The sequence below is a fragment of the Gouania willdenowi genome, chromosome 22 (genome assembly GCF_900634775.1).
Source record: "Gouania willdenowi chromosome 22, fGouWil2.1, whole genome shotgun sequence".
In the NCBI taxonomy this organism is placed as follows: Eukaryota; Metazoa; Chordata; class Actinopteri; order Blenniiformes; family Gobiesocidae; genus Gouania; species Gouania willdenowi.
This window is the reverse complement of record NC_041065.1, coordinates 22,087,928-22,232,106: the sequence shown is the minus strand read 5'-3', so window position 1 is coordinate 22,232,106 and position 144,179 is coordinate 22,087,928. Positions and strand designations below refer to the sequence as shown.

The 144,179-nt window shown below is 38.4% G+C and overlaps 4 protein-coding genes and 1 pseudogene across 9 annotated transcripts in view; all 5 read right to left on the bottom strand.

The window, feature by feature from the left end:
* Positions 1-54,343: 54,343 nt before the first annotated feature.
* Positions 54,344-120,555, bottom strand: col12a1a (collagen, type XII, alpha 1a). 5 transcript variants are annotated; one of them, XM_028438516.1, is made up of 73 exons: positions 120,277-120,554; positions 117,404-117,502; positions 112,891-113,007; positions 112,642-112,785; positions 112,356-112,409; positions 110,609-110,872; positions 110,362-110,526; positions 109,956-110,129; positions 109,369-109,422; positions 107,452-107,568; positions 107,203-107,346; positions 106,917-106,970; positions 106,551-106,814; positions 106,304-106,468; positions 105,898-106,071; positions 105,510-105,800; positions 104,779-105,381; positions 103,859-104,137; positions 103,490-103,765; positions 103,125-103,397; positions 99,053-99,322; positions 97,222-97,488; positions 96,847-97,039; positions 96,643-96,767; positions 95,261-95,410; positions 95,057-95,176; positions 94,759-94,923; positions 94,538-94,684; positions 92,512-92,651; positions 91,750-91,879; positions 90,944-91,089; positions 90,498-90,627; positions 90,279-90,415; positions 89,215-89,344; positions 88,235-88,374; positions 88,002-88,134; positions 87,822-87,845; positions 86,953-87,092; positions 84,475-84,604; positions 84,198-84,337; positions 83,979-84,108; positions 82,284-82,429; positions 80,204-80,333; positions 79,265-79,407; positions 79,043-79,172; positions 78,443-78,562; positions 78,215-78,361; positions 77,964-78,080; positions 76,810-76,962; positions 76,624-76,698; positions 76,397-76,536; positions 76,184-76,307; positions 75,111-75,254; positions 74,782-74,946; positions 74,497-74,535; positions 73,644-73,782; positions 72,930-73,072; positions 71,598-71,707; positions 64,773-64,931; positions 64,400-64,477; positions 63,262-63,348; positions 62,737-62,790; positions 62,459-62,554; positions 61,542-61,595; positions 60,573-60,626; positions 60,203-60,256; positions 59,615-59,686; positions 59,489-59,524; positions 59,353-59,419; positions 58,902-59,084; positions 58,589-58,666; positions 57,340-57,510; positions 54,344-55,176 (listed from the first exon to the last, which is right to left on the bottom strand). In XM_028438516.1, the coding sequence occupies exons 2-73, from the start codon at positions 117,465-117,467 to the stop codon at positions 55,028-55,030; spliced, it is 10,320 nt and encodes a 3,439-aa protein (XP_028294317.1). In that variant the 5' UTR covers positions 117,468-117,502; positions 120,277-120,554; the 3' UTR covers positions 54,344-55,027. The 5 variants fall into 5 exon arrangements, with proteins under 5 accessions (XP_028294317.1, XP_028294318.1, XP_028294321.1 ...); XM_028438518.1 differs by lacking the exon at positions 54,344-55,176 and adding an exon at positions 55,534-56,052 and having other exon boundaries at positions 120,277-120,555; XM_028438517.1 differs by lacking the exon at positions 87,822-87,845.
* Positions 120,556-122,980: 2,425 nt separating this feature from the next.
* Positions 122,981-127,742, bottom strand: LOC114456628 (cytochrome c oxidase subunit 7A2, mitochondrial-like). Its single transcript, XM_028438522.1, has 4 exons — positions 127,605-127,742; positions 125,775-125,864; positions 123,357-123,441; positions 122,981-123,187 (listed from the first exon to the last, which is right to left on the bottom strand). The coding sequence occupies exons 1-4, from the start codon at positions 127,620-127,622 to the stop codon at positions 123,132-123,134; spliced, it is 249 nt and encodes an 82-aa protein (XP_028294323.1). The 5' UTR covers positions 127,623-127,742; the 3' UTR covers positions 122,981-123,131.
* LOC114457025 (uncharacterized) lies at positions 124,301-124,418 on the bottom strand (annotated as a pseudogene).
* A 598-nt stretch (positions 127,743-128,340) lies between the features above and the next one.
* Positions 128,341-135,645, bottom strand: LOC114456757 (cell cycle control protein 50A-like). 2 transcript variants are annotated; one of them, XM_028438723.1, is made up of 7 exons: positions 135,134-135,645; positions 132,069-132,188; positions 130,623-130,730; positions 130,457-130,544; positions 130,227-130,382; positions 129,239-129,445; positions 128,341-129,062 (listed from the first exon to the last, which is right to left on the bottom strand). In XM_028438723.1, exons 1-7 carry the CDS (start codon positions 135,380-135,382, stop codon positions 128,869-128,871), a joined length of 1,122 nt encoding a protein of 373 aa, XP_028294524.1. In that variant the 5' UTR covers positions 135,383-135,645; the 3' UTR covers positions 128,341-128,868. The 2 variants fall into 2 exon arrangements, with proteins under 2 accessions (XP_028294524.1, XP_028294525.1); XM_028438724.1 differs by having other exon boundaries at positions 130,239-130,382; positions 135,134-135,643.
* Positions 135,646-138,623: 2,978 nt separating this feature from the next.
* LOC114456788 (filamin-A-interacting protein 1-like) overlaps positions 138,624-144,179 on the bottom strand; it is a 22,172-nt gene continuing 16,616 nt past the window's right edge. The window contains exons 5-6 of the mRNA XM_028438770.1: positions 140,591-143,396; positions 138,624-139,221 (exon numbers count right to left, since the gene is read on the bottom strand). Coding sequence (XP_028294571.1) covers positions 139,015-139,221; positions 140,591-143,396 — 3,013 coding nt within the window. The 3' untranslated portion in view covers positions 138,624-139,014. The remainder of the gene's footprint in view (positions 139,222-140,590; positions 143,397-144,179) is intronic.

Sequence of the window (144,179 nt, the reverse complement as noted above, 5' to 3'; positions counted from 1 at the left end):
CAGTATCTGTCATCCAGAAAATAGTGTCTGTGAGTTTAATATGTTTTACATTTTTGCTTCTCTGAGGCACTAGTGAGGATTGTGTATCCCCCAAGAAGAGTGAGGATGTTCTTTTTTCAATACATGGTAACAGTTGCTCTATATTGTTTTTACATTTCACAGATCAAGGAGAACAACAAATAGGAAACAGTCAGCCAAGAGTCCCTTTCACTAATGTCATAATCTGATTTCTTTTATTTACTTACCTTGAGTTTAATGTAACTTTCCTGAAGCTACATTTTAATTGTTTATGTACTGTAGTTAGGTTTTAGTGTCTGCTACTGGAATGTCATTACTCTTTTAGTTTCAAGATCACATATTGTTGTTAATTTTTTCATTACAGTAGTCCCTCGTTTATCGCGGGGGTTACGTTCTAAAAATAACCCGCAATAGGCAAAATCTGGGAAGTAGTCGGCTTTATTTTCTACAATTATTATACATGTTTTAAGGCTGTAAAACCCCTCACCACACACTTTATACACTTTTCTCAGACAGGAATTAACATTTCTCTCTTGTTTAAACACTCTCAAAATTCAAACATTCGTAGATTTTAAAACATAAACCTGTTTTCAAACATACAGCGCTTCAGAGTCACACTGCTAGCGATCAGACATTGATGCTGAACGCATTCAGTCTTTGTTGACGATGATGTTAGGCCGTAAACACGGACACCGGTTTGTTTACCCATTCAACCATGGAGTAGAAGCTGTGTGTGACCACCTGGAGCTGTATGACACGGCCTTCATAACTGGGACCGGAGTAGGAAGGATTAGGCGTGGAGGAGAATCAGCGAGGAGGTGGTAGTAGCAGGTAAAAGTTCTCTCTGCAGTTATCATCTTTGAAAGTCGGCACTGAGCTAGAATAGCATTAGCCGCTAATCACACCGGCTTTTTTCCCTGGTGGTTTATGTTTATGAGAGGAGAAAAAGGAGCGCTTCAGCAGGCAGTGAAACTCACTGAGTTGGATGTCGGTGGTGGGTGAACGCAGCATTAGCCAATCAGGATGCAGAACACAATGCGTGTTCATGTAAAAGAAATGCATGCAAAATTGCACTGGAAAAAAAAAAAAAAAAAATCAGCGAAACACAGAGGCCGCAAAAGGTGAACCGCGTTATTGCGAGGGACAACTGTACACAGAAAAACCCCTCTTGAGTAGAGAACATTAATTATGTGCAATAATGGCGTTCAGCTTGGCCTCTGAAGTTTAAAGGTGATGCTAAAGTCGCGCAACCAATCTTTTGGTCTTGGGAATCGTGGGCTGTGTTGAGCTTTGTGTTCTACCCTCCCAAGTCTCACTCACTACACACCATTGGTCATCAGTGCTGGGTCTGCACCAATGGTGACCGGCCCCCCTCTGGCTTTCTCCACTTTTGATATATCATTGAATCACAAGTGGGGATTTTTTTAGGACATCCATTAAGTGGAACAAATTAAGGCTGCCCATTAAATAAGGGAGGGAGAGGGTTGGCTGAGTCGTCATAGGCCAAATTGATTGGACAGCTAAGATTCCATCCTCTGATTGACAGATCACTGCACGTCAGGTGGTAAAACGTCATAAACAAGAGCTTCTTAGAAACCAAATTAAAGAAGCTAGATGTTGTTTTTTTAATATCATGAATCCTCATATAAAGTCCATATTCAAAAGTCTTAGTTTTACTGTATGACAAACAGTCAGCATAGAGATAAAGATGTCATTAGCATGAATAAAATGTCCTGAAGGCTGTCATTAAATGTTGTTCCTTCAATTATGGCATCTTTGGAGCTATGCTGGCATTTTTTGGGTTAGGTGAAGGCATCTAGTGGGGTTAGGTAGGGTTCTGGTTCGGGGTTAGGGTAATGAAGAGACAACACCTTATTCATGCTAATGACTGGTGTCATGTCATAATAATGACAGCATGATGTCAACCTTTACAGTATGTATAAAACTTCAAGTGTTGACAAATGTTCTTATAGATATAAAAGTAACATCAACCATCCAGCGTTGAGTAAAACCCAACTTGTACAATCAAACAAACAAGTGGAAATACAAATAAGAACTATTATTATGTGGAGACATCACTTGGCTCAAACTCTACTTTTACCAACTAAGTTAATGAGATACTGTATCTACTAGCCTTTTATTCACTTATGGTAAAAATAAATCTATAGACAAAACATGCGCTGGTGTGTGGTCCATGTTGTGGTACACGAGTTAAGTATAGTGTAATCAGCAATCATCGTAGCAATCATTTGGAAGGCTCACTCCCAGCTCATTTACCCATGTGTATCAGCTGCACAAGCAAAGCAGTCTTTGTTGTGGTTCATCCACATCCTCATAAAGACAAGATGTTTAACTTGCTCCATGTTTGACAGCCAGCAATCAGAGAAAGCCGAAGGATTCAGTTTGTGTATCGCTGAAGCCTAAAATAGGTGTACCACGCACAGCTGGGGAGAAAACCATTCTAAAGGTTCACAGAAACTTTCACCACACGACAACTTTTCAAAAATGAGTGAGTATGGAGACTATAATTTTAAACATAGTCTACTCCCAGTCGTAGGCCTATGTACAAACTGGACCTGCCAGAGTAAACATGTCACCAACACAGAGAAGTTCAAATACACACTCTGTTCAATATAACCATCTCAAGCAGGCGCTGGATTGCCAACCAGCTGGTTCACACAAATCTATGATCGTAAACAACGAGCTGTTAAACTGGATTCCTTCATATTTTTCCATCCGACCTATCATCACCTCCGCTCAGGATCTCGACAGACCGCTGTGTGTTCTTCTGACACTAAGAGACGCTGCCAGGTGAGGGGAGAGTGGGAATCCCCTTCATGGAACCACCTTTGTGCCAATCTTCAACTTGAGTTTCCCTCTTGGTGGAAATGCAGTACTTGTTTTTTCCTGCAGATGTTGTAAAAGATCACAGTATCCAACGCAGTGCAAGCGTAAACATGTTTTTTATTCTAATGTATGATGTGCTTTCTTTTTAACTGGCAACATCTGTACAAACAAGAGATGAAAACATCTCTTCTTCTCTTCCGTTTAACTGTGTTATTATGGTACAGTATGTTTACAAGTGGCACATGTGTTAGGTTTGATTGTGGAACATACCAGCAGGTTTATCTTAAGGTTTACTCTGTTTGTTAGATTTAGGCAGAGGTGTAAAGAGTACTGATATATCCTACTCAAGTAGAAGTACTGTTACTTGATTGAAATTGTACTCAAGTACAAGTAAGTCATAGATAGATTCTTTCTTGATCCCACAGTGGGGAAATTTACTGACATAGAATAAAGATACAGTTATAAACATATTAACAAGTGGGGGCAAGGAGATATATATGCATATTTACAGACAGTGCAATGTTTTAGTCATACAGCGGTGGGAATGAATGACCTGCAGTAGTGCTCAGTCCTACACTGTGGGTGTTTAAGTCTACCGCTGAAGGAGCTTGCACAATTAGAACTTAATTTATATAAAATAAAAGGTTTGTCAAAATGCACATTTTTTTCAAAATTAAGATAACACCAATGAATTCAATTCAAAATTAAATATTACATTTATTCTGATTGGTTGGCTATGTTGTGATGAATTCATTGTTGTCTGGTTTTATATATATTTTTTTGTAGTTCAACAATGTTTGTAGATCATTTTAAACCAAAAAAAATGTACTTAAGTGCAACTTAATAAAATTAATGATTTAGAAATACACTGAAAAAAAAAGTATCCATAAAAGCCACTCAATTACAGTAAAGTTAGTACGTATACTCTGTTACTTTCCCCTCTGGATTTAGGTTTATTATAGTTCATATGGAAATTCTTTACCACAGTACTATCTCATTCACAGAGCATTCATTAAAATTGTCCAGGGTGATGGCAGAAGTTGGGTTTCTCACATTGTGAGCGAATGCCACATGAATTTATTTCAAGGTCATGAAAATATATTGTTCTCTGTTTTCTGAAGTCACTTTACAAACATTATACATAAAAACACAAGCTCTCAGCTAATTTTAAGCAACAAAACTCCAGTAAGTGGCAGTTTGTAACAAAATATCACAATTCTCTGATTGTTCTTATAGAAGCATTAACACTTATTAATTAAACATACAGGCTTATAGTGCATTTAAAGGAAACTTTGTAAATGAACAAAATATATATGGCTTTGCCGGAGGATAATTAACAGTTTTCACCATCATTGTGCACATACAAAACACATATGGACAAGCTCAGAAATCTGTCTTTCATTAGTAGAGCTTGTCACATGATATGAGATTTTTTTTTGTCATACAATGAGTAACCCCTTATTTGTATTATGTGACAGCTGGCTTCCTCCACTGAACCGCCCCCCTATAACATGGAAATTAAGTTGTTTATCCATGGATTCCTGAATGTTTAGGCTATTTGTTCTGGTTATTATGTGTATACACAGGGTTTCTTCATATTCTATGGTCTGCCAGTGGACTTAAATATAAAGAAAACCCACACCTTTTTAAAAAAAAAATAGACTTTGAAAATATTGTCTTGTCTTGCATGTTATCAAAAAGGGGGCCAAGCAAAAAATCTGCACCAAGACAAAGTGATGCCAACCAACAAACCACTGAGCCGCCCTGCCCAATATATGCTCACTCGAAACTAAAAATTCAATATTTAATTAAGATACGGTTTACAACACTGGATTTTAAGGTAAAACTGGGTCAGTCTAGAATTGGAAACATACAAATGCAGTTTGGTAACTGGACACAAAACAAAGTAGCTTACGGAATCGTTAGTGTGTGGGACACCAGTAGGAGATCCCCATGTTTGCCTACAGGCACTCACATGGGTTAATCCAGTCCGGATGTTGGTAACTCATCTGGGAACAATGCTAGTCCTTTTTAAAGTTTCAAGGAAAGCCTTGCTGATGCCTTTTTATCAATTCTTTTGTTAAAATTCCAAAGAATGAAACATTACTCCCAAGTTTGGCGTTGAATTGTGAATTTATTTCAAATTCAATGCGTGTCTGGAAATATTATTAGCATTTATAAAACCCGACTGTCTTTGGAATGAAACAAATGTCGTCCATCCCTGTAGTCTGTCAGAATTTATGACACAGAGACGCGATGCTGCAGACAATGAGCAACAGACATCAAGCTTCGTGTTGAGTGGTTGTCCAGCTTTGGCCTGAGGCTGTGAGCAGAGTAACACGTCTAACCGTCTTAATCACAGGGGGTATGATATACAAATGGAAAAATAAAAAGCCCAGCTGGATTGTTAACAATGGGAACAATGGTTAAAATGTGCTGGCAAATTATCCATTAATGTCCCATCATGCACTTTCTTCTACCTCCGAACAAACACACAACCATCTGCACGGAAAGAGGTGGAATTAAATCCCCCAAAACATCCATAACATGTCCACAAAAAGCTGTTGAAAACCAACCCTTGAATATATCTTTTTTTTAAACCTGCATGGAAGGAAAATTTACTGAGTCGTTGACAATAAGTAAAGCTCTCTTGATCTGACTTAATGATCACTGCAGAAAATTTCAGTTTCATTGCAAATGGACATTTTCTTAACATTCCCATGTTAAAAAGCACAGACCCAATGATCTCAGCCCAGACAACAGCCAAGGGAGTTTCTAAGTGAGAATCAGCTTTAACTGTTGGCTGAACAGTGTTGACGCTAGGCCCAAAGCAAGTGGTGGATTTCAAATTCAACACATCTGTAGAAGCAGTTCCAGCATTTTGGAAATCCCAAGAGTGGCCCTGAGCAGCCAAGCAAAGCCATCTCTACGACACCTTCACTGGAATTGTTACATTCAATACCTTCTGAGCTTGTTTTCCGAGGTCTTGGAATGTCAGAAAGCTGTCGGTTCAAATGATCCATTTTTTGATTAAAACTATCAATAGCTAGATTATGTTTGTTCTGTCCAAAAAAGCTTCCAGCACATTTATATTTACACGTCTCAAAAGATGTAAATGGTTAATCAAGAAAAACAATGAAGATTGTCAAACCCAAAAAACATTTTGTATTGTATTGATATTGGTTGCGTTGTTATGGATCTGATGCATTGCCATAATCTGGAGCTAATTTGACACATACAGAAAGTTTGTTTAGAAAGTGGAACGACAGTCGATTTTTTCAGGGTCACAGGGGTCTGCTGGTGCCTATCTCCAGCACTCATTGGGCGCTAGGCAGCGTACACCCGGGATAGGGCGCCAGTCCATCACAGGGAAACACACGTACAGACAACCCTTCACACTCACTCCTACGGGCAATTTAGAGAATCCAATCATCCTAACAGTCACATTTTTGTATTGTGGAAAGAAAACACACGTAAGCATGAGGAGAACATACAAACTCCACACAAAAAGGACCCAAGTGTTCACCTTAGGGCTTGAACCAAAGACCTTCTTGCTGTGATGTTATTGTTAAATGTTATCAAATCATTCTTTATAATAAAAAGTAGTAGTATCATTTAATTGAAGATACACGTAGTTTCTCTTAAATTTTCTTAATGTACCATCCTAGATGCTTCTCAAGTACTTTTTTTAAAAATTAAAAGCAAGATGCAGGAGCTTTTTACAACTTGTACAACAAACTATAGCTGCTTGTCGTGAAGGCCCAGTCGGTGCCATCTTTCCTTCGTCAGTTGCTAGCCGTGACGCAATAGTGTAGTAATGGATCTGTCGTGCTGATTTTCCTCTTTTGAATAACTAGAACATCCTCTGTCTCCTTCACTGAGATGTCTGGTCTTTGTCCTGTGTCCTGAGACACTTCAAAAGTACCTTCCACACACACCCTTGTGTTGGTCTAAGGGAGGAAAAAATGTAACGTGGAGAAAAGCACTACAAAAATATAGACAAAGACGAATTTGAAAGAATGAAGACAGGAGCTAATGCAAAACACTGCCCCGATATATCAACTGTATGCCTAAGATGTCACCTCTGGCGGAAAAAGGCTGCTTCTAATCAGCTGTATTTTAGGGAACATAATTAAAAACTGAGTACAGAATAGTAAAAGTTGTTGTTTTCAAGTGAATTTAGTTTGTTTTTGGTTTCAACTCACCTTATTTAAATTCAGAAAGAAGGTGTGTCCAAACTTTTGACTGGTAGTGTACATAAAACACGAATAATGTTGCATGCGGTACTCATTAAATACTATTAACTCTGAAAGACCAGAGGAAATTTTTCCGCCATTCTGGCATGATTTATGTGGGGAGACCAAGCAGCTAGGCTTTCACATAGTATTCTACTCCAAAAGTGTGAGGGTTAATAAATAGAAACATCTCAACCTTTCTGTTACTTCCAACAGAATGTCTGGACCCAAACTAGAGCATAAATACACATCTTCAATAAATAGTGAAAAAGCACGATTTGGAAAAGGCAAAGAATCTGCAGTTTTCTTTGTAGTGCGGATGAAATCTACAAACCAGAAGCGTTTGAGTGCATCTGTAAAAGCTGTGATGTAGTTCTTCATGGCGCCTAAATATCTCCTTCTTTTCTTCTTCTCAAACCTATGCCTCTGGTTGATGGGACTTTCTGCTGATCAAGCACATTCACCAACCATCTCTGATTAGGCTTTTAAGTCCAGTTGAGGTGTTTCCAATGTTTGTTTGATGCCTCAGAGAAATCTCCTGGAAATACAAGCTTTGCCATAACCCACAGGATTGAAAAAAATAAGGAAAATGTTCCAGCACATGGCTGGCTTACGATGGGAGGAGGCTCAGACAGTAATATACACTCTGTTTATCACATAGTGCCAGAAGTCACTGAACAACAAAATATGTTATTGTCAGGCTGTTGAATAACTGATACTATGTAATGTAATGTTAATAATAATTAAGTTGAATTTGTTCTTTTGATTTTTAGGTAGCAGGAATTGTGTTTTAATCACTTTTGGGTTCACTCTGTGACATGTGCCCTAACAATTACAGAACAAGCTGAAATGAGAAAATAAGAGATCCTTTGTTTTCATGGTTATTACATTTTGTTACCGCATAATTAAAACCATCATAAAACGGAACAATGCAAAAAAATAAAATAGTCTTTTTCTTCCATTTATTAAAAAGTTATTGAGGACTCAAAGACGCATGCATGCACACCAACAAACCACTTTCTCTGTACTGCATGCTCACTCTTTAATTCTAAAAAGATGCCATTTTTCATTTTGTTGGGTTTTTTTCATTGGGTTTTCTTTAAAATCTTGGTGTTGTCTTTAAAATGTTATTTTTGATTGTACATATATGTTTTCCAGTTTTTTTTTTTTAATGCATGCTTACTTGAATATTTGGAAAAGTTCTTTCGTTATTTTTATGCCCCTATTTCTAGACAGATGTGAATCTAAACGAACAATATTCATACTTGGGACATTGGTCAGCTCGGCTGTCACTGTGGATCAAACATCCCCTCTGACCTTTAATTCTATTGTACAATGACTTATATTTACCTGTACTTATCATACAAAACGGATTAAGCATCTGTGAAAGTCTTTGTGTTTCATCTGCTCTCAAGATGTCTCTGTTGATTCCTTAATCACTTTTATAGCAATTATTCTTAATAAATGCTCAACTGTAGATAATTTCAATAACTTTCTACACCAATAAATATTTCCTTTGTAAAGACAAAAGCTAGAGCAATAATGTCATCGGCACAGCCATTATCTACTGCATTACATTATTGTGAGGCCAAGTCGAACCGTTAGCAGGCAAAACTTTTCATGTGCCTAATACCTCATTATAGCTTTAATTAAGTTACTAAAAACAAAAAGCAAACAAGACGGCTGGCTAAGAATCTCCGGATGCTTGAGTCAAGAGTTCTCCATCTGATCCCTCAGTTTTCAGTGCGTATTCCCAGAGCAATCAGGCTTCTCGATCTTGCAAATATGAGCATCCTTTACATTCAACTCGTGTGAGGCATGTAATGATGTGACCAGATGCAAGTCTGAGTGCGAGTAAGCCGTTTTGGTCTGACGCCCACGGCCTGTCTACGGAGATGCCTCAGTCTGGTCACACTCGTGATTGGACATGCACACAAGCTCTGCAATCTACTGAATCACGCATTTTTTCATCTACAGCTTACAAGGAGGTAAGGGTTTCTCTAACCTGAATCTCCCCAAGGCTTGCTCCATCCAACCTGACATCTTTGGCCACTCCATCTTCTGATATTGCTTCATCTCAAACAGTACTTGGTCAAAGAAGTGTTTTAGAGATTTAAAGCTGCAAAGAGAAACCATGTATATTAGCTTTGACTTATGACAAGTCAAGCTGAGACTCTAACTGCTCCTGAATGTGTTACTCAACTTAAAAATGTCAAAGCAAACCATATATTTTGAAGAGGATTGAGTAATCAGCCCAAAGCAAAGCACACTGAGATATAAAATGTCTTTGTATCTTTCTTCGGCAGGTTAGTAAAATCTGGGATTTGGAGATTGCACAAACATTTGATGTTAAAGACAAAAACAGAAATAGCAACAGAAATAACAAAAGACTGCCCAGAGGCTGATCATCATGAGTTTAAAATATAAGGTTTCTCAAAACTGGGATTTTATAAATTGAATGGGATAAAATACATTTTTCATCTGATGATAAACTGAAGAATAAAGTAGTAGTGAGTATGCATTATACTAGTATGCAAATATTATAAACAAGAAGTAAGTTAGAGTTAGAATTTCTGTTAAGCGATGCTGATTCACACACTGTGAAAAGAAAAATACATGTTTTTCTTTAAAATGTTTTTTTTTAACAGACTTACCACTCCTTTATGGTTTCAGCATAGTCTGTATTGTCTTGGTTAAAATACGTAATACCTCTGCCAATAAGGTTTTTGTTTGGCTGTTAGCAGAATTACTTCTTGACAAAATTTAAACCAAAGGTAGACCTTGCCCAATAGAAAATTCTATAAAATTTCTTGAGGGGATCTGGATCAATATACTAGTTCTGCATCCGTTTTGAAAATCGAATAATGCCCATTTCTTCAGAAAACTTCAGAAATTAATCTCTTGGATTGCAATTGACCGATCTTAATGTCACTTGACTCAGTTATGTCGAGTTGGTTCCTCAATTACCTTAGCTAAGCTTAATCCCGATCGGATCCGGATAACGCATTTCATCGCAAGTTTTTGAAACAAATGGGGTTGCCATACATATCAACCTACTCTATCGGTATTAATGAAGATTAAAATGTCTTACAAGCCTTTAAAGTGTGAATGATTATGGAATCATGATCAGTGTCACAAAGAGGATATTTGGAGCTTGGTGGAGGGTTGCGCTCTCTGGGTGCTCTTGTTTATACTACTTTCTTTGCGTGGACTACATCCTTGATGCCATGTGGGTCCAAATTTACACTGATAAACAACCCAATGAGGCACACTACTTGCAGAAGATCAGTGACTGGTAGAATTTTTTATTTTTTTTGTTGCAATCATGAGTTTTATTCCATTTTTATTTTGTAGAAATGACTTAACATTGCCTGAAATGCCCTGTTCTATCATGCCTCTAAGTGGGATTCCTTCATCACTTGGATCATCCCTATCACTGCCAATCAGCCTTTATTTACAATAGATTACTATCCAGACTGTAATTACTCTTTAATGTAAAGGTCTGAAAACAATTAGGGCATGAATAAACAAAGAGCATGTAATAACAAGGATCCACACAACAGTATTTAGGCAGTGTAATTACGTATTAGGCCGTCATTGTACCTTTCATTATGCAAAGATTTCTTTGATCACTTTTACAAGAACAAAACTGTAAACTGGAAGGAACTATTTTTGTAGTCAAACCACAACTTCCTGTTATCAAAAAACTACATAAGCTTTCGTTAAAGATCTGTAAGATATTTGAAGCCACTGCAATTATTCATTTACTTTGTACCAGTGCAGGTGTTTTGTTGCTAACTTTTTCATAAGCTGCATTGTAAGGATCTATGCCACTTTAAAGGTTTTCTCTTTTTTTCCATTAAGTTTGCAAACAATTCACTATTTCTACAAGGTGTTGTGGATCTTTGAATAGCAAATATGCACCATTTATGGTGGTTCTGGTTAGAAATAAGGTAGTCCATGTTGATACCCTTAATCTCACAGGTGCTAGCTCCACATTAAACTACCTGGTCCTTCACGCATGCAATCCTTTAGATTAGTTCAAGTTTGTTGTTTTGTTAGAGTTTTTCACCGTATAATATACTGTTCACATACAGCATTGGCTTTTATTGCTTCTTTGGTCAAATTTTCATCCGCATTTTTTATTAGCATTTTTTGTTCACCAAAGATAGACCTTATGCGATGGAAGATCATATTAAAATATGGGGGAGCTCTAGATCAATTTACTGATTCTGGATTAGTTTGAAAAATCCCTCTCTCATTATTGGCAAAATTTTAAATATTCATAACTTGGCTCGTAATGGACCGATTTTTAAGAAATTTGACTCAGTTATGTTGGAATGGTTTCTCAATTACCCCACCAAGTTTCATCTGGATTTTCAACAAAAAAAAAATGCAGGTGCCTGCCCATGACTTTCGACCTACAGTATCATTTTTAATGACAAAATACATTTCTTACAAGCATTTAAAGTGTGAATGATCATGGCACCATAATCAGGAACAATGATCCAGATAACTGCCAATAACTGTTAAAGAGGATATTTGTCTTGGGGTGGTTACATTTGTTTTCACAAGGATTTCTTCGGCTGTAATGAACTTCTTTACTCACTGCATAGCATGTTCAACTATCCCGATCTGTTCCTGGGTTCATATTCTTCACATCATAATCCTTCCCTCAACATCCTCACACTACCAACAAAAAAGATTCTCTATAATATATATATATTTTTAATTTGATTTAATTTCTGAAAAAAGAGAAAATAGTTTTTGACTTTACTACTACTTTAGACTGCTAAATAGATTTATTGACTTTTTTTGTTAGTTGTTAGCATCCCATCCAGCTCGGTGACGACATGTTTGAAAATTAGCATGCTCATTGCTAGCAGCAGCCGGGCTGTAAGTCAGCCTGTCAGCTGACCTGTCATAACACATTTCTGCACTATTACTCTAGAATTATCACAGATTTATATACAGTTAAAAGGAAAAAAATGAAATTGGATTTGCTTTTACAGACTCATAATTCATCAGCAGTAGTTTGCGGTTTGATGACTAACAATAATAGTTGTAGCTGTTGACATTATGCTTGATGACGTCGTCAACCTCAAAGCTGTACTAGTTAATCTTGCTATTGACAAGATAAGTATGATTTCAATAAAGATATTCCTAGAAATAAAAAAACAGCATCTTGTGATTACATTATAGGGATACATTGATGGTATTGTTGTTAAAAGGAAAGAAAAAAGATGCACGTTTCAAATCTTTCTAAAAAAACAAAACGTTTCTCTCATTTATTTTAACATTCTCCAGTAGCTAAAATGACTGTTGAAATAATCAGGATTCCAGTAAAATGCTCTAAACTAGTCTCTGCTACTCACCTGTCTAATGACCTGAACTCAGTATCACTGTCGTATTTACCTTATATCTTATTATGGTTACGTATTCTTAAAACCACTTCATCTGGACTCAATAAGGCAGGATTTAAATGCAGTAGCTGTAAATGTATCACTACCTCCAAGTGGTGGGCTTCCTTCTCTCAACTCTAAGGCACATGTGTTGTAAATTAGCGAGCCGGCAGCAGCCATAATATGGAGTCTTCCTCTGATGGACGTGGCCCAGGCAGACTTTTACTCATCTCATGCTGACAAGCCTCAGTGGAAAGTCTGTGTGCAGTTATGCTGTAAAAACAATGAAAGACCAGAAATGATCAGAGACTAATACACAGATCCTACAAATATTGGTTACATAGGCTATATTAGTGTAGGTGACCAGATTCTGAAATTAAATCCAAGGACATTTCCAGCTTGGAGATTAGAAAAAAAAAAATTACATATTATTAAGATGAAATGAAAAAAAAAAAACTGGGACAATTCGGGTTTCATTTATTTTGACATATTAATTCATACTTAAACAATAATGATCATAATAATCAAGTGTAACAACAATAATGTAGCTGTAGCTTGTCAGTAGCATTTCTTAGGAGTAATAAAAAGTATAAATTAGAAATAATAGAGTAATATTGGAATCAAATACGTGACCCTCCGGTTCTTTAACCATTACGCCACCACCGCCCGGTTCTGGGGGTTCTGCGGGGCCTCCTCTGGTCTCCTATTCTAGTTGGGACCACATCTTATCTTTAGGGGAACTTTTTATCTTTTGAGGAACTTCATATTTTGTGGGGACTTGCTCATCTTTTGGGGGATCTGCCTTGTGGTGACCTGTATTTTGGGGAGCTTCTTTTCTTGTGTGGACCTGCTTATCTTTTTATGAGACCTGCCTTGTTGGGAGGTGCTTATTCTCTAGGGATCTTCTTATCTTTTGTGAGGATCTGCTTATCTTGCGGTGACTCTCTTATCACTGACATTCTCACTTGAATGTCTGCCTATTGTGAGGGGACTTGTTTGTCTTTTTGGGGACCTGCTTTGTGGAGACCCCTCTTTCTTGTGAGGCACCCCTAACCTGGTTGGGGATCGGCTTTTCTTTTGTGGACTTGCTCATCTTGCTGGTTTTTATTATGTTTTGGGGACCTACTTATCTTGCGGGGACGTGCTTATCTTTTGGGGCCTTCCTCTCTTGTGCTTATCTTGTGGGACCTTATTTTCTTTTGTGAACTTTGCTCATCTTTTTGGGTTCTTCTTATCTTGTGAGGACCTGCTTTGTGTGGATGTTCTAATCTTGTCCTTGTGCAGACCAGTAGATACTTGTGCGTATCCTTTTTTGCAACTGCTCATGTTGTGGGGGGCTTCTTTTATTGTTGGATTGTTCGTATTTTTGTAGTGAGCTTCTTATCCTTTTGGGGACCTTCTTAGCTTATGTGAACCTGCTTTTGTTGTGGGGATCTTCTTGTCATATGGGAACCTTCTCATCCCACGGGGCAACCTATAATCTTATTGGGACCTGCTTTTTTGGGACCTCATCTTGTGGGGCCTTATCCCATTGGCAGCTTCCTGTTTTGTTGGGACCTGCTTGTCTTGCTACATGAAGGGAAGAGACATCGAAACATGCTCTGACAAATAAACATATTCACAGTCCGATTACAAATGTACAGGTAATCTATTAAAATGTTGCTGTAACCGGTTCAAGATTAGTGTTTGTGGGCAAATAATCATATCACAATATTATGATTACTTATGTTATGATTATGTTATGTATCGTACAGCCACCAATGAACAAAATATAAAAAATGTTTGCTCCGATAACAAACACTTCTACACTTCTAGTTTTCTGTTATTATGAAGCAATGCCTAAGGAAGTCTCAAGTTGAACCTGATTACACACTAGAAATCATTAGGGATTTGTCCTTCTTTTCAAGCTAATTAAATGTATTAAATTGACAATCAAAACCATTTTATATATTAAAAAAATAACAATAAACTTCATGAGCTGAACGTTAACTGAAAAGGATTTTCACAGGTCATAGCTGCAGTTTCCTTCTATCTGTAGCACATGTTTCCACTTTTTAAAAACTACTTGCTGAGGTACATAATGAGGTGTCTTCTTCTTTACAGTCATGCTGTCAGTTATGCATGAGTAGCTTATAATCTCATTTCTATACTGAGCATCTTATCCCACCTCATTCAAAGCAGTCACAATTTTTAGTGTCAAAGGAAGCCTAGACCTCCCTATTCCTGACTGAACTCTAAAACAGGTTTGATTCCGTGTTATGGGCATTTTTACTGTGTATTTTCTCCTGGGACCCAACATTTATTTCCAAAGTTCCACATTATAGTGTTGATGATCCACAGTGGGCCATCGCTGTGGGACCTTGAGCAAGTCAACTGGACCTAAATGGTTCCAGGACTCTATTAAAAAAGATTCCTAATCTCAATGAGAATTTCTGGTTAGCTAAAGGTAAAAAAAACAAAAAAAAACACAAAAACAAACATATTGAACTTGACTTATTGCTGCCTCTGACTCATTGATGTCCACACTTATTCCTTTATATACAGTTTCTCACACACTACTTTTTCATCGTCAGGTCAGAGCAATGAGGGGCTAGGGGAAAGAGGTAAAGATCTGGTTTGGGACCATGGGAATGGTTTCAGTGCCAATAAAACCAAACAGGTCATTTAGTTCTATCTCACTCATATATTTTGACTTATTCAGAGACCGTTTGCTGGCTCACCCTTTATGACCAAGACTTGTAGAAGTATGCCTCAAATAATTTACTTGTCAAGAAAATGATGGAAAAATGATTTCATACAGTAAGTACATCCCTGAAAAATAACCTTTGATGTTGAAAACATCCTGGATGTCAAAACTGTTGCTCTTTTCAAAGGCTTTTAGCAGTTCTATTCCTTCTTGCGATTACTGGAAGCAGTATGGCAATTTCATTTCTGAATCTAATGGCAAACCACAAGGCAGAAAGTATCTGTGCTTGTCTGCGTTTCTCCTATTACATGATGGTTGCTTGATGTCTGCTTAGACATGTGGCAACGCTTAAAGATCTTTTTCCACTGGTGCGAGAATCTGTCATGCAATGTTTCCCTTTCCATTTCATGGAGTTCATGGCTCCAGGCTTGACCAAGCACTATGGAAATGTAAATCTGTATTTAGACTTGACATGTTTACAGAAATACTGCAGCATTCCTGTGGCTTGGCATGATTATCAACATTGACTTTGGTAACAATAGGATTTTCTAATCTAATGCTTTATATAGCGTTGACTCATCAGTATTTAATGGTGCTCTGCGGCATGGTACATTATGTCATTGTCTATTTAGATCTTTTTGGCTTGGCACAAAAATGCTTACCCATGTGCCTTGATGACATAACCTGTGTTGGTGCTGTGATTCTTTAACAACTCCTCAACGTGCTCAGAAAACTTATCATGACTTGGCTTCTGTCCTGTACCAATGGAGGGTTCATCCCTGCTCATGACATTAGGTAAGGGGAATAGTTACCATTTTCTTTCCTCACAGTCTGGAGATCATAGGACCATGTCTAGCCATGTCTGTTGCTCTTCACCAGTTCTTTTTTGTGTGTTTGCTCTTGCGATACAAATACCTAAAATAGGTCTTAACCATGGTCAGTTATTATGGGCTCCAGCACCTGAAAACTAAAGCAGAAAAAGTGGTCAGTATTTTTTACTGCCACTTATTCTGCATCACCAAGCATCACCAAGCATCTTGATGGAAGTATAATCGAGATGTGTACTATCGCCTGTTCTGATCACGGAAAACATCAAACTCCTGTTCTGAAATGGTAAAAGCAATCTGAACCGGTTTCCTACATATACACATATATATATGTACACACACATATACATATATATATATATACACATATATATATATACATATATATATATATACACATATATACATATATATATATACATATATATATATACATATATATATATACATATACATATATATACATATATATATATACATATACATATATATACATATATATATATATATACATATATATATATATACATATACATATATATACATATATATATATATATATATATATATATATGTATACTGTATACTGTAGATATATTTTGAAAGTTTATTTAAAAACCAGGCTCCAATATGACACAAATAGCTCACACGCATGATTCTGGGACAACATTACGCATTTTACACCCAATTTTTTTTGTCGTCTAGCAAAAATAGGAAACAGACAAACAATGTCAACTTTTCCTCATAACCTCGTTCAAAATATAATACAGTGTGTGATTATACAGTCAGCTCTATATCAGAGCTGTGGTACAAGCCTAGCTTATGTTCAACCACTCTTACTAGTCTGAAGTTTTTTGAGGGCTATATAGATAATAAATGCCTTTATTGTGTGATCTATGGTCACACCCTCAACGGCCGTAAAGGAGTTTTTGTAGACGTATACTGTTCCATGAATCAGTGATTGATTGCTCAACCTTGCAGACCGCAAGTGTATCTCCGTGAAGTTAAATTGAATTGCGTGTAGTGAATATTGAATTTTTGGAATGTATTAAGATGAATTTTTTCCAACAGGAAAAATACAAATTCAAGTGACTAATTCAGTTTCAAAACAGTAAATTCAATTTCAAGTTGCTACTTTCAAATTCAATACCAACTTTTCAAATTCAGTTTCCAGTGGCACAAATCTCAGCCCATACTCAGTATATATCAGTAGAGAAGTGTAGTTCAAGGGGTTGTTAGGGGTCACACCAGCTTCAGCAAAGTTATGCCAAAACATGTTAAAAATGAATAAGCCCTCAGTAAAATAACAAACTAAGTAATCAGTTTTTTACACTTCCAAACTTCTGTGTTTGTTCGTGAATGATTCTATGGAAAGTGTGGTTTGTGGTTCTAATATAAATACAGGAAATAGTTGCGTTTTGGAGATAATTTATTTGAAAGTGCAACCCTATTTTTGATGTACTGCAGCCCATATACAAGCTGCAGCACGACTGTAAAGTGTGAGTATAAAGATTTACAGCCCGGGCTCTGAATGTGTGTGGAAGGCATCTCAGCTGTGGACATTGTGAGTCACAAAGCCCCAGACGGCCCTCAGATACTTCCTCTGCAGGTAGTAGGGGCCCCAATGGTGGCAAGAGTGACTGTCTGAGAGATCGGAACCTTGGAAAGTGTGGTTTTGTGGTTCATTTGAAAGGACAACAGTGCAAGACCAACAAAGGCACCTTCAGTTTTACTGCAGCGTTGGTTACACAACACTTGTAGAGGTCATCTTTAATATGGAAGCTGCCTAAACATGAAAATGGGATTACTTGCAACTTAATGGCATTATAAGTATAATTTGTCATGTTTCATTGAATAATTTATCCTCTGAAAACTAACTTACGGGAAACAAAAGGAAAAGTTTGGTGAAATAAGTGAGCATAATATGAGACTATGCAGTTTATCAGAAATCTTGCTGCAGTTGAGCTATGTGCTTTGTTCACTAGCAGCATGTTTAATTTGTTCACATGCTTAAAGTACATGTTGTATAATTTTTGTGGTTAAACTATATTGCTCAGTCATTTCAAGCCTGTGCACTGCTGCAAAACATGAGTAATATTGAGTCACCAGAGGGAAATGTCACACTAACTAAACTGGTGGCATAAGTTTTTTTTTCAATTTTTTATTTATTTTTTTCTAAATGTTAGAGTTTTTGTTTAAAGGAAATTAAAGGTGGAGTTTGAACATTCTGAGACAGCAGCAAAAACATCTCTCTTCAGCCTTTCCCACTCTGGCCAGCATTCAAAACCAAACCACAGTTTCAGTGTGCTTTTAATAAATGTATAAACTCATTAAAGAGGTTTTATTTCTATTGGCATTCCTATGGATTTCTCTATTTTTTCTATATGAGAAGGTTTAGGCAACACTGTTTGGGTGTCTTGATATATTTGTGGTGACAGTTTGTTTGTCGTAGAAGTTAAAGAATCAACAGAGCTTTAGATTATTATATTTTCATGTTTCTGCAAGTGTCAACAGTCGTTTTAAATGTTTGCAGAGAAGTTTGTCCAGTTTAGGGAAATTTATTGATTTTAGTTTGAAAATAAAGAACTGCCTGTATAGAGTATTCAACGGTCAACACAATTCATCTTAGACCAGTTTGATCTCAAACTGCTCTGACGCACGCCTCTAAATTTCTGTCATGCTGCTTAAAATGCTTTCATGTTTAGGATCTAAGGGGAAGAGTTACTCTTCTCCACTTTGATTTGCTGCTTAAGACAGACTCCACGCCTTTCTCTTTAACACTATTATATGTCTATTTAGTTTGAATCTTTGTTCTGACTTTGTTTTAATTTGCTGTCGATTTTTCTTTCTATTTGCTTCCAAACTGCTACCTGTTGTATCAAGTTAATATCTGAAATTATTCTACATATTTTTTTAATAATCAATACTACCACAAATACAAAGTTACAAACTTTAGGAAATATTTGGAATTTGATTAATGAAAATACAGAATTAGGTCTTTTTTGTCATTCCTGTAAGAAGTGAATTGCGTATTTTTCTACAGACGCTGGTTAAATAAAGAGAAATATTAAAAGAGAAAGATGTAGGAAAACATCATACTTGCATTTCATTGATGTGTGTTTTTTTTAATTTATAAGTTGAATGAAGAATTCAGAGATAACCTCCATCGGCTTGGCAGCTTCACACGCCATTGAGAAATCCAGCAGAGACTTCTCCGACCACAACTCCAGGGCAGGAAGCCGACTGTGCTTTCTCTTTGACTTGAGCATGAATTGAGTAGTCTGGGTTATTTCGAGCTTTACAAGCTCCTTCCTAATGTTAAATTAAAGAGTGTGTCAGAAAGCACTTTACAGGAGGGATAATGAGAAGCATTTCCCAACAATGGAGCTCAGCACGAGCTGGCAGACCACTGAAGCCCATACCCTTAACATACACATGATGTCACCATTGGACGAGTTAGTCTTACATAGCCCTTCAGCAAACTCTGGACAAGATTAAATATTTATTTGGTCATTTTAATCATAAAAAAACAAAGACCACAGAGGTTAAAGGGCATTAACAGAAGAAAGTTAGAATAAACTCCTAATGCAATGCTTAGAGTATTGCAGAGATTGCTTTCTAAGGTGATGACATCATGTGCAACTCCCAAAACTGCAACTCATCCATTAGGTGCAATTCTGGTGCAAGTTTTTCCTCTTTCCTTTGTAGGAACAATAGCCATGTAATAATATGTAAGTCAAAAGGTCAAAACTCTAGACACAGACCACCAACACAGCTCGGATGAGTAACCTCTTTGGTCACTGTATCCATTAAAGTCGAAGTTACAACCGCCCTGAGCTCCACATGTTGCTGAGTGGCACTTTTGTGGTTGTGGTTAATGGGCAGAAAGCGATCAGAGGGAGAAAATTGGTCACGCTTCTTATTCGCTGAGTGGGAGCCAAAACAACGGGGATTTGTCTGTCCCAAGTCCAATTTCCCCTATTGTTAGCTGCTCCTGTAATGGACTACAAATGTTTTGAGCACATCTTTTTCCATTGTTTGTGTAGCTAAGTAAACAAAACGAAAAGTATGCTGTGGTAACATTCCTCAGCATAAATTATCTTACATACTGTAAAGCAGCAGTCTAGGACACCAACCTGAATATCCAAACCACACGAATGCAACCATTACGTAGCTTTAATATTTTGAGTTAAGGTTTTGTTTATTCAGACAAGGTTTTTGATGAAATGTTTATCTCTTGACATGTTTCGACACTCAACTGCCAGTTTTCGTCAGAGGAGTTCTGCTGATCACCCTTGATGCTTCCTTTGAAGTTTCTATTACAGTCAATGGATATTCCTATTCATGTCAGGAGTTAAAGATTTCCTCAAAAACCTTGTCTGAATAAACAAAACCTTAACTTAACATACTATTCAAAAAGAAGACTTGCTGGAGCTATTGTACGTAGCTGGCCTACACCAACTCACAACCGAACCTGTGTCTGTGTGCTGCTACAGCTGCAGTAGCTACTCAGTGCTTCTGAAAGGAAACCAACAAAGTTAACAACAGAGCAACAGTAAGCATAAAAATCTGTTCATCATAAAAAGTGTTCATTTCTAAGAAGAATAAAGTTCATTAGTAGCAATTATTATTTATTGCTCATATAAAGTTGCTGTGGTTCAACCCAGGAAACTGTTATTTTACATTCCCCCAGGCTCTTCAGTCTGCTGCAGTTTTAGTTCAGGCTCCAATTTGATGCTTCTATGCAAACTGGACCATTTCAGAAATATTTAAACAGAACCGAAGTGAAAGCATGCTGCTTAGAAGGCACAACACTAAATAACCAACATTGTTGCCAATGCTAAAGAAGAACCACTCTTTCTTTCCTTCTTCTTTCCTAGATTTTCAGTTTTCAGAATTGTGTAGGTGCAAACATTCCAGTGGTGCCCAATGCATCGATCACAATCAACCAGTTGTGGCTTTTCCCCACAAAGTCTGGAAGAATGAGAACAAGGTCACAGCAGGAGTGCATGTTAGTGTCAGAGCTGTCTGTGATAGTATTCTACAGCTCTTTAATGCAGTTTTACCAAACGGTTGTGAAGCTGTTACTGACAGCTGAGTCCAGCTGTGAGCTTTCCCAGTATTCCCATTGCTGTTAAAGGTAAAGAATAGCAGCTCCAGGTTCAATCAGGGAGAAGTAACAGCTGTACCAACCGGCAGGTTTCCAACCATCAGGCGGCAGCCCAGAACAGGGACAATGTGGACTTTGTTCAGGCCCACAAAAACAAACAAAGGAATAATCTCACACAATGCCAAGCTACTGTATTAACTTTTATATAATGTACTAATGATAAAAAAAGTAACTGTGATGTCCACATCACATAAGTAAATGGTTTGTTGATGGCCCGCAATTTGAAAGTCGATAATATCTAACCCTTCCAATGTATTCGGTTTATCTGTATCTAGTATGAATTTTTGCCATTTCCAATGAATGTGGGTGTACTGGTAAATTACTATGGACTTTGCTATGAACGTTCCTGAGTTCCGACCAAGGTAAAAATGGGAGTCTTATTTGCACAACACTATCTAAAGTGAAATAGCACAAGCACGACCGAATGGTTGTGCTTGTGCACAACCGAATGGCCTTCGAGCAAAATATCAAACACCTTGTGTTGATTGAACTATTAATCACTAGGATTTTAGTCGTTCCTAGTGTGCATTCTGTAAATATCAGATATCTAACAGAATATATTCACTAATAAACATTTTTGTGGCTAAATTGGGCTTTTGTGCTGTTGTAATGAAATTTTTCCTATTCATCATGTCAATATGTATTACGTAAGAGAAATAGTTACATCAAGAAGTCAAACTGCACGTAGGACCATTTATACAACTGTTGTTTATACAGTTTTTTTTTTTTTTTTAAGTATTCTTATGACTTCCTCTTCTTTAAGAAAAAGGAGACCTAGTTCTTCTGCAGCAGCTTCAATGACCTTCTGTGTCGTCCCACAGAGTTTTAAAGTTATTAGGACAAATTTCAAATTGTATCGCCGTGCTTCAGTGTGCCATCATGGATTATGGGTTTTTTGAACACTGTGATCTCCCACCCTCCGTTCATCCGTTCGACACATCTTCAGTTCAATTGAGACCTTTGCAAAGATAATAAAATGAAAAACATTAGCTCCTGGCAGAAATCTATGGACTGTGGCTGTTGCACCACTTTTACTTTGCCCTGCAATGCAGAGGATGGTTTCAGTTTATCTTCATTCTCAGAAAAAGTCTATGCATACAGAGCTATGGCATTAAACAGATGCTGGTTTGCATATATGCTGCAACCACAGAAAAACTCAGTCTATTCTATTACATTGATGGCATGTTTCTGGATGGTCGAGTGCAGCATTAATCATAAAGTTTAGTTTTCACTTCTCTCTTTCTCCGTGCCATCTTGGAAGTATTAAAACTCTCTCTTTTGTCAGTCTTGCAGAAAACAGACCCTACTGTTCTTTGACAGCGAGCAGCCAACAGTGATTGTGTTGATGAAGTTAAGCTTAAGATTTGCAGCCACAAATCCATCTAAGAATTATGTGACGACAACAAAATTAAGTCTAAATGAATCCAGCCAACTTTTCATTGGTACCAATTTTTACTGAAACTAAATCAACCACTTTGTCAAAGGTCATGTCACCAGATCAACTCAGACCGTGTTTCAATCAAGTCCTTGCTTCTAGATATTTCTCTTTTCAAAATCATTTAGAAGAATAAATGACAACAAATTATTCTATGATAAACTATGAAACTTCACCTCAGTCTCCTCCTTTCTTTAGGGCCACCTCTCTTTTTAGGGTCAACGGAGTCCATCTAAAGAAAACTCTTGGTTATGTGCGTAATGTGATCCCTTTTAGGTTCTTGTTATTTGGACGTTTTTCTGCCAACATATGCAGATTCCTCTGCTTTAACTGTTTGTCAAGGACTACTAGTTTACTGCTGATGATATTGGTCAACTTCCAGGATTTTACAGCGAAGCGGCTAAGTTGTTGCTCCAAAGAAGATATTTCTGCACTTCTATAATATCTAAAGGGAATACATAGCCTCACTTGCCACTGAAAGCATATCTTCCTTTTTAATGTGTTCAGCCTCTTTGACTTCCTTTGCTGGTTTTCCTGTTAATACTCAACTGTGTTTTTGGTTTTGTGGTCATGGGTTCCTGCTTCAGTTTTCAAAGTATTGATATTGATATAAGTCCTCTGCAGAGTTAGTCGACCCATAGTACTTTCCATCCATCTGATTCCTCCTTTACTAATCCCAGTCCCTTGTTCTGTTTCACACTCGTAGTCGTTTACCTGATCCACTATATAAAGCTTTATAAAGGATTCAAATTTGGCACAATATGTGTTCTCTAATATATGTGCTTCAGCTTTCCTTTCCTTGTTCTACTTATCTCTTTTCTCTATGTTTTTTAGGTCAACCAGCTTGTGATATCTTGACAGATTATATTTCTATAACGTTCGTTCTCTCCTCATTTTTATAAACTTTGAATCAGAAAAATATTGCCAATGGGAACCTCTTGTTTTTTTGTTTCTTATTGTTTGTTTCTTGCAGAGATAAAATACAAAAAAATTATTAGAAAGCATCTGTTAATTATTTATTTTCTGTAAATAGGTGACAATCACAATGAAATCTTAGCTCACATTTCCTAATGCTGTATTGTAATCCACTTTAAATGTTACCTCTGCCTTAAATAAAGAGCAAACGAAAGAATGATCTGCTCCCAAACCTTGAAGCTTAAACCTTCGCAGCAAAGTGGAAAATCTGAGCAAGAGAAGAGCAAACCCTGGAAACATTTCCGGCCATGGTTTGAGCTTTTCTAATTGAAGCAGACAACGCACAGACTGACTGCACAGACAAGGATCTCTTTTGCTTCACAGCAGGCAAGGCAGACTTTCAGGCCATGAATAAACAAATTATTAACAAATGAAAGGTGCAAAACATCTGCAAAGCACCAAGGCCACCGCATCCACTAAAAAGCTGTTAAATGGAGCCAAATGAGAAAGTGGATTTTGACACAGTGACAGACTAAATAGATTCAAGGTGTCTCTGTACATGTTTACCATGTGTGTTTCTGTATTTACACTGAGGTTTTGCTTTGAAGTTTAAGTGAAAGGTAATGGTGATCTTCTGAAACTACATTAACTTAGTGCTGCTTTACTGTATATATAACTAGAAAATATTGAGCCCGACTATGACGTTCAAGTGAAGGCATCATTAATCTGTCTGTGGAAATAATTTTTTATTTTATTGACCAGAACACCAGCGTTAAACAGTTGTAGAATCCATGACGTTGCTTTTACTGGAATTGATTGAGTATGACTTGATACTTTAAGAAAACTAAAGATTTTCCAACAAAAACGCAGATCAACAAAACTTTAAGTTATTTCCATAACACCGGTTCTATGAGTAATAGACCACCCGACCGTGGCTCAGGTGGTAGTGGGTCGTCTTCTGATCGGTAGGTTGGGGGTTCGATCCCAGTACCTGACTATGTGTCGAAGTGTCCTTGGGCAAGACACTGAACCCTAAGTTGCTCCTAGTGGTCGACTAGCGCCTTGCATGGCAGTCCTGTCCCACTGGTGTGTGAATGTGAGAGTGAATGAGCTGATATGTAAAGCGCTTTGAGACTGCTTCAGTGTGGTGATAAAGCGCTATATAAAATCTAGTCCATTTACCATAATACGAGTAAGATGTCTCACTATGGGATGCCCTGCAGACCTCAGAAGCTTTTTTCTCAATCTACCAATCCTGATTGGCTGGTGAAATGTGTCCGTTCGCCAGAGACACTCCCACCTTCTATAAGAGGAGGAGGCTGACGGGCACACCTCATTCAAAATAAGCACCTCTTCTCACTCGCTCAAGCAAGAAGGTTTGTCTGGTGAGGCATCTCACTCATATTACTCATAGAACAGGGGTTCTATGAGTACTATTGGGTTCTATTTCATAATATTCTGTGAGATGTCTAATATTTTGTGAGATGTCGCACTATGGGATGTGGTAGCTCCCGTATTGCAGACATGTTCATTGTGCAAAGACCAGCGCACAGGGCAGCGATCTGTACACATTAGGACAGTAAAACTGCCCGTGCCACGAATGGAGCGGAGACGTCCTGCATGTAAAAGCGGACAAACGTGAGAGGCAAGGTCCAACTCGCCGCCAAACAAATGTCCTGTATAGCCATTGCCCTGAACAAAGCCCACGATGTGGCAAGAGTGTGCCCGCAGACCCTCAGGCAGCCGCAGACCCTGACTCGTATAAGCCAAAGCAATAGCCTCCACAACTCAGTGTGACAGGCGTTGCTTAGTAACAGGCTTCCACTTGTGGGGATTAGCCCAGGAGACAAACAGCTGATTGCTCCTCCTGAGGCTCCTTGTCATGTCCATGTAAGTGCGTAACGCACAAACCCACACAGCACATGAGGCCGCTGCTCACCTTGTGAGGCAGAAAAGGCCAACAGGTCAATGGAAGAATGTGAGCCCACCACCTTCAGCACAAAGGCCGGGCTTCAAAATCATCCTCACATCGCCCGTAAAAAGCTGAGCGCATGACAGGTGCACAGAGAGCGCATGGATGTCACTGACCCGCTTAGCTGATGCCAGAGATGGCAACAAAACAGCCTTCAGAGACAAACTTCAGGCCTGTCCGTCCACGGAGAGGTGGTGCCCTCTCTCAGTGGCAGCCCTCCCACCAGCAGAGAACCCATCTACAGTGCGGTGAAGCCCTCTGTTGGTGGGGCAGTGCCATACCGTAATACCCCTCCGCCCCCGACCCGGACGGTTTGTGGCAAATTTTGCTTTCACATTGTTTCACAGGTACATGAGCGAGGCACACATCACATTTATTTGAACAGGTGTGTGTGTGTGTGCATGCTTTAAGACATGAAGGGGGCAGCAACAACCAAACTTCCCGTGAAAGATGTCATTCTTTCCTGGCCATCACCGGGCCGCGCGGTGGTAGCGAGGGGACTGGGGCATGGGGGGCCCTTGGGTGCACGCGTGAAAGCAGAACAAGTGGAGCTGGGGAACAGGGAACATCCAGCTGCTTCACCAGAGGGGAGAGTGGTCAGGCTGTCTTTTTGTTCTTCCTCGCCTGTGTGCGCTGAGCAGGCTGTGCCGGGGCAGCTGCAGTCAAGGCTGAAGGTTTTCCAGGCCAGCCGGACGGGCCTCGTTGAGGCGGCGGCGGGGCAGACCGAGGAGCGGATGGTCGGCATCTTAAACAGCGGGCCATGAGGAGCAGTGTGAGAACACCTTCCGGCGCACGGGTAGGGATTTCCGGGGCAGACAGAGGCGGAGAACCTAATAACGCCACTGCATGGAGGCCAGCGCAGAGCCAAAGACTCCCTCCAGGACTATGGGCACATCCAGGATGTCGCTCCTTTCTGCTTCAAAAAGCTTAGTGAGGTCGAGCCAACACTCTCGCTCCTGAAGAACCATACTGCCCATCACTCTCCCCGTGGCCTGGACCGCGCAGCACTGGATACGGAGACACACATCGGTAACAACCGATATCTCTTCTCACTTCGCTGGATTCTAAGTCTGTCCAAAATCTCACTCAGCTTGGTAAAATGTAAGCAGAGAGAGGACATTCAGCATTCTGACCGAGAGGGTAGCCGCTGTATAAGCTCTGCCAGAAAGGTCTGACTGGAGACGGTTCGCTCTGGTCGGCAACGTTGGTCTCCGGGGAGACATCGCAGGCTTCCGTGGGAGCAGATGTGCTGCAATGAGTGGCTCTACCTGAGGCATCCGCAGTAGTCCGAGGCTCTACATTGCCTCACAGTCGAGGGATGAGGCACCGGCCACCGGGGTCCTGCTGCTGAAGGTGCGGTCCTGCCAGGAACGCACTACCTCAAACAGCAGCTCAGGGAACACAGGGAGAAGTTGTCTTGGTGCGCCCCTGAAGGTGGGGAGCCTTTTCCCCTCATAGTGGAACCTGGTGATATCCTTCACAACGGCGGGCCACGGAATGGCAGAGCATTTGCCCACATCCACCATATCCAAGCTTGGGATGGGGGAGACAGGTGCAGAACCCTCATCTTCCTCCCGATAGGCCACAGAGGCGGCAGGCAGCAGGCCCTGGGCCGGAGTGATGAAAGTGTCATCTTCCTCATCCTCTCCCAATACGAGGAGGTCAGAGGAGTCTCCATCATCCTCTCTGCAGTCCAGCACGAGGACATCCTCCTCGTAGAGGGAGATAGCAGCCAAGTCAAGCTGGGAGCCCCAGCTGGGACCGTGTGTCGCCCTGGTGACCATGAGGATGCCAACCTTGCTGCGGCAGGGATGCCGTGAGGAGGAATGAAGGGGTCCTGCTTGGACAGACTCGCCTGAAGTGCTATATCTTGCAGAGTCTCTTGGTGTTGAACGCCGCACAGTGCCGACATGAGCCAGGGATGTCGACAGCGAGTCAGGCATATTTCAGCACCAGACAACTCAAGCAGACCTGGTGTGTGTCCTTGCTGGAGATTTTATTTCCGCATTGGCAGAGGCCCGTCGGTGAGAGGGGCCTTAGCCAGTCAAGAGAGACAAGACAAAAATCCGTCTGTGGACAGTTAAGCTCATAGAAGACGCGAGATATGCTTGAGAGTGAGAAGAGGTATTTGAATGCGGTGTACCCGTCCGCTTCCTCCTCTTATAGGAGGTGGGAGTGGCCCTGGTGGATGAACACATTTCACCATACAATCAGGAATGACAGATTGAGAAAAATCCTTCTGAGGGTTGCAGATGGGAGTGCATCCCATAGTGAGACATCTCACGAAATATTTTGAAATAGAACTACCCTTCACACTCTCGTATCACCTTTTATTGTTTAATGAAAATGGCATTTACAATGTCTTACCTGGTTGTCTGCTTCAAATTACTTGTCATTAAAGTTTATTACCATACGCTGGAAAACATACCAAGACTTTAGAGTAATGTACCGAAGTCCATCAATCAAAAATTGTTTTAAAAACAGATATTTCGAGGTATATTTCTGAAAATGTCCTATGTACTTAGAAATGACATCAACTTAATATCAGCAAGTTACAGACACATACACTAACATCGTATTAGCCTTGCCTATATTTCCAACAGCTGCTTACAATACAATAATTGCAATGTTGCCAAATCCCCACTAGGGGAAGTTGCCATTGGCCAGGGGTCGACTGGCCATCTGGCATACCGTGTATCGTTCCGAAAGGCCGTCGACCTGAAGTAGGCCAGTCAAGTATGCTACTTTTTTTGTTTGTTTTTTGACAAGCGAGTGAAGGAAGATATGGTAACAGGTGGCCAAAAATGGTCCAAAAGTGACAAAAGCGTGGCAAGAGTGAAAAAGAGACTAAAATGGACCAAGAGCAGTCAAGAGTGGCCAAAAAATGGGCAAATAAAGAAAAACCAGGTGCTGTGTAATAGCAAAGGATAGCTTAAATGGGAAAAATGTGACAATCAAAAGTGAAAAAGGGCAAAAAGTTTGGAACAAAAAGAGGCAAAATATAGGGAAAAAATTAAGCAAGTGCTATTTATTGCACAAAAGTTTTGCTATTTGGATGAAAAGTGGCCACATTAAAGAAAAGACAAAATTTGGATAAAAATGTCAAATAGAACCTGCAAAGATTGACCAAAAATCTATCTACTGGCAAAGGGTAGCTAAAGTCGGGAAAAACTGTCAGAACTTTTTGAAAAGGGGCAAAAATGGGACAAAGGAAGTGGCAAAAAGTAAATAGGTATAAAGGGGTTAAAAAAGTGTCCCTTAAGGTTTTCTGGGGGAATAATAATTAAAATTAAGACAAACAGCCACATGCTTCTATGTGGTGTTGCTGATAATGTAGTGGGCTGGTCTGGAAAGTAAATACAAGGGCTGAATTTTTGTCCCAGTCCAATCCTGCCATTGGCAGCCCCAGAAATTGCTGGGGCAATCGCCTAATATAAATATTTGATGTATTATATGTTAAGATTTAAGGTCATTTTTGCATATTTTAATCATCTTTTGTTGGCAATCAACAGTGCAGTTTAGCAATACTATGATAATCCCTCGTGTTTTCTTGCACGTCTTGCATCCACATGCCCACTGACTTACCAGCTTTTTACAATCACTAGTCACTTGGAGGCAACAGCATTCCACCATAAGAGGTAACTTTTTTGTGTTTCATTAGGAGCGTTGTCTAAACAGAGTCGCTCATAGCGGGAAGATCCCACGCTCAGATGAAAGTCACTGTGATGACTCACAGTCGGACACAGACACTGTAGGGATCTCTCAGCAGTGAGTAGCAAACAAACCATCTCAACATGTGCACTAGTAAGCAAAGCTAGCAAACGATGGCCAAACCATAACTAAGAAGTAGTGCTTGCATGTTTGGTGTACCGTAACAACAGCTACAACACCAAATGACAAGCATTTTAACTATATACAGTAAGGGGGAAAAACTATTCCAAATAAAAGGTTTTGAGTTATCAGCCATTCCTACAACAGAATCAGATGAAGAAGTGGGAATCCATCTTTTGATGACTGGTTAAAACAAAAAAATAAAAGAATAGAATACGATAAACCAGTCGTTACCCCTTTCTCTTATTTCTGAGTACCCCCCTTTGTGCGACTATAACATTTTGCACAAAATTCTACAGCATAATGATGGAATGAATGAAAAACAATTTAAAGTATCTAATTTCATAAATAGGTGGAAAGAAACAGTATTGTGTATTTTTCTCCTTATTTATTGTGTCTTAGTTGTTGTTTTGTGTGTTGCTGTTGGTAATAGGTATTTTTCTCTCTTAGTGCTTGTGTTTTTTGTTAATTTTGTTGTTGTTTGTCTGTTCTTTATAATATTCAGTATATTTTTCTCTTATTTTGTGTGTTTTTGTTGTCGTTTTGTGAGTTGCTGGTAGTATTTAGTATATTTATCATTTTTAACTAAAAATAAACATTATAAAACTGCTTTAATTTGTTAATTTTCAACTCTCTCTATTTCAAGTACAGCTTGTAGTGCCATTGTGTACCCCCATTTGAGAAACGCTTTGATAAATGACCAAAAATAGCTTATGTAACTCACTGATAAGACCATGAATAATACAACTCTCAAAAGAGAGTTAGTTGTTCACACAAGCAACACTTCCATTCATCTTCAAAACTCTTCTTACCAGACTGAAAGCTAGACAACAGGACAAAGACGTTTTTGGAAAATAAAACATGGAAACATACATACATTATTTTCATAATTTATTTATAGGAATAATCAATTTGACAATTATTCCACCTGAATAGCTCTCTGGCTTAAAGTGAGCACAGTCAGCTAATGCTGGTGTAGTGAAAAATAATCCTACGCATAAAAACCTCCTACAGGCGCATGCGCACTAATAGCATAGTAAATATTTACACATATACGTGCAATATTTTGCTACCTTAATTTTTTCCTACTATGATAAACCCCAATTATAACCCTAACCGTAAAAATTAAAGGAATAATTATAACTTTTTTCAAAATGACAGATGCGTAGTTCGCCAGGTGCAAATAAACCTACCATGAAAGTTTGACGGTAGGTTTATTCTACCCTACACCGGCAGCTTAACATCTGTTGACTTGTTGCTCCTGCCATCATCATCCCATTCATCTGTCTATCATTGTTCTGGTTACTGGTTTCATAATGCTTGCGGACCCTCTTCAATAATAAAACAACTACCACTGTGCAGGGAATGGCCTACCAGCATTTGTGTGTGTTTGTTTGTTAGTTAGCAGCTAACTCACCACCACTGTGACATCAGCACTTCCAGGTTTGCAGGAAACCAGAGGAACTAAACCAAGTCATGTAAATAGGGGTGTTTGGTGGGCTGGTGTTGGGACAAACCATTTGTACAGGGGTGTTTGTGTAATTTTTTGTTTGTTATGGATTTTTAAAACATTAGAGATGAATTAATTAACATTAATGTATTATGGATGCTTGGATAATTCATGATTTGTTGTTTTGTATGTTGTTTATGGGAATTAATTTTGTTATTGAGTAGATTGATTTTATATTGGGTTTGGTTTGTCTGTGGGAGGAGTTACAGGTATAGACTGCTTATAAATGGCAGCCCAGCCTCAGTTGGAGGGAGAATTCATTAGTGAGCAGAACTGATAAAGCGGACAGCAAAACAGAATCAGAATGTCTTAATCCCAGGTGGAAATTGCTTTTGTTCCAGCCACTTTATGAAAAATAAAATAAAACAATAAAAACGTTAACAAAGACGAAAGAAAGAATAAACATTAAATACGTGTATAATTATGTAAAAGACTGGTAAACATAAGGATCAGAGACACACACATTACAGAAGTAAAAAATAAAGTAAGATAGATTATACAAATATACAAATATGATACAGATATTTACACAAATAATACAATTATACAAATATGATACAGATATTTACAAAAATAATACAAAATATACAAATAAGATACAGATATTAAAAAAAAAGTAATACAAATATGATACAGATATTTACAAAAAGAATACAAATATACAAATATGATACACATATTTACAACAATGCAGCTATGAGTTTACAGTGATGAAATATACAGTTTGATTGTCACAGGCCGGGATGATTTCCTGTGGAGCACCGTGGTTGGATCAGCCTGGTGCTGAAGGTGCTTCTGTGACTGACCAGCATGTCATGGAGTGGGTGGGACTCATTGACCAAGATGGCCTTCACCTTGGACAGGCTCCTCCTCTCTGTCACCACTGTCAGAGAGTAGTTTCATCCCCACAACGCCACTGGCCCTGCGGATGAGTCTGTTGAGTCTGTCAGTTAAAATGTAGCCTGGCATCCCAGTGCCCTTTTCTTTTGTGTTTGCTCAGTTTTTGGTTTTACTGTTTTGGGGATTAACTGTAAATATGTTACACTAGCCAAAGAAGAAAAATAAATAAAAAAAAGTTTAAACTGAATTCTGCTCTCAAGTCTGTCTGTCCCCTCCACTGCCGGTCATCCTACCACACTGACCTAAGTTTTCAAGTGCTTTAAGATGATTCACCTCTATAACAAATTGCTTATAATAACATGTAGTTATAAAACTGCTGCTGCCGTTGCTCTAAAAAATATGACCAGGTATCCAAAAAACAAGATTAAGGATTTTGTCTCAATCCCATTAAAATTTCCAGATGACAACTAAGCAATAATCACCCTTTTTTCCCACCCCTATCATTATAAAGGCATGCTGTCTCTCCACGGATTAGAATGAAGTTAAACGGGAAAATTTAAACTACTTATCACCATGAAATTACCATGAGATAATCGTGCAGTAAAATGTCTGAGAGGAAAATGAAATCACCAACTCCAGATGTGACGTGCAGGTGTCTGTGGTGGAGTTATATGGAAGGGGAATTACGTTTTAACTGAATCACAAGGATCACCCTGGAACTACCTTATTATTATCGCCATCAATCTCACAGTGATTATTATCTCAGTGTTCTGTCTGTGTGACCCTCAGACGTGGGCGAGCTGGAGTAAACAATGCTGTCATTTTCTTAAGCCCTGCCTTTGTGAGACTAAAGAAGATAAGCCACGGGGGTTGCTTTGATCACAGACGTGTTCTCAATTTTTGGATAGTCTCCAGAACTCATTGCGATCAATAGGTAGGGCTTTTTAAAACCTGCTTTATTTGATTTTTAAAATGTATTTTAGCTGCAATATGAATAGATTTCCATAATAGCACAAAAACCAGAAACAGCACAAATGCTGCTGCACATTTGTTACAAGCAGCTGTCCTTTGATTTTTTTCTTGGAGTTGTTTTTTTCTTTTTCTCTGGTTCTTGAGAACAATAGATGCTGCAGATGACACGGCTATAATAACAAGAAGCAGCTAACATGGGCTCCAAAACCACAACTACAACCACAATATAAACTTTGCAGGGGAAGTAGGTCAGACCCATGAATCTCGGTCTATTCAAGTTACCTTAACTTATAGCATATCCTCCTGCTGTTACATTAGGGCAGGGATTACTGTAAACTACGTTTGTAGCATAGGTCGTCTCCTATTTGGCTTTTGCAGGCAGTGTACACCAAAGTTTGCAGGATACGCTAAAACACACACACCTCTGCAATGGAAATGTTAAGTTATTGACTCAACTGTGCTAAAGCACACAGAGCGGGAAGTCTTGTCCATGAAACTATAGTCTGGAAAATGTGCGGAAACTTTGAATCCTAAATCTGTCTAAAGAGCTGGAAAAAACAGCAAAGACTTAGCTACAGTATGAACTGGCTTAAAGTTAATTTATGCTAACTTAAATGAAGTGGAAATAAATGAACATGGGCAGAACAATGGCAGGTTCTTGGGCGTACAAAGATGGAAGAACACCAAGGCAACATCTAACACTCAAAATGTTTAAAGGGGACATATTATGCTATTTTTCACCCATCTCCATTTGTTCTAAGAACCCCAAAAACATAGTAATTGAGGTTTATTTTACCAAACTTGCCTGTTTTCCAGAGTTTTAGCCTCTGAAAAGTGACTCTCTGAGCAGTTCTAAAAACAAGCTTTTTAGGGGCCTATTTATGCATATTCATGAGTGGGCGTGTCTGTAGACGCTGACTTTCATGTCTCGCTTTTTTACAAGGGAAATCAGTGATTACCAAAACGATTTTATTGTGCTATCCATACATTGAACGGCACATTACAGTAAAATACATGGCTATTTGAGCGGCTATTGTTATTGTGACTCCGTCTTAGCGCTTCAGGGTCCGTGTTTATCCAATAGCAGCAGCAGCCATTCAAACTCTCACAGGAGTGTTAAGCAGCTAAGTCATTTTCTTCTCCTCCTCTCCTCTTCTAACTACAGGAATAGTGCATTTAAGGTGCCCGCTGGCTACCTGTTCGGCGCGGCTCTGGCCGTCTGCTGGGCGTGGGCCTTGGCTCCGCTGCTGGGGTCTCGGGCGGGGGGCTCTCTGGGCCCTCCCCTCGGGGGTTGGGTGCTTGGGTGTGGGTGGGTAGGGGGGTGGGATGCTGGTGGGGGGCCTTGGGGTTGGGGTCGGTGGCGGGATGCGCTGGGTGCTCGGCTGCTTGGGGCTTCCTCGGATGTGTGTGTGGGGGGTGGTGGCTGCCTCTCAGCCTGGGATCTTGGGGGTATCTGGGGGGTTGCTCGGCCTTGGGGGGGGGGGGGGCCTGGGGCTCCCTGGCCCCCACGCTTTCTGCTGGCCTGGCTGCATCTGGGTTTGCGGTAGCGGTTTTTTGCACATATGCTGGTATACGATGCACTGGCACACCTTGGGATGTGGGATAAAACTTACACTGGGCTTAACTTTAGACACGTTAATCCCAAATACCTGCTTTAGGTGCTACCATTCACTCATTCCCCCTGTCCACAGCCACCACCATTATAGCTAAGCTTCACACTTGTCACTATACTGGCTGGATTACACAACATATTAAGCACAATATATTCTACAACTTCACATCTCACCCTCACTGTAAAACAATCTATTCTTCCCCAGCCTTTTTATTTCCTACCTTGAGTCTCTCCTCCCTGCTCCCTTTCCCCTCCCCCTCCCTCTCCACTTAGGTGTAACACTGCTCTCCCTTTTTATATCCTCCCTATAATAAAAGATTTCTTACCCTTCCTTAGGGAGGGCTGGTGATGGTCACAATCAAGCAATAAAATAAATCAATTTATTTTATTGCAATAACAAAACATGCATTGCTGTCTCATAATGACTGCACTTCTTGTAGTGTTGACAGCATGTGCAGACAAGTAAAAAGAAAAAAAAAAATGCGTCTGCTCCCTGGTGCTACACTGAACCACAAGATGTGCTGGAAACCACAAGAGCGGAGTACACCTTCGCATTAAAAATTGTGCATACACTGCAGTGTACGTTCACTGTGGAGGCGCGGCACCGGCAGCAGGCTAGTTCTGTATTTCGTTTTACCGATAGCCATTGCTCCTTTGTTAGCAAGAAAAACAATGACGGACTTTGGCAAGAGTTTTCATTAGGTTGGGAGTGGAGTCCATGGGTGGAGATACCAGCGATTTTACTTGTGATGTCACAAATGTAGAAAATTTGAAACAGAGCAATTTTTGTAAGACTTAAGGCTCAAACATACTCGGGCGGACACCCGCAAATTAAGCGGAGGCGGCACAGACTCCTCACGGAGTACGCCAGGCCAATTAAATGCAAAGCTCAGATTTTACTACCACGCTTACTTCTCCACGTAGTTGGTGTCACACAAAACACTGCTCGGCATTGTATCGACCCTCAATAAATGTAACGCTGACCTGTATTTCACCCTCCTGGTGAAACAGAGCAGGAGAGATTAACACAAGCTTAGTAAATACTGGCAGACACCTTTAAAACACATCCCAGGACTACAAGGACTACAGATAAGCGCTAAGAATCCTGGGACATAGAGGATTTTTATGGAAACTACTACGCGGCAGTGCGCCCAAGTACAGTATGTAAGCGCTGAGAGTGGATAGTCCGCGCTGAGTCCGTTGTGCGCGGGCTCACGACCAAATACACAAAAATAACAGAAAATCATACAAAACGCCATAAGAGAACATGAACTGAAAATACAAGGGTCAGTTCTGGTCCCACATCAGGTGGGAGATGCCTGGAAATGATAAAAAACAATAGAATTACCTATTCAGGAGGCACTAAACATCGTTTTATTCCTAATTAAAAAATCTTTAAAATGTGTGTTATTACTCATTCAGTCCATCAACATGTTCTACAGTTGTGTTTTTTTCACAGAATTCTGAGCAAAGTCTTGTAGTTGGCCATAAGGGGGGTACTTAGATTCAAAAGTTAGAGAAAAACTGCAGAAATTCTCTCACCAACATATTCTTTCCCACTATTCACAAAGTGGAGCAAAGTCAGTTACAGTTAATGGTAATGTGGCACCATACTGGTGGGTTTCCAAAGTGGCAGCAATCTGAGTAGCTCCCTTGTTGAGTTGCGGTGGTTTTTTTTTAATACATTGAATGGCAAAACCAAAACTTCCAAACCACCAAAAAGTCAAGTCATCACCAGTCAGCTCAAATTTAGTGTTTAGAGTGGAGCGAGGCTGACGAACAACATAAAACCCATCCCTTCACCAATCTTTTTCAGAGGATCATGAGCTCACACTGTTTTATTTAGCAGCAGAGCAAAAAGGTCAAGGATAACATTTAAATAGTTTTGGCAAAAATGGTACAAATTGGCAGTTAAAAAGTGGTGTTCGACTCTCAGCCTTGACTTTCAAACATTGAATACACTACCATCATATTTGTCCGCTGTGTGCCATTCCCAGAATCATGGAAAAATGTCCGAAAAGCGTCTTAAAAAGTTAAGTTTGGGACAAAGTCATTGGAATTTTACCGGCAGTGTGGGAAGTTACTCTATGTTCTCATAAGTCACAAAAAACTGAAAATGTTCCTTTTATGTCAAGCTGTAAGAGTGTTTTATTTACCTTTCCATCCCTTTATTCACATGATCCCTCAACTGCAAATAATTCCCTCAGACTCCTGTTAGTTGTGCTTGTGGAGTCAAACTCTCAGACTGTGAAACCATGATGGTAAATGTCCCCTTACTGTTCATATGAAGATTTATCAGACCATTTAACATGAATACTTAGGTTTGCCACAGAAGGACCTGGCTTCAATAACTGTAGTTGGGTAAGGGTAAATTGATACTGTTGTCATCTTCACTATTAAAGCAGCAGGCTAAGTAGTTCTGACATGTTTTGACCGGAGCTAAAGAATGTTTGATGTCTCAAAAACGTTCATCATGTCTTCTTGTTTTTTGGCAAAAAAGGTAAAGAGCAACATCTAATCTTACACTTAATGTCTGAAACAAGAACCAAAAGACATCTAATGTTTGATGTCCTTGTCTACACATATTCAGATTCTTCTGACTACCATAAAACACAAGTCCAACAAATCTGACACTTTAGAGCAATTTGGCCCCCAGGATAAATTAATAATGACATAAAACATTAATCACTGTATCATTCAGTTGTAGATATATATATATATATATATATATATATATATATATATATATATATATATATATATATATATAATTCCCTCCAAATTAAGAAATTCAATGATACTCCATAATATTTGCAGGTGATTGCAATTTTCCCATGCCTATATCACATGACTCTAGTCATTTTTAATCACAAATTATCAAAAGAACTACTCTCAATTTCTCACTAACAATCCCCTAAATTATGCGAAAATATGTCAGAAAAGATCCTGCAGGAACCAATATCTGTGATGTATAGCTTGGATATTGTCGGTGCCTCACATACTGTACGTCATTTATACTTTGAAGTGCAAACTGTGGTACAATAATGAAGTATACAGTATGTAGCCCACTTAAGATCAAACTGCTCCTAATGTGGCCCCTGAGCACAAATTGCTTTGACACCCCTTTTCCTATTGAAAACAACACCCAAACAATATTTGATATCAAAGCACTGCTGTGTTTCAACCAACAGAGGCTGAATAAATGAAGCTCTAGCTTGTTCCGTCTGACAGACGGTAATGACGTATCAAGCTAGAGAAACGATGGTGGAAGATGAGACGGCCACCCTGAATGGATGAAAGAGGAAAACATGCAGAGCTAGGGCTTTCCTATTCTGGGATTTCTAACAGCAGTGGTGGGCTGTCAGGACCAGCAGGAACCCTCTCTGCTGACTCTGTTACTTTTAGACGGGTTTGCTGAGGTCAAACTGAAGTTGTCACTCAGCTTAGAAGGTGCTTTATGTTTTCTGCTTGGCTTCCAGTTTAAAATCTCACATCAGATTTATCCTGATCATGAGTGAGCCTTAGTCATTTTAATTTTAGGTAAGAGTACAACCTACAGGGGTGAACTGGCCATCTGGCATACCGGGCATCATCCCAGTGGGCCGGTCCAGTCTGCTACATTTTTTTTTTTTTTTTGAGGAGCGAGTGAAGGCAGATTTATCAACAAGTGAGAAAATGGTCCAAGAGTGGCAAAAATGTGGCAAGAAAAGAGTGTGAAGTGACTAAAATGGGCAAAAAGCAGGCAAGAGTGGCCAAAAAATGGGCAAGTAAAGAAGAACCAGGTGGTATATAATGGCAAAGGGTAACTTAAATGGGCAAAATGTGGCAAACAATAGTGAAAAAGGAAAAAATGTGGCAAACAATAGTGAAATGGGGCAAATGTGGCAAACAATAGTGAAAAAGGGAAAAATGTGGAACAAAAAGAGGCAAAATGTAGGGAAGAAGGGAAACAAGTGGTATTTATTGGGCCTACTGCAGACCTGCATGATGATGACACATTCAACTTATCCGTATGTGTGTTGGAGCAGTGAGCACTTTGGCACAGATTTATAACCCGAAACTATGTTGTGTCAAACATGACAGTTTCTGTATTTTTCTAAGCAAAAATTCTCATGTGTGACGCATGTGAGTTGGAAAAGGGTTGTTCCCTTCTTGGGTTTTATGTAAAACACTTAAGGTTGTTTTTCTTTGTGCAATGAAAGCAAATAATTATTCAACTGTACTTGAATATATAGAAATTGAAATTGTAAAAATGATTATATTTGTCTTCATTATTCCAAATTTGGTGGACTGCATACATTAGTAAGAATGTGTCCTGTTTAGGGAGGAAAAGAGGAGGTGGTGCAGCAGTGAACGGCAGACAGTGTTTGTCTGTGAAATCTATCAATGACTGGAACCAAATCTAAATCATCCAATTGGAATGTCCCTCCCACACAAAGTGAAGGGACCCTCCACTGTTTTTACAAGTTCGGCCTAAAAGCTTCTAAATGAACTAATTTGAAGATCTGTGCTGAAAAAAAGTCTTACATGGACAAATAATCCTTTTATTACCTTTTAAAGATAAGCTTTATTTACAATTAAAGAGCCTGAAAGGTTGATGTTGTGGTTAGGGCGAACTGCCTTGACTGGACAGTACATTAAACTGATGTGTTTGTGGCTTTGTTTGTATTAACACTGAAAATTAAAGTTACACCAAAATGTCCAGATTGTTTTTCCCATATTTTATCAACTCAGAAAATATTTCACGTTTGTTTTGTCGGGTTTGTGTCAGTAATCGTCGTACTTTTCCTCATCCAATAAGAGCTTTTTTTTAATTTCATCCACTTTATGAACATTCTCATCACTTAAAATCTGCCTTTTTTCAAAACAATGCCCGTCTTTAGTTCTCTTCTTTTTTTTTTTTTTTTTTTTTTTTTGAGGAAATACTACTTCCCATGCACGAACAATCACCAAACGTTGCACAAAGGTCCAGTTCCATGCCAGATTGCATCAAACAAAAAGAGAGCAATCGTCCTAAAGGTGGCGCTACAGCAACATTTTGAAAATTCAAAACAAATCAACCATAATCACCAAAGATTTGCTTTCACCAAAATGTAGCCCCAACACTGAAGACACTTCTGTAAACTCAGATTGATCACAAATAAATAATTCCATTATTCTGTTTTTTTTTTTCTCCTAAAAACTGTTGCCTCCCACAATTTTTGCTCAATTGCCTCCAAATTTGCGACAGTGCATCTTCAAACTGACCAACCAAAATGATCCACAAAGATTTTTGATTGATGAAAACATTGAGCCTAAAGTGCATAAAAAATGTTTGACTGTAAACTGTATTGTTAACGTAGCCTACTTTAAACTACTGCAAATTCTTGCTCAATACATTTCAAGACAAAAAGTCATGGTAGATGATGTTTAGAAAACATCAGAATTTAATCTTCAGAGCTGAATTTTTACAGCATTTTGAATTTCACTATCATATGAACAAGTAGGGTCACTGCAAAAGTCACATTTTTAAACATGAGCTTTCCACTTACGGAGCCAATAAATCCATCTTAAAAACAAATTACCAACAACATGCTGTCTAGTTGCAATAATATTTTCTTTTTTGTTTCGTTTTTTGCCTTGCAAGTGCTGTTAAACAAACAGAACTAGCAGATTGTGTTTACAATGATTGCAATGTGGTTCTATCATTAGTAAACAAACACAACTAGCTGATTCCCGTTAGAAAAAATGTTTAAGAGTGAACTAAAAGAAAAATAAATCAGTCTGTGGTCATATTTATCTATAAAACAACTGTCAGGAAGGACTGGTTAAAGTTCTGCATTGCTTTAAAAAAGGCTGATTATTTTATAAGCATAAACGCTGAGGTTGAAGCAGAACTAAGTAACTTGTGCTTAGTGCTCCCCCTTAAAGGTCTCTTTTGGTTATGTCACTGTCGTAAAAATGTTTATGTGCTGACAAAGCAGCTCTGAAAATGGATGGATGGATGGATAGATGGATAGATAGATGAATGGATATTTGTGTGTGTGCTGCCTGATGGAGCGCTGGGTTGTGCGTATGTGCGTGCCTGTTGCCGCGACAGCAGTGTGTGTGATTGCTGTATGCTGCTGCTGAGCTGTCACTGCATGGACTTTCTCCGTTCCTCGGACAAAGGTCTTTTCTGCCTTTTTTTTTTTTTTGCTGGCTCCGCCATTGAAATGAGTTTGAGAAAAGTGAATTTGTAGACAACAGTGTGGGGCTGGTCATAATCAAGCATTTGTTTGAATTGGGCTGCCGTAAAGCAGTACGTCTTGCCACCGGGTCGGAGGCAGGGAAAGTTGCAAGTGCGTTTCTCTGGCCAGAGACAGCAGGGAGAGATGAAAGACCCCCAATCACCCCATAAACACTTGTATTACCTTCACAGGGACTACAAGAAGGATTGATTAAGGTGAAAAAGTTACTAAGTTATGCTTTAAATTAAATAAAGTCTGACTCAAACCCACTAAAACAAACCTGAATTATTTCCTCAGATGATAAAACATACACATTTTTTTTTCCACTTCAACTCTCAGTTTTAATGCAAACAAAACCACAAACATATTGGTCAATGTGCTGCAGTGTAAAGTCAAGGCACTTCACCTTAACCACGTCATTAACCCATCATGCTTTGTGTGCCATTCAAGATGGCGAGGCCTTGACTCTTTAATTAAGCAATGCTGATATTTCAACCAACAGCACAACCTTTTCCTTCTTTTTTTCTTGGTTTTTGGTGACTTGCTACCAACTTGAATGGGTGCATATTGCCACCTACTGTACTGGAGTGTGTAAACGAAATTGAGTGTGATATTGTTTTTAACAGTTCTACAACCACATTTTATTAGTTAACAGTAATACATGACAAGAGATTATGATATTTTTGTTAAATTAATCATTTGGCTTCACAACCAAAAATAGTTCCACAAGTAGAGAGCACACTACCTTCACACTGCACGCAAAGACGACCCGAATCTGATCTTTTTGCTCATATGCGACCTGCATTCGATCTGTTAAAGACAGTCTGAACAGCACAAATGTGGTACTAAATCTGATACATATCCGATTTTTTGCAATGTCACTGCAGCTGGACAGCCGAGCCGCTTTCTATCCGATTCCTGCGTCATCGCCTCCAAACAGTCCATTGTAAAGATGTAGCAGCCATCACAGCAAACAGCTAGAGTGATAAACCTGGCCCTCTTGTATTCAGTCTCCTTAAAGTTATGTCGTGCTGACTTCTGTTGGAAAGTACATTTCTCAGCATGACACACAGTCCTACACTGGACGCCTCCATTTTTTGTTCCGTAAACACCGTACGTGCTTCTTCTGAGCATTCGGGTCACTTCAGGGTTGCATTCCGTTCATACTCCAAAATGATTGAAGAGACATTTAATATGAACGATCATTCACAAAAAATCTGATTTTTTCAAAAAATCCGACTTGTGCGTTAAGACCTGCAGTTTGAACGTAGTGACAGTGTACTGCAGTGTGTAGCCCATGATGTAACGGTAATTAATGGTATTTAAATCAGCTGTACAGTAAAATGTTTTGATCTATATCAGCACTCTTGAAATGTCTGTTGTCCAACCAAATTACTTGGTCGGAACTAACTGTTAACAATAACAATATTTTTTTAATCTTTTAATAACTCTATTTAGAAGCTTTTTCGGCTAAACTTTTGCACACAGTGGATGTTTCCTTTAAGTCCATGAGGCGTCACAGCTTTTCTTTTACCGCGTGGGAACAAATTGTTCATGTCACTTATAGAAGTACCATTGGAACACATTAAAGTGTGTGATGGGAGATGTTCTATCCATCATAGTGAGGTAAAGATGAACCTCTTTGTTGTATTTCATCATGGTGACAGCTTTTAAAGTCGTAGTGGAAAAAAAGGAGTCGTCGCACCAAGTCATATTATGCTTGGTGTTCTGAAACCTTACACTGACATGCTCCATCGGCTGTTTGACAATGACTTCAGCAGTGGGTTGTAAAGTTCCTCTGAATGACTTGTGAGGGAGGCATGTGGTCACAACTGCGTTTGTCATTTCTTTCTCCTCCATTGTAGTCATAACTACAGTAGAATGGCTCACATTAGATCATGTTTCCCAGTGTTAACAGCACACTGGGTCATGCTACTCAACTCTTCCAGAGTAGGTTTAGGGAAAGTAAACTAAACTTGTTTTAAAAACCTGTGGGGATGGTAGAACAGGCTGTGTCTTAGCTTCTGTTTAGGCAAAGTTGAACAAACCAAACCACAAACTTTAGCTTGAATTTGTCACTAGCTGGGTTTCTATTACAGATTTTTGCTAAAATAAAAGCAATAATTCTAAATGTCGATAAAGTACAGTAAAATTGCGCTTTGAATGTGTTTCCATTGAAAGCTGTTTTGGACGGGAGCCTCGCAACTCCCGTGAAATCTCATCCCTTGAGACTTCGTTACAGGAAGACAGATGCTCCAAACCTTGTTGTTTCATGCCTAATGTGACAGTAATATTTTTTTAAGTATAAGGCTAAGTAATGTCTGGGTCTCCTCTTCTCTCCACACGTACCGTGTCATGTTTACTCAGAGAGAAGTGGTCACGTGACCAGGTATGTCACGTTCCGTGACGTGTATTTGCGAAAAAAGTGTTTCCATAGCGCTTTTGGAACACATTTCAATATGAAAATGTCTGAAATACCTCCTCATGAAAGCGTAAAAACGTTTTTGCGATATTTGAGTGCTTTTTCGAAATTTAGGCGCTTCCATTACCAGTTTTTGTTACGCTTTTTAGATTTTGCACTTTTCCAAGGGTAATGGAAACGCAGCTACAGACATATGGTCTCCTCATACACTTAATTAGTTGATTCTAAGGCAAAACCATTAAGTGAGGTATGAATATTTTATGACCCTCAGTAGATGAATTGTCCTGAATCAAAACCCCCAACTCACTCCTTCCTCTGTAGACTGTCACCTCATGAACAAACTTAACAACCTTAAGTTTGTTCTAGGTTTTGTGGCGCCCAAATGAGAAATCTTTGCTTTAAGGGGATTCTGACCTTTAGTCTTGAGCTATAACCTTCCATCCATCTTTTTTATGATGCTTATCCAATAACAGTGTTATGGTGGCAGCAGCTTAAAAAGCACAGAACTCTACAAGGTCACACTTGATAATGAATCCCCATGGTGTGTTGTGAGGTGGACCTCTACCCAAAACAACTTAGCTCAATGGGAATATCTAGGCCAGAATCAGCCTTTTCAGAAGAACTTCATCATGTCAGAAGACAACTCATACGGAGCACATGTTTTTACACACTATGGTCACTAAAGTGCTGTCCAAGATATATTACTCTAAATATTTCCAGTGAACTGAGCTTGATAAATCCCTTTGTTTAAGCTTGCTAAGTCTTCTACTCACCAACTGCTGATTTCCCATTTCCTGATGCAGTGATGCAATCCCGCTAAATAAAGTTCCACCACCTTTATTTAGCTGGTCAGAAGTTCCTTTACAAATCCTGGTCAGCATCCAAAGTGCCAATGGTAAAACTAAGAAAACTCATTGACTCATCAGTCCTGAGTACTTGTCTCTAATTTTCAGGGGTAGTTCAGCTTGAGAGTGGCCTGTAAAGGCTGCTTCCTGTTATGCTGCTCTGAGCAGGTCAAACAAGTAAAATCTGTTTCTAATTAGCTGTGATTTAACATCGGAAACAACTGCACTGAAGGCAACTTGTAAATGAACTTTAGGGTGATTTTGGACACATTTTTTGCATTAAATATTCAGCTTCAAGGCTCAATTTAGTCATTTGACACAAGTCTGTGGATAGGCAAGCTTGCTAGCTGAAAAGTGGTTTATTTGCTTGTTTTGCCACCAATGTGGTTGTTGATGGCTATTATCACTGATATAAACTTCTCTACACAACCCATCATGTAACTTATATTAATCATATTTGAATAGCTAATTGATTAGGCTGATTCTTCATATCCAAGCTTTAATTAAAGGCCTTGAATGATACTGTTTCATTCCAGCTATTCTCTATATAGAAGCAAAGAGTATCCCAAAATATATTGTGCTTGCATAATTAAAAAAAAATCTACTGTCACCACAAACACCAAAGCTTTAGAAAAGTTGAAAAGCCTTGTCTTGATAGTCTCACAATGGATCAGGGTGTAACGTTTACAACAATGGGCGTGTCTTAACGTAAACAACAGCACTCAAAACAAGCAAACCTCCACCAAGCATCAAATATTCTCTTGGGCCAGACAATGGATTTTAATTAAAGCATCTGGATCAGTGGTCCTGATCAATCACACTTTAAAGGCTTGGAAGAAATGTCTATTCTCATTAATACAGTATGTCCAAATGTACAGTATATGTGCTGAATCACGTTGAAAAGCACAATCCAGATCTGATCTGGATGGTAATTGATAAGCATGGTAAGTTGAGGTTTTGTTTATTCAGACAAGGATTTTCAGGAAAGGTTTATCTCCTTAAACGTTTCGACTGTCAACTGCCAGTCTTCCTCAGAGGAGTTCTGCTGATCGCCTTTGATGGTTCCTTTGAAATTTTACTTGATTTTACCATGTAACAGTTCCAGCGATATTCATTTTGTCACATTAACATGCTATTGAGAAATCAACATAACATAATTGAACGATCTTTATGAAATTTTACTCAATTATGAACCAAGATATAAATTCAGAAAATTTTGCCAATTCAAACTAAATTGATAATCTGTATGTTGATCTGGATCTCCTCCAAAATTTAATGGAATCTTCCATGTTGTAAGTTGTATTTTTGTTTAAAATTTAAATAAACCCAGTTCAAGCTCCCAATTAGTGGCTGAACTAGAAGCCATGTTTAAAACTACTCATGATCTTTTTGGTGAGAGATTTATCTAAAATCCCTTTAAATCTAGTAAAAGCCACTAAAATTACATGTTTTGTTAATACAAATAGTTAGAGGGTCTTAGTACATATACCTAGTAATTCACAAATAACCAAGCCGTTCTTTGTATAATCCAAAGTAATTGTACGTTGCTTCTGTAACTATACATTTACTCTTAAATATACCTAACTGATGAGCAATTGAGTTGATTTGTAACTTTCCCTTTTTTTTCCTTCATCTGAATACAGTGTATTCATAAACATTTCCTTCTGGTCGCTTGCTTTGCAGAATCAATGAGAGTGTTTACTCATCATTTCCGAGAACAGTGTGAGGTTTCCATCCAGACGCCCCTGAGAACTTAGTCACAGAGATGGTTTCTCCTTTGGGAAGTCTCGGCGCTGACAGCTGCCGTGGCCTGGAAGGAGAACTGGAGAGGACTTTCCTGTTGTACAAAGAAGGAGTGATTCAGCACTACATCAACCCCGATATGTCTTTTTTTTCCTAATCACCCCAAGGACCTGTAAATGTAGAGACTCCTGAATTATGTGATACTGTCATCTTTGTTCTTGGCGTTAGCCTTATTATCCCTTCTGTGTGTTGTTTTCTCTGCTTGTATCCTTTTTATTTATTTTTCCCTCCATCTTTCGAGTTCTTCTTTCATTGTGAACCAGCCAAATCATTGTCTGTGTGTGGTTTCCTTTGTTGGTTCAGCCTACAGTTTTGAATTGAGCATCTCCTGGTTCTGGTTTTCATACCAGGGTTGGGGTCAATTACATTTTGAAATTACAATTACGTCTTCAATATTCCATGTTCAATTCCAGCTCAATTAAGATTACGTTGACTGGCATTTTTGTCCAATTACAATTACAATTAAAATTACAATACTTATTTTACCCTGGACAGTCAATTACCAAAGTTAAATTACAATTAATCACAATTATTGAGCCTTTAATAAATAATTGCATAAAACGTAACCTTCCTCTTGTGTTGGCTTTCTGTTAGCATCTCTTATGAAAACGGGCTGGTTTTGACCCAAATCTTAAATCAGCTGTAAAATACAGTAAACTACTATCTATCATCTAATTTGTTTTTCATCTCTTGGTTACATTGTTAGGCTTCCTTATTCATAAAAATATATGTTTTTATAATTTTGATGTGGGCGTCTGAGCCGTTTTTCTGTCACTATACCCCTCCGACTTAAATTATTTTAAGATGGTAAAATGATCCTCAAGAGAATTGACTTGACAGGAAAACTTGATATGTAACATATTCTAATAATTAATAACTATGTACTGTATGTGTATGACATGGAACTGTAACATGGTTCCCCTGGTTTACATTTAATTAAATTGTAAATGACAGAATTTCCATGCCAATTACAATTACAAAGTAAATGATCTGAACTCAGGTACACTTAAATTACAATTACAACAGCAACATTTTTTTTTTTTTACAATTAATCACCAATAACACAATTATATTTATAATAAACTCTGCTATACACCACCAATCTCTCACACTGCTCTACAGTTGGCTAAAGATTTCTGTGTTTCACCACATGGCACTGAGAATGAGAACACCCCATGTGTCACTTATTTTGCAAACATCGGCACAACGTTTTGGGAAATCGGCAAAAGACTCAACACTTGTTGACCTCAGAGTGGTGATCTTCACAGCTGTGCGCTCCCCCTTTATCAACATAGAGCTGGGAACAGGCTGGACGGACTAAACAGACTTCTAACAGCTTGCTACTTCTTGGCTGAAGCGGACTTTGTTGCAATCATTTTTGTTGTGTTATATCTGACCTGTAGACAAAATAGAACTCTGACACAATCACAAAACTGAGCCAGGAAGAGAAACACAAAGGAAGTTGTTAGATCTTCTTCTTGTCTTTAAAATTAAACAACCTTAAAAACATTCAACACAGCGTTCAACCAATCTGCAAGACACATTGGAAATAAGTCAGAGGCCAATTAAGGACACAAGGTCTTGAGTAGGAATAGTTCCTAAACAAAGCTCCATTTTTAAGAGGTCAGCTGCAAAGCTCCTCACTCTCCTCCTCCCATATTCAAAGAGAAGTTCTGCAGTACTGTTGATTCTGGCATCGCACACAGTGGAAACCCACTGTCTGAATATTTGCCCTTTGAGGAGTCAACCCCCCCTCTTCGAGCTCAAAAGCACTACTTCATTTCGTCTGTCGGTTTTGGTTGGCAAGACAAAATTCAAAGCCTCTCTATTTTATTTCAGAGTCTGTTTAAAGGAAAAGCAAGTCATGTACGTTTGTGTGATGCCTTTGAAAAGTTACTATACCAAGCCTAGCAGATCTTTTAAGATGAGATGCACCATGATACCAGGAAGAGGCCAACTTGTGGTTTCACAGAAAAATTCCACCAGTGGTGAGAACCTAGTTGTGTTTGACTGGAGAGGATTTTTGTATTTAATTTCATCAAAAATAATTAGTATAGGAATATTTACGGTGGAGAAAGATAAATAAGAAAGAATTGCCAGCATACTTTATGATCAGCTTCTCCTTTTTGTTTGGGTTTGTGACTTGGATGGAGGGATGGATGGATGAAGGAATGGATGGATGAAGAAAACATTCCTTTCTAAGTGTAAGTGTAGCCAAATTAGGGGGCTATCCACTATTTGAGCACTTTCAATAGATTTTAGGTCAGTTTTAGTGCCTGGATTTAAATAGGACAGTAAATTATAAGCTATTAGTCCTAATTGAAACCATAATTCACTGATTTCATCATTTGTCAATTCGGTATTTTAGTGTTCAATTACAACCCCAGCCCTAACATTAGCCGAATAGCCCATTATTGCTGCTATAATAACATAAGCTAGCAAGAGCCTACATTTATTTTGCTTCTGTTATTGTTTAGTTTGTAGGCTACCGTATAGATTTGCTGCTTTAATCTACATAGTAAAAATAGGTCAACATTATTACCTAACAAAAACATTTCAATTGTAGTCTTGAGGTGTGTCAGTGCTTGGATTTTCTGATCTACAGCTGTTTTGGTGTGAATGCTACAGTTATCATGCCCATGTGGTCATTGATGGTTTTGATATTGTTAACCTAGGGCTGGGCAATTTTGCCAAAAAACAAATAAATCTTTCAATTTTCCTTCAATTATCACATAATATTTCCCTTAATTAAATAGAAATTGGTCACAAAATCTAGGAAATTTAAAGTGAAGATCCTGTTGGGACTGATATCTATCACTTATTGCTTGGACATGGTCGGTTTCTTACATATTTTGTATTTCATGTACAGTATACGTACGACTGCAAACTAGGGCACAATAATGTTGAAATTATTTGTTTTTCCACATAAAATCTGTGGCCCACTTGAGATCAAACTGTTCCATATTCGGCCCCTGAACTAAAATGAATTTGACACCCCTGGCTGACCCCTCCAGGTTGCCTTCTACACACTTAGTGCCATTCTGTATCTGGAGATGATTTTAAATAATCAGTGCTATCCACTTCTCCTCATGGTTTTCACTGTATGGTTTATGGTTGCAAGTCCTTAAAGACCATATACAAACCAAACCAGCCGCACGGGTGTATTTATAATCCAAACAATGGTGACAACTGTAATATATTAGCCCAAGTTTGTGAGCTCGACTTCCTTAACTGTATTGATGTAGACGATGATAGATTAGAGCGTCCTGAAACCACTTTTTCATCCTCTAACCAGGGCACTGATTTATGAATGTGTGCTCTCTCTGTGTAAAGTTTACATTGTAATGATCCATGTACCGTTCTGCAGGCTACTTTATGAGCACAGCTAGAACATGTTTTCATTTTTAAAATGAAGTTTCCATATGTGTCTTCACTTGAATCCCACAAAATCTCATGCTGGTGTTTTCATAGCAGTCCTTAAATTCTCATAAAGTCCTGACTTTCAATGAGTTAAGATCACTTTTTCGATACCACTCTCGTTTGTTTCATTAGCGGTTGAGTGGCCATGCATGGCTTCATTTTGATGCTAATAAACATCTGTGATTTAAGACATGATGTGAATTGTTAACATGTTTAACAAAGAGGCAAGAGAAATGTCAAAGTGTTTTTTTACAAGTCCCCCCCCCCCCCCCCCCCCCCCCCCCCCCCCCCCCCCGCAGTAAATCAAAAACTGGTGCTGTGGTGAGTTGTTTCCTTTGAACCTTCGTCTGTTTTGACATGCCAGCGCTGATATCACAAGGTTGATAGGAATCTGCAGGTGCCGTACTCAAAGTGTGGGGAGGATCATAGGGGAACTTCAGAACCTTTGGCCCTGTGACACAGCTTCAAAGCATTTTAAAATTACAACAAATCTACATTATGTCATGGTTTTAGTAAGAGTTAGCGTCACCGTATCTGGTCCGTCACTCGCCCTTTACACTAATACGTGACATTATTCACTTTCTGCTCCTCATTAGTTCAAATGCAAAGATTGCTTTTGAAACTGTCCCCTTTGTGGAAAACTGTTGATCTCCTTGTAAGATTCATATATTGACCAGTCTCTTTATTAAGTTACATGTATTATGAGCACACCAACAAACTTAAAATATTTATGCAAGGAGGCATCGGTACTTAAAATGTTGTGCTGTTCAGATAATAATGTTCAGATAGATAGATAGATAGATAGATAGATAGATAGATAGATAGATAGATAGATAGATAGATAGATAGATAGATAGATAGATAGATAGATAGATCTTGTATATGAACTGTAAGTATATTAAATAAACAAATGTGCTTCATATATCCATTTATGTTTTAATTTAGGCTGTATAAAATTTAAGAATTAGGGTTGGGTAATATATCGAGATTCAAGATGTATTGAGTTTTCTATTTTGGCGATATAGAAAACTTCAATATTGCATATATTGATATATATTGTATTTTGTTTAAAAATACTTGTTTTAGGAGTCACAGCTTTTACTTCTCAGAACAGAATGTAAAGCACAGTCAGATGGATCCTAACCCAGACCTGTAGTCGTTTGTTAATAAATGTGCCTGTGTGGCATTTTGCATCAGTAAATTTAACCCAGAATTCTCCTTCTGGTTAGACTTCATTTGAAATAAAATTATCTAGATTTATATTGTATATCACCCTTTTGAGAAAATATATTGAGATATGAGTTTTGGTCCATATCGCCCAGTCCTAGTAGGAATGTTCACAGCATCAACAAAGGTCGGCCTTCCAGATTCTAATCACCTAATTGTATTTAGTAAGCTGTTAAGTGGCTATTTTAGATTTCCTGTAAACTTGTCTTAAAATATAAGGGATACTGGAGCTTGGTTGGGGTGGTGGGTCAGCTCGGAGCAGGAGCCAGAAAATTTCCCTTATTTTCAAACCCAGAACTTGACAGGTATGGTATGATACCAATCTCCATTTGTTCTAAGAACCCCAACAACATAGTATTTGAGGTTTATTTCCCCAAACTCGCCTGTTTTTAAGAGTTTTAGCTTCTGAAAAATCACTTTCTGAGTAGTTCTGAAAACGGGCTGTTTTGGGGCCTACTTACGCATATTCATGAGTAGGCGTGTCTGTAGACACTAGCCACACGCAACTGCTGATCACTAGCGATTTTCTTTGAAAGTCTAATTGTACGGTTGCCGTACGGACAACCCCCGGTGCTATTGTTATGGTTACCGAAGTACAAGTACATAGCGTCTTAGGGTTAAGGTTAGGTTAGGTTATAACCCAATATCGCAACAATTTTTAGGGTTATGGTTAGGTTTACATTTATTATTGATTCATTTATTTGCTTCTGCCTGTTGGACTGTTTATTATCCAAATATATGCAAGCTTTAAACTACAGAATGTGTGGAAACGCCACACATTGATTCCAGAGCTCATTGGTTTGTTTTTAGTGATTTGCTTCCTTTGATTCATCCTGAGGAGATACTTTGATGTTCAGTTGCTCGTCTCTCACTGTGTGAATATCTCACTAGTATATAAACTAATAACTAGTTATGCAGATGATGTTTTCTGATAAATATTAAATACACACAATATCATTAAAGACAGTGTTTTGACCCTTTTTTTTTTGTCCTTAATTTCAACTGTTCTGGAAAAACCTTGTGTAACAGACTAGTCAACAAGGAAAACAGCCAGCTAGCAACGTCCCTAATTTCTACCTACTTATTAATGTGCAGTTAGTTACAGACAGCATATTGTTGACTCGACAGTTTGTGCTACTGTATATTTCCTTACAAACCAAGTTCTTTATGATGTGGTAACATGGTTTGTTGAACAGACTAGTAGACTTCACACATTACATTTAAAACAGATGATTATTATGAGTATGAGTTATTACTATGAAGGATGTCACCATCAGCATCTATACAGGATGTATTTACAATATTCCTCTTTATTCTTCTCAATGATAGCTGCATTCCTACACTTATAATTTAATGTGGAAGTAATCCAAGTAATCAGATTACAGTACTCAGATAAAGTAACATAAGGGATTACATTACAAATTACATTTTTGGGCATGTAATCTGTAACTGATTACATTTTTAAGTAACCTTCCCAACACTGTTCATTGGTTATTTTGTTGGTAGGTAGGTAGGTTGGTAGGTTGGTTGGTTGGTTGGTTGGTAGGTAGGTTGGTTGATTGATTGATTACCTAATTTACCAACTACAATATTTATGACATCAACACACCACTGGCCATAACTGTTGTAGCTAGCTGGCTAATCAACATGTGTTCTTATTTTTTATCACTTTTGTTAATTTAGCCACCCGATGTTACATTATTAACCTGATTTTATTGTAAGATAATTTCCTATAAATTTGATGTATTAATAGCAACCAAAAATAAGATGAACATGGGCTATGAGTGAATATGGGTCTTTTTTGTCTTTGATTAAGAATGAGCAATAATTTGTGTTACTTGTGATACTGAATGTCATGGTTAGGTACCTTTTCTAATGTACAAGTTCAAGTAATACTAATTCTCTAACAGTTTAGCAAAGTGACAAATAGGAATGCCATACATTTTGAAGTAGCATTAGGGGATGTTTCCATTTGAAGAAAGCTGGGTTAGCATTTAGCCAAGTAGAACATCCTAGCATCTATACACATTTTGGGTATTATTAGAGTGTTCAAAGGTACCAAAATGCGAAAAAGATTATTACTGCAACAAATCATGTAAAAGTAATCTCTTTAAAGAAAGACCAGAAGAAGATGATAATTATTTGTCGGTACATTGAGCTATGCTAATCGCATATTCAATAACAAATAACCTTGTAACCCAAAAAAACATGAGCTTCAAGCCCTTATCATGGATAACGCCTGCTAGGTCTTTAAGAGAGATACATAGTCCAACCAACTGCTTTCTTTCTGCATATTTTGTGAGAAACTACTATGAATTCAACAAAAGTAAAAGCCACATACTTGGGATTGTGGTCATTACTGAAAGAATGGGATCTGGTTTTAATATCTTGAGAGGAAATGGTGCTAAAGATTGGTTTCTAAGATTGATTTTACCTCGAAGAACGTATCTGTTTTCAAATGTGATGACTCACACCATAGTTGTGGATCTTCCAGCTTTATCCCATATATACATTCATGTTCCCTTAAAACATGTATAACATACCATTGAGCAGTGCACAATTTTCCATGTAGTCCCCATTTCGTCTGCAAAATACTTTGACACTTGGGTTTTCGCCTCCTCTTGACTAACGTGGAGCAGCTGTTCCCACCCTAAGATGTCTTTTGCTTTTAAAAATGTCTCCATCTTTTTCGGAGAGCACAACAGTTTATAATATTTTCCAGGCACATTTTATGAATTGCACATGAGAATAGGAGTCAAAAATTAAAAGGTTTGTTACTTTTCTTCACATCTGCTGAATGCTGTCATCTCGACATCGATACTTTACCCCCTGAAGTCATTATCGCTGGCATCTGAGCAGAATTCCTCCACCGTAGTTTCACAACAAAACTGCGACGGTAACTTTTTAACAGACCTATGTCTTTTTTTACTTTGACATAACACTGATATGACATCGGCACCAGCCCAATTGCATTTTTAGTTGATGAGCTAAAAACTAAGAGGTCGTACTTGTACTTTGGTGAGCCAGTTCACACAGTGGGATATTGGAATTTTAACTCTGAAATGATATCTTCACTTGTCATAATTAGGGATTTTTCTTAAGGCCAGTCACGAACAACACATTTTGCCAAATGCAAAGCCAATGACTTATAAAATGGGAGGGTGCACCCCAGATAGATTACCAGTCCATCACTAAACAATGCAAAAAACCAAGTCGGTGGTGCTGTTATGGAACTGTTGAGGTAACGTTAATGGTTTTACTTATTTTGCTTTTTACACATTGTATTTTCAATTTCAAAACCACAAAACTGAGAAATGGGATGGGGCGTTTTACCAAATTTAGCATATCAACAAACGTTACAACCAATGCAGGCAAGTTTGCTTCCTCTTTTGTTTGTAACGTAATGAGTCACTATAATTATGCACATTAGGAGGCAAACAGTTTACGCTTATGTTTATTTTAAAGCATGTGTTAAACTCAACGCCCGGGTTGGGTAACCACTTTAACAGAGACAACATTCATCATTGTGTAAATTACCAAATAATTCAGTTATAGATAACCCAGTCCCTCCAAACTCACAAATCCAAGAAGACTTCATGATATTTGCAGGTGCTTGCAATTTTCCTGGATCTAGATCACATGACTGTAACCATTTTTAATCATAAACTGTGGAAAGAACTCAATTGTTGTTCAAAAGTCCTGCAATTTTCAAACCATCCCACAAAAGTTCCGGATTTACAGAACAAAATGTCACAAAATCAAGGAATTTTAAGTTGAAGATCCTGCAGGGAGTGACATCAATCATTTACTGCTTACTGTGTATATCATTTATATCTGAAAGAGGAAACTATGGAACAATATTGTTGAAATTACTCTTTTTCCCCATCTAAAATCTGTGGCCCACTTAATATCAAACTGCTCCATTTTTGGACCCAAATTAAGTTGGACACCTTAGCCCTTAAGTCTCATTAAATTGGTTTCAAATTGGTTTGAGATTGTGAGAGGGAACTAGAGATTCTTCAGTTAACCTAGCATTTCTAAACACCATCTCATCCAATCCTCATAGAGATAAGATCTGGGTAGACAGCAATATAATGTGTTAGTGTGAGAATTAAGGAGGAAAAAAAAACGAGCCACAAAAAAGCAACATTTTCAGTAGTTTTATTGAAAAATGCCTCTTTTGTTTGAAATAAATAAGAAAATAAGGCTGTGTAGAATTCACAAAATGTGCAGTTAAAACAGGACAAAAAAGCAATCCTATGCATATAGTCTTGCAATCAAATTCAAACTGCATTTATAGAAAGTGAAAACTATATTCTGACTTGAAAATTTCCTGTTAAATCTACAACACAGTCATGCAAATCCACCTTTGGCAAGAAAGAAAACCCAATTAATTTAGTTGTTAAAATAAGTCATTTTATCATTAACTTTACAGGTTTAAAAAACAAAACAACATAGAGCTGTGGGATTGACTTTTCCTATTGGGTTTATCTGAAATGGCTTTAAATACTGACGTAACAAAAACAACAGTCTGAAAGTGTTCAAAAACATACATACGGTACTTCTTTGGACATACTTTTAGCTGGTTTTCGCTTGATTAGTGCATTACACATCGGTCTGATAAACAACTGCAGATATTTTACAAGCAGACAGGGGAAAAGAAACACTTAGCAAGCACACAGGTTTGTAACATGTTGATTTGAATTTATCTTGCTAAACTTTCTCATGTCTACAAAAAAAACAAAACATAAATGCTCAATGTAGCCAGGGGTATCAAACCCATATATGTTGCTTAAATATTCCACTTTTCTGAGCACTCCTTAGTGTAGCTATGATGCTAGTGTTTCTGTATTGTCTTGTGGTAGTGATCGCTTTCCTCGCTGGTTTGGTGAGTAATCGGGTGATTGTATTGTCTCAAACGCTCCAGCTGGCTCCACAGGTAAAGATGCTACAGCAGTGTCAGGCTGGTAGCGGTTAGCTAGAAAATCATTTGGAGTAGCCAATCAAACAAAGTTTGCGTCAATGACAAAATTGACAAAAATTTATATTACTCTACAGACTAGAAATACAAAAAAAAAAAAAAAGCCTTATGTCAAAGTTATGCTTCCAACGTAACAAAAATAACCTTAAAAACATTCATCACAAGCTAAGATAAGATGTAGTTAAATACTCTGCTGCTACACATAGCAAATGACAACATGTATCACTGGTTTGGGCAATGTATACAAAGAAGTAAGAGCTGAACATGCTACAGTCCGGACTTGAGCGGCTTTGGTTATGCTGGTGGTCAGTAAGCAGAGGGTTATTATGAGGCAAGAGCTTAATACAGATGTTAACTTGATTTTTTTTTTTTTTGTGTGTGTGTGAAATGTCCTGGTTCATACAATCATTTACAAGGCACAAAATTAGTTTTATTTACACATGTCACCTCTGCATCAACACGGCTTAGCTTTCAGTCATGGAAATCCTCTTTGTTAGTAGTGCCGGTGGTGTTTTTGTACATGCTCCTTTTCTTCGTAGAAATGCTCAGTCTCAGTTTTTTTTTTTTCTAGCTCCCAACTGTTTGTGGTTCAAGATGCAAACAGGCCAGCAGGTTGCCATCACTGCAGTTTGTAGCTGTGAGACGATGTTAGTGCCAGTCCACTTCGTTCAGCTTTGTTTTTTTTTTGGGGGGGGGGGGTTTGGCGATGGGTGGGTGGGGGGGTGGGGCTTTTGTATCATTTGCTTTAGCGCTCAATGACTATGTCCATGGTGATTATCCTTACGTGCCCCATAGCATGTGGGCAAACATCTCAGAAAAAGGACTTCAAAGAGTAAGCGGCACAGATGACTGAGAAAGTTTACTATGCCAAACCTGAAAATAGTTCAAAGATGGTGTGAGTTTTTTGTTTTGTTTTTTTCCTTCTGTGGAACAAGGTTATAAGCATCTGTTTTGATGTTATGTAAGTTTTCATACATGGCTAGAATGCTTTACATGCCAGTTTTAAAATGTCAAGATCAAATGTATGGAGGTATTGAAATGTAGAAGCTCCCACGGTAGAATATCAATGTTAAGAGATTGTTTGCTGGCTACATTTGCTCCAAGCTTTGGATACATGCACATGACAATGTACCAAAAAGTTAAAACTATTGTGATGTATTGCGTTCAAGTCTTCCCAGAAAAGCTAATAAATACATCAGCATCATTAAGCTGTAGCCTTCTCTGTTTACACTGTTGCAGCTGGAAAAACTACTCTTGACGTCATTAATATTTGAAAAAAAAAAAAAAAAAAAAAAAAAAAACAATTGTTTCCCTCAGTGTTAGTTTATAGAATCGAGAACAAAGGTTCTCAAACTTTTTTGGCTGAAGTATCCGCTTTCTTTTGTTTCTAAATCCAAGTCCCCCCTTTGTCCAACTATAGAGCATAATGATGGAATGAATGAGTGATAACACACATTTTAAAGAATCTCATTTTGTAAATAAGTGGAAAGAAATTTCTGGCAATCCAATTTATAAAAAGACTATTCGGGAAGAAAAAAGAGATTTTATTGGGGAAAGATCGATTTAACTGCCAACATGCCAGTTTAATATGCATGCTTGATTTATGGCAAGTTTTATACACTGTATTGTCTTAGTTGAGAAGGTTTTTTTTCGGCTTTGGAAGGACTTTAATCCAGGTGAGATTAGGCAAAATGGCTCCCTAGAGAGTAAAGGTTGCAGACCCCTGAACTAGATTAATATTTCACAAAGGGAACGTATAGAAATACAGTTGTTCATAATGCCGTTATTTTTCAAATAAAAAAAAAAACATAAAATAGAATGTATACAAAAAAACTTAATCTTTCTATTTTCTTGGTGTCAAATGTTCCATGGACTGATCCCGGTCTGCAGCCCAGGGGTTGTGGACCACTCCCTTGACTAACTTGGATTAAAACAGTAGGACTGACTGAGAAATTGTAGATTAGAAGCAAATTATTGGATTTTAAGAGAGAAATATTCGTCAATCAATTTAGATTGCCAATCAACCCTGATTCTGAAACAATAATAGGGGAATCTCCATTTAAACCTCCATACATCATCAATACGGTGGTGCAATGAGTGGTCATTATAATTAGTTAGCATACGTAGTAGCATGCAGGGCCGAGGCAGGGTGGAGCGTACCTGTGTATCCTTGTCCGTTGTAAGGGATCCCAACGCACTGAGAGGAGTCGCAGTATCCAGGGGGGCCTGGGGGTCCCCTCACCCCTGGTGTACCCTGACGACCTGGAGGGCCACGAGGCCCAGCAGAGCCAGTGGAGCCTGGGGGTCCCGTTCTCGACTCTCCCGGTGGCCCTGCAACAAAAGGAGGAGGGGTGATGTGTTTCTGGAATTCCCAAAAACGAAACAATGACATCACCCAAAAATGTCCGCCGTTGGTGGTTGGGCTATTGCAAGGCCGTAATTTCAATTTTTCAGCGGTTCAATTAAAAATGGTGTCCAGGGGGGTGGGGGGGAAAGGGGGAGAGATATGTAGACTGGAGCTGTGTGGCGTTACCCCTGGCCCCGTCTGTCTAGACGCTAGAAACTCAGGATGGAATTTTCCCCTCTTTTTCTTTCGTTAAGTGAGCCCATGTGTTGTCAATGAAGCCACCAAAGAAAACTCATTGTACAGCAACACACACGCACGCACACACACACACACACACACACACACACAAAGTTAACCTCAGGAGGGGAATAAGAGGGAATCTCTTATTCATAATATTTATTTATTTATTTATTAGAAAGGATTTTCAGATACATTGACCTAACAGTGGATAAAGCATTCTGGGCACTAAAGAGAGATATTCTTCTTTGCTGTGTCTGTACTGTGTGTAAATGTTGATGCTCTACAGCTGCCCATATGTAAGTGTTTGTGGCTCCCATAGCCTGAAGCTACAGAAAAGCTACTGGCTGGAATGTATCATTTTAATTGGACTAATAGGAGTGCTGGGGAAAAAAAGGTCAAACATATATAAGACACCTGACAGTACACATGTGCTCCATGGAGCAACTATTATGTGAAATGGAAAACTTGAATATAATTTTTCTTCTTTTGTTTTTCTCAAACTAGGGTTATGCATCGCCCCAAGGCTGTGTGAAGCCATGAGAAATGCTTTAAAAACATATAAATGTCAAATTTGCACAATTCCAAAATACTATAAAGAAAAATCATATAAAATACACGTACATTATTACTTTTTTCTATTATTTGTGAAGTGATTTTTAAAATTAATTTGTCAAATTATGTTTTAAACCAATACCACTGTGTGAAGTTATAGGATGATTGAAGGTACTTAAAAAAAAAAAAGAAGCTTCTACTGTTGATCATTACAGCGTTATAGGATTGAACTCGTTCTGCAAAAGCAAAGTAAATAGTTGGCAGTGTTACCTGGTGGCCCAGTAACGCCTCTTTGTCCTCTGACACCAATTCCTGAACTTCCTCTTTCTCCTTTCTCTCCTGGCAAACCTGCACCAGGAAAAGTGTATCGACATTATTTGTAATATACAGAAAGATCTTGAAATTGCGAAAACATATAAAAACAGAATGCGAAACTGGACTCAGTATCAATGCTTTGTTTTTCATCTATTAATGTTATATTACACAAATGTTTGGCTTCCCTCTACATGCTGACACTAAAGCTTTTCCTCTGTCTGCGGCTCTGAAACGCCTGTAATCTGTAATAAATGTAACGTTAAGGTACCTCTCTCTCCTTGATTCCCAGGTAGACCAGGGTTTCCGGGGAAACCAGTTCGACCAGGCTGACCGGGTTCTCCGCGAGAACCTTGATTTCCAGGGGGGCCAGCAGGACCGGGGGGCCCTGGAGAGTTGCTCGCATATCCAGAAGGAATTCGGTTAAGAACCATGTCAATGCGGCTCATCTGACCTGGAAACAACAATGAAACGGGACAAATGAGATCACATTTAAACTTGAACAAATATTAAACTCCCTTATTTACGTAGTACGTGTTGTTTTTTTGTTTATGTTTTTGTTGTCATTTTTTGCTTTGAAAGTGATCTTTGTGTGTTTTTCCGTGTCATTTTTTCTCTCACTTTTCTCATTCTCAGTTGTGTGTTTTTTGTCATTGCGCGTCGAGAAAAAATGTTGTTTTCTCTTTAAAACTCCTAAAAGTGTTTACGAAAAGTTTGCTTACTGTTCACAAGCTGCTCACAAACTTGTCTAGCAATGGAGCGCATCATGTTCTGGGACGCAAAGTCTCCCTGAAAGACAAACAGATTTAGTAAGAGATTGTCATTCCTAATAACAGCAAAGGTTAGCATGATATGCACCTTCTCTCCTTTCTCTCCTTTAATGCCAGCAGGTCCCTGTTAACAAAAGGAACATCGTGCTTACCAAAACAACAGAACTATGCCATATATTTGTATTTTTTTTGTAATAAACATAAATATATGTACTGGGTTTCCGGACTCTCCTGGTTTCCCTGGTTTTCCAGTAATTCCTGGTACACCTGGATTTCCAGGGCTTCCCTAGAGAAAAAGAAAAATACCAAAAAGTGTTTTTTATTTCAAATTACCGCTCAGTAAACGTAATTAGCGCATTTGACTCCTGCTCCCTGTTAACAAGCTTTAAGATGAGCTCCATGCATTGACATCTGCAGACGGGTAGAAAAGATGGAATCACACACACACACACACACACACGTGCATAATGACATCACAGACAGGATGCATTCACACCAGCCAACAGGCACCGCTAATGGTTGGTATATAGTACATGTGAATTCTGCGCTGGCTCGTTGCCTGTTGGCGTGATGGCTGCATTAAGTAGATTCAGACTTGGACAAACCACAGAAAAACAAAACAAGATGCGACAGCGGAGGAGACTGGAGACGATGGTTTGTGTTTTATGTGCTGTTCCAGTAGGGTGCACGTGTGGAGCCAGAAAAGGAGGAGGAATTGTTGCCGATATATTAGGAAACAAATGCACTACTAAAAGCATTTATTTGGCTGTCGTCTGCACAATACAAACACATACACACTCACCATAGGCCCTGGTGGGCCTCTGGGTCCAGATGGTCCCTCCTTTCCTGGTAGCCCCTAAATTGTAACAACATACAATCACACGTGCGTTACAACACACTGGGGACCCTGTTTGTGCAATACATCAGTGCCATTGCCATATATTGGCTTCAGCGCTGACTGTGTCTTTGTGAATTACGCTGACATGTAGTGGCTCAACTGGTAAAAGCTGACCTAACAGATGACAAGTGGTGCAACAGTAAAAAACCAAAGCCACAATATGTGTTGTTTACTTTAGTGTGAGCTTGTGTATAAAACATATACTTGAGCAATTTCTGGTTATTTTTTGGGGTTTTGAACAGTATTAGTATTCAGGACGGGAAGTTAAACGTACCCGTACTCCGCTTGGTCCGACGGGGCCCAGAGGACCGCGTGGCCCTGGAGAACCCTGGAGGGGGAAAAAACACATACTCAATCAAATCATAATGATGATAGACACCATATTTCTACAGCTCCATATTTCCTGTTGGCTTAAAATGTACAGAAAAACAAATAAAAGATGATACATTTTTTTCAAGAAAAAAGCCTGAAAATTGTCCCTTGACATGTCACTTAGAAATGTGTATAGTCAGCACTATTATAACAAGCTGTGCTATGTCTTGTAATCAATACACTGGAGTAAATAATTCTGATTCCGAGCCTAGAATAACACAGGGTAAAGTGCTCCCAGATTCAGTAGTTGAAGCATCTCAGACTAATGAATGAAAGGATGCGCAGCCAAGATTAGGCTTCACCACAGCAAAATTACCCCTTTGTGCAAAATAATCCCACATTATGTAAAAACACTTCAGTTTGTTATTCATAATTAGTACTTTATCATTCATTTCGCACGGAAACATCAATAGTGTGAGGAACGCTAATCCATTTATGGCAAAGTGGCTAAATGTAAGCAACAACATCCTAGTCCAACGACTTCAATATGTGAACAAAAAAAGGTTTGTATGCTGACTGTGATTCTATTTGACTTTTCATTTCACCGAGGATGACTTGAATCATAGGATGTTCAAACCCGAGTCAATCAGCGAGACTCTGTAAAGTCACATTTAGTTACGAAATTTGAGAAAACATGTTCCATTCCCACTTTCCTCTCTGGCAACATGAGTGCATAACGCTCTAGCTGCATCCCTGGCTGGTCTTCTCCCAGCTCTCGATCAACTGGCTGATTTGAGAGTGTGGAACTCCCTGAGGACAGTGTGGTAAACCTTCTGCTCTGAATGTGGTTTCAATCTGAATCTATGCTCCTGTAGCACCATTGCTCTCGGAGGAAAGTCTGCTGTTGGAGAACTACGAGCGCAGCTCTTACTTGTAAGCCAGGCAGTCCTGGATTTCCAGCATCTCCTTTAGGTCCCTGACGACCCTGGGAAAGAAGGAAGAAGGCAAAGGTTTGAGGTCAGAGTTGGTCTGTTGTTTTCTCTAACTGGCCAGTGATTGATGGCACAATTCAACATGACAATCTTCAGGTACTCAAACGGTAAAGTAGGCTTTAACAAATATTGACACGATGTATAAATCCCACTTAATGGTAGATCCAAAAGGTTGAGAAAGGTATTGTAGTTCAATACGACATAGTCTAGGGCTGGGAAATATATTGTGATTCAAGATATATCGAGTTTTCTATTTTGGTGATATAGAAAATGACAATATTGCAATATTGAAATTGTTTTTAGTCATACATTCACACAGTACAAATCATATCATACAATTATCTTATATTATTCATAGAGTCCAGTGAAACAGTGGCCTTCTTTAGAATTTGAACATGTTTTTGAAATATATATTTTATAGCTTATTTTGTATTAAAATACTCGTTTTAGGAGTCTCTGCTTTTGTTACTTTTAAGAACAGCATGAAAATCACAGTTAGATAGATTACTGAGTGCTTCCTAACCCACACCTTCCCCTAAACAAGCCACACTATAGAACTCACTCACACATACTGTCCCATAAAGGAGAAAAAAGACTAAAGTGGCGCATATTGTGCAACTGTTTGCTAATAAATGTGCTTCTGTGGCATTTTTCATCAGCAAATTTTCTTTTCTGATAAGACTTTATTGATTAATATTGAGATTAAATTGGATATCGGCAATTCGAGAACAAATATTGAGATTTGAGCTTTAGGCTATATCGTCCAGCCCTAACGCAGTCATTGTATTTGCTTCTTGTATCATCATATTTACAGTATGAGGCAGATGCTGTCTCTTTGAGGTTTAGGTGAACTTACAGGTTCTCCAGGTAGAGACAGTCCGTTGGGGCCTTGTGGACCTGGTGGCCCCATGGTACCTGGAAGACCCGGCTCACCACGGGGACCCATTGAACCCTTTAGCAAACATACAACAAGAGGTTTCAAAGCATTGATCAAGTTGCTGATCAGATGTGAGCAATGTGTTGGCCACGCAGTATTAGCTTCAAAAACACCCAAGAGCTTTCTTTCTCTGTAAAAGAATATTAGGTTGCTAATTATTACATTAAGTGCTGTAAGAAATGCCGAGTCAAACTCACAGGGTTGCCGGTTTGTCCTCTATCTCCACGACTCCCTTTAGATCCAGGGCTGCCCTGAAAATGTGAGAAGGCAGCAACACAGAATGAATCCAACAACAGGGGAATATTCCAAAAGTCGTAAACACTCAAGGCATCCCAAATCTTTCCTCGGAGGTTTAGTGAGGTTACCCAGCACACATACTGCAGACCTCCCCTCCAGACTGTTTCATTGTTGCTTTTCCAATATGCATTTATCTTATGACACTTCGACAAAAACCCACAGGTTTTTTGCACACCACAGCTCTCATCTTCAGCTACTTTTTCCAGAGCAAAAGGAAAAAAAACATGGACCGTGCAGGAACGGATACGAAACAATACACCAGGCTGACATAAAGGGGTATAACAGGTATGGGTGTATCATCACTGTCTGTCATAGGATAGACTCAAGGAACAGATCTATACAGGGGAAGACACCATGAGGATGGGTTTGGGGACAGATGGTAAAGACAGACATGGATAGGAAGAGAATGGAAGTAGTTTCAGTACCTGATGTCCTGGAGGACCCTGGGGTCCAATGCTGTCCTGTGTGCATGTGCAGGAGTGGGGGAGGGAGGGACACTTGGCCTCATCTCTCTGAAGACGGAAAAAAGATAATGCAACAAAATACAGTTTAAACTTGTTTTGGAGTGGAACAAAAGGACTTCTGTTGGTTTTGATTGTTTGTCTAAAGCTGCCAATTACACAATCACAATATCAAACTGATATTTAGTCCCTCAATGTATGAAGAACATCTTGATTTAACTATCAGTACTGGTTGGAACACACTCCTACATCAGAAGTAAAACCTTGATTTTATGTCACAATCATGACAAACTCTAATTTTAATTTAGGTGCAAGTCAAAGAGTATATGAATCATATTGCTCAAGTCATGAAGTGCTTGCAGTGTTGTCAGATTGGGTAGTATTCCACCTTTTGTGAGTAATTATTACGCAACATTTTGTAGGAAACATTTACATCAAGGCAGGTAATAAATACCATTGACGTGTTTTCAGTAAAAGCCCGACTTTGGCAGTTTTCCGAGTATTTTCATGGTTACTTTAAAGTTTCAGGCAGGAAATCCTCAGCTTTATCTGGCAAAACTAGCAGCTGGCTAAACATTGACCACAGGAACATTTTATAAACTGAAGCTCAAGCACAGTTTTGTCTGTTTCTGAAAATAGGTGCTCATATGAGTCACCAGACACTGATCTTATTGATGCTTTGGATGAATATCCAGATGAATATCTGATGCAAATTAGGAAAGAATTACCTCTAATTTCACTATAAGTGCTCACATCCGGTAATTCACTGAACTGAATTCTAATGAACGTGATTTACAGCCTGTTTTTCAGGACAGAGCCTTGCTTTTTTTGACTGGTAACCGTCCAATTAGCACAATTACACAGAATACAAAGCCTTGTTCAGTTCAACTCACGCACATTCATTTAAAACTGAGGCTTAGTTATCAGCATTGGATCTTGAATACCGACTACCCACGAGCACACACTCCACTCAGCCCTTAAACTCAGAATACCTCTGGGAAATGATGAGATCTTTAGTACATAAATCATTCCTGCTTGAATATTCCTTCATGCATCTTTTTGTCTTATTTGCTAGAAACTCGGCATAAATGTTTGTTCTTACAGTGGCAGGAAGGTCGCAGCATCTGTCTCGACTGATCCAGCTCAAGCTGCAGACAATATCGAACATTTGGAGCTGGAACTGGACAGAAAAAGACAAGCAAACAAAAGAGAAGCGGTATTACAAATGGATGCTAATGATATGGCACATGGTTAAAAACAAGGCCTCCCTTAGAGGAATTTAAATGAGTAGCCTTTCCTTCTTCCAGTCATCACTGGGAGCAATTCAAAATTTAATTACCCATTCGGAATACACACAAGATGTTTTGGATTTTCATTCCTTGGAAAGATGTGAGATGATCTTGGAGTTGCATTTTTCCTTGCATTTGCTGTTTTTTTCTTTGAATTTTAGCAGGTTAGTGATCGTTTTCACTTACTGTAGCAGACTGTTTTCGTCCACTTCCAGATTTGACCGTTTTGCCAAGAACTTCATAGCCGTCCAGTGTGATGTTGTTGGCTTCCTTGATAGGCTTCTCTGCCACCTCTTGGCAGTCCACGTTGAGCTTGACTCTCTCTGGAGAGACGCTGATGTGGAGCTATGGCACGGAAACAATGCAGAAAAGGCACCATTAACAAAAGAATATTTATTCAGTTTGGCTCAATTGTCTGTAATTAAAACGATCCAGAGTTGAGCTTTTGAAGTGAAAATTTCAGAAAGTTGAAAAATACAGTATAAAACTGCCTCTGGGAATATTTTTTAAACCAAGCTATGTGAAGTTTACAAAAACATCAATACCATTTTACATGACTGCAGAAATGTTTAGTCTTTGCCATCTACAGTTAATTATACTGTAGATTATGATATTACCCCAGAGTGGTTACTGAATTGGCAAGAGGCAACGATTTGTTTCCTAGACTGATGAATTGACTGTAGGAAAGGAGAAGTGGTGAGTGATTGTATAGCAACACAAAAATGAAAAAGTACCAGAAGTTTCCTGTCCAGAGACCCAAATTGAACATATTGAAGCAATATCATCTGTGGTGTGCCATCAGGGGTCCTATGGTGCAATTTTTTCCTGCCGTCCACAGTCAGAAAAGGCAAGTTTGCATTTCTTTCAATGGTATTACGTTGTTGTTTTTTGCCGACTGATCGCAAAATTACCTTGGCAACAAAACAAACTGGGTAGACTTAAAAGAAGAGAGATGTTTATTTTGGCATGGATACAATCCACCATGATGTTCTTGCGGGCTTACAAACAGGATTGGCACACTGGAATGGGCCAGTAATAGGCATGTACACATTACCTCACTGACCATTGAGCAAACACATAAGTTAGGGAAAAACCACAAGCTGCTTCTTCAGTTGCCGGTTCTTGGGTTTAGTAATCCCAACCAAATGCAAATAGGTGCTGACAGATGAACTACTTTCATTCATCAGTTGTTCACACTGAGGTTTTCTTGTGTTTTGTTGTGTCAACAAACACAATCAAGAGGATACGCAGTACGATGTGAGGGTCACACTTCCATGATTTCAATCAGATTCGATTTTATTGTTCTTGGCTCTGATTGCAGCGCTCTGTTATTTTCTTTTCAATATGGACCGTGAAATGCCCACGTTCTTAATGTCAAGTTTGTTTTAATGAGGATTAAAGTAAAATATGCACACACTGCTCCTGAATCTGCAAACTGAGACGATTTTTTTTTTTTTAGGATTTAGGCGTGCAAAAAGGAAAGTTTCTACAGTCAGGTTTGTTATCTGATATAGACAAGTCATTCTAGACTTCTGTCGTGAGACAAGTTCATATGTGAAGAAATCTTTTCCGATAAGTAAATACTCGTAACACCAACAAAGAACTAAGAGTCACTTCCATTTCATGCTGCCTTACATTCCAGCCCAAATGAGTTGAAACCCTTGTGTTTATTTTCCAGTATGAGCACAAATATGACTGACACACAGTGTTGGTCACTGTTACTGATGGAGATAACCGTAAAACTCCACCTACAGCCTCCCACCACTGGGAATGTAGGAAGGAAGTCCCCTGTGGATTAGGACGTGGATAGCATCTGCTATGGTCATTTGCAAGAGCTTTCCCACATGCTCAACCGGTATTAGACCACAATATTTCAGGCTTGAGTTACTATTTCTAAACTGTAGTGCGTCTTTTTCTTGAAAATATTTTAATGTTTGAAGCCCTCGCTGACCGAATATGGAGAAAACCAACTCATGAAGTGAAATGTAGGAGATGGTAGTGAATAGTTACAGGATCCGAGTATCAGAGGTTTGTATTTTAGAATGGATCCTAAGGCTGGGAACAATAAATCGTGATTCAAGATATATTGAGTTTTCTATTTTGGCGATATAAAAAATGACAATATCACATACAGTATATCGAGATATTTATATTTTTTAACGTGTTTTTACTTTTTCTTTTTACAATTACACAGTCCAAATCCCATCTTACAAGTATTTAATATCATTAAGTACAGTCAAACAGTGTCCTTCTTTACAACTTTTCCATATTTCTGAGATATATATTCTATTGCTTATTTTGTATTAAAATACTTCTAGAAACTAAGAATATTTTTTAACAATTTTAGCCTATTTTTGCTTATTTTTACCATTGTTCTGCGACTATACCAAACTTGTCATAGTTTAACCTATTTTCATCACTTTATCTTGCCATATTTTTGCTTCTTTTAATGCATTTCTGCTATATTACTCCCATTTCTGCCAATTCTCCATCAAATTTCAATGCTTTTTCTGCAAGTTTTTTTTTTCACTTTGAAGAGACTTTGAAGGCAGAGTAAAATTTCCACCACTTTTCCCACCTAACGTGGCTTAATTTAGGAGTGGCTGCTTTTGTTACTTCCCAGAACAGTATAAAAAGCAGTTCGATGGATTGCTGAGTGGGTCTTGACCGAGACCTTCACCTAAACAAGCCACACTACAGATCTCACTTACACATGCTGTCCCATAGAGGAGAAAAAAGACTAAAGTGGCACATATTGTGCAGCTGTTACTTAATGAATGTGCCTGTGTGGCATTTTTCATCGGCAAATGTAACCCAGAATTGTCTTTCTGGTAAGACTGTATTGAGTTAAAAAATTTCGAGATCGTTATTGTATATCGCGATTTTGAGAAAAAATATCAAGATATGAGTTTTGGTCCATATTGCTCCGCCCTAATGGATACTACAGTATGTTTAGACCAGGTGTCACCAACCTTTCTGAAAGGGCTAACGGTTTGATATACAATTCTTAAATACATTTTCACAGTTTGACTTCAATGAAATGATAAAATAATTAAAAAAAAAAAACTAGCAGTAACCTAAAAAGGTAAGAAATGTTTCAACATGGAATGCTTTTTTTTCTACTAATTCATGCCATTGTTTCCCTTTCATTACATTTCAGAGGAAAACTTTAAGTTCCCATTAACTAGCCACTAACTAACAACTTTCTAACTAATCATAAAACATGTAAATTAAAAAAAAAAATTAACAATTTTGTAATATTTTAGAAAAATCCACTTCGCATCTTTAAAAAAACACAATCTGCAGATTCTTTGACAAAATCCTATCTGCAACAAGAGGCCTGAGGGCACCATGTTGGTGACCCCTGGTCTAGACTAATGTACAGAAATTGTTATGAATTGTGTCAGTTTTATCTATGTTTTCGTTAAAACAAACCAAACACTGAATACTTAGTTTAACTAAAATCCATGACACACATAGACACACATTGAGGCAAGTTGGTAATAACCACAGACAAAGTAGAGGTAAACCACAAACAGCATGTAAACACACGCTGCCACTGCAGCGGTGCTTGCAATGCAGACCAGCAAATAAGTAGCTAGGTCGACCGCTGAGGACTCGCCAGCTCATGAAACAGCAACTCCATCACCACAAAGTAGCCACCGCTGTGCAAACTCAGACCATCGTCTCCACGTCGGCCTCAGAGGAGCTGGAGTTGCACTGACCAAGATCAGGCTGCTGGCCAACTGGACCAGCAGTGATGGAATTCTGTGTCCAGTTCAACAGTTTGGGCAAAGGGTGACTTGCAGTTTCTTGCAGGGTTGGGGTCAATTACATTTTTCAATTACAGTGATGTCTTTCATTATCCATGTTCAATCGCAAGTCAATTAAGATTATGTTGACTGGCATTTTTTCCCAATTAAAATTAAAATTATTATTTCTTTCCCCCTGAAAGTCAATTACAAATACATTCTCAATTACTAAAGTTCAATTACAATTAATCACAATTACTGAGCCTTTAATAAATAAACCCTTAAAATGTAACCTTCTCTTGTGTTTCTGTTAGTATCTCTTATGATAACAAGTCAGTTTGACCCAGCTATAAAATACACTAAAAACTATTGTCTATCATCCAATTTGTTTCTCATCCCTTGGTTGCCCTGTTAGGCTTCCTAATCAATTAAAAATATTGGTATTAACACAACATAAACACAATATGCACAACTACTGTATAACGTCACATTTCACGCCCACCTTAAAACAGTCGACTCTTCCTCGCCCCTTCCATTTTCCTACCCTGACTCCCTCCTCCCTGTTCCCTTCGCCCTCACCTAAGTGTAACACTGCCCTCTCTTTTTATATTCTCCCTTCAATAAAGTTTTTCCTACCCTTCCTTAGCGAGGCCTGGTGATGGTCACAATTATGCAATCAAATAAATTAAATGGTTTAATTGCAATAACAAAACATGCATTGCTGTTCTCAAAAGACTGCACTTCATGTATTGTTGACCTTCAACAGCATGTGCAGACAAAGTGAAAAAAAAAAAAGAAAAATTGATATTAATATTTTTGGTGTGGGTGTCTGAGCCTTTTTTTTCAGTCAGTGTACCCCTAGATTTCTATGTCATTTTTCAATATTAAAATAATCCTGAAAAGAAGTGACAGGTAGTGGGAAAAGTTGATATGAAACATATTTTAATAATTGTTAACTATGTGTGTGTGAGACACAGAACTGTGTCATGTTTTACACATTACAGTGTACACACCATTGTTTTCTTAACAAAAATACATTAAAGTTGGACAAGTTAGATTTTTCCAAAAAACAAAATCATTATTTTAAATACCCATCTGTGCAGTAAATATGGGGCCCATTGTCTTAAATGCAAGTGGATGTGATATAGAGTACACAAGAACCAGTCGTTTTTTCCTCAGGCAGAAGAAATTTGAATTTCTTTTCACTCTCGAATGTCATGGAAAAAAAGATCCCCATTGTTCTGATTTCTACACTCTCTTCAGATGAAATTGTAACTGTGAATGTTTCAGATTCTGGCTTCGTCTGCATCGCATTCTAACAGACACAGATCAGTTGTGAGCCGAGCATGTGGGGCTAATCTACTCATTACATCACTGAAGATAAACAGAGTCTGCTGAACAACACAATCATTGTGGTTGCTTATCAGATGAGACGCTACAACTGTTTGGTTTAAAAAGGAATGAGTTTGCTCATCAAATCTATCACTAAGTGCTCGCTGAGGGAGAAAGAACTGACATAGACTTTTAGTCCACCATCTGCAAAACTTTATGTTCCTCATCTGTTTTGCTCTTTTTCTTTGATCCAACAAAGCATTTCTTCATCCATCATCTACAGTACATCTTTCTTGTCACTGTAAAGATTGACGTCTGCTCATTAGGGCTGGGATAAATGACTATTTTTTAAACAATTAATCTAGCGATTTTTTTTTTCAACTCATTGATTAATCTAACGATTAATTTTTCCAGTTTGATTCGATTATCGATTATCTCCCCATTAATTGACTAAAAGTAATATATACATGTTAATTTACATATCTAAAATGAAAAGAAAAAAAAACAACACATGAATTCCTTAACATTGCAATATATGTCTGTTTCTCTTCAACTCAAAATTCCAAAGTTCAGTAAGAATATAAAAGTACAAAATAATGCATTCAGAGTCAGAGGAAACATTCATTCAAAAATAAAAAGGCAGTGGGAGCCGGCACCCTGTCATGGTGTCCTTCTTCAACCAACAGAAGAGTGAATCAACAACTTAACATTTTTCTTAAACTCAAAATTCCAAATGCTAATACAGATAATGCTTTACCAACAAAAAATAAGACGCACATTTTGCGTCAACGTCATCGATTACATTAACGCGTTGACCCTCCTGCTCATCAATATCTGGGAAATTAGTTTGACTTTGCTCATAAATCTTATGGCGCGTTCACACCAAATGCATTTCGGGCGTTAAAATCGTGCCTCACACCCCGAGTTGGACACTTGTGCTCATTGAATCAGACGCTTGTCACCACCATTGAAGAGTGCGTGCACTGTGATTTTAGAGGGTTATAGAGAAGTGTGGTGAATGGAGAATAAAGTTTGGAGTTCCTTGCAGAACACGCCGCCTCCGACCCCCGTTCATCGGGTCTACATTATCAAGAGAGTGGCTTGGCTTTATTTGATAAATAAAACCAGACAACGTCATCGAAGAGCGCCTCGGCACCGTTTCTAAATTCACCAGAGCTGCACTCGGAAGAGAGTCGCTTTCAGCGTTACTTCCTGCTGACCCGCATCGGCGCTCGCATCTCCTACTAGGACACCAACTACAGGCGCTCTATTCCAGCTGAAGAGTGCATGTCCATCTATCTCCGGTTAGTGTTTTTGTTTTTAAATGATTCTGAATTTTCACGGTTGGGGAAAGCGCCTGATTTGTCAATGTGCCCAAAAGTTCAACAATCCAAACTCTAGCGTCGGCCACGGTGGAGGGACCGGGGTTGGGGTTCTTAGAACAAATGGAGATGGGTGAAAAATAGCAAAATAGCGGACCTTTAATGCAATTTCCAAGAATTAGCTTCAGAATCCAATTCCCAACTTGAGTGTGGTATTCAGTCTTTTTGTTGTCAAGTTTTTAGTATTAACTGGTAACACATGCGTTGTAAATTCAACCGAACCCTTTCAAAATATATGTATATAGGAGGCCATTCCCAAAGCTTTATGTCTCGTGATAAAAGGCAAAGACCTCGTTGACAGCAGACTAATACAAGATAGATAGCAAGAGCCTCTTTAACAGGTAAAACCACAATGGAGCTTTACATTAGAGACAAATATAGCTGCACTGAATGAGGCTTTGAAAAACACACAAAGCTGGAAAGGAAATAGATAGACCCAGATAAAACAAAGACTAAATAAAAAGACCAAAAGCGAACACAGGACAACAAATCTTGTCGGCTCTTTGTGGTGCTTTTCTCTTTAAGAATGGTAATGCTGTGTTTACCTTGTGGAAGCTCCCATGGAAAATCCGCTTCAGAGCCGCCTCATTAAAGGTGGCTTTCTGGATCTCTCCTCGGGTATCCTTGTTGTAGAAGGTGAGTGTCTTGCTTGAAGCTGGAAAAAAAAAAAGACGAAAGGCTTTAATGAATGCCTGACAGTGTTATGATGCAGAGGCACGCAAAGCACATGCAGAACTATAGAGACCACATGCTTTTAGGACAAAGAGTGGACTAGAAGGGATTAGGACCATTCTACCATGTGTGGAGGAGCGTATTTATAAAAGACACAGGAGACAACTCAGCAAAGGAGCGACTTATTTTTGTTCTTTGCTAAAGATGGCAAAATATTAAGGGTGTAACAATTCATCCATTAGATCGGTGAATTGATTTATATTCCTACAATCCAACTCCATAGATCTGTGCTTTGCAATTTGGCCTTCCTGATGACATTAATCAATCTAAAATCATTTAATAAGGTAATCCATCAATTTCATTGATACAAGGAAACAGAGCATTGGATTTAAGCATGATAGACATTATATGGATGAGATTTAAAAGCACTTTTAATATTAACGACATTACGGCCGAATCCGTTGGCCGTCTGCGACGTCAACAAACAAAACAGAGAAGCCAGCGAGCGAGAAATGGATCAATCTACCATTGGGGTCCAATGTGTGGAAACACTTTCAACACGGACGGAGATATTCTAAAGGAGTCGCTCGCTATGTCGATCACCAGTGTTCACTGCAGCAGCAGCGGTGGTAACGTTAGCTCGTTAGCATTAGCTCTACAGAAAGCCTCAGGATCACCATCAAGGTAAAAGGAAAAGTATCAGGTTCAACCACTGCTCATTTAACCTGAACAGATCTTTGTTGCACTTAATTTTTTTAATATTAATATTGTATTATTTTGATGTGAAAAACAAGCAGATGAGTCAGGTAAACCTTTGTTGAAAACGTATTGAGTATTGAAAATGAGAGCAGAAAAGTTAACATTCTGTAAATTTAAACTAAAGTGTTGGTTGAATACATATGCAAATACTGTTTACTTGTTTGTTTAGGTCCATAATAAATGTATAGACGATTCCCTTACAAGAAACATCAGGAATCTATGAAACCTCACCTGTACTGTACAGTACAGTTTCAAATCACAGAATCGTTTTGGTTCGCATCGTTCTAAATGAACCAATATTGTCCTTCAATCGAATCGGCAACAGCAAATCGGGATTCAAATCGAATCGTTGCTAAAACCTATTGTTACACCCCTAGAAAATATAATTTAAGATTCAATCTACATGTGTGTATAAACGTTGGCTTGATGATGAGTAGACGACTTACGGTTGAGAGTGATCCCGACCTCAGGGTTGCTGTTTTTGTCTGAAATCTGCCAGATATCAAAAGGTTCATTAGGCGTATCGGGAAGAAGGCGGAACAGCAGGATGATGGTGTAAGCTGAGGGAAGCCCCTCTGGATGGATTTCCCTGTCAAGAGGTAAAAAACAGACTTTAAAAGTACAAACTGACTTGCCATCACTGTCAGACCTTCACAAAGCAACAACTTTAATCTAAACCGGAAGGATGTGATTATTTTGTCGTCCGCGCTGTAGAACCTGTTAATAATTTTGGTTGCGTTCCCTGGTTTGGCCTAAATTGCACACACATTGAAAATATTTACAGCTGAAGATTGAAGTGTTTCCATTTGTGTGCCTTAGGTCCACTCACAATAAGTTGGAATCATTACAACAAGATTAACAAGATATCCTAACAAGGCATGATTACCCTGGTTGTTCTGCAGTTGCATACCACAACATACATGACACCAGAAATTCAAATATTTAGTTGGAACCATGAGTGATTTGTTATTTCCTGCATGAACGAGGTCGAAGAAGACCCTGGTCTGATTTTTAAATTCTGTAACTAAAAGGTTCCAGAAAGAGAAGTGGGAATGCGTGTTGGCCTGTTATGACCATCATTAAAAATAAAGACCATGGGTCAGAGGCGATTTTTCAAAAGATGGAGGCTAAAAAAGTTCAACTTTGAGGCAAAGTCTTACTTGGTGGGCTGGCTCAGGAAGGAGTCTTTGTGCAGCCTGTAGGCGATGTAGCTGTTGAAGGAACCTGGCTCCATGGAAACACCGTTCATGGCCGCGAAAGTCTTGTCTGTGATGTTGAACGCCTCCAGCATCCTGAAGCCTGGATGTAACAAAGTAATGAAACTATTTACAGTCTGGTAAAAAGTGCATTGATACCTCTGCAGTAACACTTTATAACAACTATCCGCTATAAGTAGTTAATGAAACATTAATAAACTGTTAGTTAATAAGTTATAAATTGTTTGTTAAATATTTGCTAACAGTTTGTTAATGATTTATAACCATGCCGTATAAATAGCCAATAGCTGTTGGTTAACAATTTATAAATGACATGTTAACTGTATGTTAATAATTTATAACTATACCTTACATTAGTAATAGATCATGAATAAGCCACTACTACTACTTACTAATGACTTGTTTAGTATCAGTTAAAACTTTATACACGTTATTGGGACGTTATTCTAAAGTTGCAACTATTTCTCATTTACTAACTCAACTAAGGCTCAAGAAATATTACAAATAAAAAGAATAAACACGAAAAAAAATGGAAGAAAAAAGAAAGATAAAGAAAAACTTACATAATTAAGTAAAAAACTGTTAATTAAAAACAAATAAGTTATTTATCTAAGTTATCTATTCGCTATCTATATAGCACAGTTATAAATCATAAACAAACTGTTAGCAAATATTCAACAAGCAATGTATAACTCATTAACTAACAGTTTATTAATGATCTATTAACTACTTATAACAGATAGTTATTATAAAGTGTTACCCTTCTGCATGTGGCGTAAAAACTCGGTGTGCTTACCCGGGGTGGTGAATCCATTGATGTAGATCAGAGGACAAGCTGGAAAAAAGTTGCAAAAACAAGTCAACTTTTAAGGAATGTGTTTTGAGCTCCTTTATAACATTCCTCCTGGAGCGTATCATTAGAAGCACAAGTTGTGAGTTTCCTCTCTACCTCCTCAGGTGCCTGAATTATTGCTTTGGCTGGAACGTAACAACAATGATGAAATTTGCTAAGTAATAACAAGTTTTCTTCTGGCCTGGCACTAATACAGGATTGTAATCTCAACAATACTCTCAGTCTTACTGGAAGTGGCCGTCTCGCAGATGAAGGTGATCAGGTTGTCCTGGATTTTGGCGAAAGCGTCGTAGTCATCAACCACGAACACATGCCTCTCGCTGGGCTTACTGCCGATAGTTCTCAGCTCAGTGTGATCCACATCAGCCACTCCAACAACAAACACGCTGTAACCTGTGGAGCCAACGCACAAACAAGCCAAACAAAGGCTATGATTGAGCTTCCAATAACCACAGGGGGCTCCATCAGGGAAGGGAAAACTCTCATTAAATCAGCCTCAAACTCCAGCTTTGAGTAATCTATTGTACACCGTGTCAGCTGATTATTTCCTCACTTACCCGAATGCTGCAGTTTTTCGGCGTTCTTCTTCACTTCATCTTGGGAGCGGCCATCTGTGACAACCACCAGCACCTTTGGAACGTTCCTCCTCATGCCACTATCTGAAGTGAACACCTTTTCGTAGACATGCTTAAGAGCGACGCCTTAACGAAATGAGAAAAAATCACAATGGCCACATTTACATGGGAGGTTTAATTCCTCTTTAATTCAGAATAAAAGTTAAATCCTCTTTAAACTGCCCTTGTAAACACTTAATTCCTAATGCAAATTCAATTCCGAATTAAACTTAAATCTGAATTAGGTGGCTCGTTAATTCCGAATTAAATCATCCTTATTTCTTGCAAACACTTCATTTCGCTTAAAGTTAATTCCGGTCTTTCTGTGTATGCGCGACTTGCCGTGATGACACGCTGGTGACGACATAGTCCAGGATGGCCGCCCGGACTCCAGCCGAGACTATTTATTTAAAAAAAAGCCTTAAAAGACATTGATATAATGAAAAGAGTGGATGGACGGAAGCATAAACATGCGGACATGTTCACACGGACTTCACGGGCATGAAGCACCAGAGCTTCACTAAAGATCATGTCAAGTTCATTTTTCACTTGACATCCTGTATAGTGGAGGTAGAACAGCTGTAACATTAACCGCTGGCTTTGATTGACCAAAGTACGGTCTTCTATCTCCCTTCTCCTGCTCTGCGGATCAAAGTGAAACCATATGTTACTGTCCAGCAGCTGCTTCAAAATCAAAATACAAGTGAAAACGGTTCTCATTTGGTCTGAAAAGAAAAGGTGCGTTGTGTTGTTTTTTCCCAATAAACGCGAATACATTATGTTCTTCCCCTGTCCAATCAGAGCCCTTCCCAAATCCCAGATCAAAAGCGGAATTGAATAAAGCCGAATAAATCGGTTTTCCATGTAAACTTCAATTCAGAATTACTATTTCCATGTAAACACAAAGCAAAACACTTTAATTCCGAATAATCTAATTTAGAATTAAAAAACATGACGTAACCGTGGCCAATGACTTTGAAGATCCAGTCATTTTTGGTCAGTTTTCTGATCTCTACCTGTCTTGGTGTTGCCTCCTCTGTAGCGTACAGTCTGCAAAGCTGACAATACTATTCCTTTGTCATGGTAAGTGTTCAGTTTGAACTCTGTCTTGGCATCGTCGCTGTACTGCACAAATGAAACCTGTTCAAAAGAAATGTAAAAATTCAGTTGGGGTGAGGCATTAAAACAGAGAACACTCAACATGTATTAAAATCACATCATGTTCCCACCTGCATGCCACTTGGACTGATGACATCAAAGGCTGCGGTCATACTCGTCACAAACTGGATAACCTTGTTAAAGCTCTCATCTCCGATACTCCAGGAACCGTCAATGAGGAAGACCAAGTCTGCTTTGGCACCCTTGCAAACTTTATTAAAGATAAAAAAAAAATGAGTGGATCTTTAAACAGGAAAGAAAACCAGGTGTATGGATTTAAATGCTGAGCTTTCCTCACCATCCAGTGCAGGAGGGACTGTTACAGGAGGAGGAGGAGGGGGCGGCTCAGTTGGCACCTCCGTTGGCTTCACCACTGTGGTAATAAATCAAAATAAAAAAATAAAAAAAATCCCATTTGCAGATTTCAATAGAGAAAAGAAAGAAACCAAAAAATCACGTAGCCTCAAGATAATTGTTTCCTTACATGTCCGCTCTTTGACACTGATTCCTGGTCCTTCTAAGTTGTGGGTTTGGGTAAACACAGTAGCATTGTACAAAGTATCGGGAGTCAATCCATCAAAGCAGTAGCTACTGTCTGAACCCCTGACAGTGATTTCCTGGGCTCCGCTCTTGGAGGCTTGAAAAAGTAAGAGAAAATCATCAAAGATTACTCAAACACAAAGGACAGAAAGTTTTTTTTGTTTTTTTTTAAAGGGGTTGATCCAAATCAAGACTTCAGTTTCAGTGCATTTTATTTGTTTGTTTTAGTCTAACAAAGAAATATTCAAACATAAATTACAATTATATATATATACACACAACATTTCACAAAAAAACACAAACATATTTCTATTACTTCATATAACGCTCTCTATATTTTGTGACATTTTCTTTTTGAAATAAAATAGTGTCACTCATTTGGATTTCTTTATCAACAGTATTCCACAAATTAATCCCTAGAACAAAAAGGCATCTTCATTTAACTTCTAATCTTTCTTTTGGTAAAAAAAAAAAAAAAACATACAGTAAATTGATCTCTTTGGCTGTATTTGCTGCTCTGTAGTGAGAAGTATTTCTGAATGCCCTCTGGAATAATATTTATTTTTGCTTTGAACATTATCTGTGTTATTTTATCATAAAGAATATCTTTAAATGTCATAGGTTTTGATTTAACAAATAATGGATGTGTGTGGTCATGATATCCTGCTTTGTTTATCAATTGTACAGCCCTTTTTTTTGTAATAAAACAATATCATTTATTATGGTTTTAAAAGTGGTTCCCCAGAGTTCTACACAATATGCAATATATGGCAGCATCAAAGTACAATAAATTGTAAACAAGGAGTGGTAATTAAGTATATATTTTGTTTTATAGTCAATTATGACTCCCAAGAACTTGGTGTCAAAGACACACTCAATTATATCTCAGTTTATTTCAATTTTAATTTCTTCAAATAACTAATTTTTGGTTCCAAAAATCATAAATTTTGCAATGTTAAGTGATATTTTATTCAAATCAAACCAGCTTTTAAGCACTGTGATTTCTTTTTCTATTTTTTACCAAAGGTTCATTTGATTTTTTTTATCCCAGAACTAATTATGGTTGTATCATCTGCAAACATAAAACATTTGACTCACTATCAAAAGGGTTGACTTTGAGTCTGTAAGATGTGGCTGCTCTGTGAGGGGCCCAGCGGAGGCAGAAAGACTCATACCCAACATTGTAAGTGGTCAAGTCTGTCACGTTGAGGTACACTAAAAAAGAAAGCACACAAAAGCAGCTTCAGTATACATACATATTTTACTCTGCTGTCCTCCTGACAAACTCTTTTCAATCTGATGCACTCATGCCTGACAGGCAACAGATAATTATCCCATCATGTACTCACAAGTAGTCCCCTGGCCAACCAGAGGCCCGCTGACGCCAGTGTTGTACAACGCCAGCACCTTCAGGTCATAGGTGGTTCCTGGTTTTAAATTGTGCAGCTGATAGGAGGTGACGTCTCCCACTGCCACGTCTAAGGATTCATCAGAGCCTGTTCGAGACGAATCATAGTTACACGCATATCTTTGACCGAAGACCTCCGTAGTCTAACAACTTGATGGACAGCTCCTACCCTCTGGCTGGTAGATAAGTCTGTATCCATTAACCCTGGAGGGGGCAGGGTCCCAGGACACCCTAAAGCGGGTGTACCACTCGTCTGAGACCCGGAGGTTCCTGGGGCCAAGCATTCCAACTGTACAAAACAAGACGGAACAACACAGTCCACACAAGCCAAGATTTAGAGAGATGTGATCCAGAAACTTTTGAATTTTCAGTGTTATGATCAAACATCAGCAGTAATAAAACACTCGTTGATCATCTGACTTTTAAATTAAGACTGAAAGAGCAGAGCAGTGGAATGGTAAAATCCACCACATCAAAACATACGAAACATCGTGAAAATTATAAGCTGCCTCGAGGAATGAAGGAGCATAGCAAGCAAGTTTGATTTAGAGGTTAAGTTATATAAGTTTTTGAATAAGACTATTAGCTCCACGTCATATTCTAGAAACACAGGCAGCCACTGATTTCCTGACTTGTTCCAGTAAACAGTTTCCCTTATTCCAAACTTACTTGAAAATTGCATTTCTGAGCTAATTAGACACATTTTCTACCTTTCAATAATTTTTACAAGGAGCTTTGAATCGTGGTGAAATAAGAGAACAGTTCGTACTTGTGCGCCCGTTTCCATCCAGCTCTCCCCCTGGACCATCAGCGTAGAAGGCCGTAACTTTGATGTTATAGGGCGTGTCCGCGTCCAAGTTTGGAAGGATAACGTTGTTCACATTTCCTGGAACTGTCGTCTGTGAAATAAAAGGATAAACAATATTGAGAGAGAAGGGGGACAAGCGTTTTTTTTTTTTTTTTTTTAAAGTCACAAAAACAATATTCTCACATATTCCTCGATGGGATCTCCAACAGTCGGAGAGTAGGTGATGCGATATTGCTGGACAGGACCTTCTGCATGTTCCCAGCTAACAGAAAGCGTACTGGTGGTAGGATCATACACACGCATGTTCCTCGGTCCATTACGTGGCCCTGGACATGAAGGACATGAAAATAAAAGGTGAGACATTTTGGGCTTCATCCTGGGGAGGACTGGGACAATAATTCAGGCCTGGCATTTTCTGTCCAGACCAGCCCACTACATTATCAGTGACATCATGTAGAAGCTGTATTTTAAGTCAGTAATGCTCAACATGTGGCTCGTTATGTCCTAATTTAAATTATTATTCCCCCAGAAAACCTTAAAAGGGGGAAATTTTTTAACCTTTTTTAACCTATTTCCTTTGGCCATGTTGCAACTTATTCTGTCCCATTTTTGCCCCAACGCTTTTTTCAGACTTTAGCTACCTTTTGTCAATAAATAAACCTTTTTTCCTATTTTTGTCGAAGTTCTTTTTGACTCGTTTATCCAAATTTTGTCCTTTCTGTAAACTTCTTTTGGTCACTTTTCATCCAGATAAGGTAACTTTTGCCCAATAAATACCACTTGTTTCCTTTAAACCCTACATTCTACTTTTTGTTCCACATTTTTGCCCTTTTGCACTATTGATTGCCACATTTTGCTCATTAAAGCTACCCTTTGCCATTACATACCACCTGGTTCCTCTTTATTTGCCCATTCTTGACTGACTTTGGCCCATTTTAGTCATTTTACACTGTTTTCTTGCCATGTTTTTGGCACTTTTGGACCATTTGTGGCCACTTGTTACCATAGCGGACCGGCCCACTTTGGATCGACGACCCACTGGGACGATGCACAGTATGCCAGATGGCCAGTCCACCTCTGGCTTCATCTCTATTTCATACAGACCCACAATGAGCCACTTACGTGTCTTTCCAGCATCACTGGCTGGGGGACCTTCGCCATCACTGTACAGGGCAACAACTCCAACATTGTAGTCGGTGTCTGGTATCAGCTGTTGCAGCAGTGCTGTGTTGGTAGTTCCTGGTACCAAAATCTACACAGAGACACCAACGCAGGAGGCCGTTATTTATTTTTGGAGTGAACTTCTGCAATTTAACATGACACTTTAAGTACACTGGCATAGTTCAACTCAAGCAAAGAATGCAAACCAACCTTTAACCTGACACTTAAAAGGACAAAGACCTTTTCGCGTATCTTCTGACAGCTGCTCGTGTCTTGCACTACCTCTCACACCCATGTTTTACAGAATAAACATATTTGCTGTCAGCGCTGAGTGAAAGCGAGAGTCAAGGAACCCCTTTGATGTGTGGAGATGTTTAGAAGGTGGTGGTTTAGAGGCTCCTCAAGGTCACCCTGACTTAGAACACAGCTGATTGCAATCACCCTGGCTGTCTGTCTCAGCAAGGTGAGGCCAAAATTCCTTCAGGGCTCCAGCCTGCTGATAACCTCTCTGAGAGCAGCAGATTACGACAAAGTATGCCTAGGAGGGTTTTGTGAGTAGTATGTTAAATAGAACACTGTCTGTGTTTAATCCTCTAGTGGAAATACACTGCTTCATTACACCAATTATTGTACACGGTTTACCTCAAGGGACAGTGGGTTAGACCTGTAAAATAATGACTCATAAACAAACAGAACTCTGTATTCATATATATGTATATATATAAATAAGTATTGATGATTATCAAAATGTTGAACTATTCATTTACAACGCATCTTATAAAAAACTAAAATTTGAAAAAAAAAACAAAAAAACTGCAATTTCAACAAAATTAAGCCTCATTATATTTACAATCGGCATTACAATTTACAGACCACTTTTACATTTTATATATATATAAAAAACTAAAAATGTAAATAATAGATAAATGGCAGTGCCTGCACAACAAAATTTTACCAGACCAAAACCTTTTTATTGAACATGTTAACTGGTAATACTGCATATTGCACAATGTTATATAATCTTTGACCAAAGATGATTAAAACTCTTGTAACTCATCCGGGTTGATTTTTTAATTTTTCACAGATAATGAAAGTGTAAATTCCAATCAATAAAATGGTGTAACATACATCAAAATATGAGAAAACCTCTCAAAGTTATACTCATCTGAATATTACCTTTTGAAACTTAGAGTTCAGGATCCATACTGGACCAGTCAGTGACCATTGTTCAGAATCAGGTATGGGTACATTGATGTTAAGTATGTTATTAGGGGGTTACTGATGTCTCATTAGGGTGTTATGGGTTGTAGGTACCTGATGAATCTTTGTGTCCTAGTTAGTTCCTTCCTCTGGTTAATGTTAGGATTAACACAACAACAGCTAAGACCCAAGCGTCTAAAGTAATCAATGGTAATAATCGGTACAAACATCCACATGCAATCATTCAAGCTTATTTATTGAATTTGGATATAAAAAGAAAACCTGATGTCAACGCTGAATGATTACAGTACATTGCAGCGACCCTTCCCCAGAGAAGGATTTTTTTAGGGCCAAAGTCACTGGTGACTTTGGCCCTAAAAAAACACCCTACGTATCAACACTTTTAAAGCTAACATTTGAACCATGTGTGTGAAGACCCGATAACTGTGCCATCTTTACAGCAGAAGTTTAAAGAAGGTTAATGATTTTACATGTAAAGCAAAGCTTTATAAGATGTTTTTAATAGATTCTTTAAACAAACCATTTGCAAAGATGTGGTCTTTCTGCTGCCAGATGGCACACTATGAGTAAAGAGCACAGGAGATGCCATTAAAGATGAACATTTTTTGGTAAAAAAAAAAAACATTTATAGCCACCAAGAGGAATTTGAAGGGCACTAACTACAAACATGGAGACATTTAAATGTGTTCGCAATATCCATTCCGTAATCACATGAAGAGCCTGGTTGTGCTTTTTCTTGTGCATTTGGATTTAAAATGCTACTTTTTGTTTCCATATGTGCTACATATCAGATTTTCACGCACCGTAGATGGCAACTCACCGATTGAGAAGTGCCTGCTCCAGTGAGAGGAGCGTAGACCACTCGGTACTGCTGAACGGGGCCTGTGGCAGGTTCCCAGCGAACGTTCAAAGTGTTGGTGGTGGGGTTGAAAACCTGGATGTTCCTAGCGGGGCTGCGTTCCACTACTGAGATACGAAAGACGTTGAATGAAAGGTAGAGGCAGAAAAAAGGAAGTCAGGGCGAGAAAAAAAAAGTGGACAAAAGAATGATTTGAGGACGATATTAAAGGCCAGAAATATAAGCAGTATTACAGGAAAAGGATTAAAATAGGTGGAAATGTAACAGACACACATAAGTGACAGAAGTCTGCCAAACATTTATTCATACAAAACATAATCTGTGTCTTATTCATCTTGTCAAGGGGTAATTTGTCAAAGTACAAACGTGTACCTAACTCGATACCTATCCACAACAAGACAATACCACCTGAGAAACTTTCCATAAAACGCCAACAAAACCTCCCACAAAGAAACAAAGATGTTTAAGATGTTATTTCACAATAGTGTGATCAACAGGACACTTCCTGTCAGCACCCTAAAGGTTCATGGAAAGGGTATAAAAGTGAGAAACCTTGCGTAAAGAAAGCTCTCCTTCCAGAAAACCAAAGCAGATGTTTGAAAAAGCTTTTGCTGATTACAACCCCAATGAATGCATGGTGGAAAAAACGTAGTGGGCAAAAGTCTCAGTGAGAGAGCTTCCGTTTGTTAAAGGCTTCACAGAGCGGAGCAGATTGTGATAAAAGCTGCTTTGAATTTTAAGACGCTGTAAAAGTGCAGAATTCCAAGTTTAGCCTAAAAACCAAGTGCAGGTTCTTTCCTTAATCGAGAGCCATTAAGGAAGATTTTGAATATTCCCAAGTGGGTGGACAGAATTTTTACAAAGGCTGTGTGGATACAAAAGTCTTTGCGTTCACGCAGGCTAGCATACTGTACATACTGTAGGAGGTTGGTTGACTGTTGTGGGAAAATGAAACCCGCTAAACAGAAGAGCTTTTGCAACATCGGGGAAAATAGAGCTAGCAGTGGTAGGCATGGAGCATGACCTTGGCCAAGTGAGCTGAGAGCCATAAAAAAATATAATGCTCTCCATTCATTTCTAACCCCCTGTTTCTTTTTTTCCTGAAGAGGCGCCAAATATTCAGTACCCCTTCCCCCATTCCCCAGCCCCACCATTATCCTGACCACTGCCCCCTATTCCAACCTATAAATGGATAATATTCCGGTAAAGAAAAAGGAGACACCATTATAACGCTGCCAGCATGGAGGAATTCCTTCCTACGCAATCACCCCACAAAATGCTGACTCACTCCCGTGGTTTAACTGTGGGAGAAACTGGAAGGTCCAAGTTCTTTGATGATGTTCAAGCTAAGCAGACCGAGCTTTACGCTGTCACTACAGGCAGTGTTTTATGTCCGAGATTACATTTAAGGAGAGGGTTTAATATGTTAATACACATTCAACGTAACGAATGGTTTAGAGAGGATTTTGGGGGCCACTTAGAAACACGTCAATAAGGCTGATGTACCGCAAAGTTAAATCGTTTCATTGAGGACAACCAGGATAAACTCCTTCACGCAGTGTCATTATACAGGAGCCATCGTAATCTGGTGGGTTTATTTTCCACATCATGCCCAACTATTATAATTAATAGTTTCTAAATATGTGCAACGCTTACATGTTTTGCCGTTCTCCGACAGACGCTGTCCCTCCCCGGCAGAATAAACAGGAGCCACGGTGACCTTGTAGACTGTATCGGAATCCAAGTTCTTCAGCGTGGTGCTGGAAGTGCTGCCTGGGACCTGAACCTTGAACAAAGACGAGACAAAGTGCGTCAGAGTGGGGAATGGATGTAGCCAAGGTTTGAAAAATGTGCTGGAGCAGCACATTTTCATACCATCTGTTCTTCTCCTCCAGCAGCGGGGACGTAGAAAACCCGGTACTGACGCACGTTACCGTCCGCAGGCTGCCACTGCACGTTAAGAGTGCTGGTAGACGGGTCAGTTACACGCAGGTTTCTAACACCACCCAATGGCTCTGGCAAAAACACAATACAGTCAATTCCTCATGAAGTGCAATATTTATAAATGGGAAACAAGTTTATTGTGACAATTTGACACAAATGTAGTAAAGCAGAACAACATGAACAAGCTGCTGAAGGACGGTTCACTCACTTGTCGTTCCGAGTCCATTGAGCTCCTTGCTAACCCCACTAGGGTAGACTGCCACCACACTGATGGAGTATTCGGTGTTAGGGGTCAGCTTTGGAAGCAAGACATTTGACTTCTTTCCTCCAACCTGGGTCTGATTGAGGAGATAACAGTTAGACAAATATATATTTATCTTATCAGCGGCTTATTATCGCTGGGGAAGTTTAAGTAAACTCAAATTTTGATGATTCTGAAGTATAAGTAGCCAATTGATTGAAAAAAACTCATTTCATGGCTTTCAAGCAACCACTTTTGGAGCAGTGGAAAAATCTTTAATTTGTTTTTTAAGGAATAAAGAATTCTCATTGGATTTCTCAAACTGATCTCCCAATGGAAAGAATTCTAACTGAAGGTACTGAGGCCGTCAAACTTTCAGAAAAGGAATGTTTTTAGTGTTTTGGGACATGGTTAGCACAGAGGACAAGAGCCAATATAAATCTGCATCCTGATGGTTAAAACAGTCAGACGCCTTATAGGAACACTTGATTAGTTTATTGCACTGCCTTCGGCTCAAAAGAGAAAAAAAAAGAAATCTGAGACAGCGTCCTAGCATTGATTTATGAGTGCAAGCTGAATTTAGTGTGGATTTGTTGTATCAGCAATACAGTTAATTGAATTTAATCATTAGCAAAAGAAACAGGTTTGAAGGATTATCTGGTGCAATATTACATTATTACAACACAAGAGCAAAATGGGCTTCAGGCACTTCAAAAGAATCCCGTTATTGTTTAAGACCCAAAAACCTTTTGGCTTGTGCCATCACGACTGAGATCTTGACAGAAAAAAAAATGTTAAAGTGCTAGCTTTAGCTGCCAGTATCTGATTAGCGTTTCAGCGTCTTATCACGCAGACAATCATTTGGCGAGAACTTAGCACATTATTAAAAAAGAAAAACATTCCTTGTGAAGGAATTCCAAGTGAAGCAAATGTTCAACAGGTGAGCGACATAAAACCACTTGCCACGTGCACACTGACAAGGCAAATTACAAGGAAAGAAAGTCCAACTGTACGTTTAGCCACATTCTCCAGAATGACAAATGTTGTTGAACATAAACTGTTTAAAATATGACTACATTAGTATCGCACTCTTTCATTACATGAACACCGACCTGACTGAGTGAGTTCTTTACATTTTTAACAAACACACTCTCACATCCATATTTTATGGACCTTTAACCACATGAATTTGACCATTTCTATAAATGACAGTAAACCAGCTTCTTTGAGATACTGTGAAATTGAACTGGTTAAACAACCAACACGTGGAGGAAATGGTAATTCAATGCTGTTAAAAAGGGAAGTTTTTAGATTTACACTTTGGACACGTTATCCCCTAAAGGACTTAATGAAGACTTGGAATTCAGGCCTTATTTGTGATTTCTTGATTTTTTTTCTGATTGTTAGATGTTTTTCTATGTGTGGATGTCTGTCTCTCATTGTATAGTATGTATTAAAACAAACACATTTTGTGAGAAAGGTATTTATGTTAAGATACACATACATATTATACACATACATAAATATTTATATATTTCTGAAATTCTCTGGCTTTGTTCAAAGTAGGTTTCCTTCCTTTTGTTTAATTTTCATGGTTGTGTGTGAGACTAAATAAACATCAGTATTGTTGCTTTTGGATTTAAAAATAATATGTTATTTAATTTCTTATACATTTTTTGTGTAATCTTGTGATTCTATATACATGAATTTAACAATATGAGTTATATATTATGTCTTGCAGTGTGTTTATCTTTGTCACATGACCACTCAGGTGTTGTTGGTTACATTACCTGTATAAGGAAGTATATTCATCGTTCGTGCTATGTCTGATGAAGGGCGTGAGCCCGAAACGTTAGCTTTTTTTGATTAAAGCTGTTTTTTGGAGCGATACCTGTTGTACGGACTGACTTTTGCTCTTTATGTAAACTAGTGAAAATCTCTATCTCCTTTTAATTCCTGCCTATCAAATAAATGAGAAACATCAGCTGAAGCAATGGATCTGAAAAGGAGATAACAAATGACTAAGTTTGCAGTGTTAAGCTAGCAGGATTTTGTTTGTCCTAATGCTGCCATATTTAAAACCTCTAGCAGAAAACAGTATTTGAATTAGAGTTAAAAAAAAAACTCATTTCAGTAGCAGATATGCACTTATGGACCTTGGAGGCAGCAATAAATCTCTAACAGAGTTTAAAGAGCCAGAAATATCAGTCTGTCTATCCAAACATTTTAAGATTGTACGTAGCTGCTATTCCCAAGGCTGTCGCTGCTACTTAAAAACAAGGGATTAGCCAAGACGGTGTTTAATAGATCAGAAGTAATACATATAAGACATCCAGCTTGTTATTTTTCCTCTCAAGGGCTCTTTAACATGCCTAACAACCACAGTAGCTCTGCTTTGGAGCTGGATCTATGGTGATTAGACTTCAGGCCTGTTGTGTGACTTACAGTTTGACTCCTGCCTCCAGCTGTTGGAACGTAAGTGATCCTGTAGTTCTGGACTCGATCTGGAGGTGGAGTCCATCTGGCGTTGAGAGTGGTGGTGGTTTCGTTGTACACGACTAAGTTGGTGGGAGCTGCGTAGGGTGCTGTAAAGCGCACACGGTCGCACATATATCACAGTTACAACCAGGTCATGATGCACATTCTCCTTTACGATTTCTTTGGAAAGTTGCTCTTTAAAGACACAGTCCTGAAAGGTTTTGGTAGTGTTAGATCTATAGTTTTCATTATTTAATAATTAATAATATCCATAAGGATATAAATGTATTTCATAATTGGCAAAAGCAGCATTTAAATAACCCCGACTTAGAAACAGGGACTGCAGCTTTAAAGTAGAAAAGACAAATTTCCTAATAAGGACTGTCTTTTCTAAAGCAGGAACAGTTTCTTGAACAGCATTGTGATCATTAGGAAATTAATGGTATTGATGATGATGATGATGATGATGATGATGATGATGATTATCACAATCACGATGATGATGATTATGATGATGATAAATGGATTAACAGTTGATGGTTGATAGAATCTGCTTCAAAAACGAGATTAAAATCCTTGTTTTGCCAAGCATGCATGATGGGATGGAAATCCAAACTCAGTCATTTAATAGACTGCGATGGAACATTCTCATTAACAAGGAGAAGCCGATAGGCTATAGACAGTCATGGACAAACAAACACACAATGAAACCATTGGAGAGGGGGGATGGGTTAAAGGTCTGACTTGATGAATGAAATGAACTGATGACTGATGACATGCAGTCACTGCTTAAGAGAAAAAAGGTATCCCTTTGCTTTTCCCGCGAACATACTTACATGGGGTGTCACCCCGCCCAGACACTATAGAGCAGAGATAAAAGAAACGTGAAGGGAAAACTATTGACTGAACAAGTAGCATATTTCTAAAGGGAACAATAGAAGTGTTGTTCATTGTGTCAAGTGTTGGAGCAAGGTTCAACAAGCAGCTAACTCAAAATGCAGGGGGGTGTTTCTTACATGTTCTCTCAGTTCCAAACAGGTCTTCGCTCTCTGATTCATCAGGATAAATGGCTGTAACAGACACATCATAGGGCGTGTCGGGGTCCAGGTTCTCCAAGACGTGCGATGTCTCGTCATTGTTCAGAATGGCCTGATGACAAAGCAGACACAGGTCAGGAGAACTGGTGCTTGTGGTTTCCACAACACAATAAAAATGAAAATGTAAACAAGTACATATGCTTTTTACGTACATATTGGAAGTTGCCTTCTCCCTTCTTTGTCCAACCGATGCGGTACAAGGCCACATCAGGGGCTCCATGTTCCCAGGTAGCTCTGAAGCTGGTCATGGTGACTTCAGAGAACCGCAGATTCTTTGGTGCAGGAACAACATCTGGAGGTGTAAAGAAAGGAACATAATGAGACCTGCACAATTAGAGCCTTACGTACTGTCAGGGTTGATGTCAATTACTTTTTTCAGTTACAATTACGTTTTGAATTACCCATGTTTAATTCCAATTCAATTACAATTACGGTGACCAGTATTTTTTCCAATTACAATAAAATTACAACTATTTTGTATCCTCAGGAAGTCAATTTCAATTATGTTCTTAATCAATAAAGTTCAATTACAATTAATTACAATTACTGAGCCTGAAATAAATAACCTAATAAAAGTTAACCGTCCTCTTGTGTTAGCTTTCTGTTAGCATCTCTTGTGATAACAGGTCCTAAATCAACTGTAAAATACACAAAAAACAAACATCTATCATCTAATTTCTTTCCTATCTATTGGTTACCTTGTTAGGCTTCCTAATCAATGAAAATATAGATTTTAATGTTTTCTGTTGTGGGTGTCTGAGCCTTTTTTGTGCCATTTTATATGGTAAAATGTGGGAAAGCTTGATATTAATAATATATTAATAATTGTTAACTACGTATGTGTAAAACTGTACATAGAACTGTAACATGTTTCCCCAGTTTTTGCTTTAAATTATAATTGACAACTTTTTATAGAATTTTCATGGCAATTACAATTACGAAGTCAATTATCTAAACTTAATTTAAATTTAATTACCATTACAACAGAAACAGATTTTTAAAATTCCAACTATAAATACGCCATAATTGTAATTATTTATCAGTTACACGATCAATTACATCTTTGGGAAAGGAAGCCAAAAAAATACATTACACCAACATTATTTGCTATCAATTGAGTTTTCATTCTAACCTGTGATGGCCTCTCCCAACATGGGCTGCCCAGTTCCCTCATCATAGATCGGAGTCACAGCTAAACTGTACTCAGTCTGGGAACTCAGGTTATCAAGTTGTTTCGTCGTCACACTTCCTCCCACTTCGAGCTGTAAAACAAAAAAGTGGAATATGTCTTAAGACAGACTGTTAAAGTACTTTGTTCTGCATGCAGTACAAGCCCCCAAGCTAAAACATTTGCTCCAATAATGATAAATTATTTCTTTCAAGTTCTTTAAAGTCAATGAGAGTCAGTCAATTGTAATGAGGGGCACGTTTAACCTGGGACTGTAAAGCACAAATATTCAGATTAGAAGGAAAATGTTATAAAAACACACATTTCAGGGGATTTATGCAGGTATGCAAACCATCAAGTCCGTTCACAATATGAGCGCTTTTGGGATTAGCTGTGGAGTTAATGGCCAACTAATAAATGTGGTTAGAAATGTAACCAGAAGTTATTAAAAAAATGGTAACAAACAAGACAGAATACATTTGACTAAACAGTTTAATAGCTTACAGAAGGCAAAATCAAAATGGAACTGCATTTTGTATAGTTAAATTTTATTAGGTGGGGATTGAGAAATTGAACCTTAGGGCTGGTTTCTGTGCCTATTACCATTTGCAGTGTAACTTTTGACAGAGTTGTGAGTTTCACAGTATTTATCCCATAAATAATAAAGCAACACCAAAAGGGTTCCCATTGGAGTGAGTTGCCTTGGCGTTGTGAGTGGTGAGCTACATGCTGTCACTGGGTTCTATCACACATGTGGTTCCACCCCAGGAGCTTTGAGGATCACCTCCACCTGATTTACAGCTCTGTTAGGGGTTAGCGAGACTGCAGAGTTTCCTGCTTTAGCCCACGAACTCCCAAAAGCCTTTATCCAATCCCGGCCTCCACAAAGATTATTTAAGGCCAGCAAATTGTGTCCTTCTTTACAACAGTGCTGAACAGTCCCAGGAATAAATCCTGCTAACAATTACAGTCAACCAAAAAAAAAAAAAAAAAAACAACTGGTTAGAATCAGAGAAAGCCCAACGCACCTCTTTAGGATCTCCATCCTCAGGCTTGTATGTGATCAGGTACTTGCGGACAAGGCCAGGAGCAGCATCCCAGTTAAGCCACATTGTGCTGTGAGTGACATCGCGCACCCTCAGTTCTCCTGCAGGTGGCATGGGTACTAAAACACAAAGTTTAGATGACTTTCAGCACAGTGTTACAGGAGCAAACTGAGATAAATGTGTAGTCGAGCAACAACGTACAGGTGACTCCCTGCTGAGTTAGCGGCTCACTCGCTGATTCTCCATAAAGGGCAAACAGGGACAGAGTGTACGCTGTGTTGGGGAGTAACTTCACCAGCTGGACATCTGTCGTGTCTCCTCTGACTCTCATCTGGGACAACACAAAGCAAACAAACAACACCGTCATGACATGCATTGGACTGATTTTGGCCAGTTTTAAACACAAAATGATCCTTTGACTAACGTTGCTCCCCTGTGTTTTCAATTTTTGCTTTGCCAGCTAAACAAAACACTGCAGCCTTTGTAAAATGTTTATCCAATGTGAAACACATGTGTTGGGTCAAAAGACTGGTGATGCTGTGGTATTTCATTTCACCTTGGCTGTGTAAAAAAAAGGCTTGTGTAAGCGTGAGTTCTGTTTGTGTATAGATTTCTGTCATACCCACTGCTGGTCGTTTGTGTCTCACCTCCTGCTCAGTGGTGGGCTGGGTGGCGTTGATGGCGCTGTACAGCAGCATGTAGCCTGTAGCTCCCGGTGCCTCCTCCCATCTTACTCGCATGGTGGTCGTATGCTCATCATAGATGTTCATCCTCCTCACAGCAGACAAGGGCACTGAACAACCAAAGCAGAAACTGTTGATTGGCAATTCTTACATTCTTCCCTACTTTCACTCAGCATGTAGTTTCCATTTCTTTTGTATTGACTATACAGCATATTTGTGTCTATGAAGTTTTAAATGAACAATATCAAAGAAAAGTGTAGTAGTAGTAGTGTAGTGTGTAGTTAAATTTCAGCATAGTTATCCAAATTGCCTTTGATATTGTGTACGTCTTTAGGATCTACAATTAATATCTCTCTTGTCACGTGTGGGTTTTTATAAAGAACACCAGCATTTTCTTAATGGAGACCACACAGAAATCAGAGCCAGTGAGTGCTTAAAGTCCATGTTATGCATGGCAGGAACTTGCTGATGCCGGCTAAATAAAAGAGAGGCATCTCATGAAAATAATGGCTGAAGAAAGAGAGTGCGTAGGAGCCTCTTTAAATTTTCCCATAAAACCTCTTTCTTCATCTGCTTTTCCAAATGTAACAAGTCTTAAAGATTCATTGTAAATATAACATTTTTGGTTGATTTTTGTCCTGTTTTTGTAGCATGTTATGTATGGTTGTGTGATGAATTGCCAATATGAGCTCCATATCAATATCCTTTTACAATCTCTACAAATCAAAGTCAAGAATAATAGTTTAAAAAAAAACTCAATCAAAACATACGTGTGGTCTCTTTTCCTTTCAGAGGATCACTGCTCTCCTCCCCCAGCACAGCATAGACGTTGACCAGGTACTCTGTCAGGGGGTTCAGCTTCTGCAGAACCACTGTGTTCTCAGTCCCATCCACTAACACCTAGTGTCAGAAACAAGATGTTTTAACGTACTGCTTCATGAGATCTATCCACAAACAGAATATCTTTAAAAAAAACAACTTTTACAAGACAAAGTAATTTCATATGTTTACATTAATTACTTTATCTGTTTATGTGTGATTTTAGGAATTTGTAAAGCTGGCTAAAGAGCGATCATGGGATTATTTTGTTTTTAAGAACAATCAAACAAAGCATAGACTTCAATTTCAAACATAAACAAAAACGAAAACTCATTTACAATGATCATTATTAAACAAACTCAAGGGTTCTGGACAAAAACAAACATCTCCCAAATGTAATTACATTCAGACGCTGAAGAAGCTTGCTCTCAGCCAAGAAGCCATGGCTTATTTCATCTACCATAAAATGAGAGTTTCAGTGAACTCACACTGTGGTGAACTGTAATTCAATCAGACACTAAAACAGCAACAACCTCAAACAGGAAGATCAAAATAGAGCCTTGAGGGGAGTTTACCATTTGTGTTTGAAACAGTTGGAACAGAAATTGACCGATCCCATTAAAGCCTGGACCGGGAATGCAAATGTTGGATCTCATGTGATTTGACGTTGTGGTCGTATTAAACGTGTGGTTGAGTTTGATAGATAACACTACCTCAAGCGGGCGTCCTGATGCAGTCATGTACACCACCCGGTACTTCTCCACTGGGCCATCAGGAGCCGTCCAGGTCGCTCTGAAGGATTGATGAGTCACCTCTGATGTCACTAGATTAGTCGGTGCACCAGGAGCTCCTCCTGTAATAATAATAATAACAATAATAATGCATCAATTTTATATAGCGCTTTTTTGGACACTCAAAGTTGCTTTACAGAATTAAGGGATTATTCTTTCACTCCACACTTAGTGGTGGTAAGCTACTATTGCCTGACAGAGGCAAGGCTGCCAAAGTGCGCCATCTGCCCCTCCGACCAATATCAACACTCACTCACACACTGCATTCATACTCGGCAACTTGGGTGAAGTGTTTTGCCCAAGGACACAATGACAGATACCACTGGAGTGACTGTCCCCCACTGTGGCACCTGGAATTCTCAGTGATCTCCCATCCAACTACTAACCAAGCCCAGACCTGCTTAGCTTCCGAGATTTAACGGGATCGGGCAATGACAGGCTGGTATGGTCCACATATACTGTATTAATGTATTGAAAGGAAGGTATTATCTACTGTTGTGCTGTGGAATAATGCTCACCTTTTAATGTGTGTTGGTTGATCTAGTGTTTGTTGCTGTTACTGTTTCCCAAAATCCTAACAAAGGTCACCTTGGGGTGACTGTTTTTCATGTTCATAATTCACCCAGTAAATGGTCCGTTGCGGGGGAACTTATTGTGTTGAGAAGGGTGTTTCCAGGGGGAAGTATTTTGTGTGTTGCTCATGCTGTTTTCTTTCGTGCTAGAGAGGTGAAGAAGAGTCTGATTAAATGGCAAACAAAGATTGGAGTTCTGTGCTGAATACTCCACCTCTGACTCTTTTTCTTCGGCTGCACAACCTTGTTAACGTGTTTATATATGAAGATTGTTTTTTTAGAAAAGACATTTGGCCATGGATTACTTCACTGCAAATATTTGAACATAACAAGTTTAGACAGAAGCTACAAATAAGAGCATTAAGGGTGTAGAATTATGAGGTCTTTAGTTTAAACAAGAAGGGGATAATTCGCTTTACTGGGAAGTAGAGTTTAGATCAGGCACAAAAAATCCAGCACCAACCCATTAACTTAAATTGTAGGCCCGAGCCCGAAGCCAACCCGATGTAAATTATTTTATTGAACGTATTGCTGCCGGTAGATTAATACCGCGGGGGGGGGGCGCACACACTCTCGAAAAGGTATTGTAATGAAGTGACTCAAGCGTTATCACAGTTTTACAGGCTTTAATGGAGGTCGTAGTAACATGCCAAAAATAAAAAATCAGACACACAAAGAACCGTCTTACACTGTCATACACTCCACGTCCATGGGAACAGAATTGTTCACTAGTCTTTTCCCCGCTTACGCCTACCCTTTCCTCAGCCTCCCAGCCAATCAACACTCAGAACACATGTAAACAAAGACACACAATGGCAGAGAAATGCACGTAACCATGACGCCTTCTCGACCATGGGAAATCTCAGCATCAGTTAACCACTGAATACACACAAGTGGAGCATAACCAGAACATAGAACCCAGTCCGTTACAGCATTGCAGACCTGACCGGGGGCCAGTGCAGCAAGTGAGGAATGAGCAAAATCAGCAAATAATATTCAGTGAACGTTAACCCTGAGCAACTAAACACAACACAACACCATCAATATCCTGTCCCACTACTAGCAGAAATCATTTTAGAAATGATGCCACAACAATATAGAAGCGTTTGTGTTTACTGAAAGATAAAAAATTAATGTAATTGAGATTAGAAAAAAAGAAAGAAAAAAAGTTTTTAAAAAAAAGTTAAAAATTAAGCCCTGTGCCCGGCCCGGCCCGAGAGCTGAGCAGGAAAATGAATCTAAACTCTACTGGGAAGGCAGGAAGAATATTGAAAAGAGGTTTCATTCTCTATGAATGTGTGTATATATTTTTCCATATTTCATGGATCAAAGAGTGCTTCTTATTTTTGCTGTTCTCCATACAAAATAACTCGTACCATCTCCTTTGACACTGTTGCAGAGATTATCTGTAACTCTGTCCACAATGTCCAACAGGAAGGAGAAGTCAGCCACGTTGTACATGTGGATTTCATCCGGGTCAGAGGCAATAGACCTCAACTCATTCTCGTCTGCGTTTTTCACACCTGCAACGAACAAAGTGACGATATTTAGGCTATTTAATGACTCTGTGTCAGCCAACAGAGTAATGTTTCCTCACCAATGGCGTAAAGCTCGATGCCTTGATCACGCAAGTTTTTCGAGTTGACAATGACGTCATCTTGGGATTTGCCGTCAGTGATCAGAACTCCGATTTTTCGAGCTTTTGGCCGCATCCCCACATTCTCCTTGAAATTGTTCTGGAGCAGGTAGTTTAAAGCCAGACCTGCAATAAAGACATCACAATATTTTGTCATCAAAATCAGAAAATATAAGACAAAAACAAACACTAAGAAAGTAGTTGTGTCTTTACAGTTATACTGTAAATGTGAATGGAAGAAAAATGACATTTGAAATACCTGTCAGAGTGTTTCCACCTTTGTAGGGCAGATTAGCCACAGCCTCCAAAAGTGATTCCCGATTAGAATGGGCATTCAAATGCCATTCAGTTTTTGGGTCCCCACTGTACTGAGCAAGTCCTGAATGCAATAATAACTCTTGGTTATTTAAAAAAAACCTTTAACATCTTGACTTTAGGCGATTACTGATTTTAATTGACCCACCAATCTGAACCCGGTCAGGACCGATATCAAAGACTCCCACCATTCGTGCAATGAACGCACGGATGGTCTTGAAGTTAAGACGTCCGATACTCCAGGAGCCATCGACCAGCAAAACAATGTCAGCCTGCGCTTTGGTCTGACACGAGATATCTGAGAAAGCAGGGATGTATGTGTCATGATGGAACAGTAGTAAAAGCTTTAAATGAGATGTCACTTGACTGAGAAACACAAATGGTGACAAGATTGATGAATTGTATTTGTATGAGAAATGGAAAAAGTATTATGAGCGGAAGGAAAGAAGGAAGGAGAAATGCATGTCATCAACACAGCTTCATCAACAAACATCTCCATGTGCAGGAAGAAAGGCATTTTCTTCATATTCGTGATCTTTTTCTGGAAGTGATTCACACAACTTTTATTTTCCAGGTGCAATAATTATCATCTTTGTGTCTTTTCAGCATGTTGAGGCAGTATCTCCTTGAGATTTTTCGTTATGGTTCCATTAGTTGTTCCCAGGTGCAGACGAGGAAAACATGTGATGCTACGAAACATATCAAAGGCTTCGGAGAGATTACTACGCCCTTTGGAGCAGCGATGTAATATCTACATCCTGTCTTCAAACACCTGTTTGATGACAAGGTGGGTATTCGATGCTGCGGACCTACAAAGAGCATGCGGATGTGCAGTGCCAAATTGTCTGCAAGAGACAACAGTTTAATTAATACTCGAAAATGTCTGAGTTGGTAACAAAACCTCAGCATGACGCATATAAAAGCAGGAACTGTTCCAGAAGGTAAAAAGGTAATCGTCTTTGCTTGTCCTGAATGAGTAATGGCTTCTGTTGGCATCAACACACATTTTTAATTTGTAAAACCTGTGAATTATTAATTACATAGTTAGTGTACCTTTCCCTTCCTTTTCCAAACACATCTTTGATTAATCTTTTAGCACAAAATCAGCAACTGTATCACTGATTTTGGACTGTAATATGCTTTAACAGTGCACTTATGTATTTAGTTATTTTCTATACAGGGAAAAAAAGAGGTAGACAGAATGGGGCGAACCAGATGGAAGGGACATTATGTCTGTCATTTTGTAATAAAATTATCTCTGAGGAAAAGACTTCAGCGAAAAGCTGAAGCTCTTATGAAGCATGAAACTGAAGTGATTTTTTTTTTCAAGGCAAAGATTTACTATGTGACCCAGCCGCCAATGTTTGTCTGTGGCTGCAGAGATTCTGGAGAAACTGTCTACTTATGGAAGGCCACAGACTTTGTTCCAAGGAACTACAATCATTGGTGTCCTACACAGATTGTGCTGTTGTTATAGCAATATTAATAATTCATATTTGTATTTTCTCTGAGAATATTCAGGAACTTTACTTGGGTCAACATAAAGTGGCACATCAGGTGCATCTGAGTAGGTGGTATACTCCTCTCCAGCTAGCGGCATGCTCTCTCCACCATCAAATATACCAAATACATTCACAGTGTACTTGGTAGCAGCTCTGTAGAGGAACAAAACATACAATGTTCATTACAATAAGTAACCTTTTTTTTACATTTTAAATGTAAAATGAATCATACCTCAGCTCCTCCAACACCACAGTGTTATCATAGGGACCAACCAGAAGTTGTCCCAGGTCAATATCTTCTCCAACAGGGTGGAAAGTGACTTTGTAGCCCTTGACTTCACCAGGAGCATGGTCCCAAGTAACACGGAAACTGGTCTTAGTGGGCTCAGATGTCTGGAGGTTTCGTGGACCTTTGTAAGGTGACACTGGAGAAAATGGTAGAGCAAAGAGTAACCACACAGGACAACAAAAGTAGGTAGATGTTCAGTTAAAAATTGGAGCCTCATAATATCACAAAAGAAGAAATCCTGAGGAAATGCAAGTGATCTTACACAAACGTAAAGGAATAATCAACAAAAATGAGGTTGTGACCAAAATATAAACCTACATGTTGTTCCTTCTCCTTGCCTTGCCTTGCCCTCTCCAGAACGATAAACTGGCACAACAGTGATTTCATAGGTGGTGAGTGGAGTTAGGCGTCTTAGCACAGTGGTGGTATTGCCACCGGGTACTTTGGCTGCTAGCTGGCGACCTCCTGCCTGCGGTTTGTACGTAACGCGATAGTTGAGCACTTTTCCAGGTGCTGGCTGCCATGTCACCCTCATGCTTTTCTCTGTTTCCTCTGAGACGACAATTCTTCTGCCAGCGGCCGAGACTGCAAAGAAGGTAAAAGAGGAACTAAGCTTAAAAGAGGAGAAATGAAGAATGAATTACATGAGACAAAATCTAGATTTTAAGTCTTATTCTGTCAAGAATGTGTCTAAAAAGAAATGCTCCTGACTTCCTATGTTTCAAATTTAAACTTGGATATTTCAACAGATTGACATTCCTGCTGGTAAGCAAACAAAACAGTGACACACTCAAGAAGCTATCCAGCTTTTATCTCTACATCTGCTTTGTTTCCATAAAAATGTGAATACAGCCAAGTACACATTAAACACGCACTCACAATGAATAGGTGATTGTGTTTGGTGGGTGATTGGAGACAAAATGCTTCGAAGAATTTATAATCTTTCCATTCTGTGTGTCTGGCTTGTTTTTCTACTATCAGAGCAGGAGTGGCAAGTGTGAATTCTTAAACAGGCTGAGTAAAATATTCCGACTGCTCTACTTCTTTGAGAAGATTCATGGAAAAATCGGTGCACATAAGTGAGCAGTGTGTGTGTGTGTGATTTATGCAAGAACAAAAAGTAGGTCGTGGCAGGTGTGAAGAAAGAAGGAAATAAACAAAGTGAAATTGTGTAACTGGGCAGCTGACCTGTGATCCAATCAGTGTGTGCTACCAATCGAGTTTGCCAGAACCAATAAACATCCTTGACGCTTGGAGATATTTTTCCATTTTAACTTACTAGTGAACCATAACCCTCACAAAGCATACAAGTTTCCATTGAACGTGCTAAACTCATCTAAGCATAAAGCTGCTTTTGCATAGTCTTAACAAAGGGAGAGGCCAGCGTCTATCTGGTCTACATCTCCTATTAAAACTGTCTGCAGGTGCACTGAACATTACATCACCACTGTGCATACGTATGTACCCTTGATTTGCGGTCTCTATAATGTAGGTAAGCTACTTTTCATTGTAACTTTATTAAATAATAGACATGAACTGTTAATGCAGACAGCAATCTTAATTTTCTTTTGTTTTTTGTGCATTCAAAATGTCTTAATTTAGTTTAAAAAGTCTTATTTTAAAAACCAGAACATGCATTGCACAAACTCCCTACGATTGTATTGACACAAATTGACAGTTTCTTGGATTGAACTAATAAAGTGCCAAAGGCCAGAACTGCAGCACATCAGTCCCAGGTGGGATTAAAGTTGGATTTCCAGACTAAACTGTTTTGCAGTGAGTAAAGTGCCCTGTGCCACTGACATCTATGTATAACAATGCCCTCAATTGTATTTGCAGCTTAAGAACAAATAAAGCATTATTGTTCAAACTGTGTTACTAATAAAGCTGTCAGGAGTTGCATTCTCAGGTTTTAAATTGGTTTTGACTGTTTCAATAAATAAGGAAACGGTGCAGCTGTTGTCACAAGGCTTTTAGGCTTTAATGGTCATAAAACATCACTTGTGCTTAGTCTCAGAGTTTTGAGTTAAGCTCATATTGATTCGTTTAACAACATCAAATGTTTAAAAGAGAATAAATAAGGAAAACGATGCCAAGAAAGAAAAACAAAAACACAATGTTTATGAACAGAAAATTCAAAGTTACTTACTATCCGTGGTTTCCTCTCCAACCAGTGGCTGACCTTCACCATGACCATAGCCAGCAAACACAGACACCTGATAGCGTGTTTCTGGGGTGAGACCATCTAAAACTGTGGAAGTGGTATCTCCTGGAATGGTCTTCTCTCCGGATTCGTCACTGTACAAAGACTTCCATGTGACCCTGTACTGGCGAACATTACCCGGTGCAGCGGTCCAAGACACAACAAAACTGGTGTCGGTGACATCGTTGGTCACCAAGTCTCTGGGTGAGCCAAGTTCTGCAGGGAACATAAAAAAGAGGAGCTTAACAGAGTGATGGGGTAACAGTAAAGAACTAAAGAAATGCCAGTTAACTTTCACATCAAGACTTTCTCTGCTTAAACTGATTAGTAACTTTTCTCATTTAATTGGTGAAAAATGTAGGTCTTGTAAAAGCTTGGGAGCCTTCCAGCCCCAGTGATGATTTGGTCCAGATGGTGTTGATTTATAATACATCTACACCGATTTGAGGAAGTGAGCGAGACTCAAAAAAGGTCAAGACAAACCACCCCCAGTGATAAACCACTAACAATCGTTCATCTGTCTCCGCTTTAACCCCTCAGGATCTGTCGGAGTGACTTGATTTTCTCCCTTTCCTAACACAAGGCCGATGGAAAAAATTCTGCAAAACTAATCACACATCACATGTCCTCAGCACCTCTCCTAAAAACACTTTAATTTTCCATTTAACCAAAGGAAACCAGAACCACAAGAGTGTGCGTGCTATTATTGCAGATGTTGGGTTCTCGACTTTCTATGGTTTGCTCACTTTCCATGGGGGACCATTGTGAATGGAGAGAGAGAGACACGGAATGGCAGTGGAGAGAATTTAGTGGCTGTGTTTTGTGATGAGTTGCCAGCAAATGCTTGGCTAACACAGATAACCATATTAAGGTCTCGCCGCTCTGGCTGCCGTGGAGAAGACCTGGTTCCACCACATTAGGATGGGCTGCTGCACACACATGCTCGGGGATTCTGAGCCTCACGCAATCCCCTAACCCTCTACATACCAGCGGCTATGTAGAGGCTATATAATCAGAGGTACAGTAGAACCATTCAACTGGGTGGTCTTTTTCAAAACCCTTATTCATCAAACCTCACTAAATGAGGACATGGGGAACTTCGACACATATTCACTGTAGATAAATTGCCACTAAACAGCTACCATAAATTCCATTTAACAAAGTATCAATCATGATTGAGGTGGAAACAGATCAGAAATGGGAAAAGCTGTGCAAAAAAAGAGTAATCGACACCTTGAGGCTAATTACTGTATATAACAGAAAAGATCTTGACTGCTCATCAATGAAGAGTTCCAGCTTTTTTGAGCAACAAAAACAGACCATCAGTTAATCCCACATCCATTCCATCAAAAAAGCCTCTCTGCCAAGCACAAAGTAGCGGATGAACTTGACTGACTTTTCCGGCTGTGCAAGTGAACCAAGGGCGACTGGATCTCAAGGTAATGACTTCTGCAGACATCGGCTCACTTTTCATCTGCACTCACAGACGAGCAGAAAGAGAAGGGGCCTCACTGTGAACCACAGTGCACACAAAACACAAGGAAAACACTTTTACCTTAAAGTACCTTAAAAACATTTCAGGAAAGCAGTCTTCAAATCATGCTGAACAGCCTGGAATAGGCTAAAAGAACCAGAAAGCATCAGCTTTAAATGAATCTGCCAAACTTTCTCAGGGGTCCTGTTGTTCTGAAGTAAAATCACAATTCCTGTGCGACATGTGTGAGCATTTAAGGTGTCATTAAAGTGTTTAACAATTTGAAAATCGAGCATGAGTGCTGCTTAAGGGGTTTGAACACCTGACCTCGTTGTTCTGGGAATATCCTTTTATCCTCAAAGACACCCAGAGGCCTTTTGAACCTTATTGTGAGGAGTCCTTTGTCTTTCTCTTCTCTTTCTGTCTCTGCCTGTCCACTGCCCCACCCTTAGGGGAAATGAACAAACAGTTCTTCCCAAGTCCAGACAGACAGCTAAACCCGCTTTTAAGGTGTTTTAGGTAACACCTTCCACATGCTGAGCGTGGCTGTGTTTCCATGTAAACAATTTTCTGAAGTCTGCCTGTACTATCCACAGTGTGCTACAGAGTGTTCATCTGTAAAATCTTTGTCAGACCTAAACTGAGTCATAAAAAATTTTCTAATTGTTTTTCTAAGCCTCTTGTATTAACTATCACAGTTGGTGAAATGGAAAACTTCTGTCCAGACACACAACTTAGGTTATCAAAAACTGGGTCACTCAAGAAGAATAGCACTGAAAAACTACCAGCTCACATTTGGGAATCCTCACATCAGTGCATCTTGGTATGTGCAGCTAAAACAAAGTGCCAAAGTGCTTTTTACTGTGGAAGCGTGGGACTGATGACAGCATAGACTTAACTAGTCAAACAAACAGTGTGATCAAAGTAAAGCTCTTTGGTCAACATGGGAACAGTGAAAAAAAAAAGGACCAAACATTGGCTGTTGCACTCAACAAGATGTAAAGAGATATGCGGGGTTTAATTTACTTTGAGTTTAGAATAAAGTTTGAATCAATTCAATGAAAGGTCCCATTAAAATACATTCACCAGAGAACATTTTATAACCAGGCAAATCATAATTCCACTCCAATGGTTCTAATTCATTTGTGGGTTTATGCTCATTTCGGAAGGGAGCCCCAATCAAGTATTGCATAGTTTAGACAATACTATAGACAGCCAGAAGGCCAATTTTATCTCAACACTAAAAATGATTAATTAAGAATAACCTCCCTTTTTATAGTTTGAAGTAATGCATAAAACAGCCAGAATTCATAACTAAAAACAGCCTGAATGTTTATGCTTTGTCCACTTTCAAAATGCCATTCACCAAAGACATAACCCAAAACTTAAAGCTGCTACCCCCAATATGTTTTTATTACCGGCAAAATCATAGCATACTGTAGATCAATGAATTCCAAATTATTTACTCCAAATAGAAAGAAAAAAGGTATCATCTCCACTGTAAACATGTTTGTTGACATTTTTGAGTATTGCATTGTGGGATGTCGAGTCCCGTAAACGGATGCTTAGAAGTGTTCTAACTTTTTTATTACCGTGACTTCTTGATTTTCTTCGCCAGGGAGAGGGACAGTGATTCTTATGAGACACTATATCCCACAATGTAATGCGCGAAAATTTCAACAACAGAGTGTTTATTGTTGAGATGAAAACAAACTTTCAAGTGGTCCTTTCTTTTAAGAGTAAACGATGTTTGATTTATTGTTCTTTGATGCATACACTGTGATTTTATCTAATAAAATATTTTTGGGGTAGCAGCTTCAAATCAAGTAAATATTTGAAATGGATATCAGGATTTAAAAAGTAACATATGAAGCTATTACCGGTACTAACATTACATGCCTGTCCAACCTGCTGCATTCGCTGCCGCTGTCATTTTCTATAACAAATACAGCTGCAGATTACTGAACACAAATTCTAAAGAAGCAAAGCTGACAAATCTTGAAGTGATGCCCTACTTTAGTTTCGCAACAAAATGTGCCCCATGTGACTTATATATCACTGTAACATAGTAAATCATACCGGCTCAGACAGGCCGAGATGTAAGGGTTTTACCAGGAAAGCATATGGCTCTCAAACTCAGCTCCAAGTGATTCCATAAGTTTTCCAGGTTTACAAGCATTCCCCACCCATTTCCATCCTACTGCCTTCATGGGCGGCTGAGCCACCCCAACTTACACCCTGTGCCAAATAAATTACATCAAGTGCCACATTCCCTTTTTTCCTCAGAAACCACAACTCATATATTCAATCATCCCTGCAAAGTTAAAGAAACTTCCTTATTTCTGATACAGCTGCCAGTAGAAAGTGCCAGATGCTAAATTATGGAGCAACTTTGACAGAAAAGACAAAAATTGCAGTGTTTTAGCCCAGTATGTCTCTGAAAAGCTTGAAAATTTCCACACTGAAACCTTAAGAAACAAAGAGGTTTCTTAAAAGTACCACAATTACTTTTTTGTTATGGCAAAAATGTACATTCTGTCTTACCTTCCAAGGTGGTTCCTGTGCCCAGAAGAGGATCACCCATTCCAGAGGAATAGCGAGCACTAACAAACAATTCATATTCAGTGGCTGGTTGGAGGTTCTTTAGCAAAGCTTGGGTGGAATCTCCTTTTACAGATATTTCCTTTCTTTCTCCCCCTTCAGCAGGTTTAAAGGCAATGCGGTACTGAATGACTTTTCCTGGAGCAGCCTGCCATGATAGCTTCATTGTAGAGATAGTCTCATTAAAGACACGGAGGTTACGAGGAGAACCGCGAGCTGAAACCAGAAATGCATGGGGGAAAACTTTTAACTAGGCCCAAAAAACACAAATTGATGTACTTTGATAAATAATTGGTTATTTGATTCACCTTCTCTGGTGGTACCATCCACTTGCATCTTGTCCCCCATACCAGTGGTATATTCAGGGGAAACAGATACACGGTAGGTGGTAATGGGGAATAGCTCCTGCAGCACTATGGTAGTCTCTGGTCCAATGGTCTGAGCCTCCAGTGTCTCTCCAGTGCCACTTACTGGGACATAGGTCAGATGATACCTGACCACTGAACCAGGGGCAGCTTGCCATGACACCCTAAAGCTATTGGTAGTCTCCTCTGAAACTTGCAGATTTCGAACCGTGCCTTGTTCTAAAAAGATTGAAAAAAGAATAGCAAAGGTGATGAATATTATGCTCTATTGACCTAAAGGACTCGTCATTCTTAAAAAAAAACATCTCTTACCTTCGAGTGTGGTCTCCTCGCCGGTCAATGGGAAGCTATCTCCTTTTTCATACTGAGCAAAGACGTTGACTTCATAGGTGGTGACAGGATATAGGTTAGGGAGAACAGCTGTTGTGGTGTCCCCAGGAACCGCTAGTGAAATATAGTCTTCGGTCACATCTTCTGCCTTGCGGAAACGAACGAGGTAAGACATGACATTAGCTGCAGAAGCTGTCCAGGTAGCACGGAAACTTCGAGAGGTAATCTCTGAGAATTGTAAGTCCCTGGGTGGCAGCAAACCTGAAAATCAAAGAAATGGCAAGATTAACTTTGGTAACAGGTACAAACATTATATGGTAAATAACATTGTATAATTGTCAAATTTATGAGGCTGATGCTGCTGCTTGTGTTCTGGAGCTTGGAATGCTACTCTAACTAACTCTAGGTATTTGGGGGCTTCACACTTCACAATGTGAAAGCACAGAATGATGTGTGAGGTATTTTCACTGATGTGTGAACACACATTAAATTCCTTTCTATAATGAACCCAAGGTTGTCTTTTGAATCAAATGAACTTCAAATTTTAGTGTTGTGGTTCTGTTGTTTGACTGTAGGTGATTATAATGCGTGTGAAAGATCTCATTTTAAAAGAATGTGGCTTTGTGGTGTGTTTATTGGCTGGCCACACTATTCAGGGTTGGTTAAATTCATCCTCTGCCATGTCAGAAAGCAATTTACTTAGTATTAAATAGCATGTTTTTTGCCATTTCTAAAAGGTTTTTGCAGTTAACAATTGTATAACACCCAGAAAATGAGCACTATAAGGATATAAAAACATATCTGCAAGCATAAAGGTTTCACCACCTACCAGAGAGTTAATGTGATATACATTGGCTGTACCACAAGGGCAAAAAAATAATACATCATGTATTTCTCCTTACTTCTCTTTTTAATGTTGAGTAGTTCCTGCTCAATCCTCAGACATATAGACTGAGTGAGCTCCTTGGAGATCCTCTGAAAAGCATCAAAGTCCTCCACCTCATAGACATGAGTGTCAGATGGTTCATTGGCAATGGCTTCCAGCTCTGACCTGACTGCGTCCTTCACGCCAACAGCAAAGATCTCCACGTCAGTATTCCTTAATTTGGTGGCAGCGTCTTTGAAAGAGTCTGAAGACTTTCCATCTGTGATCAGGACCATGACACGGGGTACATTTGATCTTGCGCCACGGGCTTGTGTGAAGATTTTCTCTCTGACATATGTCATGGCCCTGCCAGTATTGGTGGAACCACCACGGTAGGGAAAGGAGCGCACAGCTTTGACAACCGCGTCGATGTCATTGTGAGTGTTGAGGGCAAATTCAGTGTGTGGATCACGGCTGTACTGGACCAAGCTGATCTGGACCTTGGTGGGTCCAATATCAAAATAATTGACCAGAACCTCCAGGAAGGCACGGACTTTGGCAAAGTTTTGTAATCCAATACTGTATGATCCATCAACCAACAGGACCACATCGGCCTGCACATCCACTCCCAGGGAGCATTCTAAGATAAAAAAAGGAGATATTTAGTTAAATTGTAAAGAGACAGCACAACACTCAAGTACCAGAGGAATAAACTATGGATCTTTCAACTCTAAGCTCATGAAATCCATAGGAATTAAACCAATTTACCAGTTGAGACCTTAACAGGCTGTGTTTTCTCCATTGCCATTATGGGTTCACTGGGAGTAAGGCCTTTGAGAGCATAAAGGGTGATCTCATACTCGGTTTCGGGGGAAAGATCTCGGACATTAATGGATGTCTGTGTTGCTCCAATGTAGAGTTCTTGGCGTTTCATCCCGGGTAGCATAGGGACCAGTGTAAGTTTGTAGCCAGAGACGTCCCCTAATGATGAATCCCATGTCACCCGCATGGACTTTGAAGCTATTTCTGTGACTTGTAGGTTTGAGGCTGCTTCCACCACTGAGGAATGGATTTAACAGAAGAAAAAGAATTTAGATTGGCTTTGCAGGCAAATCTATAGAGCTTAATGTACTTGTGCAATTAAAGCACAACTCACCTTCTTCTCCACTAACAAGTGAAGTGAGCTGATCATCAACCCCAGAGCAAACTTCTGAGACAATTTTGTTGGTCACTTCTTTGATATAGTCAAAGTTTGGCACATTATAGACATGTTTGTTATGAGGCATGGAGGCCATTTCCTTGAGCTCATCCTCATCTGCTCCTTTAACACCTGAGAAAGCAAAATTTCCAACAAAACAGGTGAGTCATTCATTTGTACTGCTTGCTCCTCAGCTGTGATAGAGCGCTGACAGGTTTAGGGTTTTGTTTTCACTAAAAAGGGGAAAAAACAATTTTTGACTTCTTTTTTGCACACTCGATAAATACTTTGTGGAAAATGAGATAGTTTCCAAGAATAGGCAAGGACCAAAACATCTAGTGATACTTTGAATATTAAATATTACCTAGAACAAAAGTTTCCACTCCAATGTTTCTAAGTCTTTTAGCATGCTCATCCACTGAGTCTTGGGATTTTCCATCAGTGATGATCATGGCTACCTTGGGAAAAGCTTTCCTGGATCCAGCAGCCTCCGTGAAGATGTTCTGTACCAAGTATTGAATGGCCTCGCCTGAAAAGAAGAACGAGAATAAATTAATTCATACATAAATCCATTCAAAAGACTGGCACTCTTTTCTCAAAGAGTGTCTTACCTGTCATTGTATTTCCTCCTTTGTAAGGCAGTGAATTAATGGCTTGGAGCAGGTCTCCTCTTCTATTATAACGAGTAAAGGGAAACTCTGTTCGCGTGTCTGTGCTGTACTGAACCACTGCCACCCTGGTTTTGTCGTTGCCAATGTCAAAAGCCCCAGCCACAGCAGCAATAAAACTACGAATATGTTTAAAATTTTCCCTGCCTACACTCCATGATCCATCCACCAAAAACGCCAAGTCTGCAATTGCGCTGACTGAGCACTCTGGTGATAGAAAGGGGGGGACACAGTCATTAAAAAGAAAATTCTCTACAAATTATGTAACATGTTGTGATTGTCACATGGAGGCCATGAAAACATACTCACTGATTGCATCTGATGGTGGCCTCCTGACTCTTTCACTGGTGTTACTGGACTGAACTAAAACACAGGAAACATGAGGTTAGTTAGCACCACAGCGAACCACCCTCTGGTCCTATGTGTCAGTTTACACAAAGCAAAAAATGTCAACACATTACAGAAATATAATCATCTCACTTGATTTTAATGGTTCTAATAAAAATTGTAATGTTTTAACAGCATTCATTCATAATGTAAGCGTTTGGATGAAAATGAAAACGTCCATCTACTCCAAAAAACTGTATAAACTCACTAGTAAGCTGTCCAAAGATAGGGATGCTCTCCTCTGATCCATAAAACGAGTTTATTGACACCGAATAATCCAAATCAGGGGTTAGATCAGTAATCGAGGTTGAAGTGGTGTATTCATCAAAAGTAAAGTCCCTGCTTGGTTCATCTGGAAAAAGATCAAATCATCTGTTTCAAGCTTTTTGAGACACAGTGCATGGACTAGATATCAAATATTAACCTTAGTGATTTCAGACCACAAGTAAGTACCTACCAGCATCTGAAGTGACTTGAATTCTGAAGCCCTCTATCGGTGATGAGGGTCTTCTCCATGACATTTCCACTGTGTTCTCATTTAGAATTTTAAATTTCAAGTCTGATGGGGGTTCCACTGCAAATTAGAGATAAAACAGCATTAAACCCCAATCCATTTGAAAACTTGTATAGAAAAGTTTGTATTTTTGATCAAATAAATGGCAAATTTCAATTAAGCATTCATCTGAATCCCAACACAAACACTTCAAGACTGAAGTGGCTCTGTTTGTTGTTGGGTGCACACACACACACACACACACACACACACACACACACACACACACACACACACACACACACAGAGCATCAACACTGACTGGTGAGACTGACAGGTAAGGAACACAACGATATCGGGGAAAATGTGAGAAGCCATTTTTGGGAACAAAATTTAATGATCTCACTTGATTTTAAAAGGGGGGGGGGAGTCATTCAAAAGTACAAATTCTCCACAGATTATGTAACATATTTGAATCCATCCAAATTACAACTGGTTTCAGTTTCATTAACAGTTAATGATGTGAGATGAAATCTGCATTGTAGGGGAAAAAACACATTTAATAAGTCAAATTAAAACTGTGTTTAAACTCAATGAAAGTATAGCAATAACAATGCGATACTGGAAAAAAACTTTTTATCGCCTGTCAAAAAAAAAAAATCTACCCCTGACATTTTGCTGGATTGCTGAGAGATCTCTATTCTGACATCAAAGGAAACATCATGTCATGCCAAACAGCGGGGTGGTGGAGTTATTCCAGCAGACAGAGGCAAATATGTGCCGCTTTAGACTAAACATTAGGCAAAGGTTCCACCAACACAGTTGACTTTTAAATCCTCTGGCTTTTACTTTGGAAATGACAGTTTTCAGGAGATATTTAACAAGACTGTTTATTTCAGATGGTCAACTCTGATCTGAGGGCAGAATAATCAGAATTCCTGTCAGCGTTTAGATTAATGTCCCATCTAAACATTAATACTGGAAGGAACAAAATGTTTTGTCTACTTTAGTTATTGTTTTGTGTGTTTTTTTTAAAGTCATTTTGTCTGTTTTTGGTTATTTATATGTATGATGTCATTTTGTATGTTTTCTTTTTGTTCTGTCTGTTTGGGGAGCCTGTTTGGTTATTTTTGTTGTTGTTTTGTGTCTTCACGGAATCAATTCGTAAATCTAAGTTGTCGTTTTCTGTGCTTTGGGAGTCATTTTGTAGGTTTCATAGTCATTCTGGGGGGGGGGGGGGGGTTTAAAGGGGACATTTGGCCAACAAGGCATCACTTGCCCATGTCTGATTTGAATAATTAGATCGAGTTACACAGATAGGCAATAATCTTCAGCTGGGGTTGTTTATTCTTTTGAAAATGTATCCAATTCTGCAGTTCTCTTTTGTTCCCGAATGTCTGGACTAGTCTTTTGAGCAAGACTAGTCAAAAATTTGTTTAACAGAGGAAGTTTCTGAAAATATCCAACTGTAATCTGAGTTTCCGATCATCAGGTTCAAAGGAATAATGGTTTGTTTTATTTTCATTCATCACAAATAAGTTGTGACATATGCACCAATCATTGTGACAATTGTGACTGAGAGCTGCCTCTTGTTGACTTTACAGCCACAAAACTAACCTCATGGTGTCAAAATATAACAAGTTTTTTTTTTCTTCTTTATGATTCAACATGTTTTGATTAAAATTAATGAACCTGTGCCTTCCCAATCACTGTTCAAGTGATTCCAGCCAAAGCAGCATGCCTAACAGATGGTAAAAAGGTAGGACTGAGTGACTACATCATTCCATGAGGAAATAATGTTATGGTGGCAGCCACAAAGTGGAAAAAAATCCATAAAGAAAAATAGGGATTGTCACACGAAGGCCCTGAAAACATACTCACTGATTGTATCTGATGGTGACCTCCTGACTCTTTCACTGGTTTTACTGGACTGAACTAAAACACAGGAAACATGAGGTTAGTTAGCACCACAGCGAACCACCCTCTGGTCCTATGTGTCAGTTTACACAAAGCAAAAATTGTCAACACATTACAGAAATATAATCATCTCACTTGATTTGAATGGTTCTAAAAAAACATAATGTTTTAGCAGCATTCATTCATAATGTAAAAAATTGCCATCTTGTCATTTTATTGCCATATGATGGCACTAAATGCTGTATATGTGGCAATAATTCTGTACTAAGAACAGTTTACTATTAATTCTGTGGATTCAAACTATAACGTTTTGGCCTTTTTCTTGATTCAATAATGGCATCGGGTGCCAAAGCCACACCAGTTGAACACCACTGCTGTATACCATTTGTTATATACTCATATTGTATATAAAAAAACATATATCTAAAACATGTATTTGGTTTAAATTAACTGAGAGATGCACAAGACCTTTTTAAACATATACAGTATGTCACCACTGATAACAAGACACAAACATGACTGCTTTAGTCAATCAAATGTCAACAACTCACCTTCTTCTCCACTAACAAGTGAAGTGAGCTGATCATCAACCCCAGAGCAAACTTCTGAGACAATTTTGTTGGTCACTTCTTTGATATAGTCAAAGTTTGGCACATTATAGACATGTTTGTTATGAGGCATGGAGGCCATTTTCTTGAGCTCATCCTCATCTGCTCCTTTAACACCTGAGAAAGCAAAATTTCCAACAAAACAGGTGAGTCATTCATTTGTACTGCTTGCTCCTCAGCTGTGATAGAGCGCTGACAGGTTTAGGGTTTTGTTTTCACTAAAAAGGGGAAAAAACAATTTTTGACTTCTTTTTTGCACACTCGATAAATACTTTGTGGAAAATGAGATAGTTTCCAAGAATAGGCAAGGACCAAAACATCTAGTGATACTTTGAATATTAAATATTACCTAGAACAAAAGTTTCCACTCCAATGTTTCTAAGTCTTTTAGCATGCTCATCCACTGAGTCTTGGGATTTTCCATCAGTGATGATCATGGCTATCTTTGGAAAAGCTTTCCTGGATCCAGCAGCCTCCGTGAAGATGTTCTGTACCAAGTATTGAATGGCCTCGCCTGAAAAGAAGAACGAGAATAAAATAATTCATACATAAATCCATTTAAAAGACTGGCACTGTTTTCTCAAAGAGTGTCTTACCTGTCATTGTATTTCCTCCTTTGTAAGGCAGTGAATTAATGGCTTGGAGCAGGTCTCCTCTTCTATTATAACGAGTAAAGGGAAACTCTGTTCGCGTGTCTGTGCTGTACTGAACCACTGCCACCCTGGTTTTGTCGTTGCCAATGTCAAAGGCCCCAGCCACAGCAGCAATAAAACTACGGATATGTTCAAAATCGTCCGTGCCTACACTCCATGATCCATCCACCAAAAACGCCAAGTCTGCATTTGCGCTGACTGAGCACTCTGGTGAAAGAAAGAGGGGGGGGGCGGGGGGGAGTCATTCAAAAGTACAAATTCTCCACAAATTATGTAACATATTTGAATCCATCCAAATTATAACTGGTTTCAGTTTCATTAACAGTTAATGATGTGAGATGAAATCTGCATTGTAGGGGAAAAAACACATTTAATAAGTCAAATTAAAACTGTGGTTAAACTCAATGACAGTATAGCAGTAACAATGCGATACTGGAAAAAAACTTTATCACCTGTCAAAAAAAAAAAAAAATCTACCCCTGACAGTTTGCTGGATTGCTGAGAGATCTCTATTCTGACATCAAAGGAAACATCATGTCATGCCAAACAGCGGGGTGGTGGAGTTATTCCAGCAGACAGAGGCAAATATGTGCCGCTTTAGACTAAACATTAGGCAAAGGTTCCACCAACACAGTTGACTTTTAAATCCTCTGGCTTTTACTTTGGAAATGACAGTTTTCAGGAGATATTTAACAAGACTGTTTATTTCAGATGGTCAACTCTGATCTGAGGGCAGAATAATCAGAATTCCTGTCAGCGTTTAGATTAATGTCCCATCTAAACATTAATACTAGAATTAACAAAATGTTTTGTCTACTTTAGTTATTGTTTTGTGTGTTTTTTTTAAAGTCATTTTGTCTGTTTTTGGTTATTTATATGTATGATGTCATTTTGTATGTTTTCTTTTTGTTCTGTCTGTTTGGGGAGCCTGTTTGGTTATTTTTGTTGTTGTTTTGTGTCTTCACGGAATCAATTCGTAAATCTAAGTTGTCGTTTTCTGTGCTTTGGGAGTCATTTTGTAGATTTCATAGTCATTCTGGGGGGGGATGTTTTTTAAAGGGGACATTTGGCCAACAAGGCATCACTTGCCCATGTCTGATTTGAATAATTAGATCGAGTTACACAGATAGGCAATAATCTTCAGCTGGGGTTGTTTATTCTTTTTAAAATGTATCCAATTCTGCAGTTCTCTTTTGTTCCCGAATGTCTGGACTAGTCTTTTGAGCAAGACTAGTCAAAAATTTGTTTAACAGAGGAAGTTTCTGAAAATATCCAACTGTAATCTGAGTTTCCGATCATCAGGTTCAAAGGAATAATGGTTTGTTTTATTTTCATTCATCACAAATAAGTTGTGACATATGCACCAATCATTGTGACAATTGTGACTGAGAGCTGCCTCTTGTTGACTTTACAGCCACAAAACTAACCTCATGGTGTCAAAATATAACAAGTTTTTTTTTCTTCTTTGTGATTCAACATGTTTTGATTAAAATTAATGAACCTGTGCCTTCCCAATCACTGTTCAAGTGATTCCAGCCAAAGCAACATGCCTAACAGATGGCAAAAAGGTAGGACTGAGTGACTACATCATTCCATGAGGAAATAATGTTATGGTGGCAGCCACAAAGTGGAAAAAAATCCATTAAGAAAAAAAGGGATTGTCACATGGAGGCCCTGAAAACATACTCACTGATTGCATCTGATGGTGGCCTCCTGACTCTTTCACTGGTTTTACTGGACTGAACTAAAACACAGGAAACATGAGGTTAGTTAGCACCACAGCAAACCACCCTCTGGTTCTATGTGTCAGTTTACACAAAGCAAAAATTGTCAACACATTACAGAAATATAATCATCTCACTTGATTTTAATGGTTCTAATAAAAATTGTAATGTTTTAACAGCATTCATTCATAATGTAAGCCTTTGGATGAAAATGAAAACGTCCATCTACTCCAACAAACTGTATATACTCACTAGTAAGCTGTCCAAAGATAGGGATGCTCTCCTCTGATCCATGAAAGGAGTGTATTAACACCAAATAATCCAAATCAGGGGTTAGATCAGTAATCGAGGTTGAAGTGGTGTTAGCATCAAGAGTAAAGTCCCTGCTTGGTTCATCTGGAAAAAGATCAAATCATCTGTTTCAAGCTTTTTGAGACACAGTGCATGGACTAGATATCAAATATTAACCTTAGTGATTTCAGACCACAAGTAAGTACCTACCAGCATCTGAAGTGACTTGAATTCTGAAGCCCTCTATCTGTGATGAGGGTCTTCTCCATGACATTTCCACTGTGTTCTCATTTAGAATTTTAAATTTCAAGTCTGATGGGGGTTCCACTGCAAATTAGAGATAAAACGGCGTTAAACCCCAACCCATTTGAAAACTTGTATAGAAAAGTTTGTATTTTTGATCAAATAAATGGCAAATTTCAATCAAGCATTCATCTGAATCCCAACACAAACACTTCAAGACTGAAGTGGCTCTGTTTGTTGTTGGGTGCACACACACGCACACGCACACGCACACACACACACACACACACACACACACACACACACACACACACACACACACACACACACACACACACACACACACACTGACTGGTGAGACTGACAGGTAAGGAACACATAACGATATCAGGGAAAATGTGAGAAGCCATTTTTGGGAACAAAATGGCACTTGTTTGAGTTGTCCAACCGTGATGGCCAGCAACTCAAGCACTGGCATACACATCATGTGCACAATTCCACACAGACTCCATTTAAGTGCAAACACTAAGTGAACCATTCCACACATGCTAGGTGCAGTCATCACAACGCATGCCTCGACCTTACACGTCATCGCTCTGACGACTGAAATATCTAATCAATTTTCTTTGTTAGTATTAATACAACTGGCAATCTGAGATATTTATATCTCTCTTACTGTACTGTTATACTTTAGAGGTTCTCAGCTCGTGGGTCGGGACTCAAAAGTGGGTGACAAAATCACAAAAAAATTGGCATCTTGTCATTTTATTGCCATATGATGGCACTAAATGCTGTATATGTGGTAATAATTCTGTACTAAGAACAGTTTCCTATTAATTCTGTGGATTCAAACTATAACGTTTTGGCCTTTTTCTTGATTCAAGAATGGCATTGGGTGCCAAAGCCACACCAGTTGAGAACCACTACTGTATACCATTTGTTATATACTCATATTGTATATAAAAAAACATATATCTAAAACATGTATTTGGTTTAAAATAACTGAGAGATGCACAAGACCATTTTAGACATATACAGTATGTCACCACTGATAACAAGACATAAACATGACTACTTTAGTCAATCAAATGTACTTAAAAAAGAGAAAGTATGTACATTTCTAAAACAAACAGAGAGAAAAACATAAACCGTGTGACAAGTTTAAACCCCTTCATATCCAGGTGACTCGATCATAGCATCATGCAGCATGTACATGAGAAAGTTGTTTGACTCAACAACTTCGATGGACTGGACAGTAGTTTTCCATGTACAGTTGGGACTACACAGACAAAGATGACAAGATATATTTTAAAATGATATTCGTTTCTTACATCTAGGCTGCAAGAAGGAAACACGTGTTATTTGTGAGTATTAGGTGTCAGGTAGTATGAGTAATTATCATGCGTTTAGGAAACAAAAGTACAAGTTATTGTAAAATACATTAATAAATAAGTGCACTAGTTAAGTATTTTTATATATTTGTTGGTAGTTTGAGTGAAATGTTGGTCCTGCATGCAGTTTCATTGCATAGTAAGTTAGTTGACAAATGTATTTAAGACATCCAAAGACAACAGAAAGATATGAATACATGTAATTAATAAATCCGATAATGGATATCAGTTTGATATTAGCAAAAAAAAAAAAAAAAGAATCTGATTAAATCGGACTGCTTCTAAAAATCGGATATTAAATAAATTGCTTTTATAAATAAAGGGTCTTCTAATTTATTTTCTATTCATTTCATTCAATTGTAGAATAGTCTTATGTTTAAGGTTAAAATGTATGCAACCTTTTCTGTCCAGGGACTACAGATGAAAAATAGCCGTCTGGCTAAATCTGGTACATTTTCTGTATTACTATTAATGTACCCTGTCCCTGCTAAATAAAACAATAAAATAAAAATAAAATAAAATAAACCCACTGGTTAATAATAAATTGATGTGTTTTTCTTGTACCTACTGTTGCTGACTATTGTTCTCTATTTGAGTAATATGAAGCTAACATTCAAAACTGCAAAATAAGTAATAAAAATGCATGATTCCTAATTGATATTGATATCTGCCAAAAATCAAGGTTGCAATATCGGTATTGTAACGGAAGTGAAAAAGTTGTATCAGGACATCCATAGTTATCAAATCTGTGAGAAAGTTAAAAGGTGAGAAAATTAACAAGACAAGACAAGTTCTACATACAGTAAGTGTGAAGTCCTCTTGATAAACTATAAATCTATTGGTTTAGAAGTAATGTCAATGAGCATGCAAGCAAGAACAAGAACAGGCAAACAGAACTAAACAATCCAGATCCATGTTGGGTTTTAACATGGATTACACAGGAGCCAAGAATATCATCCAAAAATATACAATGAGGACGAAGTGCCAGAGCTTTGGGACATACGGAGTGCACAGGCAGATGACGAACAGGAACCCAGTAGATACTTGAGAACTGGGATTGGAGGATCACCAACCTGGCATATCAACGCAAGGAGCCCCGATGGGCCGAGTTTTCCTTCATTGCTCCAAGCGTCTCCAGCACAAAATGGTAAAAGGATGAGAAGGGGTGTGTGTGTGTGTGTGTGTGTGTGTGTGTGTGTGTGTGTGTGTGTGTGTGTGTGTGCTGGTGTTTGGGTGAGAGTGGGTGTATGAAGGGCATGACGCACGAAAACGTTTCAGAAAACAATTCTCCGGCCAATCATATCTGTGTACGGTAAAATAATCTAAGCAAATGCTTTGTTACACAATGTACAAATCAATGTGATTCTGGCTGTAAAATATAAACAATAAATTAAAGAGTTTCGCAGTAATCATTTCTGCTGTTCTATTTAGATGCTATGGTCGTGATAAAGACACATTCCCATTCGTTCCTGATTACAGACACTTCTGATCACAGAGTTTGGCTTCTGGCTCCAACTTCAGTCTTCAGCCAATCAGCCAAGCCAGAAACGAAGCTGTCGCCAAACGGGGAGACCATGAAGAGGAAAAGAGAGCACCAGCTCTCCCCAAAGAGGCCGGACAGATGCCAAAGTAATTCCACAACATGTGCTGACATTAAACATAACTGCATATTAACTTTCCATATGTCTTGCAACTCAGCAATTTTGCCACTGCCCGCAGAAAGCCAAAGAGTGAGTCTTTGTCTTCGAGCCCGGAGGAGTTATTTTGCTGTTCCTTTAATTTAATCTTTTTCAGTTTGTCTTTTGATTGCGCTGACTCTTCCCACTGTTCAAATCCTACACATCTAAATATTATTACGCAAATATGTGCCCTTTTTTTTAGACTTTACTGCGTACATTAAGTCTATTTCTATCAAACATTCTGCTTTAATGACGCTCTTTCGTGTCCTGGGTCTTTATTTGAATTAGCAAAAAATAAATGAACTTCCTCTAAATAGTTTCTTTTTCCTTTAACTCAGCTCACAAACTCACATCACTCCCATTCTATCAATTAAAGCAAAGTAAGTACCTCAAAACCAACACTTTACTGTCTCTACACTTAGGACAAATGCTTTAGTTAATGTGAGTTTAAACCTAATTGCTTGTTAAAAGGCTAAATTCTTCCTCGTAAACTGTAAACTGCATTTTTTTTTTTTTTTTTTTTTACTGGTGCACTTGATGCTAACCCATTGCAGACAAATGTTAATAGTTCTTGCAACATTTAAGTATGGTACATAAAGAAGAAAATCTCCCACAGAGAAACGACCTGCAGGCTGAAACAGCAAGTAAAAAAAAAAAAAACATTATTGGGAAATTTAAAAATCCCACTTTTTATGTACTTCCCTAGATTAAAACTGAATTAAATGTTAGTATATTCAGTTACTGGTATATGCTACACTAAAATGTCAAACGCAGTCCCAAATTATTAGATCAAATCATTTTAATAACAGCTTTATTTCAATTAATCGAGACCTACCATTAAATTTGACATTTAAGCCTGTACTTATTCGGGACTGATGGATCTGACAAATATGCTTCAAACCAGGTTAAAGAAAAACCATATGAGTCATCAAACAGGCAGTTACATAGTCAGATATCATTCACAGAAAAACAGAGTTGACTTTATTCATTATAACAGTACAAACAGTACAATTTCTACACAGTTTCCTTAGAATAAAAGGGACTAGTTAGCATTTTTGGAAGTGAAGTCATATGAGATACTTGTTTGTGATTCAAAACTGCTTGAATTGATGTAATGATAAATTAAAACGTTGCACAAAGTGGTCAATATCCAATTCCTCAGGATGATCAAAGCACACATCAGTGTACATTTGTGATTTTCTTTAGAAAAGCACTCTTCTCTAAAGTCTAGACAAGTTCCTTATACATCTTCACTTCTAGAAATACCAACTATCCTATTAAAGTCAATGGATAATCCCTGTAACATAATAAAACCAGAAGGGGGGAAAAAAAGTAGTAGGGAAAAGAAGAGGAGGTGAAAAGAGGAAGCAGGAGAGTATTAGTGGAGTGGAGCCAGGTGGTTTCATTTACCTTGAGCATCTATGGAGACGAACAAGGCTGCCAGAATGGCAGCTGTGGCCAGCGACAACTTCATGTTGGCTGTAAATATTCAGCAGGACATCAAACAGTCTAAGGACGGAAAAAGGAAAGGTGGTAAATGTGCAGATCTAGATTCTTGCTGACAGGGCGGTGGAATGAATTATAGACAGTTAGTGAATTACAACTAATGAGCTGGAAAGTGCTGCTTTTACTTTGCATTGAATTATGCAACTGGTACTTGTCTGCACAGTATGAGCACGAAATCCCTGTCTGAGATGTGACACCTTCTTATGTGAATCCAGACTGACAGCACCAATCATTGAATCACAAAAGAGCCCATCTGGAGGACTTTACTCAACATGTGCCACACCTTGCTGCCTTCTTCTGACACGCATACCCCGAGGTTCATATTTAGCACTGACTGACTGACAGGCTGTGTGTACTTAGCTATGGGCAAATTAGAAAATAGGAGGAACGAAAAACACACACTCAAGGGGAAAAAAAACCATTAGACACAAAAGCATCTGGGTGGATTTTCATTCGCTGGCACGAACGACTCCAAAACATTCCGGCTGATAAAGATGTTCAATGTGATTGAGATTAAGGAAAGATAAAGATTTTTTAAAAATGATTATATGTTACAGGTGACATTGCAACTTTCAAACTAAATCAAGACATGCTTTTGCAGCTGTTTTACCAAAGCCTTGCAGCCTCTTTTTAAAGGGTTGGATTGAGATTAAGGGTGGGAAGCTGGTTTAAAACCACTCTATCTTCAATTATCACTCAGTTAAACAGTTCAATACTCATTTAAATACACATTTTAATTGGTTTGTTTACAGTCTACCATGTGTAACTAAAAAATTGGGTCATATTTTCACTTTATTTCATATACAGTGTTAAACAGGCTGTGCACCCCGCCTGGTGCACAAACAGGAACACTGCAGCATTTAGGGCCCAAAAAAATCCAGGCCGACCCATAAACTTAAATTGCAGACAAACAACCGTCTACCACCGCTATACACTCACACTACCGTGAGAACAGAATTGTTCGCTCGTCTTTCGCCAGCCTCCCAGCCAATCAACACTCAGAACACATGTAAACGAAGACACACATTGGCAGAGAAAGCTCTGCGTAACCATGATGCCTTCTGGGCCATGGGAAATCTCAGCATCAGTTAACCACTGAATACACACAAGTGGAGCATAACCAGAACATAGAACCCAGTCCGTTACAGCATTGCAGACCTGACTGAAGCACGCAGTCATATTTGTTCCCTGCGCCCCAGCAGCAAGTGAGGAATGAGCAAAATCAGCAAATAATATTCAGTGAATGTGAACGCTGAACATTAAACGCAACACAACACCGTCAATATCCCGTCCCACTACTAGCAGAAATCACTTTAGAAATGATACCACAACAATATAGAAATTTGTTTGTGTTTATTAAAAAATGATATTAATGTAACAGAGATAAAAAAAATTAAAAAAAAGTTAAGAAAAAAAATAGTTTCAAATTAAGCCCGCCGAGCCCGCCAGCTGAGCGGGAAAATGAGGCCCGAGCCCGGCCCGAACTCGGGTCGGACTCGGGTTCGGGCCAAGAATCTAAACTCTAATTCACATGCAGAAAGGCTTTATATAATAACTACAAAAATATATACAATTAATCCATAATAATGCATAACCTACCTTACATTGCTACCAATCGCAATTCAAGTATGGATTTCAATGGGAATTAGCCTAGCATTTGGTTTCAATTGGTTTAAACTTTACTGAGTTTATCACAAAAATTTGTAAAATAATTTTACTATTAAAAAGATTATCTGGTCATTTTATAAATAGGCTACTTATAATGTAGGCTTTAAAAAAAACATTGGAAAAACTACACCTAAAGTTATTTTAAAAAAATCTTAAAAATCTAATGATATAGAGTGATTTGTGCTGAGTTTAAACTGAAGTCTAAAAATTTGGTAAAGTTGAGCTTAGTTTGGTAGCAGAGAAACTATTGGGAAAAACTACACAAAAAGTTTTCATTATTTAAAAAAAAAAAAAAAAAAAACTTGTGATATAGAATGATTTGTGCTGAGATTAAACTAAAGTCTTAAAATTAGGTAAAGTTGAGCTTTGTTTGTTGCCAGAGAAACTACTACATTGGGAAAAACTACACAAAAAGTTTTCATTATTTAAAAAAAAAAAAAAAAAAAACTTGTGATATAGAATGATTTGTGCTGAGATTAAACAAAAGTCTTAAAATTAGGTAAAGTTGAGCTTTGTTTGTTGCCAGAGAAACTACTACATTGGGAAAAACTACACAAAAAGTTTTCGATATTTTAAAAAAAATCTTAAAATTTTAATGATGTAGAATGATTTGTGGTGAGTTTAAAGTCTAAAAATGAGCTAAATTTGAGCTTAGTTTGGTAGCAGAGAAACTACTACATTGGGAAAAACTACACCAAAAGTTTCATTTAATAAATACATAAACTCATAAATCGAATTATGTTGAATAATTTATGATGTGTTTTTAACTGAAGTCTAAAAATTTGCTAAACTTGAGCTTAGTTTGGTAGCAGAGAAACTACTACATTGGAACAACTACACCACAAGTTTTATTTAAAATAAATAAATAAATAGTCTTAAAAATCTAATTATGTTGAAGCATTTATGCCGAGTTTTAGCTGAAGTCTAATAAAAAAAAATTAAAAATTAAAAAAAGCTAAAGTTTAGCTTAGTTCAGTAGCAGAGAAACACTAAAAAAAATACACCAAAAGTTTTAATATCAAAAATTTAAATCTTAAAAATCTAATGATGTAAAATATGTCATGGTGAGGTTAAACTAAAGTGTAAAAAGTATGTAAAGTTGTGCTCACCAGTTCTAGTCCCTCCAAAGCTGCACAGATCAAAGCCGGCTGTGTGAAGCCGCTCCCTTTGAAAGACACGGAGGACTTTGAGGAATCCTCTCCAGCTACTGAAAGCCCCACCAGCACCAGCAGATGTCAAAGGAGGAAAAGCCTCTATTCAAATGGGAAGAATCTTTCCACCATCAGCTACTTAACGAGGGGGCAGTCCCCGACTCTCAATCTACCATCATATGGACTGCCTACGAAAGCGCTGCCTTTTTGGCTTCATTATTCGTCCCTCCGTCACGCGCACCGATGTTTGGAAACGACTCCTCATCCATTCCCCCCGGTGGCATTCCTCTGGTCGTGGGATTTAACGAGTTTCCAAGTGTCGATGTGACTTCACAGCGGGGTCACATCTGGACACACAACATCCGAGAGGGGGAAATCTTTTGATTTTTTTTTTTTTTTATGACTATTCACTTTTCCAGTTTATTTGGCCAATATGTCATTTTTAAACCCACTTAAAAGTGGTTTTATTTTTTCCTCAAAGGTACAAATTACATTTTTAATCACTGAAAATGGTTAATCAGACGGTTTCTTGTATCATTTATAGATGAAGCTTTCAAGTATGTGGCATCACAGCAGATGCTGAATGGAAAGCTCCTGAAAAATGCGTCAGAACTCACTAAGCAATTTATTAAGGGTGCAGCGCCCCCTTTTGGTAAAGTGAGGGACATACACTGCTGAACCACTGCTGAGTACTCAAAAAAAAAAAAAAAAAAAAAAAAAAAAAACATGCTATAAATATACATATGTGCAAAACGGATAATAATCTAAATATAATTAAAGAAAATCTTGAATATTCTGAAAAACAAGTTATATTGTGTATATTTCTTTAATTAAACATTTTCATTTTTATTCATTGTTATTTTTTAATATTATTTAACGTGTACATAAGCATTTGACACTCATGGCCATCGTTCTACCATCATTAATTCACATCTAGTTTGCCTAACAACCACTTTGTATAATCTTGTTCCTCGTTTTCTGTGTGTGTTATTACTTTTTTTTAATATGCCAGTTTTTGGTTTATTTAATTACCCTTTGGGGATCAATTAAAAAAAAAAAAATCAATTCTGATTCTGAATTATTTTAGTCAGGGGCCACTAGGTTCAATACCATTGCATTCCAGTAGAGGAAACGCTATTTTTTTTTCTTTTTTCAACAACAAAAAAACAATGTTGGACAAACTCAGTTATGTATGTTTAGCCTGCCTTATATTCATATATTCATTTATAGTCATTTTAAATAATTTTCTCAATTCTATGCAAGGTTCATTGACTGAAATTTACATCCCTCCCATATCTGAGACACAGCTCCCACACCATTCTCAAATGTTAAATCTCATGTGACTATCATCTTAACCCATCAAACTGCTCACACTGTGTCACACCATTTTCACTGATGTTCACAACATATATCATTACGTGCGACCAGTACAAGACGAAACCTCGTCTGTAGTGGTGCATTTCAGAGCATGGAGGATACCACAAGATGTTAACCTAACCACTAGGAAAGAGCATCATATTATAATTGTGTTTTTCTGCCATCTCCTTGCACTCTTTTCTGTTTCAGGTGTCTTGATGCTGGAGCTGGCGGTTCCTGATCAATGGTTCGTGGCTCAACTAGTCTGAAACTCTCAGGTGGACTGATCACGGGTTTGCGGTTCAAATAGTCTGGAACACTTGGATGGACTGATCACGGGTTCGCAGCTCAACTAGTCTGGAACACTCAGATGGACTGATCACGAGTTCGCTGCTCAACTAGTCTGGAACACTGGGATGGACTGATCAGTGGTTCGCTGCTCAACTAGAATGGAACACTGGGGTGGACTGATCACGGGTTCGCAGCTCAACTAGAATGGAACACTGGGATGGACTGATCACGGGTTCGCAGCTCAACTAGAATGGAACACTGGGATGGACTGATCAGTGGTTCGCAGCTCAACTAGTCTGGAACACTCGGATGGATTGATCAAAGGTTCGCTACTCAACTAGTCTGGAACACTGGGATGGACTGATCACGGGTTCGCGGCTCAACTAGTCTGGAACACTCAGATAGACTGACCACAGGTTTGCAGCTCAACTAGTCTAAAACACTCGGATGGACTGATCAATGGTCCTCAGCTCAACTGGTCTGGGACACCAAGATGGACTGATCAGGGGTTCGCGGCTTGACTAGTCTGGGACACCAAGATGGACTATCCTATCTATTTGCCCTTCTGTTTCCTAACCCCAACCAGTCGAAGCAGATGGCTGCCACCTCTGAACCTGGTTCCGCTGGAGATTTCTTCCTATAAAAAAGGGACTTTTTTTCTTCCCACTGTCGCTAAATGCTTGTTGGGTTCTTTCTTTCTTACTACGGACTTTATATTTTGTTCAGTGCTTTGAGATGACTGTTGTATTTTGTGCTATATAAATGAAGTTGAATTGAATTAATGTTAAACTGCACAAAGGATAGTTTAAGTTTAACATCACGTTCCGTGTTTAATGATTCTGAAGGTTCATTGACTGTACACTTTGGTATTTGTTCAATATTCAAAAGTGTGGTTTTTTTCCTAAATATTTACAGGTATTATGCTGAAAGTTCAAATGTTTTCCATGTATTTAATACCCATTTATGTACCTTTGAGGATACCCGGCTGAAGCTTATAATAAGAATGGACACAAAGTTGAAAACTATATATATTTTAATAACATTTCAGGTCATGGTTTGCACAAACATTAAACTCAATGGTTTACAGAAGTTTGCAAAGAAATGTGCACAGACAAGATGAAATGACTGCAGCTTTGATTAGATTTTTCCACGACTTCCCTCTCATTTTATGACTTTCTGGGCATCGCAGCAGTGAGCAACTCATACACGACATATCCACTCCCTGTGTAGAGAGATAGCAAGTTGTTCATATTAGACATTATGCATGCAAACACTGCATTATCCACAAGATGTGATGAGCCATCACATTTCTTGATTATCTGAAAAAAAACATGAGGTCACACGTACATGTGAAACTCCCTTTGTACAAGCTCAGACAAATACTGACATACCAAACACAGTGAGAGTCATTGTGGCTCTGTACAAGAGGGCGTCCTTTGACCCGCCCTTCAGATGAATGGGCATACCGTTATCCTCCTGTATAGAGACAAATTTAATACAAAACATAAATACAACCATTACAGTTTGGTAGCAAGTATGGGTAAAAAATGTTTAAAAAAATTGCAGTACACTACACAATGAAGGAGCTTAGTCTCGGTTTCAGCAGAAAGGAAATATGAGAAACAGCCACAACAGTGAATTCTAGCTCTATGCGTGGCGAGCTATGGCTGCCACAGCTGAGCTGACATGCTGCAATTTTGTTGAAACTAAATGGTAAACAAGCAGGAATATTATGAGCCAGGTTACAGGCAAATGTCCTGAAATACTGCAACTTATACTTATCTGTCAGGCTACAAAGAAGGTGGTAATAATATTTTTTGTGTCCAGAACCTGGGAACAAAATACAAACTACAACATAATCACTACATGAAAAAAAAAAAAATCATCATTTTAAAACACTAAACTTACTTAAGGAGTATGATAAACAGTAGCAAATAAGTGGTGCCTAGTACTTTTTATTGGAAAATAGCAAAGAATCTAAGTTAAAATTAAGACATTTTCATATACGATGAAAGACAATAAAATGACTGCTAGAATAGAATATACAGTATTTATTATAATTAATAATAATAATAATAATAATGCATTGGATTTTACATAGCACTTTATCATAGACAGTCAAAGAGCTTTAAAAAATTAAGGCATTATTCTTTCACTCCACACTTAGTGATGGTAAGCAACTATTTACAAAAGTAGAAGCGAGGCTGCCATAGTGCACCATCGGGCCATCCGACTACCATCAACACTCACTCACACACTACATTCATACTAGGCAATTTGGGTGAAGTGTCTTGCCCAAGGACACAATGACAGATACCACTGGAGTGACTGTCCCCCACTGTGGCACCTGGAATTCTCAGAGGTCTCTCATCCAACTACTAACCAGGCCCAGACCTGCTTAGCTTCCGAGATCTAACGAGATCGAGCAATGACAGACTGGTATGGCCACAGTGTGTACAGACACATAGTGTGCGTATCCCTGTCTGTACAGACACAGTGTGTGTATCCCAGTCTGTCTCTGCGTGTGCGCAAACGTGCATGTACGTCTTGCTGCGGTTTGTGTCTTTATGTATGTGTGTGTGTGTGTGTGAGGCCGCTGTGTTCAGAAGCTCATGGCGAGAGTAGAGCAGGGACTCTGTATGAGTACTATAGCGTCTGTAGGGCTGTGTATGCTGTGTACTTATGTTTGTGAGCTGTGTATTGTGTGTAGTAGTTGAGCAAGCAGTGGTCTGTCACTGCCAGCACTGACCCGGCTGTCTGAGTGGGCGTGTCTTACTGCGCCGATAAAGATGCAATAGCATTAACGTGGTAATAATTAGCAAAAACCAGTATAACCAGTTAGAAGTCCAGTTTATACAGTATTATGTGTTAAAATCCCAGTATGAAAGGAAAAACCAGTTAAACCAGTTAGAAGTCCAGTTTATACAGTATTATGTGTTAAAATCCCAGTATGAAAGGAAAAACCAGTTAAACCAGTTAGAAGTCCAGTTTATACAGTTTTATGTGTTAAAATCCCAGTATGAAAGAAAAAAACAGTTAAACCAGTTAGAAGTCCAGTTTATACAGTATTATGTGTTAAAATCCCAGTATGGAAGGAAAACCCAGTTAAACCAGTTAGAAGTCCAGTTTATACAGTATTTTATTAAGTTGGAAAAAGGTTGAAAAAAGTTGAAACCCCTAACCCTTAGCATTAGCCTAGAAATCGCATTAGCCAAGAATTCACATCAGCATTAGCTCATACCTGTCAAGTTTTGGATTTGAAAATAAGGGAAATTTTCTGGCACCCACTACGAGCCATCCCACCCGCCCAACCAAGCTCCAGTATCTCTTATATTTTAAGATAGATGTACAAGAAATCTAATATAGCCACTTGTCAACCACTTACTAAATACAATTATGTGATTAGAATCTGGTAGGTCGTCCTTGATTAACAATGAAATGCTGTGAATATTCCTACTAGGGCTGGGCAATATGGACTAAATGGTAAATGGACTTGATTTTATATAGCGCTTTACCACCACACTGAAGCAGTCTCAAAGCGCTTTACATATCAGCTCATTCACCCAATCACTCTCACATTCACACACCAATGGGACAGGACTGCCATGCAAGGCGCTAGTCGAACACTGGGAGCAACTTAGGGTTCAGTGTCTTGCCCAAGGACACTTCGACACATAGTCAGGTACTGGGATCGAACCCTCAACCTCTCGATCAGAAAACGACCCTCTACCACCTGAGCCACGGTCGACTAAAACTCATATCTCAATATTTTTTCTCAAAATGGTGATATAATTCATGTGTAATCCTACCTGAAACAGTTTTTGCTTATCCTTCACAGTGTTGGTGATCTGTCTTCGAGCACTGCTGCTCAAGGTCTGCTTTGACAGCTGACGAAGACTCTGGTTGGATGAAGATGAACCTGATGATTAGTTACTTTGTCTTTGTTCAAGCAAATACTTCAAAGACTAAAAAATGGTAACAATCAATCCTCCACCGTTAAATCTATCTGGATAAGTAGCACCCATGATGAAAGAAAAAATGATAAATAAATCACAATGTACTTTTTCTTTTTACATTTTCTATGAACATTATCAGTCTCATATTCTAGTAAAGTCACCCTATAGATCAAATGAGAGCCTCGAGGCCTAAACTATAACAATAATTATTCACATCTTTTTCTCACTGGGCTCTTTTTTCCTCGGCTGGCGTCACCATCTGAAAGGTCCTTTACCCACTCTGATCTAATCTTTGAACTCCTCCACCAGCCCTTTTCTTCTCATGTATTCATTTTCTATTCCTAACCACTCCCTAAGCTCTCTTTGCATTTTCATCATTGCTCTCTAACAATTCTGGCTCGTGTCTCTTTGACAGTGAAGCTGTCTCCTAAAAAATCATAATAAAACATCTTCCCTTCTCATATATCACTTACAGTTCTTTCAATGGACAGTAAAGTCAACAGACTTACTATTAATAAATGATGTAGCAACGTTTGCTGGCCTTGAATCTCAACTGCAATAGGACAATATCTGCGGTGCCTACCCTTTTCAGACATGTTATTGGATATAGGTGTTATACAAGTATTCTTTGTATGTATACATAGATCAATGTGTACATTGGTAATAGTTGTATTTATTTAATTCATTCATTAATTATTGAAATATTTGTTTGTATGAATTTAACTACAAGAGTTTGTAGTATTACATTATATATAACAATAAAATGTATTTTTTAATTTATTTATGCATTTATCTTCATGTGTTTGCAATGGTTTTAAAAACTTTTTACGTGTCTTGGAACAAATCAATAAAATATCAGGTCAAATCTGAGGTCAACAACCAGATGTCATTGCTAAAAGTTGTATGAGTAATTATCATGTAAAAATAAAACAAAACAGTATATAACTAACTTTTGCGTTTCGTACTAACAGTATGCACTTTAAATCTTACACTCCTTACTAATGTCTGCTGTTTGATATTATATGATACATATGCATATACATTGCAAATAAATTGAAGATAGATAACGTACATTTTTCCTCACAGTTATAATCTATTTTCAGAGTTAATTTGATAATTTATGAGCCGGTGTAGTGTAAAATAACCCGACCGTGAAATTTTCCTACGGTCGACAATGAGCATGCGCACCTGGCGAACGTGCGCATGCGTCATGTTGGAAAAACAGGCAATATCTTTCCTTTAATTTTTAGGGTTAGGATTTATCGTAGTAGGAAATTTTAAGGTAGCAAAAATATTGTACGTAAACATGTAAATATTTACTACGCTATTAGTGCGCATGCGCCCATAGGAAACTTTCATCGGGATAGAAACTTAATTAATAGGTTAGCATTATTTCTTGCACCTGACTTCACTTTGATTTGCTTCTATGCTACCTTTTGCTTTTACTAAGGGAACAACTCAAATATAAAGAATGGAATTTGTTTACGTTTTATTATTTCAATACCTGTATTCTACGACGTTTTCTTTTGTTGAAAGTAAGTAAAATTTATTGTTTCGCTATAAACCGTGAATCAATATCAGGAAATACATTAAAGCCAATGTAATACTACTTTTAACGTGTATGAAATAAGAAGGTAAAGAACAAGCCGTTTGCCTTGAACATGTCATGAATGTGCGTCTTACCAGAAGCTGTCTATACATCTTGGTAAAGTTTGTATAGTAATAACTAAAGAACCTCAAACTTTGGAACGACAAGCGCTAACTCTATGGCATTAACGATGCGCCTTCCCACAATCCCCTGAGGGAGACGTCATATCCGGTCTTGTGCATCGGCGAAAAAGTTGAAGCCACACGTCGCCTTATTGGTACTCTTAAAATATATTGGATGCTCGATTTTACCGTAGAGGAAGACGACGGCATCACGTGTCATAGTCAGAAATAAGACAGAAAATGACAGACATGAAATGGTAAGATATGTAGTGTTGGCTTTGTTTCACAATATATTTTTGTTGTAATTTTACAACCTCTCATAAAGCAAGTTCCATCTGAATGCAAGTAGATATTAGTTTATCAGGTTTTCTAAATGAGGGTGAAAACCAAATAATTGTGGCAGGTCTTAATTAGAAAAATATAGAAGATAAAAGATTCAATGTGGTGCATTAGAAATAGAAATATTCACTATTTTAAAAATTACAATGTTTTATCAAAATAATGTAGAGGTACACCCATATAGTTAAAAGTCTGTCGACTGAAACCAAAAATTATACATTATGTAGCTAAATTTAATTAGCAATGTAAAGTTTTCACAATAGAAAAGTCCATTCATTCCAACTTGTCAATTATATGCAGTGTAAGTATTGTTTAATAATGGAAATAAATTTGAAGACGTGAGAAAAAAAATAAAAAATTCACAAATGACTAACACATTCTCCAACTTCTTTAATTGGATCTCACAAACATTAGAAAAGGAGGGTTAGAAAGCTTTACTTTTGGTCATAATTTGTATTGTTCCTCTCTATGGACTAAATACTTAGTCCAAGTGAGGGCACAAATGGCCATTTCAAGGAAGAAGAGGTAAGCGAAACCAGTGGGAAGAGGTAAGTAAACAGTATTTGATGTTACATTCATCAGCAGGACTTAATATAGACAAACTCTTGCAATAAAATAAAAATATCCTTCGATTCACAAAGGACTGCAGTAATGTAACGCAAGTACTTTGATAATGTTTAGATAAATTATAACATGTTTTTAATCTAGGAGATAGTACAACATTCTCAGCAACCAGCTTGAAGCTATATACACAAAGATACACTGGTATACCTTTTATTCTTAACACAACCACTTAACAGACATGTACAGTATTTTCAAGCAAATATTCCAACAAGCAGTCCAGAACAGACCCTGCAGGGTTACTCATGCATGCAGAACAGCTACAGGTGACAGCGTTTTAATTTGGGATGTCTGCACCGGTGCTCCGGGTGTCGTATTTGTGGTGGATGATGAGCAGAACCACGCCCAGGAAGAAGCAGATGGAGCCCACGGTGATGTAGGCGATTCCCAGGAAGGGGTTCTTTCCACCCATCCAGGAGATGGTGCTCAGGATCATTCGCTTACGACCATCAAAGCTGAGGACGGGGTAATCTGAAATCATGTGTTTAAGGAAAAATCTTCAAGCTTCAGGACACACGGAGAACAAAATACCAATCAATTATTAAATGTAGAAGAGGTGGAACATATTCATGCATTAAAAACTAAATATTTGACATCTTTTTTTTAACTATATGTGCATTTTCATGTTTTGAATATAAAAAGGATACTGTAGGTGATATCCAAGACATATTTGCCGCTGGGTAGTGTCGGCATGGTGCTTGACTTCTTCTGAATGATGCGGTAGAGCTTTCGGAAGGTCGGCAACGCTGCCGTGCGCATCCAAACGATGAAGTCCTCGTTGATGAAGCCGTTGTTCTCGGGATCCTGGTCCAGCTCGTAAACCGGGTTCCTCCAGTTGACTGGTTTACTCGTGGCTGAGAGAAAGAGATTCACAGTAAGTCACGAGTCAATCAGAAAACGCAATCTTCACTCTACTTTATGTCTGTGAGTAGGACTGGGCAAACTGGACCAAAATTCATATCGATATTTTTTTCTCAAAATGGCAATATAAGATATAAATGTTGATATTTTTATTTTCAATTAAAGTACTAAATTAATATCACGGTGCTTTCAGAAATAATAACTTGTGTATCAAAAACATGGGCAACGAGCAGCCCCAAACGTAAATGTACAAAATAATGGAAAACATACACAAAATTCAAACAAAAACACAAAATAACAGAGAAATACACAAAAGGACACAAATAGACAAAAAATGCACAATGGGACAACAAAAATACATAAAAGAACAAAAACAAAAAAGGACAACAAAAGACACAAAATGAGAAAAAATACACAATGGGACAACAAAAATACAAAACCATACACTCCAAAAAAATTACACAAAACAACTCAGAAAGACATTCAAAATGACCAAAAAACACAAAAGAAAAATACATAAGCCAACAAAACACACAAAAGGAGTAAAAAAAAAAAAACACACAATGAGACTGGGAAACTTAATAACAAAAAGCTGCACAATATGTGTATGTTTTAAAGTTGTTCTGAGAAGTAGTGAAAGCAGCAACTCCTAAAATGAGTATTTAATACAAAATAAAATATAAATATAGCCATATAGGCAATATTGTAATTTTCTATATCGCCAAAGTAGAAAACTCGATATATCTTGAATCTTGATATATTACCCAGGCCTACCTGTGAGGTTACCTTGAAAGACAGCGGTAAGGTTTGCGTTTCCTCCTGGGTTCCTGAACTTAACGTGCTTGTCTGTCCACCAAGCAATGCCTTTTTTCACTAGAGGAATTTCATTTCTGGTGCCATTGGCTTCGAGGTAATACAGCTTTAAGGTGTCTGCAAAAATAACAACAACTTTGTAGTTTTCCTTCAAAATAATAGCCACTTGTGTCTTTCAATTACTAACTAACCGTTAAAAAGGCTGTTGGCGATCGCACCACATGGAGCAATAGGAAGTCCCTCACTCATGCGATACGGCTCACATTCCTTGCTGGGGTTCTGTGGGAAACAAACAGGGACTGAGGAGGCTTTTTCTGGACTATTAGATGCTAAGGCAAGAGAATTTTAGGTTCATACCGTCAAAGCGGACATATCTCCGTTCAACTGGCTGTCATCCCTGGACTTCACGTAGCGCCGGTGGTTCTGGTAGAAGTTTGATAATCCGTAGTACATAAAGACATTGCTCTGAGGAGGGAGTGACCCCAGAATTGTGTGAGAATAATACCAATAATGTCAAGTTTATCCTAAGTTATTCTGTTCCTCACCCTTTGCTCATACAGTAAAAAGGTCTCAGACTTACCGCACTACCTTTCAGCGAGGCGATCGCATGTTTGTTTTTTCCAGGTGCTCTGGTTTCTAAAACTGTTAAATCATGCATGATACAGACACTAGTCAAGGTTGGTCAACACTGATTCATCCACCCGTCTGCCATGTAACGACCGTCTTCTATTTATTGCCAACTAGCTTTAGCCTGTCAAAACAAGTACTGGGACTACACTAGACCTCTGAACGTGTGCTGTGGCACATGACACCAACATCTCAGCAGCAGATTTTTCCTGTCAATTACAAGATAAGGAATTTGATGGACGCACCACAAATGTTACATTGTATTCAGACCTGGGAATGTGGAGGCCTTGCAAAAAATAAAAAATAAACTGGTTGTGTTTGTCAAACCATTTTTCTGCCTTTCCACACTTCTTAAAATATCCTACTAAATAACAAATGTTGGGATAAAAACATTTTTACAATGAGATGATATGGATTTACTGTGTAAATATTAAAAAGCCTGTGCATAGCAATCTGTGCAGGCTATCATGTATGCTAACACAGCAGAGAACAAAAAAATTGAGGAAACTCCACCACGACTAAGAAACTAAATGTTTATTTTGTCTGAGATGTAGCATATGTAAATATACAGTATATACATAATTAAACTAAAACAAAGCTAATAAAATGGCTTTTAAGTAATCAGATCTATAATCCCTCACATTTCCCCTTGCATTTTATTTTATATTTATATTTAAAATATGTATTGAACTATTTATTGAAACTGAATTTTACATTTTTTGTATTAAAAATGTAGTTTTAATTCTGTTTTAGAATGTGACATTTTTTATTGGACTGTGGATAGATTTTGTATTTGGGTTAACTTTTAACAGCTGTCGAGGGACAGCAGATGAAAAATGTACATTGTCCCTGTCAAATAAACACAATGTTTTTTAAAAAAATAGTTGCAAATTTCACTTTTAAGTAATTTTTATGTGATGCACGAACTGAAACGTGTCTCATCCAAAAACTGCAGCAGCAGGAGTAATAGTTGGTGCTTTCTATTTATATAAAATCAATAGGAACCTTATGGAAGTGCATGTTTCAACCAAGGCTTGAGTGTTTCTTTCTTTGGACTGATCATTGATCTTAATGGACCATCAAGTCAGGTAAGCATTTATTCCTGTTATTGACTGGGGGCATCTATTATTCACCAGGGCTCTACTTTACTGTAACCAGTGGAGGTCTTCGGCTCACCTCAAATGGCTGCTCGAGGGTGAAGTCCACCGTGCAGAGACATGAAGTGGTGCTGTTCCAGCTGAAGTTCTTAGCACAGCTGTAGCATGCGCTGTTCATGTCCACACCAGTGTAGTCGATCTGAAACGGGAGAAAGGCAATTAGCACATAACAGTAGAACGAGTCATGTTATGTCAGTCGGATAATGGCAATTACTTGACTTCAAAAGTTCTTTTTGGACATCTTGTGCAGACAATAAAACACAAAAAACATGTTCTGTTGGGGTTTTTTCGTCTTTCTGGCAGCTACTGTTCTTTATTTTTGTACAGACAAATGTTAACATATTTGTGCACGCTCTACCCACGATGCAAGATGTTGTATACTTCGGCATGTCACGCAACAAATCTGGGTTTTATTTTGCCTTTTTTTTTTTTTTTTTACAAACACACAAATGCCTTATTTACAGTCCAAATACACAGAAACAAAGAAGCGAGAAATGAAAGTCCAATTAAAATCAGGTATTTTAATAAGAAGACAACATACAGACATATTTTTCCTTCCCCTTATTGTCAAGCAGATTTTACTGAAAATGTTTAGACTGGCGAAACACCCTCCTGGCATTTTTTTAAATGACTGTTTAGTGAAAAACTTTAATAAACCATATTAGCAAAATATAAATGTATCCCTCCAATGGTAAAGTTTTTAATCTGTCATTATGAAGATTATTCTACATTTGTTTATGGGTTGTGTTGATAAAAATATATATATATATAATAATATGTTAAGGTTTAATTTATTCAGAGTCATACAACTTTATTCAGGAAATGTACTATGGTCTCCTGATATGTCATCCAGTGCCCATGGGGCGAGAGGGAGCCCAGAAAGACCTCATAAGGACATATGAAAAGCTATCAGTAGATGCTTTGATGCTTTCTTTATGAAATAACTTGTAAGGATACATCAAAGAAATTGGTAGATGTCCCTGAGAAAGACTGATAGTTGGCAGCAGAAACATCCAGTAACTTAAAAAGGGAGATGTCTAAGTTTCAACATGAAACACTTAATTTAATTTCATTGAAAATGATCATCTTCCTATTTTACTAGCTACGAACAAACAACTTTTAACTAATCGTATAACATGTAACATTTGCAAAATGTTACAATTATATCATATTTTACAAAAATCCACCTTGCATTTAAAAAAAATATAGCTTATATATCATATTATATAAAACATACCACTTGCCATACACCAAATCTGCAGGATTTAAAAACATTTGTCACAATGTTTAAGTGAAAATAAAAATTTAAAGATGGTTAATTTAATGCTAAAATTTTAGAAAGTGTCTCGCGATTCATTAAACGTAGTCATGGCCCCGGGAACTCTGGGTATGTTTCCGAACCTTTTCTACATAAGCGTAATGTGCCTGTGTTTTCACCGCCGCAAATTCCACCTTTCAAAACACATATCCGACAAAAATAAACATTTTAGGATGTTTCCTGGATTAGGGATAGGGCTAAAATAAAAGGGTTAGCAGGGTAGCTAAAAAATTAATAGGAGCTAAAATACAACTGACTGAACTTTAAATCAACTGCAATAGGACAATATCTGCGGTGCCTACCCTTTTCAGACATGTTATTGGATATAGGTGTTATACAAGTATTCTTTGTATGTATACGTAGGTCAATGTGTACATTGGTAATAGTTGTATTTATTTAATTCATTCATTAATTATTGAAATATTTGTTTGTATGAATTTAACTACAAGAGTTTGTAGTATTACATTATATATAACGATAAAATGTATTTTTTAATTTATTTATGCATTTATCTTCATGTGTTTGCAATGGTTTTAAAAACTTTTTACATGTCTTGGAACAAATCAATAAAACATCAGGTCAAATCTGAGGTCAACAACCAGATGTCATTGCTAAAAGATGTATGAGTAATTATCATGTAAAAATAAAATAAAACAGTATATAACTAACTTTTGCGTTTCGTACTAACAGTATGCACTTTAAATCTTACACTCCTTACTAATGTCTGCTGTTTGATATTATATGATACATATGCATATACATTGCAAATAAATTGAAGATAGATAACGTACATTTTTCCTCACAGTTATAATCTATTTTCAGAGTTTAATTGATATTTTATGAGCCGGTGTAGTGTAAAATAACCCGACCGTGAAATTTTCCTACGGTCGACAATGAGCATGCGCACCTGGCGAACGTGCGCATGCGTCAGTTGGAAAAACAGGCAATATCTTTCCTTTGATTTTTAGGGTTAGGATTTATCGTAGTAGGAAATTTTAAGGTAGCAAAAATATTGTACGTAAACATGTAAATATTTACTACGCTATTAGTGCGCATGCGCCCATAGGAAACTTTCATCGGGATAGAAACTTAATTAATAGGTTAGCATTATTTCTTGCACCTGACTTCACTTTGATTTGCTTCTATGCTACCTTTTGCTTTTACTAAGGGAATGGAATTTGTTTACGTTTTATTATTTCAATACCTGTATTCTACAACGTTTTCTTTTGTTCAAAGTAAGTAAAATTTATTGTTTCGCTATAAACTGTGACTCAATATCAGGAAATACATTAAAGTATTAAAAGTAATACTACTTTTAACGTGTATGAAATAAGAAGGTAAAGAACAAGCCGTTTGCATTGAACAATATGTCATGAATGTGCGTAGTGCACCTAGCACGTGACTAAACTGGCCAATGAGGGACACAGTATGCATAGATTAGCAGTCTATGGATTAAAGTATCCATAGCCACGGCCTTAATTTAATACTAAAACTTCATCAGGTGGAGCAGTATTTAACTATTCTAAGTACTAACAACATCTGTCTTTATCTTTGTGAGTTTGAATCCTGGAACGTAAATCAGATTTTAGATGGAGCTCATTGGTACCAGAGCTCCTATCCATGCGGCCTACACGGTTCCCGCCGGCACCGTGTTGGTGACCCTTAAGTCTAGTCTATGGTAGATGTAGCTTAACATAGACCATGGCTTTTCCAGCCTTCTGTAGTTCTTCCATTGCTCCACTGTTAAATCCATGCAGTTACTTTACCTCAAACTCTTTAATGTTGTTTGATGTCACATACAGGCCGATGCCGATCGGGATGAAAATGAGTCCGATCACAAAGAAGGCGGGCAGCACGGTGCCTGCGGTCAGGATGGGTTGCCAGGCCGGCAGCCTCTGCTGCTTGAAGGCTGTGTTATCCGGCTTCTTACTTTTCACTACCGCCGCTCCTCCGTGGCTGGCAGAGCCAGAGTGGTGTCCGTCCTCTTCCTTTGCGTTATAACTTGACGCCATCATGGTAGAAATCCGCTCTGAACCAAGTAATCCCTCACAGCAGATAGACAGCTGTTGTTGTTCACCCCGCACGACAGGGAACTCCACAAAGCGCCAGGACGGCGGACAAAACGGTCTGTGATACGAGACTCGGCCTGTTTAGGAGGAATTGTTTTTCCGTGTCGCGTTAATCGTGTCGGAGAGCAAGAAACCGGAAGTATGGGAGCCAATACATCAAGGAAGCCTACCCAACGTCATCAAAACAACAGCGACACTACCTCAAATAGCAGCAACGGGTGTCACGTGACTTTTGCTTAGGCGTTGAAACCATAGACATATGTATAAAGGCTAGACGCTTTACGGCGGCCATCTTTCCCCGGGCAGCTGTCTGACGGAGTCTGTGGAACCAGAGGGAGGGTGAGTGATCTGCCCGATGTAAATACTTTTATCTCGCTAAAATCTTAACGGATTTACACACGGTTTGCTTTCTTACAAACTTTATTAACGTGGCTACAATTCTGGATCTTTTCAAATGTTAAAATTGCAGCTTCTCTCTTAAAAAACAAAACAAAAACGACTTAACTATGCAGCATAGTTGTGTAAAGCTGAGTCCACCAGATTTAACTTGTTAAAAAGTTTGTTGCGTTATGATTCCTTTAGCAAATTGCTGAGTGGAGATTGAAGTGAATATGTCAGACTATTGTGCAGCCTACTGATGCTCTAATCACCGTTCTGTTGGACCCAGAGCTCATGAAATCACTGTTCACATGTAAGATATTACAATAAAATGACTATATTTAGGACAACTGTTAGTTACTTAGTGAAAGTATGTACAGTACAGGTCCTGTTACAAAGGAACAGCGGGGCTGGCATAATATAACTTCAAGATTGTTGTTGACACAAGGCTTTTTAGAATTTGTTTGTTTATTCAATCACTGAATGTTTCTTTTGTACACCTTTTTATAACTATTTTAATGTGGTTATTCTTAAAGTATTATGTGAAGTATCCTTATGTAATAAAAATTATATATTGATTCCACTATGTTTTTTTGGGTCATTTCTTATCTCTGTCCTCCATGTGTATACCTCCACAGTAGTCTAGTTCTGGGATTTCAACATGCAGTATTTCATGATGTATATTTGTAATGGGAAATCTTGTACATATTTTTATTGCAAATAATTGTCACATTTATTAAATAATACTATGATGCAATATTTTGAATTATTACTTGTTTAAATTAAACATGTAATAATTCAAATTATTTTATCACATTAGTAATTATTCTATAATAAAAGTATACATACCTGTATATCTCCTTTTGCCACTCTGTACACCGTTTTAGTAGCTCGCATATTGATTTGACATATTAATAGCTTATTATCCATAAGTGCAGTGTTATAACAACACCTCTGACCTTTATAACAAACTAAACCGTTTGAAAACTGGTAGAAAATTGTTATTTAAATGTTATTAAAATATTTTTTACTATGGACTTTATATTTTGTTCGGCGCTTTGAGATGACTTTGTTGTGTTTTCCGCTAGATAAATAAAGTTGAGTTAAATTGAATTTAAAAAAGTACATGCACCACTACTACACAATGTTATGGGTGAGCGAGCTGACCGTGACAAGATGGCCGCCGGTGCGGACGTGCGACTCCATTGGCCGACAGCGCGGACGAGACATCGAGCCTGTATTTGTGTGTGTGTATATATATGTCTATGACTGACATGCGAAACTAGAGCAATTTAGAGAGAGTTGCGACACCGGAAGTTTGAAATGCTTGACTGTCACGTGGTTCATGTGGACTCAAATAGTTCCAGAAAGTTATTGGCGGGCAATTCGAATCAATTGATTCCGAGAGACATAACTGGGATTTTCGGTAATTTGTCGACAATAAGTGCATTGATTTACAATATTTATACAGTACACCGTCATATGTATGTGTATACACAATTTATGTTAATAGTAATCCACTAACATGCTTTAATGCACATGTTAATGAGTTCAGATACGCTGATAATAATATTATTAATAATAATAATATCCAATATTATTATTTAAATGACTAACCATTCAAAAGTGCATCACAAACTGTCTACTCCGCTCTAGCTCCATTGCGCTGCAACAGTCAACTGCTTACTTTCGGGAACTATTATGATGCTCTATGAACCGTCATTGCTAAAAATGGCGGTCCGGGATTTTAATATTAATATTTTTACACCATATTTATTATAGGCTAAGTTAAGGGAGCCCAATCACACTGGCAAACAAAAAAACTAGGAAAAGTAAAATAATAATAATTTAAAAAAAAAACTTAAGTCATTATTATGAGATACTGAGTCATAGATCGTATCTCACAAGTATGACTTAATATTTTTTTTTATCATTGTTATTTAACTTTTTCTATTTATGTATTTATTTTTCTACTGGCGGGATGTGTTTTTTTATTATTATGACTTAGCATCTCATAATAATGAGATAGTATCCCATAATTCTGACTTAATATCTCATTATTATGACTTAGCATCTCATAATTATGACTTAGATTTCTGTATTGTAATTATTTTACTTTTCCTCGTTGTTTTTGTTTGTTTTTTACTGGTGGGAATGGGCTTCCATATTAAGTCATTGCATAAGTAGTTTGAGCTCCTAAAAAATTAAACATTTTTATTGACCTGATTTAGGGGACAGATTAATATGTGACTTTTAATACTACAGGTTTTTATTGAGACAAAGAACCTAATGTGCGATAGATGGATACTAAGATAGATGGATAGATAGCAGGACCACATGACAATGACAGGGAAATAATTGAGATAAAGAATTATAAATCACAATAATCTAAACAAAATGTTTATACACATTGGGGGGGAACCACCAGTTTAAAAAGCCCAAGTATAGCCTAGCCTACAGTAGAATTAAATATATCATACTAATAGATTTAAATATGTATATACTGTATATTATATACCCACATCCACAAGGACAGCACAAAAGTTTCAGAACTCTCATTCCCAGGATTGACTTGACCATTGCTGATTTATTAAAGAATATGAAGGATCGTGGCCACCATCACTACTGGCACAAGTTTTTACATTACAGTTTGAGTTTAGTTTTTACGTGTCAAAAAGTGGCACTAATGGCACAATAAACTCTTTATTTTTATGCCATTCTTAAAGGTATAATATAAAATTAAGTACTAAAATACAAAAAGCTTACAATATTTATATAAATACTCGTACATCATATTCACACACAACACTGTTACACTGTCCTTTTTTATTACATTTACTAAAAAATGATTTCCAGTACAAATGCTTTAGAGAAATTATTTACCATAATATACACAAAACATGTGTTTGGGGATTTAATGTGCCCTTATAAAACAGACCTATAAACGGTAATTCGGAAAAAGCTCATCAAATCAACGAGATGTTAGTAGCAGCACATATTAATAAGATCTAAACTGAAATGTCCATTAAAATACACACTGTAAGGTCATATCATCAATCACAGAGGAAATTTCCGACTCAGAAAAAAAGCAAATAAAAATATTTTTTGTCATATTTATAAAGAAAGAAATGCCTCTTTGCCTTGCATTTTCTGTTGTGTTAACTTGTAATGCTAATACACAAATGTCATCACTGTGTAATTCAGGCTTTCCCTCCATTCTGTAATGCACTGTTGTTCCCAGTGGATTTTTTAACTTCTATCTTCATCAACTGACTCTCCGTCCGTGACTCCAGTTTCATTCCTCCTGAAATTCCTAATGTTCCCAGTACAGTCTTTCCTGTCTTCAGGCTCTTGGACATTGGGATTCGGGTCTGCCCTGTGCGAGGTGCCTGGGCATCATTCCCAATCTGTTTACAAAAGAGGGATAAAGTACAGTTTGTCTGGCAGAGAAGTAAATACAGAGACATAAAACAAGAAAAGAAACTTTGCAATTCTAAACTTTGTACAATATTCTTCAATCTTCAGAAATAGTGTAAACCAGATTGAATGAATAAATAAATATATTCTCCTTCACGTTGGACAAGCTTTTGTCCAGGCATGCGTTGTTTCTGCTGCCAGGCAATTTGGTGTCAGCCAAAGTGCAGTAAACTGTGCATGGCCGTTTGTGAATGTAAACACTATGTGACATCTCTAAATTATACTATAAGTGTAGCAGGGTGGCAAAATGCCACATCTTTTGCTCTGCTGCTATGAATGCCGATCCACAGGGTCCTGGCTGTCACGCTATACATCTGATGCATCAGAGGGCATCAAAACCACCTTATTCCATAAGTGCCATTAAGGCTAGGCAATATGGACCAAAACTGTCTATATTTTTTCTAAAAAATGGCAATATACAATATAAATCTCAATAGTTTCAATTAATATAAAGTCTGACCAGAAAGACGATTTAGGGTCAAATTTGCTGCTGCAAAATGCCACACAGCCACATTTTTTAACAAACAGCTGCACAATATGTGCCACTTTTGGCTTTTTCTCCTATAAGGGACAGCACGTGTGAGTGAGTTCTATAGTGTGGCTTGTTTAGTGGAAGATCTGGATTAAGACACACTCAAGAATCTATCTAACTGTGCTTTTCATGCTGTTCTGAGAAGTAGTGAAAAGGGCACATGAAACAAGTATTTTAATACAAAGTAAGAGATAATATATATAGAGAGAGTGTTCCTATATATATATATATATATATATATATTGATATAGTCGATATTGTCATTTTCTATATCGCCAAAATAGAACTTGATATAGCTTAAATCTCAATATATTTCCCAGCTTTAGTGCTATTTTATATGATTATGGGCATAATTTATTGTAATCAGGTAATAATAAATGTATTCTGCCATCCAAGGAAAAAAAAAACAATAAGATGAAGTAGGCCTACCCGTTATGTGTGCGCAGCAATTGACTGCAGAAACAAAAGTTTAACCATCTCTTCAACATGACAAAGCCTTGCTCTTTGTTAACTCTGCCAGGGAGGTAATATTTTCACCAGCGTTTATTTGTTTGTTTGTCCTCTAGCAGGATTTTGTCAAAAGTACTCAAAATATTTTGACAAAATGTTACCTGAAGATAGACCTGGTAAATGAGATACTTGCAATCCAACTAAAGTATCTAAAATAAACTTAAAGTAATGAAAAAAAAAAAAACACACATAAAACATGTTTTGTGCGGACTCAATGCCTGGAAAATAAAATGAAAAAAACCTCAAACAATACTAACCATGTTTTGTGTTGGTTTGGAGGATGATGATGTGACAGGCGAAATCGTGATGCTGCTCATCACTTTACTCTGCATACTTCTGGTAGTGGTAGTTGTGGTTATTTGACGAGGGGAACGCAAAACTGTCCCAGTCGATAGCGTCATTTCCTTGCTCTCCGCTCCCGTTGATGTGGGTCTGACAACCATCTTTGGTGGAATGGTGTGGCCTAGGTGGATGTGGATCTTGTTATCATCAGGGGTGGTGATTATGCTAGTGTTGTTAGGGCCCTTTCTTACAGGCATAGGCACCATCTGTTTTTCAGGGGTAACCTTGAAAACAGCTCGGCCCATGGTCATCTCCTGAGGCTCTGGGGAGGCAGATGCTTCAGGCACTACAGCAGTACTGACGGTTGTTATAGAGATGGGTGACATTGGTCTTCCTGGGGTAAAGGTTGCTGTTCGGTTGCTTTCAGGTGACTTAGCTCTAGATATAGTTGTAATCATGACTGGAGACTTGGCTCTTTCAGGTCCTTGAGTTCCAGCGGGGGACTTTTTTCTGTTGCTTGGAGCAGAATATGTGGGAATGATGGTTATTCTGGATTTGGGCTGTGATGGGTTGGGGTTAGGAGAAGCTGAGTTTGAGAGAACATCATCAGAAGTTGGACTACTAATTTCAAGAGTGGCCAAATTGCTTTGGTGGTTTGGTGTTACTCGGATGTGCAAAGGCTGTCCATGTTTCTGGGACATGGCCAGATCACTAGGTAAAGGATTTCCATTTGTAAGTTTTTCCAGATTGCTCTCTTGCAGGTTACTGTCCTTCTTCTTCATCCAGGGAATCCAGGATTTTTTTATAGTTAGGTCGCTGCCAGAAGAAGAGCAACGTACAACAGTGCTGCCTTTCTCTGTAGGCTTTCTCAGGCACTTCTGTCTGAAATTACTCATTATATGATTTTCTTCTTGAACAGACTTCCTTATAAAACCAGCAGGGGTGTCCTCTTCCGATGGTCCAGAGTTTAATGCCTCAGTTTGTACGCCAGTAGAGGATACAGCTACATCTACTATTCTCCTCCCATTTAAGCTTGGGCGTAGTGCACGGCTATGACGCTTTGCTATTTCCAATTCTTGTGTGAGATGGAAAACTTCACCTCCCATGTTTTTGGCTTTCTCCTCCTCTTCCAAGAACCTCTGCTGAAGGACAGAGTAGTCGACTTGGAGTTGAGAAAGTTGGTCTTCTTTGTGCATCAGTTCATGGATCTTCTCTTTGAGGGCTATCACATCGGCTTGTAATTCTCTGGTTTTGGTTTCTTCATTTCTGCAACGTTGTCGGAGGTCTTCCTCATGGCTTTCCTCCTCTCCTTTCTCAATTGCTTTGTTCCGTGCTATCTGATTTCTCATGTCCTCAACCTGTTGAGAAAGAATGTTGGCTTTGTCCTGTTCAGTCATGAACCTTTTCTCTAAAATATCATACTGATCTTCTGTCTTGATCAAATCTCCTTCTACAACCTCAAGCTGTCTGAGACGGTTTTTTAGGTGCTCGATTTCAAAAGTCAGCTCCTTGATTTTGTTGTCATCTTTACTAATAGTGTCAGATATTTTTTCCAGCTCACATTTTACTGAATTCTTCACTGATAGCTTTTCTGCTTGCTCAAACCCTTCTAACCTCTTTTTCATTTGTGTCACTTTGGAATTAAGATCTTTAGTTTGATCAATTTGATGAGATAGCTTAATGCCAAGTTCTCCCTTTTCGATGGTTAATGTCTCTACTTTGGTTTGCATCTCTGATTTTAATTTGAGGAGCTTTTTGCTCTCTTCTATCAGCTTCTCAGTCACCTCCATAACTTTCCCCTGTTCAACTTTTACCATGTTGGTCAAATCATCTTTTTTCTTGTCATCTAAATTAATAGTTTCAATAAAGTTTTTTCGTTCATCCATCAAAGCAACTGTCAGTGATTTAAGCTTACTTAGGTCATCTTTGAGACTTAGTTCAGATTTGTCAAACTTCAGTTCAGAAGACTCGAGCTCTTTCATTCGGATTTTCAGTGTGACAACTTCATCTGATAGCTCTTTGGTCAGGTTTCTCTCTCTTTCTAGAGCTCCCTGTAACTGAGCACACTCAGTTTTGCTAACACTGAATGCAAACTCTAGCTTTTCTAACTCCAACATCCTGTTTTGAAGCTTCTGGACTTCCAACCTCAGATCTTTTCCCTTACTCTCTTCCTCTTGTAGCCTATTCCTTAGCTCTCTACACTGATTTTCTGTTTTGGTAATCTCTTCATCTTTTCCCTCCATCTCAAGTAAGCGCTTTTGCAACTTGTCCAACTCCAAAACCAAGTTCAAATTGCCACACTCTCCATTGCTGATTTTTTGTCTTAACTCCATTAACTCCTCCTCACATTTCTTCATGGCCCTGTTGCTCTCCTCTAACTCCTCCACTTTATGAGTGAGTCCCAAAAGTTTTGTGTTGAGTTGACGATTATGATGTTCCTCATTTGCCAGCTTGTTGCTCATCTCTTCATGTTGCTGGGTGAGTTTATTGGATTTCTGTTTGAGCTCAGCCTCCAGACTTAGCACCCTTTGACCATCTTCCTGTACCCTCTGCTTGGATTCGTTCAACGCCAGCTCCTGCTGCTGTAGCTGCTGCCTCAGATCCTGGACCTGAAGGCTCTGTTGGTCCATTTGCTCCAAGTGCTGCTGACGCTCATTGACTAACATCAAGGCAAAAGAATTTAGTTTGACCAGCTCTTCTCGCAGCTTGGCTAGGCGTTTAGAGTGTTCCTTCTCCTTTTTCACCTGGTAGGCTTTTTCATTCTCAAGTAACTTCTTCAGTCTGAAATCAAACAGAAAACAGGCAAATAGCTATTTTTAATGTTTTGTCATGAATTGTTAGTATTTGAGGTATCGCATCTTACAAAATCCACAATGTGATCATAGTATCAATGATTCTTATTACAAAAACCCTCTTTTTTAGTGTAATAACACAACCATCCTGAAAAAAAAGTATCTTTCCTTTTTTCTTTGAGAAAAGCTTTTGCTCATTAAACTACTATGAACTGCGTGGTGCCAAGCAGACCGTTTGATCAAAACATTAATACAAACACAGCAACTCCCAAACACTTCATCTCACCCCAGACAATAACATACAGACTGCAAACAAAACCCAAACTGTCAGTTAAAGATTTACTAAGACCCCTCACCGAGCGGCTGTCTTTTCTCTCTGCTTCTTTCTATGCTGCTCATGCACGCTCTCATCTCCGGCTCCAAGAAAATACATGCAAAGCAGACTGAACGCAGCTGCATGCTGTCCTTGTACACTATAGGCCACTCCAATACAATTTCCATCCTGGACCACTTTGCATTGCAAAACAAGCCAAATTTGAAAAGGTACCACAAGACATTATGCTTCGGAAACATTGAAAGGCTCAAATTAAGTTTTACAGAAAACCATTCTAATCCAAACTACTCAAAAAAAACATATACCCACCATGATATATTCACATACAGTAAATCACGAAAAAAATGCAGAACAAGTTAAAATAATTTCCTTTCCCCAAATCATCCACAATTCTATTCAAAACATGTTATCTAGACATTAAAAGAAGAAAAAAGACAG

Bases quoted from the DNA above. Each gene is read 5' to 3' on its own strand.
- LOC114456628 (XM_028438522.1), bottom strand. The intron at 123,442-125,774 runs GTAGGATTACAC...GTCTCTATACAG, and splicing joins ATAAGCAAAAACTGTTTCAG to GAGGATAACGGTATGCCCAT. The intron at 123,188-123,356 runs GTATGTCAGTAT...CTCTCTACACAG, and splicing joins AATGACTCTCACTGTGTTTG to GGAGTGGATATGTCGTGTAT.
- col12a1a (XM_028438516.1), bottom strand. From the start codon at position 117,467: ATGAAGTTGTCGCTGGCCACAGCTGCCATTCTGGCAGCCTTGTTCGTC. The intron at 110,130-110,361 runs GTAATATTTAAT...TTGCTTTCTCAG, and splicing joins AGTGGAAACTTTTGTTCTAG to GTGTTAAAGGAGCAGATGAG. The intron at 55,177-57,339 runs GTACGCTCCACC...ATGATTTTCTAG, and splicing joins CAACGGACAAGGATACACAG to CTAACCGCTACCAGCCTGAC.
- LOC114456757 (XM_028438723.1), bottom strand. From the start codon at position 135,382: ATGATGGCGTCAAGTTATAACGCAAAGGAAGAGGACGGACACCACTCT. The intron at 130,383-130,456 runs GTTAGTTAGTAA...TTATTTTTGCAG, and splicing joins CGCCAACAGCCTTTTTAACG to ACACCTTAAAGCTGTATTAC. The intron at 129,446-130,226 runs GTAGGCCTGGGT...TCTTTCTCTCAG, and splicing joins CTTTCAAGGTAACCTCACAG to CCACGAGTAAACCAGTCAAC.